Source organism: Populus trichocarpa, chromosome 8, assembly GCF_000002775.5.
Source record: "Populus trichocarpa isolate Nisqually-1 chromosome 8, P.trichocarpa_v4.1, whole genome shotgun sequence".
Lineage (NCBI taxonomy): Eukaryota > Viridiplantae > Streptophyta > Magnoliopsida > Malpighiales > Salicaceae > Populus > Populus trichocarpa.
Window position 1 is genome coordinate 11314823 of NC_037292.2, and position 142545 is coordinate 11457367.

Here is a 142545-nt window from a genome sequence, read left to right on the forward strand (position 1 = left end):
GTGCTTGTTTTTAAAACCATGCATGAATCTCAATACGTACATGGACTCAATTCTTTTCTGTCTGAAATATCACACTATGTGGACCCCTGTCAAATATCAAGCCGAGACTGGAATTATTAGGATATCAAAATCACAACAGAAGCCCATGAATTTGGCCTACAGATTATTCTAATCGATACGAGTCATTATTTTATTAGAAAGACTTGACGTTAGATCCTCTTGGAATATTGAGTAATTTTCTATGTACAGACTTTGTTAACTCCTCTTTACATGCCGATTCATAGCCATCCATCAATTTCTACACCTAACATTTTCTCGGAAAGTGGCATGAGGTGGTGGCTCATCGAGAATCAATTATTAGGTATAACAAAGGCTGATGATTTCCCCTGACAACATTATTTCATGGATACCTTGTTATTCTCTATATTGGTCCCCTCCCCTTCGTATTCTCGTCTTATCCCCCTTCCATTCAGCAGGTGTTTATTGTTCTTTTTAGAGCACTCTTTATATCTGCTGTATTTCCTTATTTTCAATATTGACCTTCTTTGGTAGGTATGGCTACGTAGCAATGATACAATTTTCTTATTTTTAACTTTTAAATAATTTTTATAATTTTATAATATTTTTAAATAATTATTTTAATTTATAAAAAAATAAAAATAAAAATAAAAACAACCTTCAAGATAAAAAAAAAATAAAAAAAATTCCAGACAATCTAAAGCTAATATCTCTTGCCAAACAAATATTAAGTCAATTACTATGCGGAAAGAAAGAAAAAACTCATTCTTTTGGTACCAAGAACTAAATTAGATAATTGGAACTTGGCAATATATATATTTTTTCAACGTTGTCTTGTGTCTCATGAAGAGCTACATAAAAACCCTCAATCGGGTAAAATTGCATCTTAAATTATAAAATACTAGGATTTTATGATAAAATTAAGAAGCTGGAGTCAAAGAAAGGATCACGGGCCTCAACTCCTATGAACGCAACCTGGCCTAAAGTTTTGGTTTGCCAGAACATCTGCTTCGAGTGTGTTTTGTTGAAGTAAAAGCGCTGGTGGCAGGGGATCTGTATCCCATATAAAATATCACCAAGGTTTGTCTTCCATACCTTCGGATTGCATGAAGTGAATCTATACATAAGAAGTCATTAGCAACTTGCAAATAAATATATATCTCGTTACATAAAGACAACAGTGGAAGTATTTTTTTAATTTTAAGAGATCGGCTTGGTGAAAAAATATTGTTTGTGAAAGGGCTCTACGCAAGATCGCATTTACCTAAATTATAAAACAAGATGAGCTAGAAAGTAACAAGCCTGCATTAAAGTACTGCACGTAAACAAATAAAAAACAGAAACTCAGCTCTATCACCAAGGCATTTATACTCTAAACTCTTGGTTCGGAAATATTAATAAGAAAGTTGAGGTTTCCCAAATGAGTAATTAATTCGGAACATGCGCTATAGCATTGTACATAAGCAAATCAAGATTAGAAACCCTGCTCTAGAGCCAATGCATCTAGCCTCTAAACTTTAGATTAGGAAATATTTATAAGAAAGTTGGGGCTGCCAAATCGATTAAATAATCTGAACTTTGCCGTCTACGTTGATAAAAAAAAAATGATTACTACCTACTTTAACCAACGTGATAATCACTACTTGACTAGTGGAAATAGGCAATGGTTGCTGGGAAAGGTATTAAAGATGATCAGGATTCCAATCATGGTCGCTAGCTAGTTGCTTCCAAATTGCTCTTCCCCAAGTTGTATTATCTGTTTGCTTCTATGGGTAAAGCACGAAACAAGGAATTGCTAATAAAAAAAGACTTGGTTTTTTATTGTTTTCCAAGAGCTTTATTACTATACTCCACATGCTAGCTGCCCAAAGCCCCTGCGATGCATAATTTTATCCATTTATTAACCCGTGTTGTGTGCATGCAGATACCACATTTATTGTCCAACGTATGTTTATAGCTCTAGATTTATTATAAAACAATATTTGTGAAAGAAATCTGTGTGTATATACATATGTGTATAGTTTTTTCTTAATATTTAATATCACTCCCCTCGGAGCACTTCCCACAAAACAATGTCATTTACCCGACCACTCTATATATTTCCTCTCCTCACGCGGTATCGGTCTCTTCGCAATCAAATGCTGAAGAAGTCCATTGGAGTCCTCCAAAGCTAAGGGCCTTGCTATAAAATGGGCCTAGAAAGCATGTCTTGAATGGGTCTGGGGATATATTATTTCAAGCCTTACGTCAATTTCTCCAACAGGCATTGAAACCTAAACCCTGGAAGTTAGATTGCTAAAAGAGTCCAATAATCAAGTTCTTAACTCAAAAACAGACCCACTCAAAACAAACTTGCTAGGGTTACAACAATGGGCTTCTATAGCTCTCGAGGAATAAAATTTTATGATTTCAGTTATTAGTCGTAGACTCGTGCTTATCCTATGCAATTAAACATTTAAGGAGAGGGACACATCGAGTGTTCCATGCGACGATTCTAAGAACCCAGGAATTGGATTCCTAGAGACATCCTGTCGCAACTCGCACGAGTCCATGGCTCTTTTATTCGGGGATTGCCGTTTTGGTGGTTTGATATGATGGTATACGCACAGACAGACATTCCAAACTTGAAGCCTCTTACCTGTTTAATTAGAAGTAAGATCGGATCGACTATGCCGACACACACACAAACCAACTCGACTGCATATACGAGGAAAGTGAGACCAAGGATGGAGGCTTATCTTTCAATTTGACCCTTTTATGTTCTTTCTTTCCTTTAGCATCTGTGTAATTTTTCTTTTGAAGTTCGCGATTTAATTATTTGAACCCCAGCAAGCGTTTTGGTAGGGTGGACGAGAGAGATGCCATCGCAAAAATTTTGCAAATATTTGAGAATAAACCATACTGTCAAGACACAGCTAGGGATGGTCTTCCATATACAACACTGCGGTGTTTTTATCAAGAACTCTCTAGATAACTATCACAATCTCTTAGCTATATTATAGTTACAAGAATAAGAGCTATTAAAAAAAAAAAAGCTAAAATGAAAGGGAGATTCATTGTGTCCCTACATTATTTTTATTTCAAATATACTCTCATGGAATCAAATTTTTTTATTCTTTTCAAATATTTGTGCTCACATATTTTTTATGCTATAATAGGCTTTTGATCCAGCCCACACCGAAGGGCTGGCACCAACCCTAGTACACTAACTACACTGCAAGCTACAGTGAATTATGAAGAGTTGGGCTTGGCTTGAAATCTCGGCACTAGCTACAGATACAGCAGCTGATTTTTAAACCAGCATCAGCCCAATATAGAAGCAGAATACAAACTTGCAGTATCCTTAACAGCAACAGCCTCTAGTTTAAGAATTTCGGATAGTTAGAATTCGCAAATCCGCTCTTATGCCTCTACAAACAAGATTAATTAAGTGGCATTAGAAAACTTCCTTGCAGGCTGCAACATAGATCCTTGGGCTTGCAAAATTTGTGATCTCCCTAATGGCTAAAATACTCCCTCTTGGTTTAATGCGAGGCCCAATAGGTCTTGGGCTGCATTGTCCATTGGGAATAGCCATTTTCTATCTTTAAATTCCGGTATTCCAACCTACCTTTCCTCATGCAGATTTTTAGCTTAAGACCCCATTGTATAACTTCCAAGTTTTAATGGCTGATTGGGGACCAAACGCTGGACAATTTTAACAAAAATAAATAAATAAATAAACTCAAGGACCAAATGGAAAAGGTCCAAGACTTTCAGATGTTATGGCTCCTCACTTACCAAACCAGCCCTTCAAGTGGATACATACTGGATAGGATCAAGACTTGGTTTTCTCACCTGTCTCCAATCCAAAATTCAAAACTATCAACTCTTTCAATCAAGTAGGATCTTGGATTATGGACTTTTTCCTTCGAGTGGATGCCCACCGAGTACTCTACCCTATTCGGAGATTTTTTCTTAATGAATCTCAGAAATATAAAATCTAAACTTGAAAAACAAACAAGATTTCCATAACCTATAAAATCATAAAATATAATCCAAGTTTTAAATCAATATATAATTGTAAAGACCATCATTAAGATTAACTTCCACGTATTATATTAAAAATAAAATAAAATTATAACTTCACAAACAAGATTACCACCTAATTGGCATCAAACTAGACAAATTAACATTCAACCAAACTGAATTACCATCCCTAATTACAAGCTATTCATGAGATTTATTAAGAAAATTAAAGCAAACGTTTTGGAGTTTAGCTAGACCGTCCTGGATATGCATAAAATGAGCTTTCACGAGTGTGGAGGGGAGTCGATCCAAGGAAATTGTCTAAATCAAAATCAAAAGGTAGACTTTTTATCATATTGATGACAAGTTGTCGGTCCGTGTAATTACAAGCACTTAGCCGACAAATTTCTTCTAATTAAGCTGTCAACTAGGGATGGTAATACCTGCATTGAATAATTTAATTAAACCAAGGAAAAGATTTTACGAAGCGCAAGCAGGATTTGTTCAAGTTCCCAATACGGTCGTTGTCATGTATAGAACAAGGAAATCAACTTCATTAATATATTTATAATCGACGGTTCTCTTAACCAAAGTTTCAGGCTGCTTATATATTATATTGTAAAACCCGCATTAGTCCTTTCTAGACTATTTACACCTTGTCCACGTTTGTGCTTTCTTCTAATCCTTTAGCAATTATACAGGGAATAATTGAAGCGAAGAAATGAGGAAAATGTGTTGTTTCATGACTACACATACTTAAATATTTTCTTCTTTGGTTTAGTACAAATCACAGTTGATTTTCATCTACATAACGATATTAACGTTTTTCCTATTTTCTAGGTTTTCATCCACCTCGTTTTAATTAAATTAATGTCATAAAAGATTGATCCTTGATCCGTTTAATTGTCGGATTATATTATTCTGTAGGGATATATAGTTCGCTTAAAATATTACTGATTTATCTTCAAGAACCTTTACAATTTACAAAAAAAGAAGGGACACCAAGACTACTGGAGTTTCATGAATGGGATTGCCTACGAGATTCAATCTCAATAATGTTTATATTTGAGCCGAGGGCGATCCAAAAATAAGTAAGGAAACAAATTTGAATTTGTTTTTTTATAAAAGTGTCCATTTTTTTTTTTATTGAAACTCAATCATTTTCTAGGGTGATTTATTTGAAATTGGCGCATATATATATAACATAAAAAGCAACCTACTTGTAATCTAGATTAAGCCTCCAAAATCTTTTTCAAATTTACTTAATAAATTTTAAATTAGGGTTAGTTACATCATATTGCAAGCAACGTCACTCAATCAATTTAGCAATACGAATCAACGGAAAAGTAGTGTTAGGAAAAACAAATAAATTAACTGAAGAGTGAAAATAGCCCATATATAGAATTGCAGCATAGGCATCAGTACAAATATAAGGCCTTTTTTTTTTTTAATCTAACAGCACTTCTAATTATGAAAAAGAAAAGAAAAAAAAACATAAACAAAGATAAATTTTGAATTATATTTAGTAACAAAAAAAAGTCGAACTCGTGTAAAGTTTAGAGGGTGTTTAGGAGCATAGTTTTTAAACTCGACCCGGTGGTCGACCCGGTATAATGACTAGATCACGGGTCAGATGGGTCGGCCGGGTCCCGGGTCAACCCGCCGGGCCGGTCCGGGTTTTAAAACTCTATTTAGGAGTATGGTAGTGGTTGTTTTTCAAAATATTTTTCATTCCAAAACATATTAAAATAATTATTTTTATTTTTTAAAAATTATTTTTGACATCAACACATTAAAATGATCTGAAAACATAAAAAATATATTAATTTAAAATAAAAAAAATTAAAATTTTTAAAAGCACTTTTCAACTCCAGTATCAAACACTGCATAATGTCATCAAATTAATTTCTCAAAACGAGGCAAACTAAGTGTAGGTATTATTTTATATAAAAACGGTAAAATCTCATTTTTAACTGTATAATGAAAATTGCATCACAATAAGGCATTCAGTTTTAGAATTAGGCGTACCATCATTTATTCTAATGAATATTGAAATGATGCACTTATATACCCACACACGCGCCCAAAGGGACCCTAACCACTCTCAGGTTCAGATAAAACTTAAAAATGTCACCTAAATAGAGTTAATTAAATATAAATATGCTATCTAAGAAAATTGATTACCAAGTCAAAAACCTCAAGTTTGATGGGTATTAATTTTCTTTAGCACCAAACCACCTCTTGGCATTTTATCAGAATTGGACATACCAATTCAACATGATAACCAGTGAATTTAAATCATATATGACATTAATTTGGAGCATGGATAGTTTTACAAGCGAATTAGTCAAAATCCAAGTCATTTCTAACATGAAGTGTGCTAAATTAATTGTGGGCTAAATAAAATGTGCTGAATTGAACATGTCAGCATCTCAAGAAAAATAAACGAAGTAAATATAAGTCATAATTTTCAAACCAAGAAGCACGAGGCTAGACCTGTGAAGGCTCAAATATTTGGTTGATGAATTAACTCATCAAATCAACTAATCAACTTAGTAAATTAATTATAATAGTAATGATGATGGCGATTATTTTATATTGGTATTGTTAAGTTGGTAAATTATTTTTTTAATAAAAAAATGTCAAGTTTCAAATCATACTTTTTTTCAAAATCAACCTTTGCCCAACCAATCTTGATTGAATCCATTGACTTTTCATGAGATGAAGTGGATTTTGCTGGATCAATCTTTTACATGGTTGAGCTTTAAATTTAGCTAAAATCAAACCTTGAATCACCGGTTCAACCTATCTTGCAATGCTAGTCTTGACAACAACGATGGAAGCTGGAGGTCTAAGAGAAATACCTCTTTCTATTAGAAGCGCACACACCCAGCACAAGGCCAAAAGCTCTCTCGAGCATAAAGACCTCAAAGCTATGTAGCAATTAAGTACAGTAAATTAACGAGTCGAGCTCCCTACTAAAAAGATGCAAATGCGTGCCCTGATCAACACTTGAAATGCGTGCCCTGATCAGAACTTGAAATGAGACTCGTTTTTATCAAGGTGCATTTATATATAATCTGATTGATGAAGAGGTGATCCAATATCCTCAACTCATTGGCCCGATCAATCATGATAACACAATAATGCATTTGTAGGCCACTAGTCAACAGAGAGATACAGCGATAAGACTTGGATTTACAGTAGGCTACCTAATAGGACAGAATACGTGTCTCCCGCATTCGACGGGCGGGAAGGAAACCCGGGACTGTCAGACAGGGAGAGGGAGAGATACTATGCCACGTGGCGGAATCTAAGGAAGTGGAAGACTGGTCAACATGTCCGTTTTTGGAAAGGTAAAGGTTTGATTTGGGACCCACCACTTTCCAGAAAAAATGGTGCGTATTACGTCATTTTCAGAAACCCAAGTTGGCCACTTGCCCTCCTGTTTTTGGCAGGCTTTAGGGTTTTTGTTTTTCTCCCCCCCCCTCCCACTTTGTTCTCTTAAATTCATTTTGGGAATACAGAAGTTCTTTAGCTAAAAACAAAGGCATAAGAAGTTGCAAAGTGTAATGATATCTATCTTAAAATAATATAAAAATAATATAAGTTATTAAGTTGAATTGTTTTTTTAATATGATATCAGAATTTTAATGGTTAAGCGAGCACGAGTTCAAATTTTATTTTTTTTATTTATTTAATAAAAATTAAACACAGGATAATATGAACATATTCAAGTTTCAAATTCAAATATAATATAAATTTTTTTTAATTAAATTAACTCTTTAACATCTATTAATTGTTTACGTTAGATTGAAAACATGATGTTTTCAAGTTAACTTATTTTTGTGTATTGCATAGAATATACTGTGCCCGAGTTTTATATATATTCTAACAAGTTTCAGATTTTTCACTCATTTCAACAATGAATGTCCTTGTATTATATGATTTTCCCACTCTGTTACTTTCATGCACACCAATCCAAATTGGGCATGTTGAGATTTGAGAATGTTTGGTTCAAGGGATTTATACATAAAATACTCTGGTTTAAGATCAGCTTTTTAAATAAATTTAGATCTTGGCAAGGGATCTGCTATACATAATATATCTGATTCAACTTAATTCTCTCATGTTTGGTATCTTTGCTATGAATCCGAATCTCCATGCAGGGACTTAATTTTGATGCACGAAATATGACCTCTAGATACCTTTATATATAATTAATACCTATGAAAATTAAGAGAGTTATAATATTTTTCAAGTCTTTTGCATGTCGCTCACCCCAACTAGCTAAATTTCTTTTTTTTTTTACGAAAGAATCATGTGTTATTGAAGTACTTTAGACTTAAACGAAAAAACAAAATAAAAAAAACGAAAAATAAAATCACACGAGAAATGATGAATTAAAATTCTGGATCGGTGAGGAACATTAATTAACTTATTCTGACTTAATAGAGAAAGGCATTCCTATAATTCATATGCCTAAAAAACTGTGCTCTGCAACTTGACAAGCTATGGTTAAAAAAATAGCGTTTGTCATTGAAAAATGGAAGATATGATTAGCTTTTCCTAGTCTCTTGTCAATATTAATGAAGATCAAACCTTCTCCTAGTGCCAGCTAGATCTATGATCAGTTCTTGGACTACATTTAAATTAGGTTCAACGAGCCATTGTAATTCATTCACCCTTAATTTCAACATACATGCATATATATGGTCATATTTACTGTAGAGAATCTTTATCACAGCGCTACTATGCATTCTCATGCCAATAGGTAAGTCATGGCAATATTCTTTTTGCTCTTGATTTGTTAACCTCTACCAATGGTTTTGTTTGATGATCAAATAAAAAAGTGATGGCATGGAATATTGGCAACCTAGACTGATTGGTATTCGTAGGGTTCTTCGCAAAAGCATGGAAGAAGAGATTGTTTTTAGACTTCCAAAACACTAAAATGAAGATGTGATTTGAGTATTTATTTTGATAAGATATGGGAATCATTTAAAATAAAGGAAATCGGGCAATTATAACTATTTGTATTCCATTTACTATATATTTTGGAATATTGTGGAAAACATAAATATTTTATTTTATTATTAAGTAGATAAAGAATAAAAAATTGCAGAACATGTTAATCATTCAACGGAAAAGATATCAATCATGACACACAGCACTATTACAAGACGTGTTAATCATTCAACGGAAAAGAAGGGGTGAAAATAAAAGTGTAATTAAATTTAATAACTGAGCTCTGTAAATAGCTTTCTAGCCAAAAACAAATTGAACGGTTCTGAAGTAGGATGCATGGGTACATTACGATTGATAATGACAGATTAATTAAAAAGAACATGTATAATACAGGGATGAAAGTAATATTATTTATATTTGTTTCCCAATTTTCAAATGCGATGAAATGACCTACAAGCTAGAGCCATCTTTTGGTCCCGGAAACTCATCAAAAAATATTACCTATGTCAGCTTGATGCTCGCTTGCTCGCTCCTGTTGGATCATGGGGAAAATGTGGAGAAACATAAATAAAATATTTTAATCATTAGAGGAATAGTTCATCTTAAAACTTGTTAGAAAAGATAGTGATATTTAATTTTTAAAAAAAAAATTGATTGATTTTATTGATCAGAAGCCGCTAATAAACTAGTGATCCAAATAACAAAAAAAAAGTTGTTACAACCAAGCTATATATCCATCAGTCATCTGATGTAGGGCAGAATCACAAATAAATATAATATAGAAAAATAAAAATAGAATTGATGATCAAAAGGTGTTGCAGACAATAACATCTAAATTTAAAGTTTTATTCTTTGAAAATAAAATTTAATGTAGTCTGCTTTTTATGAGATTTACAACTCCTTTAAATAAGCTAGAAAAATCAACCTCTACTAAGTAATAAAATTAAAATCTTAAAACACAAAGAAATATAACAGAAACTCTGAAATTAAACATAAAATCTAAAAAATAAAGGAAAAATAACAAAATTTATTCAAACAGGATCTTCAGAGCCTAATTTGAAGACTTCACGATAACAAACAGCCTAACAAAGAGAGTTCTTTATGGAACCGAACATCAAAAATCTCGTAAAAATATTTAATTATAATTTAATAGTTGAATCGAAAGTTATGATATTTTTTAACCACTATGTTAGTTTGAAATGACCATACCCCCTTTTAGATATAGTTATGTCTTACTAGCTTATATATAAAAATATTTATTAGTTCATTCTGATAGTTTGTTTATGATAAATATACTGTAGTAAATATCTAACTACCCAAAACTTTTCAAAACTTTCAGATTTTACTGATTGATCATTATTTAAGTTTTGTTTGCCTAAATGCTTAGCTGTTCAATCCATCCCTTTCCCTTGACACATTGATGCAACTAAATGACATTCAATCAATCTCATATATATATATATAATGAGGATAATAAATACAATTTAGGGTTATACATGCAGGCTTACAGATTTTTTAGTTGTACACCAAGTCCTTCTCTTAGTTTGGAGGTTCACAAAGATGTATTAAAGTGTAATTAAAAACTTAGTGATACGGCTTTTAAAAGGATGAAACCACCTCAACCTAGAATCCTCCACCGTCTAGGACTTTAATTAATCCTCTAATTAATGTAATTGCGGTACATGGAGACGTGGCACGATAGAAGAGGGAGGGATATGAAGCCTTGTATCTCATATTAGTAGATCACAAGGAATTTAAATAAAAATAAGAAATATTTTTTATAAAAATAAGGAATTTATATATTTATTCAAAATATATAGTAAATATTTCTATCTCATACCCATTTTAGTATTGTACTTCTATTCTTATTCTGTTCCATGCTAAACCCTTCCAAACTTAATTGAGACTTAATGATGTACACGCAAGTACAATACTTCTCGATAGTTAAGTGTAGATCCGCTAGATGAAAAACCTTTGTAACGTTTTATTTTACCGTTATAACTAGATGAAGTTTGAAATATCCTTAAATTGGTCTTGAAATATAGTTTTTAGCTAATTTCGTTCATTTTTTTTGGCTTAATTTAAAATTTTATGTTGTTTTTTTATTTGATTGAGGGTTTTAATCTTACAACATACAGTAAAAATAGATTTTTGATATATTTAAAAAGTTGTAAATCTCATAAAAAAACAACATATCAGATTAGAAAGAAAAAAAATAGTAATAAATTTTTGAATAAATTTTTTATATGAATACCCTATTTTGATATATTTATATATTTGTTATTTTTTTACTTTGTTTTTTAGTATATCGCTCTATTAAATGTATCATGGAAACATGAATTGTGGTTCAGCTTACAAATTTAAGTTATCTCATGAGCTAGGGATATCTTATTTCTTTCTTTCTTTTTTTAACGAGGTTAAAATCTATATAGATTAAAACCAAAAGGAGCCAACTAGAAGGTGACTTCAAAAGGTTAGCAAGCTACATAAATTGCAAAAAAGAAGTAAGAAATCAGCTAGGTTAATTATTTTCATCCCATAAAATGAGTACAGGTACCCTGGCTAATTAAGACCCACAACCTAGCTAGCCCAAGTTAAATAAGATCTGACCAGCACTGCTGTGTAGGTATGCGCACCAACTTCGAGACGAAGATGCACTTGAAGGCACATTTGAGGGTTTTGTTTAAATTGCTGGCACTTTCTGCCAAAAAAAAAACCCTTATTAATTTCAACCCATTCATCTCCCTCGCAGCAAAGATGGCTTTTCACTCTCAAGAAAGGAAGTCTGATGAGATTGATTGATTTTTGAAAAATAATGTTAAAGCCAGCAGCTTCGTTGGATCGAAGATGATGACGTGTATTCCACGACAAGGGAACAGCACGATTGAATTTCAGCATCAACATGGAACTTGAAAGAAAAGCTAACATGTTCCTGGATTTCCCTTGGATGATGTCCACTGCTACCCCACTATACAATTTATTAAAATTTTCTGTATCACTCTAATATAAAATAATCTGGCTTTGATTAATGGGTGGTCTACATTTCATTAATGTCGAGCAAGTGGATTCCCTTTCAAAATAATGTTAGATTAAATGGCTTCTCACTGTCTCAATGATAGCTCAGTCGCAGCAAATGCAAGTTGCAGAGTGCCAACACTTGGAAAGGCAATTGGAACAAGAGGAGAATATATTTGTTTTTACAAGTACTGTATAAGATGAGAGCCATAGTAATTATTGAACAAAATAAACACTTCGACTTTAGCTTTGGAATGTAGTAAGTATGCACTTGCATGCTAATAATTTTTAAATCAAGATTTATTAATGACGACACGTGAATCCATGTGAAGAGGGTCCTCCATGTTTCTACAGCTCAATAAGATCCTTTGCGTGTAGGAAGAAGAAAATCATTTTTTATATATATATCGTGAATACTTTTGTGTGTGATCTATGGGTAGGTGGTTATTTTTAAAAGTTAAATCATGGGAAACGCCACTAAACTTGAAGTTAAGTGGTAGGATTTTGAAAGGGTCAATTAATTTGTTAGAATGTAAAAGTTTTGTTTAACTTTATGTAACGTTAGAGATATTTGGTATAGCACTAGATAGGGCATTTTTTTTAACTTAATTCATATAAGCACAAATTTAAACTAAATACTAACATCTTGATATCCACAAAATACGATCGTTTTTCTTTTCTAAATAACTCTTTTGAATTTGATTCATGATTTTCTTATTCTAACATGTCATTAAGGAAACAATTATAAAATTAACCATATCAATGTCATATTACGTACTATCTAAGTGTCTGGGACTATGCCAATATGTCATTCACATCATTAATAGATTATCTTAATAATATTTAAGGTTGTCTGGAAATGTGATAGCGGTGACGATTTAAAGTATTTTTCGTTTAGAAATGTATCAAAATGAAGTTTTTTTATTTTAAAAAAATTATTTTTGACATCAGCACATCAAAACGATCTGAAAATATATAAAAAAATTATTTTAAATAAAAAAAAATTCAAAACTTTTGAGAAGCACGGTGCAAACCGCATTTCCAAACACACACTTAATAAATCAGTTCTGAAGTATTCACTATTACTACTCTTTAATTATGAGGAAAAAGAAAAACCTAGCTATGTTCTGCATTCCAAGAAACTTGTTACTCCATAATTAACGTATTGAGTAAGAAGTAGAACAGGGATCAAAAGAATATATGCCCAAGTGTGATGGGGTGTGTGTGTGTGTATAATATGATATAGGAAAACTCTACTTTAAGCAGGCACACAGATGGACCCAATTATGTGGTAGTAGTTTGCTCAAATTTTTTAATATGAAAATTGTATATGCCAAAACCCAAGTCAATGAAAATGTTGGGATTTGTACTTCATAAGGCCAACTTTAATGCAAATAATAAGAAAGGAAATTATCTTCTATCTTTTTTTTGGTATGTCAAAATGATTGGAAGCTTAGGGAGGCGCATATATATATATATATATATATATATATAAAAGAATAAATTATATTGAGACAAAATAATTTTCATACTTCTCGCATCCCTTTTTCAATGACAATAAGTGGCGAGAAGAAAGTTGAGATCCTTTCTTGAATTGCATCCCTTGGAGATGATGAAAGATGAAAGCAGAAAGTAGTGGATGGGGTTAAGTGAAAATAGCTAAGCGGATTTTTCTCCCTTTTTCTGCTTTTTAAGTTTCTGGCCCTATTTTGATAGTGAAAGCAATATATTCTGTTTTTTTTCATTTTATCCATCTTATTTGACTCGTTCATGCTAATATACATATAATTGTTCTAACCCTACAGAAAAACTGTTTTGAAGCTGCATAGCTACCATCTCTGAATAATATTTAAAACTTTCATAGATCAACGATCATAATTCAAAATCTACATGAGAAAATTGATCTTTTCAACTATACTCTTGAGTCTTGACGTAATCGATTTGGGCCTTTTCTTGCAACTTGCAAGATCTGTTCTATCATAAACATCTTTTTCTAAAAAGAAAAATTGTTTGTGTGTGTGTGTATATATATATATATATATATCGATGTCAGTTTTCCCATTTTTTGAAGAAAAACAAAAAAAAAATACATTTTATTTTCATATTCATGGCGTACGTAATTCAAATTGTTTGATCTTTTACTAGATTAAAATATTACACCTGTGCATCATTCAAATTGCAAATAAATATTGTTCTATGCTCTGCCATAAGCCTGTGTTGGACTGAGTAATTAAATCAATGACTGGTCAAATACATTGAAGATAGAATAAGTCAACCTGTGTGAAGGGGATGGCCGTTGTGGATAATCCAGACATGGAGCATTGATTCTATGGTTTCCACAGAACCCTGACGTCAAGTTAATTGAGCTTCTGAAAAATTCATCGCCATAATTAATAGGTTTTCGGAAGTGCTGTTTTTTTAGTTAATATATTAAGCCAAAGTCTAGATTACAGGGATGTTGCTACGAAAAAAAATCAGAAAGCATCCGATTAATTATCACAGATACCAATCAGTTTTCGTTTGATGTTCATATGCGATGTAAATCTTAGCAATTTTTATATAAATGATGTTCGGACCAGCAATTATGTATAATAAAGCTTAATCTCTCGAGGCACTCTAAATTTTAATTCTGATATAAATATAATGAGATCTCTCGATTTTATTGTCAGCTTATTTGTACATCCATGTTAACATGGGAAAAAGAAAAAACTTTAATCCCAAAGACAGCGAAATATTAAATATCGGACGAAGAGTCGCCTAGTCTTTAAAAACTGTTCTTCTTGGTTCTAGACAGATCTTGATTTGCCATTCAAGGAAAATTTCCAGACAGATCTTGCTCACGGAGAGAGAGTATCACCATTACACGTGGGTCGGAGGGACTAGGAGAGAGAAGCGCCATGCTGCAAATGGAGGAGGCTGCTTTGGCTTGGGCGAACATGTGGGGCTATAGCATGCCCTCATGGGAGATGTATTCATTGTATTAGAGCATTTATTAGGGGAAATTGACAAAGAGAAATTAAGTCATCTGAACTTTAATAATTCATTCATTCATAGTTTTTTTTTTTTTTCTAATCTGAAAGTGCTCCAATTCAACATCTCTATGCCATGTTTTTGATTTCCATATCTTTGGATTTTAGCTTGACCAGGAATAAGATTTTCCTCCAACTTGCAAAAAGTTTCAGAAACCATTTCCTTTTTCTAAAGTTTCCCCCCCAATATCCAGTAACTTCATGTTCCAGTCTCTCAAAGCATACCAGTTTCTCAATCTAAATTGCCTTGGCTTGTGTGTTAGAGCAATAAACTAATTCTTGCTATACATTTTTATTGATTAATTATATAAGGCAAGAATAAAGAAATGAAATGGAGCCACCTGCTTTACTAAACTAACAAAAAGTAAAAGTATGTAAAATACTGTTACATGGAGCCTGGATATCATCATAGAATCTTTTTTTTTTCTCTTTTTTTTTTTTTGCAAAAACAAAATCATTTCTGTTCTCTACGTTTTGTTTGTTATAGTTGTAATCCTTTGTTTAATGTGGAAAATGAAATTCTATTTTCCATATATTAATCATGAACCTTTCATTTGTACCAATTTGTCTCTGCACAATATATAGCCAATGAAGATATCCTTCTGTTTATCAATTTATTTTGCGAAAAAACCCTTTAAAAATGGCACCATGCAATTCTTATTAAGGGAGTCACTTCACTAAACCTATTTCAAGAGATAATTCAACGGTATTCGAACCATAAATCTAAATGAAATTATATAATCACATCTTGAAATCCACCATTTCCTCTTTCGAGTAAAGTGAGAGCACTGCAAGAGCCTGAGCAAAAGGTGAGGAGGATTATGCAGCAAAATCCCAGAACTTTATGTGATTTGCCTGTCTACCAACCATGTCAAGTTTTCTACATATCTCCAAGGTCTAATCCATCATATCAAGTATATGTACTATAATTCAGAAGAGCATCGATCTAAATATATATTATAAACTGGAATAAAATATGGAAACAATATCCAACCCAAGATAAATTTAAATGGGGGACAACGGATGTAGAAAAAAACTATAAAAAACTTGAAGATGGGAAACAATTAAAAAGCCAGAAATCATCTTTTTATTGCATAACAGAAAGGAAAGGAAAGCCAAGTTTAATATACATTGACAAGCATGATGATCTCTTCTCTTCACACCTCTATTCTAGTATTTTTCTTCTCCTTCCAATTTAAATGCCTACCTTTTAGTACAACGCAGTATCACACTGATCATCATGAAAATCTCCCGTCTACCTCCACTATTAGTAAGGCGGCCTGGCATGAGCCCAAGCATAGGCATCATGCCCTAATTGATGAGCTCCATTTGGGATTAGATTTGGCGGCAGATTATAGATAGGCATCGCTGAGGGGTCAGGCAATCCAGCTTGTTGTCCGCTGCTTCCGATCGCTGGTGGGGAATTGTTAGCTCCACTTTGGATTTGTCCCTGACCACCACTTCCAGCTTCGTCGTCATCCTCTAATGGTAATCTCTCATAAGTGGCATTAGCAAATGTTGCAGCAATGACCATGACCGGTCCTGCTGCAACCAGTGATCCAACCACACTTCCTCCTACAACCTGCCCTTGCCCACCGGCTAGGTATACAGTCAGTCCAGTAGAACCAGGTGGAGCTGGTCCCGGCAAAAAAGCCCCAGTTAGGGACAAAATCTCAAACCTACCATGAAGTGCCACTACAGCACCGGGTGCTGCCGGTTGTCTTAGGGTTACGTTGGCCACGGAGCCGCTGCCGCTAAGCACACAAACACCACGTTGACGTCTCCGAGCAAACTGTGCCACACTCTCAGCTACATCAGCACCACCAGCAATTTCCATGACATGACTTCGGAGGGCATTGGGGCTGTCCCGAGTCACAAAAATTGGCGGTTTGGGCTTGTTTTTTGATCCAGGAGGCCGGCCTCTAGGTCTTCGGTTACCAACCTCCACAGCACCCTCCTTAGGCTCATCGCCGGTATCTCTCTCATCATCATCATCATCATCATCTTCTTCGCCCCTGCCACCACTTCTGTTGCTGGTTTCATTGATGGAGAGTTCGCGATTAATCTTGTTTAAAGGTGAATTGGATGAAGGGTCAAGGCCTGGCAGGGCAACCTGCCCCGTCCACCAAGGATTAGCCAGGATTGCTAATTAAGGTAACAGAAAGGATCGAATTAGGAGAAGACAAGACAAGACGTAATTGAATACAGTAGGTTTTATTCCAAGGTTCGAGATCAGAAAGTCAAAGCAAGGCTTAGCAAGAAACTTAAACAAGGTTTGCTACCGCAATCAATAGGTTTCTTGTACAGGCTAGCTGGTTAATTACTATCCTGATCAGTCTTCATCTGAGAGAGATGGAAGAATGATTAGAATAGGAGGTGTAGCTAGGGAGAGGTTATGTAAAGAGAGAATTAGATGCAATTTCTCATGGAATCAAGTAAAGCGAGGCGCGCATAACCAGGAAGTGATCTTAATAGAAAGAAAAAAGAACTGATGCAAAACCCGTCATAGAATCAATCAATAAGCTAACGCACGCACACAAATTAAGAGAAGGAAATAACACAAAAGCTCACTAATTAGAGGCTGGAAATTCATCACAGTATAAATTAAGAAACGAAGTCTGAAGACAACAATGGTTGTTGTATAATTTCTTACTTTGAAAGTTGGCTCTTTGTTTTTTCTGTCTTTGCGGTTGTCTTGTGCTTCGGCCGGGTAGCCAAAGGTTCCTTTTTTTTCTTTTTCTTTTTTCTCCTTGACTATGTACTTTAATACTACTAGCTAGTACTAGTAAAATGAGCAATATAAGCTCTTCTTTTGGAGGTCATTGAAATTAGGGTTTCGTGGGGTCTTGTGCGCGTGGGCAGGTGGGAAGCACGTCGTTTTCTCGTCCCCCAACATTTCAATATTGTTGGTTTGTATTAGCTCGTGTTTTTTCATGAATGGATGGATGGATGGACCTGGTATTACTGCTATTAGTTGCTCACAACCTTTCCATGTCTTTTACTCGGCACTTTCTTCATAATCTTTGGGTCTAATAATCTCTCTAAGTTTATGGGTCGGCCACAAGTCTTTCTCCTAGTTACATAAACAACGTCCCATCAACTTAATTAATTACTTGCAATTCCAAGTGTTTTCCCTCACTAATTACTGGTTTTGATATTAATATCCAGGCAATTAAGATGTTGCAAAGACGGAGAACTTTCTGCCTTCCTGGGTTGTAATTATTATCTTCTAAAAATTGACAGCATGGATCTATACTCTCTCATCTCTCGACTGCCTTCATAGCTAACATTGAAAAATATCGATGTACGTACGTAGTTATATAGTTCCAAAGGCATGTGAACTAGTCTCTTCTGAAAGTCTGAGTGACCGATCGAATTCCTAATCTTTTCCCAGCCAAGAATATAAAGGAAACAAATTTTCAGATGTTGATGTTTAATTGCACCCTACCCATAAAACAAAAGAAAATGACATTGATGTTTACATCATATGAATTGGCCAAGCTTGGTCCATTTAATTTCTTTTTTTTTCTTTTTTCCCCTTTTCTGATCAATGCTCTATTTACTTGTACCCATAATTAACAAAATTAATGCCGCAATGTCTTTTCACATCACTTTGTACTTCACTGGTAATGAGGGTCTTTTCTTTGATTTTTTTCCTCTTGCACACATCCATTTTTGGTGTGTGATATAGTAGGATTAGTAAACGAGGGTACTGATTGGTTGGTGAGGTGCCTGTTATCCATTTATCTTGTTCTGCCACCTCTACTACTTTAACGACTAGCATTGCGACGATGTTTCAAAATACAATATGTTCAGGGACGAACAAAAAGTACACGTCTTTCTTTGTCTTTAAATTGAAGATGTACTAACCAAGCAACAGCTATTCCATCCCACTTATTCATCGAACGTGCTTTGAACAATTCATCTGTCATAATTTAGTTTATTATTATTTTTAAAATTTTATTTATTTTACTTGTAACAAAATCATAAAAACAAAAGTTATAATAACAAGAAGACGGATAATATACGGCGAAAGCTAGCCAAAAATAATCCCAGGTACATACAGAAAAATCATGCTAAAATTTAAAGCATAATTATACTTTATTGTACCTAATACTAGAAAAACAATGCAGATTTAATGTTAAATTAAATTATTATTAAACTAATTTGTATTAAAATTAACACCAAAGACATAATTAGATTTTTAATAAGCCAATTTGATTTAATCATGAGCTAAATTAAAATTTAATTATATTTAAGAATTAATTTGGGTTCAATTAAAATATTTAATTGGGTGCAAGGACTTGATTATGCTTTTAATTGATCAAATTAATTTTATTAGAGACTTAATTGGTGAAAAATTAAGTTTTTAGACCCGATTCGAGCTTAATTGTGAAGATTGAAATTTTAGAAGATCCAACTTAATTTTCACAAAATCAATTAATTCAAATCATGAGTCAAATAGCAAGAAAATCAAAGTTTTAAATTCAATTAGAGGTTAAATTAAAGAAATTTATAGCTAATGATGTTTTTGAAAGGGATGCCGAATTTCTTCAATTCAGTCCTTAATTGACCCCAAACTTTTGATTTTCTTGCAATTTTACCCCCAATTTGAATCAATTGACTTGGTAAAAATTCAATTTGGTCTCCTTAAATTTCAATCTTCTCAATTAAGCTCAAATTAAGTTTTCAAAATTATTTTTTCACCAATTAAACCCCTAATAAAATTAATTTGACCCATTTAAAGTATAATTAAGTCCTTGCATCTAATTAAATCCTTTAATTGGATCCAAATTAATTCCTGAACATTATTAAACTTTTAATTTGACCGATAATTAAATCAAATTGGTATATTAAAAATCTAATTATATTACTGGATTTAATTTTTATATAAATTTATTCAATAATCATTTAATTTAACCTTAAATCTATATTATCTCTCTGTTTTTTAAACATGGATGGATACGATCAGGCTTTCCATTGTGCCCAAAACTTGATTTAGTAATTCAAATAAAAAGTGGTCATGTGATCAATGATGCAAAACCAGCGTGCGACATGTTTTGGCTATTCAAGTTCAAAGCTCACGTGTGATTAATCATGTTTATAAGATACATATAATTATGGCATGCTTTAAAAAATCATACATGAATCTACAGTAAACCCCTTGAGAGATTGTAATCCTAGATGTGAATATGAAGAAAACTGTGTTTCCTTCTAACCTTTTTGAATTCCTTACATAAGTTTAATATATTGTTATGGGTAAAAAGATGACTAGTTTCCCTAATTAAATAGACTTTATATATATACACCTCCATCATTTGTGTAATTATTAAAAATAAAATCACTTCTCTAAATTGACCCATAGAATTTCAACATTAATATTCTATCAAACCACTTAAAAGCTTATTATTTTAATTATTTTTATGGGTCACATCTTACAATAATTACTGCAACTCTATAATGTTTTCATAAGGTACGTTGTCAATAAGTTTGCTACTAAGTCAAGGATATTGGAGGTGGCGCTACTCGTGATGTAATTAGAAATTAAAGTATAGCTATCTTTGTTATAAATTAAAACCTTTAAAAATTAATAACATCATAATTGTGGAGAAATACTCAAAGTTAATATTTTATTTATTTTCATTAAAGTTTTACTTGTCAAAAATATATTGCAGTCTTTTATATAGAAAAAAACTAGAAAACTCTAATAATACTAAATAGAAAATAGAAAAACTATTCTCTTTAAATGGAGAAACTAGAAAACTATAATAATATTGAATATGAAATAAATTTCTAAATTGAATAAAAAAAATAAATATAACTAAGAAAAATATTTATTTTTTAAAAAAATTGATACATCATTCTTTTCAAGTTAGAAAAAACTTATTTTTAAATTTAAATTGTTCATCTTGAACTTGAAATTATATTCTCCGATTGCATCCAATATAATATTTTGGGAGCAAAACCTCATGCATCAAGCTGCTTGGTCGTGTAAATGCATGTGTAGAGTTTATGCAAATGCCGTGAAATTTTTGTTGAAGGCAATGAGACAGAAGTAATGGTTGTATTGGCATTATTTAATTACGTCGTATCAAAAACTGGACATCTATAAGGCTACAACTAGGCTAGGCTGGAAGAGTGTTCTACCAAATTTCGAAGAAGTTGTAAAGCGATATTCTTCTATTTAATTATTTTTTTATTAGAAATATATTAAAATAATTTAAAAATAAAAAATAAAATTTTTTAAATAAAATTTTTTAAATAAAATTTTTTTTTAGAAATACCATCCAAACAGCATCCAACTTTTGCATCTAAGAATTCTGCTGCTGAATTTGTTGAAATATGACCTGCTGTGATATCACATAATGTGGAGTTCTATTGAAAGAGGAATGAGAAGTGGTAGAGTCAACAAAAAAAAAATTATTATTATTAATTGGACATTAAATAATTTATTTTAGTTTATTTTACACGTCAATATAAAATAGATAACTTCTGCGATGGTTCCAAGGACGCACATTTACATTAACTTGATGCATCTAAAAATATTTAATAAATTCCCACTAGATGTTTACTTCAAAGTTGAATTCAATAAGTTGAAAAAGCTTATCTTTATAACTGTTAGACCAACTTCTTGAAATCGTAGAAAAGTGAATTTTTTAAGGAGGTAAAAGACTAGAAAAAATCTTTTGGCAGACCAAAACTTAAAATTTACTAGTTTTGACCCTGAAATTTTAAATTATTTCACCTGCCTCCTCCGGCCCTCAGTGAATTGATTAGCGTTGTCGTTAAACTTGTCGGCATGAACGCAGTTGAATTCCACATACTACAGAACATGTTGCTAGGTCAGCATGACCGATCAAATCGACTCCACTGATTCAACATTTCAGCCTAAACCAGAGCTGAAAACCCAAAAACTCGGGGAAGTATAGATTCATCAGCAGTTTTCAAGAACATCAATACAGAGCCTTCACCTTCCATTAATTTTGTTCTAATGATCATGCGTAATACAGCAATGCCTAAAGAACCCTATTGAATATGTTGTCTGTTGATCGTTATATGTAGAGCTCAAGGATTAGCACGGTGGTCAAGAGGATCTATTCCCTCCCTTGAATTCTCGAGTTTGAAGCTTGGAATCAATATAATTTTATTTGCTTTAATTTGGCTCCAGGACTTCCAAAATCTGCACGCCTGGAAATAATTTACCAAGGCAATATACTCTGTAAATTCACAAAATTTTGCCAGGGAAACATACTTGTCACGTTCAAGGTATAATTGAAGATATTTCGGGGATCAATTTAAACTTCTCATAGCATCGCAGTCCCTACAAATAAATCAGTTCAAGTGTCTCATCTAAAAGCACTACTGCCGACACAATCTCTCTGCTACCAAACTTGGTGTCTCCATTTTGAGTCGAATATCCCATGCCCTATTACAGGCTAATTGAACAACATTTAGAGTGGATGATGACCATGCACGCTGCACGATTAAGGCTAAAGAAACTTGGAGCTAAAAGTCTACATGAATCTATAATTTAGTGGATTTCGCCGGGTATAGTAGTTTCAATGGAAAGATGTGCCATGAGTATAAATCTAAGGTCAACAGGCAGGCAACAGCTTAACTATGTCTTTTATTCTGGCAAAAAAAAAATCATGATTTTGTTATTTGATATCGTGTACTGGGAAATCCCCACTCCATCGTCGGGAGTATCCTTGCACTAGATTAATGAAACACTGCATGCTAACATGCCTTGATATTTTCCGTAAGTTCTACCAATTGCTTCCACTCCATATTTACTTACTAAAATCACCACAAAATGGTAAGCATGTAGTAGTGCACATTCAATCACAGGCCATCTCATAGCAGATACGGTAAACCATGAGTTCTTTGCTACTTAAGAAATGACCAGGATCATCACTTGCAGTGCCATTCCAAACATTTTTTGCGTGCCCAACTCCCATTGTTAATCAAGGACTTCAAAGGTGAGGTTCTCACAATTCTGATTCAACTTTGCTTCAAGTATCTAAGGACCCTGCCAACAAAAAGTTGTTCAGCAATAACGGAAGATATTTGTTCAGCTCATGCATCCCTAGTTCAGAATTCATCTTCCTCCTCTTCAATTTTGTTTTCCTAAGCTAAACCTATGTTGAAATGTAGAAAACTTTTAGCTCAATGGAAGCTGACCAAGATTTGTAAATGTACTAAATTTGGCAGGAAGACAACTTAAACTCACTGCCCCTCATTCCAATCATTTGTTTGAACAGTTTAAAAGCGGTAAATCTGATTAAAAAAAAAGATGGCACCATTCAGATATGGAACAGTTATTTTGCAAGAATTCCAACATTAATTCATTTACCTAATGAGATAATACAGAAATAAAAAGAAGAGGTCGAAAAACCCCACAAGTGCACGTGTTATCCTACTAGATTTCATTTCAAATACCTGCATAGCAATAACTTTATTATGCTCAGCCATTTCCAGGCAGGTAAGGAAGTCGAACAAATATGACTGTAAAGTAGGTCTGGCTTGTATACCATCTAGAATTGATCCGTGGTTCCTGACATTATCCCCCTTGATGTGTCCTTGTTATTGCCCTGATTTACAACAAATTTCATTCAGAATAAACAAGTCAAAATTGTTTTCAAAAATACAAACCACGTACCATTCAATCAAACAAACGGTTTTGACTCTCCACTTCCTCATGTTTGTCACCTGTTAACTGCAAACAAGATAAATACGTATCACAAGTCGCTTCAAAGGAAAATTCAAATTTATTAACCAGAAAATGTCAGGCCATGATTTTCCTTCATTTTCTTTTTCTTTCTTTTTTTCATTTCCACTGGACATTAAACATCTAAATGCATCATCAGCCAAGAAAACCTATTTAATTAGCACAGTAAAACATCAATCTTAGCTAAACTTTCATTTCCCTTCCCTGATCAAAATTCTGTCTATCAAGAAAAAATTCCAAAAGGCTGCAGCAATATAACTTCCTAGTATCACAAAGATGCCTGTGAGAATGCACCCAAGAGAGTGCATGATATACGAAACCTTTTGTCCTTAGAAAAAGGGATTTTATTAGATCAGAAATGGAGAGGATGTACAAATAGGAGGGATATCTGCACGTACATACAATTACACAGGCATAATTCATAATAAAAGTGGAGCCAACATCAACAAACTTGTCTGTGTTGAAGTGTGTGTATGAAATCAATTAAGTATATGCATTATGGGCAACTATAAGAAAAAGGATAGCATGTAATGTGTAGTAACATCTTTAACCTTCTTTCTACAGTTATTTTAAGCAAAAATGGCACTACCCTCCCATTCCCTGCTCCATCACACGCGCAGGAGAATTTGATCCAGTATTCCAATTTGTATACATAAGCATTGCGAAACTTCACTGGGTGCTATACAATAGTTTGCACATACAACAATCACAAATTTCAAGAGATTTAAAAAACTGGTAAACGTGAGCTTTCCAAAACACTGAACAGGAAAACCACCTCAACACAACGGACAACGATAAATACAGAGCAGAAGCCCCTGAGCTATGTCAAATACGTGCAAGCTTGTTTAACATGCATATCACCAGAATGAACCTTATAAGCACCCATCATTTAAAAACATCCAAAGATGCAGGTGCTGTAATACTCTAAAAAAAAGACTGCTGCACAATGTCACATCAGTTCAGAATACTACTCAACTACACATCAGCAGCAACAACAACATTAAAAAAAACAAGTCAGGAAGCAAAGAGAATTGTGCATGTCATCCCAAATTAATCATGACAACATAGAATGTAAAACTACGCTTAAATGCCGAAAATGCAGGTTCTGACAGACAGACATACTACTCTCTTTAGGAAAAGAAGTTCGTCTTGCAAGTGTGAACGGCCTTGTTATTGCTATGGTCATGGTCGTCGGTTTCGTGGGAATATGAAGAGGATGCCCTAAGACCACCTTCTTCAATCCGATTATCAAAGAGAGCTGTTCTCGAAGCCATCATATCCAAAATACATAAGAAAAATCAATAAAGGATTTGCATTCAATAAAATCAAAATCGAATGCTATGTTATAATTTTAATTAAAAATTCGAAAATATTAAAACCCTCCAGAAGTGGAAACAGTTAACCAAGACTAACGAATGGTAAAATTGAAAGGAGTATGTGAATCGTAAACCTTCTGTAACTCATTGGCTGCTTCTGCTGCTGAATCGATTATCACAGCAATGGTCTCTGCTTCTCCATGCATTGCGGGTGTTTGGTAGCTGATGAACTTTTTTTAGAAATGAAATGGTAATGGCACCAACGGGGATCTGTTTTCGAATTTTGTTGCCTTTTTTTTAACTGAAGAAATTAATTAATGGGCCATGAAAGTCCAGCGTGAGAATGATGGACTTGTTTAAAGTTTATTGAGCCTTCCAAGATGGCCCATTATTGTCTAAGGCGAGCCCAATTTTACTCCATCACAATCCTGTTCGGTATTGTTTTTGCCTTTGTTTTCAATTCTTTTTTTTAAAAAAAAAGTTGTTCTCACAGTATACACGCAAGCAGACCAAAACGTTATTTTTCTAAAATTCGAATTTTTTTTTGTTTAAAATTAATTATTTTTAGTTTTTTTATTGTTTTGATCTGCTATGTCAAAAATAAATTTTATAAAATAAATAAAAATATATTTTTACTATATTTTTTTAAAAAACAATACTTCAAAATATAATCTCTACCTCTTAAATATACTCTTAACTTTTATCATTTAAAAAGTAAATCTGACACTTTTAAGTTCTATCATTTTATTTTATTTTAAATGATGTGCCTATACTAGATAACCAACTAACTTGAATTCTTTTTTATTCCTTGCTATGCATGGTTATAAACTTGATAAAATATTTTTAAGAGACTTTCTTGAAAGTAATAAAGTATACATCATTTCTTGATTTTTTGGATTCAAAACTTGCAGTCAATGCACAACAAAAAAAAAACATATTTTCTTTATATTAGACTGATGCGAAAGGTGTCTTTAAAATGAAATAATTTAGTTTTAATTAACGAGTAAATTAGTAAAAAATATAACAGCTCGGCCTAACTTGTTAGATATTATCCGCTCTGAGCTTTACCGCCCTCACGAATTTGTTCTTGGTGACCACGCATGGTCCCAAAACATGTCTGACAAGTCAACAATCAGCACTACTAATAAGGTCAGCTACCAAATCCTTACTTGCCGATGTAGGATATTACAATTCACCCCCTTTAAGGAACCCGACGACCCCGTTGGCACAACCGGACAACCAGTGAAGCTAGCTCTGATACTAAATGTAACAGCCCAGCCCAACCTGCCAAATATTGTCGTTCTAGGCCTTACCATCCTCACAGATTTATTCTTGATAACCACGCATGACTCTAAAATACGTTTGACAAGTCAGCAATCAGCACTACTAATAAGACTAGTTATTAAATCCTCACTTGCAAAAAAAACCTTTATCATCCATCTTGATAAAACCTTAAAATATCTTATCAATCTTAACGTTAAAAAAGTATTATATCATTTAAAAAAAAAAATTCAGGTGAGTATCGATGACAATCTTAACCAAGCATCTCTAATATATTCTTAACCTATAGTTGAGGGGGTAATTTGAGGTTTGATCCTTAATTTTTTTATTTTTTTTATTATTTTTTTTATTTACGTGGGGTGTCCGGACCAGCTTACGCGCACTACGACTATTCCCCACGGCCCACTGGACATCCTGCAAGCCCAGGAGTAGGTAAGGCACCACGGGGGTGACAGGCGTGCACATAAAGGGTCGAACCCCAGGACGGGAACGGAACAAGTCACACGATTGACCATAGCAGCTATATCATTAATTTTTAGTTTCATATCAGTAAGCAATTTCACCCAAAGCACTTTTGTCAACAACAGCATGGCAGCAATAACCATCGTTGGGGCCAACCATTGCCCAAGTAAATACCAAGATCTGAGAGCAGCGCAACACGTCAGATTTAAGTACGGGAAGACTCAAATTATATTGTTATTAAAATAATATTTTATTTATTTATTTTTAATATTAAAATGACATGAAAATATTAAAATAATATTAATCTAAAATAAAAAAAAATAATCAAAAATATTTTTAAAACATAAAAATAAAACAGACTCTGGATACCCTAGACTTTGAAATACTTGTAGAAAGCTACAGGTATTCTTTCCTCCCTCTGCAGATACCAGGCTCTACCAAGGCATCTATATATGTTCATAAAATAGAGGGGGGGTTCTTTTATAGCTGAGCTTGATCATGTGACCTTATCTGCCTACACAAGGTGGGTCTTTTATTATCACATCAATGACCTCTTGTACCATCTCTAACCAGTTTAATGCCACACGGTACCATCAGCTTTCAGCCTTGGATATATCTGGTTCCTTTGCAGTAAAAAATTTCCGTTTTCCAGGATCTTTAGAACGCAAGAAATGATCCATCATCATCGTTTTTTACCGCTGATTGTCTCTCTCAATATATGAAAAGTGGGGGGAAATAATCTGACAAGTTCAATCTGGTAAATTGTCAAAGTCCACAGGGTGTCTGATGATAAACTAATACAAAATACGGATCCCTGGCATATCAGATCCATGCCAACTTCAGAAAAAGTTGTTCTGTCTAAACTTACTGATCTGCCTAAGAGGCAATAAACGACCAAAACCAGTGGTTTTGTTGGACCGCTGCAAATTAATACAGGTTGGCCCTAAACCGAAAGTACTTACAAGTTACAGTGCATAATAATGCTTCATATCAGAAGTAAGATTGAACGAGAATCACAAATAAGTGAAATACTCAGATCATGAACTACAAAAAAAAAAAGTGAGGTGTTGACAACTGGGAATAATGTTTCGTCAATCATAGCCATTATTTCAAAAGACAAACTCGGTACATTACTTGTAGGCTTCAAGGGGAGTAACCGAATCACTAAATCTTGGCTTATGTTCTGCATCTATAGACATAGATAATCACTTGACTTCAATTTGGATATGAATGTAATGATCGAATCTTAGCGGGCACCAGAATAAAAACTGTTAATTTAGATCAAAATGTTCATTCACGTACCGATATATTATGCTCTTGCACATGAAGGCCTCTTCAACACTTGATGCCTCTAGTTGCAAGAATACTAAAGAAAGAAAAAGGCACAAACTCGTGCATTTTGTTGCATCACATCAACTGTTTTCCATGCCAGTGACCTCATCTCACATCCATTCTACTGTCTTGCTATCTTCATGCAACACAAATTGTGTAATACATAGGTGCATTATGCTATGAAAATACAGAGAAGTGTGATGTTAGTTAAACATAAAGTCATCGTTAGGCAACAAAATGTGATTTTATGTGTCGCTAGATGAGTTCTAATTTGTTGTTTACTCTTAGGGGATAGCCAGTTTTGACTAGAAATTTTAATCAATAGATATTTACTTGCCCAGTTCAACACTGAAACTCCTTGACCGCAGATGCATATTGCAAGCTGATCTACAATCCATCTGACACCATCTATAGCATGCTTTCAAGAGAAAGCAACACGTTATCAGACACTTTCACATACATAAGTACTACTTGTACAGCAACCCGTTGCATGCTCTTAAGAAGCATTACTTGGGAGTTGAGATGACTGATTTGAAGCACTAATCATAAATATCATCCATCAATCAGGAGATGCAAACATTAATCAGAAAATTAAGAAATAGAAACTTGACATCAGCGATTATATCTCCAATGACCTGATTCCATGAATTAAACCTCTACTTGCAAATTTCACAGAAACTTTGATAAGTAAAGAAATACAAATTGTACACCCAGATATATATACGAACTCTGCAGAACAGAGAGATTTTCTCATAAATAATTGAATGTGTACTTCAAAACTCAAAACTTCCCATACCTGGCGATGAAAGACATTAATCAATCAAGGACTTCAATAATGTAAGTCATCGCGTGAAAAGCTTGAATGTTCATCCTATTTGAACTGTCATTTGTGTCTTCATTCAAGTATAAGGAGTCAACAACTACAATTTACAACCTCCTTCAGGTAATCAGATTAATTAAGATAATTAATCAACAAAAGAAGCTCGGCACTGCAATTGCCATTGCATGCAGTCTTCAAAATCAAAACTACTTGCACAATCTAACAACGCATTCTGCTGATGTTCATAACGGCATATATAATTCAACCCAACAAGAAGTTCACAAATAGCTGTCTCCGTCTTTCCCCTGTCAGCAAAATACAATGTCTGAAGCAGAAGAACATTTGTCCGCTTCACAATTTGGTGCTGCTCAAAATTACGCTCACTTTGCCACCTGATCATGTTATGAGCAAGAGGAGAAAGCCACCTCAGTATCCCATCAAGAGTATCTTTCCAGTCATGGGCAAGTGGAGCATCATATATAGCAAGATTCTTCACGTAGGACTTGAGGTTAGTCCTCAGAGACATTCTTAAACTTGACGGTAACATCTGATACAAGTCATCCCTCGCTTCCTCACCCACTAAATGGGGATAGCGTAGCAGCTTCTCTATAACAATTATGACATTTGCATAATGCAAGGCCAAGGCAGATCCTCCAATAGTGGAAGGGGGAGCATACACCATCAGCCTACTTTTGGCGCCAAACCGTGCATTATTCATCGCACCACACCTGGCATTTCTTTGATCTCCACTAAAAGAGAGACCCTGATTGGAACAGCTTGAAGGGCTTGGGTTCTCTCTCTTCAAACTACCATTGCCAACACTATAACAACGGGAAATTTGGCTCCTCTTGTCCTCGTCCACAACAACACAGCTGTAATCATCATCAAACTTTGAAGCTGAACTACTTAAACTGAGGCAATCCAAAAAAAGCCTTCCAGGACTAGTCCCGCATGGAAAAACAATATCTTCAGTTCGAAATAATAGATCAACTTCACCTTTCCGTGAAGCAATCTGAGGCTTAATATGTGTCTCCCTCTTCTCTATCATGGCTCTCTCAATTGGTCCCGATTGACACCCATTGCTACTTCTCTTGGTAACAGCCCGTCTCAGCGGTCCTGAAATCCTTTGCGAACTAAGTAAATCACCAATATGATCTGAAACCTCCCCGCATTCTTCCTTCATAGGAGGGGAGGAACAGGCCCCTTCAGCAGCCCCAGGGCCCTTCTTTTGCAACTTAGATTCCTCAAAAACAGTAGAGATCCTCGCGTAAATAGTGCACACAGTCCTAGCCTGCAATTCAACAACCTTATCACAAGTCTGGTTCCAAAGAGAAATCTCCTTAAGATGCCTCACATCCTGCTTCTGCCAAATAAGTTTCTGCTCAAACGCCCTTCGACTCTCCTCGTGTTGATTCTGCTGAAATTTCTTGGTAGCCTGCTCCAATTCATTCAAAACCTCCAGTTCGCTATACAAATTAGAAGTCGCATTCACATACCTCTCCATCTTCTTAACCATACCCTCCATATCCTTAACCAAAAACCCCAATTCCTTCACATCAATAACCCCACTAATAATATCCGCATAAACATGCTCAAAACCCTGCAAAGCAGGCTCGACACACTTCTTTCCCAGCCTAGAAACAACATTAGCTACCCTGTTCAAGTCATCAAGTTTCTCAGCTAAAGCAAGCTGAATAAGGTAACTTTCATCATTGGACACCAAGTTCTTGACTCCCTCGCATTTCAAGATCTCATTTTTAAGCTTCGAGATCTCAGAATCAGTGAGGGATTTATAAAGGTGTACAGTTTTAGACAAAGCATTAGCAACCTCAAAAGACAAGATACCAATGATTTGTTTTTCTTTCGAATTCTGTTTATTTCTTGGGTGGTTATGGTTGTGGCTGTGGCTGTGGCTGTTCCTTTTCTTGTAAGATTCTAGAAGAAGTGCGTGCTTAAGATTGCTACTTACCTGGTTTCCCATCTTCAAAATCCAAGCTTCTGCCACCATATTTCTAAACCCAACCGCCAAGAAATGAATGCCGTTTAAAAAGAAGATCTGAAATCAAGTTTTCTTGTTAGAAGAGTATGAGTGTCCGTGTGGAAGGGAAAAAAAAGAAGAAATGGGCGGTAGCGGCGTTTAAGAGAAGCAGAAGCTCCTAAAAAAGAATCTCATTTTCTCTCTTTTTTTTGGGGGGGAGGGGGGTGTTGAAGAGGGCAGTGTGGTGGTGTTATGTTGAACTGGTAGAGGAAACGGGTTTTCTTTCATAAAATATAGAAGGTTGAACTATGAAGTTTTGAATGTGGTCCAAGACCAATGGGGGTGCTATGCTAATGGCTATACATTTGAGTTTTCTGGGCTCAAGTTCCAATTGATTGGGAGCTTGATTCCTTCATTTAGGGCACTGTAAAGAGAAAAATATATAATCTTCACGGCTTCATGAAAGGAAAGTATATTTTATTTCGACAGTAAAAATAGTGAAAAAATGCTCTGTTCGTGAATTTGATTTTATTTTTTTCAATACATAGTCTTGCTTCTCAGTTACGAGGAATCAAACCCAATATTGTGAAACAAGTGATAGATTATTTTCAAGCTTGTTCGGATGGGATGAAAAGGAGTTAAAAGTTTTCTACTACTTGCAGAAATTACATCACAACCACCGCTCCTTGTTTTTCCTTTTCTTTTCGAGAAGAGTTACCAGATTGACTTGATAGATTGATCGAAGAAAAATGCAAGCAATAAAGCATTGTATCGATCGAGTCCAAGGTCAGATCATGCAGCATCAAGATTTTCGCATCGGACTGGATAAAGAACAAAATACATTATTGAGAATGCGTGATGAATTATTGTTTCACTGAAATATGTTTTGACTTTTGTGACGAAAATACAGGGGGGGGGGGGGGGGGGGGAACTTTACTTGTTAGGGTAAGTTTAAGAACAAACCATAGTTGACTTGAAGGAAAAGGATAAAAATTCGAAGTGGCAGGGTTCCAGTCTCTTGAGCAGGTGAGACGTGAGATTGCTTGCTATGTTTACTTTTTTATTTTCTTATTTTTGCCCCCACAGCCAGCTAATGGAACAGCCAGTGAAATAACGGTGTGTTTGTTTAAAAATATATTAAAATAATAATATTTTTAATTTTTAAAAAATTATTTTTAATATTAACATATATCTAAAAAAAATAATAAAAAAAAAAACATGATTTTCATATCTTCCCAAACAGCCCTAAGAACTCTGCTTTGGGAGAGCAACTCACGAGTACTCAGTACTTGTTATAAGTGGGTTTGACCTAATGCTTATGGGTCAACCTAGCTGTGAGTTTGCTGAAAGCAGTTTGGCTTGCTTGAACTTCCAGCTGAGAAAACTTATTTACATATTTGTACAAGGACATAGCTCAGCCGACACATTCGCACGAGACTCGGGAATCGGGACTTGCGATTGCTTAGTTAGCACATGATGGTATATGTGTGTTTGGTATGTTTTAAAAGTATTTTTATTATTAAAGTTATATTTTTTTTATTTTAAATATTAATAATTAAAATTATAAAAAATAATAATTTAATAAATTTCTAGATGGAAACAACTTAAAAACACCTGGTACAATTTCAATTCATGAGGGACTCAAAAAATAATTAAAAATCCTTCCAGTAATAAGAGCAGCAATGTTAAGTCAAAATGTTCATAATTTGCATATGGGAGTCATTAGTTATCATGACTACAAACATAAACCTTGTTATGCATGAATACGTGGATATTACTAATTATTTGATTTGAATAATATTTTTTTAAAAAAATAAATATAAAAGTTTTTGAATAAAAATTCAAATTATAAATCAAAATACCTATGTATATATTTAATTAAATAAATCAAGAATCACATGTGTCAATAAATATAAAAAAATATTAATACGTTTATTTAACTCACTTAGTTGCGGGTCGAATAATTATTTTTTTTAAAAAATAAATTAATGTGAAGATGTTATTAAAGTAAGTAAAAAATATAATTATGAATCAAAAAATTAATATTTACATATAAAAAAAATACAGTAAAGACTAAAGACCATATATATTAGTAAAAAACATGTAAGACATCAAGGTCATTTTTAAAGTAGTAGAAAAATAAAAAATATATTGCAGTTTCTACATTAAAACATTATTTTATTAGTCTTTATATAAGAATTTTTTGAAAAACAAAAGGTGTAAAGAAAAAAAAGAAAAAAATTAAAAGATAAATTACAAAAGAACGAAAATAAAAACAAAAAGAATTGTATAAATAGGTAAAATATAGAGTGATAAATATCCCAAGTGTAAAAAATAAAAATAATCCAAAAAAAATGTAAAGAGAAAAAAGAAGAAACCAAAAAAACATTAAAAAAAAAACAAAGATAAGAAAAGAAAATGATAACAAATAGATCAAGTTTAAAATGATTAAAATATAAAGTATAAAGAAAAAAGAAAATATAAAAAAAATTTGTTTTCTAAAAAAACAAAAATTACAAATTTTCCACTGTTAGAGCAAAAAAAAACAGAGAAAATTTTAATAATGACTTTTCTATTGTAAACCATAGTTTTTAGACCCGGTCCGGTCCAAGGTCTGGGTTCTGGGTTTTGACCGGGTTGCCTAGGTCAATTTTTTTAAAATCAAAACGACGTTGTTTTACTAAAAAAACAAAAGTCAACGGGTTGTAATTGGATTTTTGACCGGTCGCCGGGTCAACCCACCGGGTTTTTTCTTCTTTTATTTTCTTCAACTCGGCCTGGTCCAAATCGATCAGTTGGACTAGGTTTCAAAACTATGCTGTAAACAAACGGTAGTTTGCTAACCTTGCCTAGGTACGTGTGGCGTGAGGAGTTGGGTAATGTTGGTGGTGGGTTAGTGGTTTAGAAATTCGTAGTTTAGTTGCAAATCTATAACTAACGTTAGAGGGAATTTTGTAATTATTGGAGGATTTAGGTATTATGGTAAATACAACCAAATGTCTCTTTCGCCACATATGGTTGGTTTTGGTATGTAGCGTTGAAAAACCGGTTAAAGTCGGGAAAGTTTGTCAAAAGCTAACCATAGTGGGAGTTGTTAGCCTTTTTTTTTATAATTACTATGAACTATGAAGACAGTTGGGTTAGCCATGACCATGCACGTGGAATGTTCTGGCTAGAAATCAAAGAAAACAATCAAATAATGACAAAAAGGATGATAAAACCCACTCACTCCATCTAAAACAACCTTTGTCTAGACTCTCTACATCGTATGGGTTTTGGCAACCTATCCAGTAAGTTATGTCCAGTTTATATACCTAAGCAGATGCCCCAGGTGGTCATGTTCACATGATCAAAGTAGCTTGTTAATTTGGCACGCGATCCGTAGCGGTTAAAACTGGTTTTTTTAAAAAAAATATTGTAATTTAACTTTTTATTTGAGTTGAGTTTTCAATAAAATTATGCAAAAACTAGTATGAATTAAAATGATTAGTTTTATGGATTTAAATACAATTGGATGAGAAGTAAAAACATAACTTATTTTTTAAAAGAGTAGAGGTTGTAATATCAAGCATAGCAACCTAGGGTTTTTTTTTTGTAAGATAATGGGATGGATGATATATTATCCGCTTCAATGTTGTCTCAATTCAATTTGAAAAAAAAAGATGACATGTCGTTTGACATACCTAGATTCCGGGCATTGTGGTGGCTAAAAAATTAAAGTGTTTGGTTTTTGTCCTTTAAAAACCAAATTTCAATCTATTTTTTACCTTCAAACACCTAGAAAACACCCTCATAACTTTGTTCAACCCATCCTTAACCTCTAAAAGTGTAAAAAACCGGTCTAAAACCAAGAATCAACCTTGAACCTAATTTCTTTCCTAGTTCATATCTGTTTTTTGAGACATTTTCAAGGTAACAAAACATCTAATTCAAACTCTCCATGTTCATTTGAAATAAAATTCTAATGTTTTGGTGGCCGAAATCGTTAAAACGACTTTCTTTTCTCTTTAGGCTAGATTTCAGCGATTAATCTAATAACGGCACAAGCTAAAGATTTAACAATACCTATTATGAGTTGATGACTAGCTGGTTAGTACCAGCTTTTCCCTTGGTGATTTTTTACTTGTTTTTATCAATTCTCACAAATATTACACTTGAGACTCATTCTTCTTTTAAGGCTTCAGATTAATCCATTCCAAGTGGATGGAACCTATTTGTAAGAAGATGGTAAGGATTCAACTAGGCCTCTGTACAGATTCAGAGAATCAGAGTTTGATGACGAATTTTGTGAAAGGAACAAGCATAGAGGTTCGTGTATATACATATGATGGGGTTGTTCCTCTTCGGTAGTGTCCCATGTTCTCTCCATGCCTTCAGAGAGCATGTTGCTGCCATTTTTCTATATCAGCCAAGCTGAAATGAGACACACTTTATTGGAAAATGAGGCAGCTCAAGGGACCTCAAAAGAACCGCCTTCACTTTGCCCATCATTTTAAACGCCCAATTGCCTTCGGTACACCAGCTTTTCCTTTCCCACTTTCTGCGTTGAGAATGGTGTTATAATGGCATCCTTTTGACAAACTACACAAATTATTAGGAACCCTCCAAGGAATATATACACCTCTGCCGCTCAATTCGCGCCTAAGGTTGATCCCAGGAAAAAAAAAAGAGTTTTGTACAAACTTTTAACAAAATTGTTGTTAATGGCACACATTAAAGTCTTAGAAGCGAAGCTTTGTACTAGTAGTTGAAAAAAAGCTTCCTGGTAGCTACTAGCGGCTCAGCTAAAAAGATAACTGTAGGAGACTAATCCATAGATGTAAATGGACAGGGAGCACATTGGCATGCGTCTACATGATGTTTAGTGCATAACTAGTGGCTGTGTCAATCACATGGGCCCTGCACCTGCAGCCTACTCATGAAAAAAAAAAAAAAAACAATATTTTCTAGTGGAGACTGGATATTGGCTTGATGCTAGCAAATTTCTGCCACAGTGCACGTAGGCTGATGTATGGACTAGCTTTTGTCGGGAGAATATCGCGAGGCTGTTGAAAAATCGCCCCCACTATTCACTTTTGTAGCATACAATATTGTAGAGAGAAGTCATTTTCATGGCTTTTTGACTGATTTACGCAATTCGTGGATTGGTAATTGATGATCGAATTGGTGAATTATTTGTTGACAGCCTCTATTAGCAATCAATCAATATTCGTCGTGTTGTTTTACAAACTCACTTTCTTGATAGATGGTTTTTCTATTATTTGTTCCAAATTGGGTTTGGAATTTTGAGCAAAAAGAAGGAAAAAAAAATTTGGAAATGATAAAGAGAAAGAAAGAATAGGGCTAAATTATTGGGCTGAATGCCTTAGTTTGTTTAACTCTGACTCTAGGAAGATATACTGGGCCAGTGTCCCAAAAAACTTGATTTCCTTGTAGTGATGATTAACTTGTTTGTAGGAGTGAGTAAAAACATCGAAAAAATAAAAAAAAATAATTGAAAAAACCAAACTGAAAAAAAACCCGATTAAACCGATTAAAATTTTAAAAAAATCAGCCGGTTCAGTTCGATTTCGGTTTTATAAGTAAAAAACCGAACTGAACCAAAACCGGAAAAAAACCAAGAAAACCGAGCCAAAACCAGAAAAACCGAGCCAAACCGGTTTGAACCGGTTTTTCCCCTAAAAACCTAACCGAAACCGGTCGGTTTGACCCGGTTTCGGTTTTTTTAAAAAAAAATTCAGTTTGGTTATTTTTTTTGATAAAAACTGAACCGAATCGAAAATAACCACCCTTACTTGTTTGTTTTTTTTGTTGGTAAAAACACTATTTTAAATAAATTTTTTATATTATTTTTTAATCTTTTTAATATATCAATATTTAAAATGATTTTTAAAAAAAATATTTTAAATCACTATAAAAAAATATTTTTAAAAATAATCATCATAACGTAAAATACATGCAATAACTCAAGTCAAGATGCTCAACAACAGAACACTATTTCGAAGAAGTTATTTACAGGGGTTTGGAATTCAAAGCGTGTTGAGTGCTTATAAATCATGGCATTTCACTATCATGCTGTTCATTCTCATGGGTTAGCGCACTACAAAATCTATCTACAAAATTGTTTTTATTATAAAGATATGATTGACCTTTCGTCTCTACGAATATATAGAACGTTGAATCTACATCAGACGTGGTGGCCAATGATTGATGTTTTTTTTCTTTTTCAATATATTGGTGAAACAAAATTGGACTTCAAAAACTCTTATATTTTGTACAGATACCTTAAACCACAATCATAAGCGTAGAATTGTTAAATCCCATAAAAAAAATTACGAAAATAAAAACAATGGCGATATATATATATATATATATATATATATATATATATATATATATCAAAGCTCAATTTGATTTGCGGTAGTGGATTTCTTTGTTGCTTACTCGGAGTGATTTCCTTAATTGTAAAGTCATTTTCAATTTTGTCTTAAGAGGATAAGGTGAGTTGAAATTTATAAAGTAAATAGTTTTTATTTTTTTTAATGATGATATAAGTTGAATGTCAATTTAATCTTTGAACACAGAATAGACTTTTTAGAGTGTGTTTATTTTTGTGTTTTTAGAAATTTTTTATTTTTTATTTTTTTTGTATAATTTTGATGTTTTAATATCAAAAATAATTTTTAAAAATATTAAAAAAAAATATTATTATAATATATTTTTAAATAAAAAATAACTTTAAAAACAATCCATACTAAAATCTCAATCATTCCCTCTTTTCAAAGAACCATTTCAACCCAAAAACTTAAACTTTTAGGTGAGGTTCCAAGATATGATTTATATTATTCTCCAACATACCCCCTCAAGTGAAAGCTCTTTAGTCTTGAAATTTACACAGGTTCACATTACCTTGTATTGCTTAATTTTTATCAAATAAATGGGGATGGTGAGATTTGAACTCGTGACCGCTTGGTCATCAAGGCTCTGATACCATTTCAAAAAACCATCTCAACTAAAAAACTTAAACTTTTAGGTGAGGTTCCAAGATATGATTTCTATTATTCTCCAACCCATTTTATTTTCAAGCCACCCCATTTTCATTACGTCACTTTCCTATTTTGAACGTAAAGAAAATTTCTTGTTCCATTCATTTATGCGCAATGCATATCATGCTTGACTTTATTGTGCACCATAATGAAAACAAATCTACTTGTGATTTTGTAAACAGAACAGCAAATTCGATCCATTTATTCGAGTTCCTGCGAAAAAAAACAGGATTTGACAGAACTATACTCGTTTATATAACGATTTAAGAGATACAGCATCACCTCTTTTAAATCGATTATGCCATGGCCTCGGCTTCAAAGTTCAACTTGTATAGTCTTCCCTTCCGAAAAATTTAATTTAACTATACTTGGGCCAGAGAGTCTCTAGGTAAATGAGAGAGAGAAATCACATAGGCCCAAGAGCGACCTCGTATCAAAATATTATATGCCTGGACTGGCTGACTTCGAAATTAGAGTCGACTTCTGAGAATAAGCCCAGCTCAAAGGGATTCAGACTTTCGGTGTCGACATTACACGTAACGGGATCAAATTCTTAGGTGGGTGCTGTGGACAGCTAAGATTCTTGAAAGAAAAACCCGTTGTCGAGGGCAGAGAATCTTCACGTTTACGGTGCCCAATAGAGCCTGCCTACTCTTGAAACATCTAACATCTCACGCTGTTTGATGCGAATAAACATTCACAGTTCGAACTTGTCTGGTATAGCGTTGCCTGAAACTGTGAGACAAACAAATGAAAAAAAGAAAATTGCAGGTTCTGAATCAAAATCTAGGGAAGTAGATATGAAGTTATCAACTTGTCTTTTTTTTTTTCCTTTATATATATATCTGACAGAACATTAGTTCCTTACCCACAGAGCTCGATAGGACATCGAAATTTATCGACATGCCTGCACAGGAAATTGCCTAACATCCCAGTGAGTTGCAAACAAAGATGGGTGCACTTTGTTTCTGATATATAGCACAGGAAATCCAAGAATCATACTGTGGTTGCCTTGGAATTCATTCAGTGGAGACTTTAGACTTGGATCTGATGTAATTTTGATATATATTTTGATATAGTTAGAAGAGATTTCAAACCGACAGTACATGGTGGAGCCCCGGGTCCTTGGACCCACTACGGCTATCATTGCTCTTGGTTGGGTGCTAAATTTGACAAAAGATGGAATGCATGGTCAAATCTCACATCACTGAATAATTGAGAATTCCTCGGCGATATGTGCTTCTTCCGCATCCAAATCCTTTTTCCTTCGAGTATATGCTTAAATTTTGATTTTTTTCTTGTTTGACGGATAGAAAGCAAAGAAGGGCTTCTGTTTATTTTATTTTATTTTTCTTAAATAATAATAAGCAAATTCAAACGTTTAATCTTACCGTCCATTGATGGCATGTACATTTCAAGCATCTCTAAAGCTTATATAGGAGTTAAATCTAAGAAAATCTGCACGTATTTAGATGAATAATATTTCTGACCTGCAAGATTGCAGAAGTTTTTTCTTTTTTTAGTTCTGATATAATTGACTGACTACTGAGCCATCGAGGACCACTCTTTATATATAGCCATTCAAATGCAAAATCGAATATCCTTTTTCTTCTTACATGCTTCCAAATTTTTATATTCTTTTAAGAGATTAATAATACAAAGAGCATACTCTTTATTGTTTAAAATACTTTAGAGTAGGCCCAATGATAAGAGCTTGGGACCAAGAGGTTTGCTTTCTCTGTGGTCTCAGGTTCGAGCCCTGTGGTTGCTCATATGATGACCACTGGAGGCTTACATGGTCGTTAACTTCAGGACCTGTGGGATTAGTCGAGTTACGCGCAAACTGGCCCGGACACCCACGTTAAACTAAAAAAAAACTTTTAGAGTATTATACGTGGGTCTATATTTCCGTGCTATGGGTTTCTTTGGATTATTTGCGTGTGAGCATGACCGTTGAAAATGGGATCAGATCAAGCTGGAGATAGAAGTTGTCGGTGAGTCCACTGATTTTGATTTGCCAACCCATGGGCTATGTATTTACCGGGGAAATAATAATAAAAAAACAATCGACTACGTATTATAGCTGCTGTTTTTGTTTTCTTTGACCATTAATTTTGTCGATCGACCTATTTAGGTTTTTTTTTTTTTATTTAATGTAGGTGTTCAGGCCAGCTTGCGCATATCTCGACTAATCCCACGAGCCCTGAAGTTAACGACCATGTAAGCCTCCAGTGACCATCATATGAGAAACCACCGGGCTCGAACCTGAGACCGCAAAGGGAGCAAACCTCTTGGTTCCAAGCTCTTATCACTGGACCACCACCTAGATGGTTAACTATTTAGGTTCTTTGATTGTTAGATGTGATACTGTTTATGTTAATGATTATTTTTTAAAGTTTTTTTTAAAATATATTAAAATAATTTTTTTATAAATTTTATTTTTAACATATATACATTAAAAAAATCAAAAAAATTAATTTAAAAAAATCAAAATTTTTGAAAACTTTGTATATTTTGACTACCGTCACAGATGTAAAAGTAGATAAAAATAGCTTTTTTTCCCTTTAAAACTAATGCATCACAGCTGTAAAGTTTATAGTCCAAGGCCAAGAAATCTATTTATAATTATTGATATGAAGATACGAAACTTTATAATATTTAACCTGTGACTAATACAGATAAATGATGAACTCCTGATTTGGTTTGAAAACTAAACAAACCAAAATCCAACCTTTTCAACCTCTCAATTCTTATTTTAAAAAAGTATTTATATTTGAAAATATTATCTAAAATACGGAACACCAAAAAGCTGAAAAATCAAATCAAAATATCTTGGTCGACATAATTGCTTTTAATTGTTGCAATTCAGGAGCTAACCGTACGTTCACCCCTGATCGTTACTGGTATGGTATTTCGGCCTGGATATCATCTCAATTTTCAGTGGCTACTAGTAGAACTGCTAAAAGAAATCTCTCTCAAAGATAAAATTTTGTTTGCTTTGGGTTTTCTGTTTGTTTTCGAAGAAAAAAAGAAGAAGCGAAACCAGCCATCACCGCTCAGCACTTCTGAATCTGAAAAAGATTCCGAACGACCTCCAATGCTACAATCTCCAAGTTGAACAATGCCATTTAATTTTTTAATTTGTAATCTGTATACAGAAAATTAAAAAAGAAGAAGAGTAAAATAGCAATGACATTATACACAATACCGTTACTTTGTTGTGTAAAATAAACCCAAAAAGCTGTTAGGAAGATATTAACAAGGATGTTTGTATAATTAGATGCCAGAAAAAAAAAAAAAACCTAAACTAACTAAAACTTCTATTATCTGATAACTAATCAAAATCCATTCCAGTTTCTAAATCTATACAGGCACAAAAAACGATGGCTTAAACGGAGCCAGCTCGTAACAAAAAGGAGCCGCCGGATGCTGCCACTTCTTGAACACCACTGGCTTCTCCCCCTCCGTTACCTGAATCCTCGGCGGTGAGGGCGGATCGTCCCGAGACTTCATATCCATCGCAGTAGGCGACGTGATAAGCGGAGAAAGAAGAGGAATCGCAGCGTTCCAGCTAGAAGAAGAAGCCGGGCTGATCTGCAAGGACGCCGGTCTCCTCCGCTGGAGTCGGCTGGGACGCGACTGTGCTGCGGCGGAGTTACCACTTCGAAGTGTATCTGACATGATTTGGGTTTTCGGCGAGTGAACGCTACGTCTTGTGAGGAGAGGAGAGGAGAAGAGATGTGGTTGTGTATATATAGCATAAGATAGGGTACATGATAGAACGTGAGACGTGGCCCAGCCTGGGGACCATGGGCATGTGGTGTACACGTTTAATAAAGGGATTCTTTTCTTTAGAAATACGGAGTCAAAAAAAGCATATAATAATAGTATAATTGTTAAATTATTAATATTCATTCATATGGTTCGGCTTTTATTTAGCCTTTGCCTTCTGATTGCAAAAGTTTGAAGGCTTTTTTTTCTCTCTCTCTCTTTTTAAAGTTTAGTTTAGGATGTTTGTGAGACTTTTTTTCCTTTTTACCCTTTAAGATGGGGTCTTTTATGACCAAATCTGCTTGGAAAAGGGCTAAAAAGGTAAAAGGAACTTCCTTTCTTTTTTAATACCAAGAAGACCAAATAACAGGTGTCACTTTCCATCTACTAATGCTGGTCAAATTCCTGTTTTGGAAAGACAATCAACTAATCTAACAACACATAATTCTCTAAGATTTTTTAATTTTTTCTTCCAGCTCCAATCAGATTAAAAAAGATGAAGATATTTTTATTTTTCCGAGATCAACAATTTAAATTTTATAATTTTCAAGTTTATTAAAAATTTATATAATTATTAATTTTAAGATCGTATAATTGAAGTACGTAAAAGCTAATTTGAATATCCATTTTAATAATAAAAAAAAAATGTTGATATAATTAGATTTAAAAAAAACCCCTAAACTAAAACAGCTATTATTTGACAACTAATCAACTTCCATTCACAGAAAATGATGGCTTAAATGGAGCTAGCTAGCTTGCAATAAAAAAGGGCCACTGCATGCTACCACTTCTTCAACACAACTAGCTAAGGGCGGACCTACAACACAAGTTATAGGTGTTATAACTCCCCTGAACTTCAAAAAATAATTTAATATTATATGGTTTAATTTTTAAATCTTTACGGCCCTAAGAAAATTTAATCAGCTCATCCAAATAAACAAATTCTTCTAACTTAATAAAAAAAAATCTAATAGCCAATATGTAGCCTAGTCCCATACAAATACTTTATTCTTAAATAAATAAATATAATTGGCCCAATCAGCCAGAAATAAAATATAAAGAGAAAAAATAAAAGAAAGTATTCTCTAATTGTCTTAACAAATCCTATCTCCCATTAATCTATTTATCTATCACGGTAACAACTAGAAAGGTTGCAAGGGGTTATGGTTTGCAGTTGCTTTCCTCTACCCTCTTCATTTTCTTAACAAATATACAACTAGACAAGAATTTGAGGTAATTCTAATTTTTGGTGTTTGGAATCTTATATTTCCTATTTTTTTTTTTTTGCATTTAGGGCTTTGATGGATTTTTATGGATTATATAAAATTGAATTCTCTAGGACTTTAATTACTTTAATTACGTGAATGTGTGATGATATCAATTAGACAAATAATTATCATGCATTTAATGTAGTTTTATTTTGATTTGAATTAATCTTTAAGATTAATTCTTGAAATAATAGTGATGATATTTTTTAGGTTTGTCGCACGTGCGACGTGGCAGGATGTTGGGATCGAGGAGTCGTCACCTAGTTGTTTAGTTCAGGGTTACCAGAAAACCCAGGTGGACTAATCTTATATGAAATTCCAGGATAGAAAACTGGTTATGGCTAAAGAAGATATTAACACCATTGGCGCACCTAGCGCAACGACAAGGTTTACTTTGCCTTGAGTTAAGTTTTAATATAGGATACGCGAAAACAAAGAACTCTAGACTTTTTTTTTTAAAGAAACAATATGTCAATCCCCCAAACAACAATGCATTTGTTGTAGTTATTGCTTAAACAAGGCGACTCATTCTTGAAATCTTGATGAAATGACTCATGAATTTTAGAAACTTAATGAATGTCCATCTAAAAGCCAAAGAATTTAGCTTGAAAAAATAAATGTTACTTGTTTGTAATGCGATCCAAGATTATATACAGTGATATGGGATATTCATGTTAACTAAAGAACATAAATTCATTGTGTTTGTCTCAAAGACAATCCATTCCAGCCCATGCATTCATTCAGAGTATCATTTTTTCAAAATATGAGAATTATAATTTTGAATTTTAAGTCTTTTTGGTTTAGAGCACTTTTTAGTTAGCTAGAGTACTTAAATATAGTGAATGCTATATTTTATCTATTATACTACCTTTATTATACTACCTTTTTGATAAGCTAGTAGGAAGATCGAGATAAAATACTTTTGTATCCAAAGTCTTTGATAATTGGAGGAAGGTAAATAATGTGATTCATTATCTTTTGTTGAGTCGTGTTAGGAAGGAAAATTCAACACATTGAATTGTAATGCAATGTTATGAAGTTTTAATGAATCAATCATAAGAAATCGCCTACGTATCAAAGCTATAATTAATATTGTTCGGTGGCTAGCTTTCCAAGCATGTGCCTATAAAGGCCACGATGAAAGCCATTTGTTTTTATTTTAGATTTAGTTTCTAATCTTTTAATTACTATTTGTTTTATTTGAAATAATTTATAAAATTATGTTTTTTTTTCTATTTATTTGGTTTTGAATCCCTTTGTTAATTGTATTTGTTTTTTAATTTCATCCCTTAAAATTTAATTTCATTTTATTTTTATGTCAATTTTGGTCTTTATTCTTTTTATTTCTATTTGTTTTTGTTTTAGAACCTTTTTTATTGAAACTTTCCTTTTCAATTTCATCCCTCAAATATTTTATTGATCGATAATTTGGCTTCATGATTTTTTTGGATTTGCCTTCTATAAGGTAATCCCGACCTCTGGACCCGGGTCACGGGTTGGAGAGGTTAGCTCAGGTTGATTTAAGTCTTTTTTTACAATTTATTTTTTCTGAATTTCATTCTTTAATTTTTTATTTGTTAGGGATGGAGTTTCACTATTTTCTTCTCCTTTTTGATGGGGTTATTTTGATCTTATGTGATGGGTTACATCTTAACTCAAGTTGACCCAGACCGATTTTCTTTGTTCGATTTATATGTTATTGCTACTTATTTTTTATTATATTATTAAATTGACCAATTTATTGGATCTAATCAAGTTAATGACCATACTCTTGATTTTCTTGAGCATTTTTTTATGTTAGAAACAATTTGATCTGACCGCAACTTAGCGCATACCACCAATCTTGATTTTACTAAACGGTTTTATACATCCAATCATATTATATAGTGTTTGACCTGATAATTGCTCTTTTCATATTTACCCATCGTTTAATATTTTTGAAGTCATAGATCATATAAATATAGGCAACGTGTTTTTACTGACAGATTATGAATGCGAGAGTGAAAAAAAAAATATAAAAGGCCAAATATCCTTTAACAATCTCTGAGTATTTTTGCTTGTTTATGTGTGTGTGTATATGTCAAGGAAATTTGTTTCTTCTTGAATTTGAATATTTAATAAATTTTAAATGACTTGTGATTAAAGTATCATAGTTGAACAAATCTAAACTCTGCAAAGCTCGAATCATTTGCAGCTTCAGTTTTCGGCAACGGAAAAGAGCTCGGCCATCCCATGAAATTATCATAAAATCTTGTGAAAAGTACATTCAAGAAGGCCATTTGGAAGAAAAAATAAATAAAATAAGAGCGGCTTCAATAAAATAATAAGCCGAGCCAGGCGAAGTTTAGAGAGAAGCAACAGCAACAGCAACAGAAGAAACCCAAGCCGATAGGCAAAGGCAACATAGAGCCAAAGTAAAATGGTCAAAAGTACAGGCTGAGTTGGGTTTCTGACACTTGACGCTTCTATCTCTCGGATAACAACAACTACACTTTAACCGACCCAGCTAACTTGAAAGCTGTGGCTGGCTGGCTTTTCTAAACTCCTACACCAACATATTTTTGACCCATCCGTAGGGTCAACACAAAGATGCTTTATGCTAACGTTACATGACGCATGTGACAGCCTACAAAATGTCAGTGGTTCTTTGCTTTGATCGAACAATCATCAATGGCTACGTGTCTATCCCATTGATGGGTTCATGGTCACGTGTCTATCCCATGCCTTGTTCCTCCAATGTTTGACCACCACGTGCATGGCCTACACTGGTCGTCATCAATCCTTACTGGCCTGTTGTTTGATTCATTCAGCTTCTAAGAGAGAATAATTTGCTAGAATACCTGTTGAAATACATTATTGTACTTTGCACTGTTTAAAAAATCTATAGAAATTATTTTTTTTAATATTTTTTGTTTGGAAATAAATTAAAATAATATTTTTTATTTTTTTAAAATTTATTTTTAATATTAATTCAGTGAAACAATCTAAAAACACTAAAAAATTAAATTCAAAATAATTTTTTTTTCAAAATTTTACAAAAAAAAAACAAATTCAACCTCAATTCTAAACTCTAAATTCTAAATGGGCACTTCGTCAATCATGCGTCGCTTCCTTGCCTGGACACGCTGTAGGCGTTGCTCCACGGTGCCTTCTCACTTTGGTCAACAGCAAAACCATGCATGATTAGGCGATAAGTTCTAACAATGGCACAGACAGATAAAAAAAGTGCTGACCGCTTAGAAAATCTTGTTAACAGGCCTGTTGATTAGTAAAACTCAAGGTTAAAGAAAGGTTAGTCAAATACGTGACCAATTATTCCTCGTGGACTATTCAACACAGACTGCTAGCCCTGTTGTTTATCAAAGCACAATCCTGACTAATGCAAAGCTCAGGCACAATATAATAAGAGTGAAACAGAATTTCATTTCAAATTATATTCCAGAAATTTGAATCTAGACCAATAGTGCAGGCTGAGATGCCTTGTAAAGCAATTTGATGCAATGCTGGATTTCCAGGCAAATGCAACAGGAGGAATACATATTACAGCGAGTATAGTGAAAATGACCTTGAGCCATTGTTGAAGAAGCTTTAGGAATAGATGAACAGTTAATTGTCAGCACTCAAATTGCCACAACAATTACGCAGGAAAAAAAAAAAAAATAGGCCTGTGACAAGGACCTGGAAGAAAAGCCTTCCAATTGGTAAATTATATCCGGACTAATTAGGCTTGGATGACTTTCTTGTTTTACACTCAAAATCTTAATCTAATATTCAACCAAGTCAGGCTAAGATCTAATTTTCAATTGGCCCCAACAGTTTTCTTGTGCTAGATGATGGTAAGTCTTAATAAATTAAACCATGGACCATTATATCTACATCAACGTGGAATGCGCTAATCAATTTCTTAGAATTCTCAAAGAACCCAAAGTAAGAAGTTTCAGGACAGATTTCGACAAATTCCAGAAACTAGAGCTTCCATGAATTCAACTTAATTTCTGAAACCTTGAAAAGCTAGGAGAAAAATCTGACCTTAACAATGAATCTTCTAACAGAAACTGTGTGTTTTTGTCCAATCCAGTGGATTCGCATTATTGCTTGGTCCTCTACTGCAGGATTCCTGGTGGGATCCTGCATAGTTCAATATAAGCCAGTTTCAACATGATGAAGGGAAATTCTTTGTTCAGGATAAGGAAGTACCAGGAGATTTGAAAATAACCACTAAAAAGACATTTGAGGCTGCAGTTAGATTCATACACACACCAGCAGCTTTCCAAGGCATCAGCAATACCTGAAATTCACCAAGCAACAAGAGAAAGATAGTTAAGAAACTTTGTTGACCATGATGAACTGCTAAGCCATCATAATTGTTTAAAGAGCAAGGTTTAAGAATCCTGAGATGCAAGTGCTTGGGAACTGCATACCATTTTTTCTTTGGTTTCATTGAACTCCTTAAAACCCTCCTCTGCCTTTGCTTCTGTGCCAGTTTTTTTTTTTTTTTTTTAATCAAACCTGAAGAACCCAGTTCCTCTCCTTCTCAATGGGATCTCTGCTAGGTCCAAAAATGATGACCGCTTACTAAAAAAACAATGCTCTTTTCCACTAGATCCTTACCTACGAATATGTTCCAAGCATTCCAGGAGCTTTAAACCTTTGAAAGACTCCTCCTAGTTCTTCTCAACATCAACCCAGAACTTGTTCTCTGTTGGGCATGTTATGAGGTCAGTTTCCTTCAGCAGTGTTCGAAAGATTGTACATAGCCCAGTTGTTGGCGTTTACCAACTTGAGAGGAGACATTCCCTGCACATCCTGTGTGCACATGGTGTGATCACAGGGTCATCTGCATACTCCAGGCATATGGGAAACTACATACTTGTCACCTATCCGATAGGCAACCCAGCATGGATGAAGAGTTTTTGCTGCTTCCTCAACATCAGTTCCTTTCTTGATTCTGATATCCAGTAGAGAACTTGTTTCTGTATGCCCTTAAATCACACATTACTGTGCTTGGAGGCCCCATCTCGTGCATAATCAAGAGAGGAATTAGAAGAGTTCAAAAGCAATTATTTTTCTGGATTCTGAAAACATAAGACAGCATTCGAAGCACTTCACCTCCAAGTTACAAGTATCTTCTGCAACAAGAAGCTTAATAAGAGATGAGTCTGATATAGTTTGTTCATCTTTGTTTTGTTCTCAACTCGGCTGGGTACCCTTTCTCCTACTCACCATAGGTAAAATTGCAGCCACTTCATCAGGATCACTCTGTTTTGACAGATAACAATTAGACTACCAACAATTAAGATCTCATACTAGCATAAATTATCTGTATGATGCATCCACTTAGATCCCAGCAGTATATTTGTGCAAACTGAAAAGTCCATTGTCATCAAGCAATATAGAACTGCTTACAGTTTTGTATAGCATACAAAAGCATACATCACTAACATTATTGAACAAAATAATTAATGTGTAAATCAATAAGGGGAAATGCAGAGCTCATGCAATAGATTATATTCTTGCAATACTTTTGTTATTACATGTCATGCCTATCAATTAAAAATATGCAGGAGTAATAGGATTAAGAAGAAGAATCCACATATGATGAAGCAACTGCGATCATAAAAGGCAACAAGATGAGAACGAAAGTATAATCGCACATACTTGAAGATTCAGTAAATGTTTTCGAGAATCAAGTTCCTCGAGAGTGAATTCAGCCTGAATGAAGAAAGACACATAAACAACATGAATATTTATAACATAAATACAATGTGCAGTCATCATTACATAGCATGTACATAAAATTAACATCATCACAGAAGACAAAGGAAAGGCACCTCTTGTTATGGTTTTATTTTCCGCAACTTCAACAGAGTAAGGAGGGGATAAACTGTATAGTCAATGTCTGCAGGGGCCTCTAGGCTCCATTTTGACATGGTTTTATTTTCAGCAACTCCATGTTGATTTATCCAACTATCGAAGACAGAATAAACCTAGAAAGGTTTTCTGGTGCAGCTACACAACGTCCTGGAACTGTCATCTTGGCTGAATTCACAAGCGGGATGACACAATTCCACATTCCATAAGTAGCAGACCAATCTAAGAATTTAAAGTTACAATTAAAGACTAAATTCTTAAAAAAAAAAAAAACCCACCAATGAAAACAAGTAAAATCTAAATTGTAGAATGCTTAACCTCTGGAGATCGTTTTGTTGACAAGCGAGCAAGTTTCATGTCTTGATTAGGAAAACAAAATAAACAATTTGCTTGTCCACCAACTTCATTCCCTTAGTACTAGAAATCGCATTAACCATAGTCCCCCCCACTAAATACCATTCATTCTCTTAAGGAAATCTCCATCTTCCACTGAAACACGATTGACCTTTCTCTCTTCAACAACCTTTGTCTTCACATTGACATCCTTTCTTCCAGGCTCATCATTATGACCTCCCCTGTTGATTACCCTCTGATTTCTTTTTTTCTTCCTTGTACATGATTAATAGCCCCTCTTTCACAACGATCTCCGTTCTTTGGTCTCCTCCTTCATTGTGATGCTTGGCTCATCTGTTTTGGGAAATAATTGGTTTTCACTATCGAGACCCATTTCTTCTTGTACACAGGCCTCGTTCTCAATCCCCATTTCGGCTTCTTCTTTAACACGGTAACCTGGGTTCTTCCGGTTGCCACTAACCTCGTTGCTTGATGACCTGAGTTGAAATCAGGGAACTGGTGATGGTGATGATGCGTTTGACTGTGACATAATCATCAAGAATGAAGTTGACGATAATCAAGGTTGTTTCCACAATGGGAGAGGGCTTGGTGAATGTCCGATTCGGGTAACCCCGACCCGATAACTGATCTGATCCTCTTGAAATTCTTTTCTTCTGCTAGAGAAGATGAAAAATTATTATTTTTAATTTACTATAAAATAAATTCGGCGCCAAATACTTTAACCCCGTGTAAGAGTTTTTTTAATTTTTGATTTCTTATTGTATTACTGTATAGTCGCGAGAAGGTAGGTATAAAAAGAATATCCAGTGAAGGCCTTTCTCTGGGATTTACCTTAATTAGTAACGTCAACATGTTGCATTGCCCCAACTAATTTTGCGTAAATGATGGTAAAATGGCTATCTTTTTTGTAATTTTCTTACTTGTTCATGAGTCTACTCCTCCTAGATCTTATGTTGTCTAGGAAAACAGGATCCATGTACAATATTTTCAAATAATTTTACTTGATATAAGTCAAATAATGAAAAATATTAAACATGTAGTAATAGCAGTAACAATAATAATAATAATTATTTTTTTTTTTCGTTTCATTAAAAATTCTGCCAAAGAACTTGGTCCTACTATTATGAATCTGTAATCAAAGGACGCACAAGGAAGAAATCTTCGATTATGAACTTTGTCCTACCATTATGAAGCTTGTTAAAGATTGTCTTTTAAATCAAGAGGTTTGCTTCTTTTATGGTTTTAGGTTCAAACCCCATAATTGCTCATATGATGGTCACTAGAGGCTTACATAGTCGTTAACTTCAGGGCCCGTGAGATTAGTCGAGGTACGTGCAAGCTGACCCGGATACCCACGTTAAATTAAAAATAAAAAATTATCTCACGGATAAAAGGACGCATAAGGGTAAGATCTTCGATTATAAGTAAATAAGTGACTCGAGTGGCAATTGTGTTAAGTTATGGGGATCAATTTGTAAGTAACTCAATTACAATAACAGGCAAAATCTAATCTTAAATCTCTTCAACCACGTTCAGCACCTGTCCTTTCTCTGGACAACACACACCAGAGCACAAAGCCATCACTAACCACTCACCATGTGCACATTAGAGAAGACGGCCAACAACATCTTCGTTTTAACATTAACCGGCGACGATGAGCACCGTTTAAACCCCACTCTTATCGGCTCCATCCTCTCCGCTCTTCACGAAGCCAAAGCGCAAGCCACTAGTGGCTCGGTTCTCATCACCACATCACGAGGGAAGTTCTTCTCCAACGGCTTAGATCTAGCCTGGGCTCATGCCGCCGGTTCCAAGCCCAAAGCCAGCGAGCGCCTCACACACATGGTGAAACTGCTCAAGCCGGTGGTAGCCGAGCTGATTTCTCTCCCTATGCCAACCATCGCCGCCGTCAACGGCCACGCAGCCGCCGCGGGGATGGTTCTGGCTCTGAGCCATGACTACGTCTACATGAAGAGGGATAGAGGTGTGCTGTACATGAGCGAGGTTGACATAGGGCTAACGATACCTGATTATGTCCATGCCCTTTTTAGGGCTAAGATCGGATCGCCTTCGGCTCGACGCGATGTGCTGTTGAGAGGAGCAAAGGTTAGGGGAGACGAGGCGGTGAGGATGGGGATTGTGGAGGGGGCCCACGATAACGAGGAGAGGTTGAGTGAGGCTGCAATGCGCCATGGAATTCAGCTGGCATCGAGGAAGTGGAATGGCGAGGTTTACAGGGAGATAAGGAAGAGTCTGTATCCTGAGCTATGTGTCGTGCTTGGATTGGGTGATGCAAAAGTAATTGCAAAACTCTAAGGAAAATGAAAAGACTTTATTATTGTGTCTTAAATAAGATAGACAATGATTCGTGTACCCATTTTAGTATTTGCTGGGAGTGTGATTTAGTATTTTCTGGAATAATATGTATTTTTTAAAATTTTATTTTTAATAATAATATATGAAATTATAAGTATGGAGGTTTTGTTTCTTTTTGTATTTTAAAAGTGTGTTTAAAAAGATTTAAGATTTTTTATTTTTTATTTTTTATTTTTATATTATTATAATTATATGTTAATATTAAAAATAAAAAAATATTATTTCAGAAAAACATTTTGAAATTCCTGTGACACGATTATAAAAAAAGACCTTGCTATCATGAATCAGGATTTGATAACCAATTATTATGTGTTTTCCTCTCTTTCCCAGGATTTGCGGACTGGTTTCAGATAGAGCTATTTAACTGCTTTAAGTGCTTTTTATTGCTGAAATAGCTGCGTTGCATTTCGAACAGAACCTTCAAGCTCTTTGCGTCTAGCATTGCATTGAAAACAAAAAGGCGTATGGTTCTGGAACGGGTGTAATTGCAGGTGTTTGGCTCGAAAATAAAATTTAAAAATAATGGAGTAAAAGTAAATTTATATTTATATTTTAAAATTTCAAGGAATAATTAAATGGTTTTATTGAACAAGAGAACAAGGGAATAAGTTATAATTAACATTTTTAAATTTATTTTTTGTTGTTTAAGCATAGACATAAAGTTCAATTATCATTTTGCTCATTTAGTTGAAAAAATTAAAGTTTTTTTTTTGGGTTATTTCAGTATTTTTCACAGACTCATTGGTCATTAAACGTTTGAGCGGGAATATGGTAGTCTTTTAATGTTTATTTACACAGTGAAAATATTATTCTATCCCTGAAATTAACAAATTTAAGATCTATTGCCTCAGAGTTTTTTCACCTTTCATATATTTTTAAATAGTTAAAATATATCTTCAGCCTTCGAAAAAATTAAAAAATAAGTTTTGCATATGAGGGTATTTTTGTTCTTTCACATTGTTTTTGTGTAATTTTTTATAATCATGGGGGCAATTTTATATTTTAATATTATTTTATTATTTTTAAATTTGAAAAGCCATGCAGGACCTATGTTTACATGGATCTGACAAATATGTCAGACCCAAATTACTTGAGTGTTGCATCCAAGTAACGTGTGTTTGGCATGGTTGTCAAACCCAAGTAAATTAGGTCCGACATTAAATTTAAATATAAATCACTAATATCTTTAAAGAAACCTCCTTTACAACATAAATCCACATAAAAGGTTTAGACAAACATTATAAAAAGTTTTAAAAAAATTAAAAAATTGTATAATAAAACAAAACACATATAGTCCAGTATTGTTAAAAAAAATATAAAATAATATTGTCGTCGGTGAAAAATCACAAATGACCACCCATTAAATAAACTTTTTTTGCATGAAGTTTGATTAAAAAATATAAAAAATAAAAATTCATAAAAACATAGAAAAAAAGAGAGAAAAAAGAAGAAAAGATAGAATTTCTAATGAAGGAACAACAAATTCATAAACATAAAAAATAAATCATTTCAATAGAAAGATATGATTTGAATTTTTAGATCTAAAACATTACATTAGATTTTTGTCATGATTTGTTGTTTATAAATAATTTTTGAACTTGAATTTTTGTTACTTTAATGATAATTTAAATGAATTTTTTTATATAAAAAATAAAAAAATTATAAGTCTCAACATTTTAATTATTATCTGCTAATATTCTGATAAGCACTACACTTAATCCATATATAAAATTTATAAAAGAAAATTAAATAGACCTGGACTAGAGCCTAAACACACCTAAACAAAGCTACCCAAGGTGCTTGGGCCTAGTATGGTTGTCAGACTCAATTCGTCTGGTTTTGACATGATTGTCAAACCTAAAACGCCTAAAACATTCTTTATATTCTTAATATTTTTAAAAAAATTAATATTATTTCCCTAAAGAGGATGCATACAAATTTTACTCTTCTCCATACTGTAACTCTATACTAAAACAACAAGGTGCAATGCACCTACATTATTGTTCATGTAAAATATAAAGCAGATACTTCTTTTTATTCCTTTTTTTTCTTGATTCATCTATTTTTTTTATTTTATTCTATGAATTTGTAATGGCTATTATATTGTTTTTGGATATGTCAAGTGAATTGAGTTATATTTAACTAATTTCAATATGATTTAAATTTAAACCTAAATTAGACAATGAACTGGGTCTAAAAGTTTTTTATTCTATCAATTTCACTTTAATTGTTTTTACCGGTAAACCAGGTTGCTTTTTGATCAGTCAAATTGACTAAATCACGTTAAGAAAATTCCCATATAGTTTATTTTAAACTAGGGTTGGATAAAAAATTAGATATAAAGATTTCAAGATTAATTCACTAAATTAAATTCAATAACACTATCAAACAATTTTCTACTACTGCTTGAATATTTTTGTTATCTTCAATTTTTTTTATCCAACTCACACTATCGCAAGCATGTAATCTAGTTAAAGTGGATAAGGATCAACTTTGAGATTGTGTTTTCCTCTCTAATTAATTATTGGGATCGTGTTATTTCCTGCCATTGCCACTTCTAATGACTGTACCTTGTAGGTTAATTGATGTGGCAGGCATGTTCTAGTTTAGGGACATGTGTGTTTACCATCGAAGTCAAATTTTACCAGTATTGTGCTTCAGGTTGAAAGATCCTATACTGACTACGTGATTCAAAGATTACACGTAGCATAGGAAGAAATTATATAGATCCTATACAGTTCTTTTTTTTCTTTTCTTTTTTCTTTTTATTCTGACAAAGAAACATACGTTCTCAATTAAAATCGCCTACTCTTTCTCCCATACCTCCCACCGTAGAACTTGTTTCCTGCTTAATATTGCTAATACACAACACTACCTCACCTCCCATTATTACCTCCATCCTTTATAAAACCCTTATCTACATAAATAAAAACCCTTATCAATGAATTCTAGCCCACCGGCCCAATATCACAGGCCCAGAAACAATGTTAGAACCTCAACAGCATCATGGACTGCGAAAGGAGATATTCCTAGCTCACCAAATACACATTCATTTGCCATAAAACCTCCGTAATCCCAGATTCCCAGTCTAATTACCGAGTGTCCCAAAAAAAAAAAAATTTGTTTAATTTTTTTTTATATTTTCAGATTATTTTGATATTTTAATATTAAAAATAATTTTTTAAAAATAAAAAAATTTTATTTTAATACATTTCTGAATGAAAAACACTTTGAACCGTCACCACTACCACAATTTCAAACAGGCGAGTAAACTAATAGAGAAAATAATATAAAAAGAAATGCAGTTTCACTCTGCAAATGGTGTTTTAGCAACTAAAATCGGTGAACTTGACTTGTCAATTTCATGCTTCGCACCAAGCACATGCTAAGGACATGAGATAGAAGTGTCAAACCACCCAAGCTCAGTCTCTAACATAGAAATAAAATGTAAATGCTATCCGAATTCACTAGATGACATGCAAAAAGGAAAGAAATTAAAAAAAAAAGGAAAAGGAAATGGACTTCCTAATTATCATTTCGGCTTCCCCCCAAATGAAAATTTAAATGCTTTCACCATACTAGAATTTGTTTTACAGTAGTTCTAATTATAAATCAGAGTGTGTACTTCCTGTCACCTTCTAAGAGTTTATGTAACATGTTGCTTGTGCTTGAAGATAGTAAGAGTCCTTGTATTTTCTGCCACTTCGAAAATGGATCCCATTGTGAATCCAATCCTCCCGGTAAATCCATGCATCGCGACCAAAATCAAGAATTCCAAGGATCTTGGAATAACAATTTTGTACAAATGACATGAGGAACTAAAATTGGTGCATTCAAACTTGACCAAACAGAAAACCAACCACAAGCAAAAAGGAGAAACAAGAAATACAAGTTAGTGAGAAGTTGACTTACTGCTCCGCCTTTCCAAGGCACAAAAGTTGGATTTGTTCTTGACTGTAGAACCTGTTTAACAACCATGAGAGTTGGGCAATATCAAAGATCTGAAACAACAATTAGACAAGTAGAACCAGACATAGCTACTACCATCATGCTAACCAGGGGAGGAATGATGTTATACCCAGAGGCACGGCACCCCCAAAGTTTTCGTTTTAGTCCCTAAGATTCTGACACCTTTTAATCTACCTTCAGTTAAGGCTTGCTTATTACAATAAATAAAAAATCTACATTTTGCGGACAATTACACAGCCATAAAAGTGTCGTTGCTTACACTTTTGATAACCGTGCCTATTGGTCAACATGACAGACAATTACACCAGGAGTGAATAGAGTGGTTAAAACTTAGCAGAATTGTTAGTAGAAGGATTGTTGTAAATCTAAATTGGGTAGAGGGGTCTATATGACCAAAAAAACTAAAGTAGAGGGCATCTAGTGATTTTCACCCTAATAAATAGCAGAAAAAATTCAAGGGGTGCTTGTGAAAATGTAAACTCTGCCAATCCCTCAATAATAGTACAAATTGCCAAATTGAATTTCCACAACTATTTTCTGTATAATTAGCCACCAGATGAAATAAATGATTTGCTATTATTATATGATGAATTCTGCATCTAGTAAAGGCCAGGATATTTTATTTCCTCGTGTGTATAATCATATAGATATGCATAAGGAAATCAGAGACAAAGAATAGGCTAAATCATAAGCATGAAGAAAATATATAAGGTAACCTCAACAGTATCAATTGCTTCATTTGGGGGAATTGCATGTAAAACTCTGCAAAAAGAAAGAACATGAATTCAGCAGATAACGTTAACAAGAAGTTACTATCTTTTATAGAAACGCAGTCAATGTTGTAATTTAAGCAGAGTTTTATTGACTTGATATCGAAACTTTTTTGAAACAGGGGCAGTCTAAAGCTTCAAGACTTGACTCAGTACATATTTTTATTTTTGTTCGTGGTCTACTGAATTTCCATAACTGAATGGAGAAGACAGATCCATGCAGCTTAAATCAATTAGTTTGAAATTCAAAGCTTAGTTAAGTTGGGTTGACATGGTCAGAAGATCCATAAAAGACATAGATGGAAACGGTTGGAGTTAGGCAATTCTCTTGAATAATGAAGCAAGAGCTTCATCCATCTTCTGGTTGGGCTAGTATATTCTCTAATCTGAAATGCTGAAAGTCTTCCTCACTTGAGAAGGATGTTGATAAATATAAGAGGAATGATTAAATATCTACCCCCTTGAAAAGAGGAATGAAGTTAAATTAAAGTGTCGCTATTATCTTCTCTTTTTTTCTGACAAGTGCCTGAACTTTGCCTGAGAAAGATTGTAAAAAAAAAAAAAAACAGGTTTTCACTTGTGTCTTCTGGGACCAGAACATGATCCGTTAAGTGGCTGTTCCACTGGTTTGCCAATTGCTAAACTTAATCTACTGCAAATACTTGAATGCATCTAAAACATGCTCATTGCAACAAACATGGATAATACCACAAAATTATGTGCTTTACTATTAAAATCAAACGCAGAAACAACCTTTCCTCCACAGCAGGAATAACACCAGCTGTCAAAGCCACTCCACCAATCTAGAGGACAACAGTGGAGAAATCTATGTCAACCATCCAGGCTACAAGAAATAAAGAGTGCAATCGCATAGTAATTCTCGCTGCCACAACTCACCAATTGTATGCTGCAAAACAACTTTCTCTGGAGGTCTATACGACCTGTCCATACAGTACCAAGTTATGTTAATATCAAATTACAATTCAATTAAGTCAATTAAAATAATCACAAATGAATCTCACCAGTGGAAAGAATGCTACTAGTGATAGCTTCAGCAAGGCCAACCTTCTCTTCTTTCTTTGGCTTAGAAGAAAAAATTGGATAGCTCTCCCACATTGGATATCCAACACTAATGCCAGGAAATAAACCATCTGACATGTCAGGCCTTCTAGAATATTCCATATGCAATGTGTCTTCTAGCATATTCTCATAGTCATGGAACCTGATGATGCTCAGCATTATGGCCGGACAGTAATTTCAGCAACTTGTTTAAATAATCGTGAGGTAGGAAAGCTAGTGCAAAACAAGAAAACTTGAAATATATCCTACCAAGAACGAGGTGGTGGTGGATATATATCTGGAATTAAAAGCGTGGGGTAGAACAGACCCATGGGAGGCACCTGTTTCATGAGTATCATCAAGGTTATAACACTATTCAGCTAAATATCCTTGAGGAAGAGGATGAATCTCAGAAAATTTTGGCAATAGAAGACAAACATTAAGAGCAGTTAGTCGAGTTTTGTGAGATCCAGCAGGCATGCCATCCTCGTAAGAATGAACTACAGCAACAGCATCAAGCTCCCCCTCCTGTACACAGAGAAGTAAATCGCAGAGGAAACAAAATGATACAAATGGAACTATGGAAGTCTTCCAGTGGCAATGCCTTATTCAAGGGGTACTGGAGTGGCTGATTCAGTTAAAACTATACTAAGCTTAGGAGTTAGGACCATGTATCAAGATCAGCACTCCCACTCCCAAGACTGTGTTTGGCGGTTCATGCATACTGAATAGAATAGAATAGAAAGTACTAGCAAATTACTCAAGGAAACTAAATAACAAATGAAATTGCACGCAAGATTTTCATAGAAACACATAGTTGAAGATACAATTAAAAGGAGTATCATAAACTACTTTAGCAGAGAAAGGGACAACCAGAAAAAAAGTATTTCACAGTTGAACTTCTGTCCATCAAAAAATATAACATCATGAGATCGTCAACAGCATATAATGGAAGGAGAACCAAACATGCTCAATGGGAACACGAGCCTTATAAATGACCCAGACAAGGCTTAATATGGAGGTATGTCATCATCATTCATGTCTGAAATCTTAAAGTTCATGGCATCTACATATGATCAACAAAACAAGGCATTAGACCTAAAACTGCAATATCAACTTGGAAGATCCAGAATCCAGATGGTTACAGGTTTCTTGGAACTAGATAACAGATAATTACCAGGATTTTGATTTTCCTATTCTGCAATTGAAGTAGGTGTAAGAAAATTCCTAGATATTCATCAGCATAACAAAGACCATATAAAACAAGGTTTGTTCATGAATGAAATCAATCACCAACATCAAATGACTGCAATAATCAGATGTCATCTGATTTCTGTTATAAGAAGAAGCACACTTGTGTGCTAAAAGAATGGAAGAAATAGGCAGTGTAGCCAATGCATGGCAATAAACTGAAAAATTATAGAAAAAGAAAGTGACCTTGATTCCACAATAGGACTCTTTCAGTCTATTAAGCATCAACAAATCTATAGGCTTTGTCAACATGTCAGTCCGAATTTGGGGCCATGTCTGATGATGCCTCTGGGTCCAGAGAAGGCATCTTGATATATCCTGAAGAAAAGTTGGTTCACAATGAAAATAACTTTGACTAGAATATGAAGCAGATATATTCTAAATATAGTATTTGCACAAGCTACACAGCAAAAGACTTTTAAAACACCATCAGTTCAAAGGATAATCATTCAAGCATCCATTTGTTATTTGAAACTTCTCCAAAATCATGAAACTATAAATACTGAGAGTCAGGAAGCATAAGACATGAAGCATGACCAACACAATCTAAGCATGCACCACTGCTTTTTAAATTGGCAGTCAACAACGAAGGTGAGAGAGGATAAATACCAAATAACCTACTTGTGATCCATTAAGGATATCACCATCCTTGTCTCTTTGTTTTTTCCTAGAGTTAATGTTTATATCACCATGGCATGATGACATCTTTTTTAGGTAAGACTCTGAAGCAAGTAACCATCCCCTTATTGGCAGGAACAATGGTGAAGAAAATGGAGAGAGAACTTAAGGAAACCTAAGATCATCAGATCAGTTGATGTAAAAAGTCATGTCAATGATTGAGGTTGCAGCGATTGTGCAAAACAGTATGCATCATTAAGTTGGCAACCTCATAATCTAAACTCCCCCCTGCTAGGTTATGTCTTTGGGATTTTGGTTGAGTTGCCAAAAAACAAAGGTCTGCCAAAAAGCGTGTTTGGAATCCCATCCAGACATTGGTAACTTAAAATGTAGAGATCTAGCTGCATAATTGGAATCCCAAGTGGATGTTTCGTAACCATGGTTTTTAGACGTCAATCCCCAAACACACCCTGGTGCAGCTTTCAACCCTGGGATGGGTAACTTAAAATCTGGTCAAGCAGCTTATCCCACAAGTTATTTCATCACAAGAGTTTTCAATCAGAAGGTCAATTGTATCTTCTGTAAAACACTTTACAAAGAAGTTCAACCAACAACTACACATGCACATTTTATAATATATGAAGCCAAAAGCTAGACTTGTCAGGACAGCTTAAGGAGCATTAAGTGTGCATCTACATCATACAAACTCATGTAAGAGAAATTCCCTTAGTAACTGAAGCTTATAACAAGCTCAAGGTTCAGTAGTGAGTTGAAGGATGAAACCAAATCCACACCTCTCCACCAAAAGGCAAAGTCTTTTCCGTATTAGGTAAAGCCACTCCATCCTGAAAACCAAAGTTGAAAGTGATTAATAATTACAAGAGTCATGGCCTTGATATCCACATCCTAAGCATTGACCAAACAATACTGTTAGGAACAAAAAAGACATAAAGAATCTCGGTGTAGGGGAGGAGGGCCAAGCCACGTGATAAACAGTTATTTGCTTCCTTGCCACTAGACACCAAAAAATGAAGGTACATCCAGTGGGATGAGAATGAGAGCAACATAGAGGTGCAATGACATCGCTTGCAGAAGCAACAGTGATACTGAAGTGGTCAAGGTGGAATCTGCAGTGTTTAAAAAAGATGGAATAATTGGTGATTCAAAAAACAGTAAAGGACTGAAGGAGGCGAATCGGTGATAGTCAGCCAGGGAGCCAATGTTCATGCACTGAGTGAAGGTGAGAAAGGTGACAGAGATGTTATATAGTGTAGCAACACCTCATGATAGTTGGGTAGCATGATGACTCTGATAGAGTAGTGGCAATAGAGTCCAAAAATTCCTTATAGTGGTAAGAATAGGAACAAAAGAAAATATTAGAATTCTTTGCTTCTAGAGGACTAACATTTTTTGTTACATTTACACAGGATAACTTTCTTCATCCAAACTCACTTTTGTGTTGACAATAAAGCATGCATTTTTTTCCTTTGATCACTGAGAAAGCATACCCTTCATTGTGCCCCACCCCAATGAGAGTTCAAACATGCAGCCCCACCTTCTAACATACGCAGTGGTGTAATTGACCAGTGGAACAATGGACGAATCAGCATATTTTGATAGCGCAGCCTGAATGCTTATAAAGCTAATTTTAAGAAAAAAACGGTAGTTACCTCAATGCAAACTACAGATGTCACCTGAGCACCCATATTAACTATGCATGCCGTTGATAACCCATTCCCAAAAACTGCAGCAAGACCTTCCTGCATCAATCATTTTAGAAAAGATCCTCATATAGGAGCAATTCCCATAACAGTGTCAATGTGGAGAAGCAGGTCAATAATGAAGACTACCAATAGTAACCAAAAAATATAAAGAAATAGGAAATGCTCTTTTTCGCACCCTTCTCAGATGGAATGCAAAATTTTTAATCGTTGCTAACAAAATAATGAGGAATGACTGAAACTGGAAAACAATAATAGATACATAAACCAAGCTAAACAACTGGTAGGTAAAGGCATAGGCAAGGTGGAACTGAAGCAGAAAGTTTGATGCTGAAATATGACCTAGACCTCAAATTGATATCATTGATTTTCATTTCAAAGATAAACTATTGTAATATATCCAAATTTTAGTCAACACTCAACTACTAAAGTGTTAAGAGTAATCTTGTAAATTCACATATTTGAAATCTTGAGTATATTTTCTTGAGTATGTTTGGCAATGCCTTTGATTGAAGTAAAATTGTAGGTCATTACCAAATATGTTTAAATCAAAACCTGAAGTACACAACATGTTTAATTGAACAGACTGGATGTTTGCCAATGATAGCCAGAATTAAAAAGACCCCCTTCTTGTTTTAATTCCCTTCTTTACATCCTTTCCAAATTATCAATAACCTTATAGCAAGAGAATATCAAGTGTAAAAAATATGAATTAAGGAATAATTTATGAATAACATGTCAAAATTTAAAGTTGGCTATTATGATTTTCAGTTGAGCGGGGACAAAAAGGGAAAATTAATTCTTCTGAAACCAAAAAAATGAGCCAAAATCTTTCTCTCATCTATGATCTACTCACAGATCTCCGTTGTACCATGGTACTTCATGGCTACAGATCTACCCACACCAATAGAATCACCTTCAAAATCAATTTCTACTGTGTCTACCATATCTGTCTTCCACTCAACATTCACACAACATAAACAATAAATTGAATGATTTACATCAAGCTTTGCCACCACAAACCACAATCTAATGACGGAACAATATAATTAAATATCAGCAGGTAAAAAAAAAGTCTCTTACCTGGTGTACTACTGCTGAGCTAAAGCGCAAGTCACGTAATGCTATAGACAACATTTCCTTTATTTCTGCTCATGAAAAGTAACAACAAAATACTAGAGTTATCCAAACTTTCTTCCCTGCTAAATCAAATATGTGAAGATGTGACTTTATAGGAGAACTGGAGAAGAGTACGCATAAGATCCATGAAGTATTTAATGCATGAATAAGCGAGCAAAAAAAAAAAGAAATTAAAACCAGTTTGTCATACAAGGAAGTAAGCCAGTTTGTCATACAAGGAAGTATGGGAAAAACCAGGTATGGAAGGTAGAGTTTCCACCGTTTTCTTTTTTGCCTTGGCCCAGTTGCACTAATTGGCCCTTCTATGAAAATACAAAAAAAAAAAAACAGAGAGAAAAGGCACATCCAGCCAAAGCAACTTAATAATTTTCAGGTGCAAGAAAATAAAGGAAATTGGCATTTCAGCAACTCAAGATCAATACAAAATGATGGAACATCTGAAATAGACTTCGAGCTGGTGGTATTATCAGCCCCGGCACACCTGAATGCAAAGGGGCTCACTTGGCCAAGGCACGTACCAGAAATACACAAGCACGTGCCTGATAAAAGTAAAGTGCACATATTTAAATGCAAATCAAGTCATGATACAGACCAAATAATTTTTCACTTCTATCACCAATCATTACTAATAATGTAATTATTTCCTCTCTTTTTCCACAAACAATGCACCCTTCAATATATTAACACACCAAAAACCCTTGAAAATTACTCTTTTTTAATAACTCACCCCTATTTTTTAACCTCTTACCAAATTCCACCTAAAAGTTAGAGCATGGTGCAACTTCACAAAGAACCCCAAGGCAGCGAAAAATGTGTGATTGACTAAATGATACTTTGAAAAGCATTAAAGGTCATAGATTGTGTTTAAAATTTTTGGCACAGAAATGAGAATAATGAGTAGATTTTGCCATCTGAATGTATTAAGATCTATATTAAAGGAACTGCCCAAATATAATTACCGCGATTATCAAATGTTTCTGGCAAAACAAGAACTGCAGAATACATGTTTCTTTCTGAGTGAGGGATGTGCAGTTTCTCTATCAATATCCAATCCCAAATAGCATGCATGTCCTCAAGCACCTAAGCGATAGAAAATAAGAAAATACTGTAAATAACTGGAACATAGTTTCTTATATGATGTGTACGCTAAAATGTTGGAAAATAATACAACAATGTTAAGTCTGGTCCGAAACAATAACATATCCACACAAGGTGCCGGTCTATAATATCACTTTCAGGAAAAGTGGTATTATTTTTCTCCTTCAGCTGAAAAAGGCACGTATAAATGAAATCATGCTTGCAAGATAACAAATGCAAGGACGAAACCTGCTGCAAAGGATAATGTTGTGAAATGTTGAAATGACCTCTGCGAATAGGACGGCTTAAGCAGTATGGCTCTGTTGGGGAGATTCTAAGTGCTTCTTCACCAAAAATGTGTCCTCTGAATTTGTGGTTCCCAGAATATATCTCCTCAGCACCAGTGCCTTCATGCTTCTCCACAGATTCACCAGTTATACCTTTACTTTTTGATGTTCCTGCACAAACAATTTGCATATGTTAGGATACATCAAATTCACACTAATCTATGTTTGTCATGGGAAAGCTAAAAGACTTGGTGCGTGAGAAATTATTTTTTTATCAAATGTGACCTAGAAATCAAGGGTAGTCAGAATCTCAAAATACAAGAAAAATAAAAAATAAATAAGAAAGCCAAGTATCAGTCCAATGAGAAAGTAATCGATGCTTCAAGCTTTATATTAAAAAAACTGTGTTTCCATAAGGATCATACAGCCACCAGTGCAAGACATTATTCAGTGTCAGGCAATCAGCACAGAGAACACAATGAAAATTCAGTCTATCAATCAAGAGCAACCTATGCAAGGGAATCACTAAAAAATGTTCCAAGGATCTCTTATCCCAAGGCCCACTATTCATATTTGAGCTCAAACGATATGGAGCTGCCCCTTATTTTTTTCATACTGTGATTTTGAACACAAGCATAATGCTCAAGAATTTCATTTTTTGTTAGCCTTGAATATTCAAAGCATAACAAAGGCATTGCATTCAAAACCCCAGGCAAAATAAAATCAACAGAGTATCTGAAACTTTTGTGTGTAGCCTTTTGACCCTGTATAGAGATAGTAATCCCTTGGAGCAAGGACCAATCTAAAGGGGAACCACGTCCAAAGTTCACAAAAATTTCAAAATCCCCCTTATTGTTTGAAACTTTCCAAATAAGTTCTAATGCAATGGCCATCCCAAAATGAAAGTGTCACATTTGGCCCTCACGAACACCAGATTCTGGATTCTTTGCCTATTTTTTCACAACATTCAAAGATAAGAGATTCCAGCTTTGTGTAATCTGGCTCCACCAGCACTGATCAATCCAAGTCAAAAGTAATTTATAATATACAAACCTTCAAACTTAGCATAGGACAGTTCATCTTGCAATAATATTAACAGGGCAACAACAGTAAATTGCAGCAATATTCAATCATGAATTCTGAAGTAATTAGAAGTAGTATGCTACCACTTTCCAGGTCAAACAAGATGGCCACCAATAGACATTGAAAGGTTTAAAGACGGATTACATCTTAACTAGTACAAAATAAAATTCAGCTTGTCTGACTACCATGTATGTTAGAGAGAATCAGACTTCATTCTACTACCTAATGCCAAAGAGGAACCTGCGTCCTGCTCGTATACATTAGCCCACTGAAAAGCCACACTCCTGCCACTCTGTGGATTGTATCCATCAGCACGCCCTATCTGCAGTACGAGTTAATTAGTATAATTCCATGAGCAATTTCTAACCATTAACTGAGATGCATGTCTGGAGCTCCTCATCCCTCTAAACTATATATTTTAAAATCACTTTAAAAATCTGATAAATAGCCACAAAAGAAATCCACAAAAGACAGTACCACAGCTGTCAAACCCCTCTAAACCAGTAGACAGAGCAGCAGCAATTCTTCCAAAGTGGAGATTATAAGAATAATAGCACAACAAAAAAAAAATATTTTTCTGCAGATCACCATGACATGGACTAAATTAGGCTAAATGAAATAGAAGCGACAATTTCACATACCTTGCGCGGGAACGAATTGTTCGCAACCTCTTCATCTAGAAAAGGTATCTTCAATAACGACGCTATCTTCAAGGGAAAAAAAAAGAGGAAATATGAAAAACATCAAGTCTTAAAGTTTTCCTCGGCAAATGTGGAGATAAAAAATATGCAAATAGGATGAGTCAACTCACTGTATCATAAGCCTTCTCGCGTTCCATGTGCTGTGCTGTTGTGACCTGAGAATTCAGCATCTAAAAGCGAAAAAAATCAACATAAAGAAAAGTAAAGCTGTGAAGAGGCAGAAAAGCGGTAAATAAAAACTGACCTGGTCTTGGAGATTGAATTTGGGACGTTGATTGGTGTAACGAGCAATGCAGTGAGGAATATTTAAGGGAGCATCTTGTGGAGCTAATCCTATTCTGATATTTGCAGAGCCTAAATAAACCAATTACAATTAGCCAAAACAAAAATCGATTATATTTAGTGGGTGATGATTTTTATTTTATTCTTAGGGTTTTCAAGTTAAGTAAGTGCCTGGATTGATGACTACTAAATTGGAGCCTCGGTCGGCGACGAGCTGAGAAGGAATTACCGTCTTCAAGTAATCCTGCCATTAACCAAAAAAAAAACGAGGTTGAATCAATTTGACTAAATTTAAAGAAACAAAGAGGGAATTGTTGGTGCTTTTACCATTTCTGTGAAGAAGAAGATGAGAAGAGCCGCAAGGGAGACTTGTTAAACTTATTATTATGCTCACTTTACGTCTTCACCGTTTTTTCCATATATATACATCGTTTTCTTCCCTCTTCAGAGTTCAGTCCAGAAACGTCTTTAATTGAGAGCGAGCGAGTTTTAACGAAAAACAATTTTGTGCTAAACTAGTCGCATTCAATTACATTGCCATGTAGTAAACCTTGAAGAAAGAAATAATATTGAGAGGAAATAAAAAAAAATATATATATATAATTTATAAAATAAAATAAAAATATTTTCATTTATAATTTATAATTTATAATTTATAATTTATAAAAAATAAAAATATTTTCATTTATAATTTATAATTTATAATTTATAATTTATAATTTATAAAAAATAATAATATTTTTTATTCAAAAAATAAATTAAAACTATAAAATAAATAATAAGATATTTTATTATTAGAATACAATTATTTAAAAACTGAGGTTATAGTTCAACCATTTTTAATAAAAATTTAATTTTTTCATTAAAAATATGTTAAAAAAATTATATATATATATATAATTTATAAAATAAAATAAAAATATTTTCATTTATAATTTATAATTTATAATTTATAATTTATAAAAAATAATAATATTTTTTATTCAAAAAATAAATTAAAACTAGAAAATAAATAATAAGATATTTTATTATTAGAATACAATTATTTAAAAACTGAGGTTATAGTTCAACCATTTTTAATAAAAATTTAATTTTTTCATTAAAAATATTTTAAAAAAATTAAATTATTTTAACATATTTTTAAATAAAAATCATCTTACAAAATAACAGACCCAGCTCCACCTTCGTATTCTAGACTGTGGAGATGCGAGCACACAATGGAAAAGTGCTATGTAGCAGTAACCAAGAGATTAATTTTTTAGGCGAGCATATTCAAAATCATACGGCCTCGAAACTGAATAGATTGCATACTTCTGTGGTTTAAGTAAATTACTCGTAGTAATATTCTAGCTTGACAGATAATAAATAAATTTCACTAGACAAAATGAACGTATATCGAGCCAAATCAGTATTTGAAATGGTAATATCACACCTAACCTAGTGAAAAAGGGACTCTAAATGTAAAACCCCCCACAACAACAAACTACAGATTTGGGTTATCATACAAATAGCTGGGGAAACATCCATCAATATATGATATGTGCAGCCGCTAGACACCCTGTAAAATTTCAACAAATAATCCAATCTTTAAAGTTTGCTTCTTTGATATGCCTAGCCCACTTTCGCCTTGGGAGTCTTCTTCTTGAGCTGTCTCCTTGGAATCAAGTTCTTCATCCCTATGAAGAAAAGCAACGCACCAAAAAGGGCAACGCTCTGCCAAAACATCACAAGCCCGAAATCAAGAAGGTTTCCCAGCATAAATGCATAATAAAAGAAGAACAAGGGAAATGAAAGGGGGTCCTAAACAACATCAAAAAGTCATAGGTTAGGACAAACCTGCAAGAATTCATTTAAGAGAATGATGTACGTGGACTCGTTCTGATCATAGTTATAGAAGTCGTACAAAATTGGGGAGGAAAACACCAAGTAGATAAGCTGAAGCAAAATAGAAATAATGAAATATTTACTTTGATGATGAGTGATGAATCAGAAGCAGCTGCTGGCCAAAGCCCAGGGATAATTCATCACGTTATAAAGGTAATCAATCAAATAAAGACCCACAGGAAAGGAGAATCTAACCAGGAGATAAGCACCAAAAGGGCTGCCGAATACGAATAAAAAGCCTCCAAGACCCTTTAGAGCAATCATCCCCGCTACCAAATGTCTAGGCTGCATAAAATACCACTAAATCAGAAAGCGAACAGCATACAAGGTGAAATAACACCCAAAATAATCTGTGTAAGTACCAGAGCAGCAGGTAAGGGTGAAAGTTCTTACATCAATGTCCAGGATCCCAACCCCCAATAGGGACGAAAGATGTTTCTTGAAAATAGCGAGCTTGGGAATCAACTCTGTCACAGCAGGGCCACCATTTTCACCAAACTCATTGAACCTGAGCATTATAAGCAACGTCAAGGCAGAGGCATCCAGCATCTACCCAATAGCAGTGCGGGGGCAATGCAAATTTTTAATTACATAGTTTGTCCAGCATAATTAAGTTTTCAAATTGCATTCAGAACATCAATGTCCACAGAAGCCAGCATCACCAAACCTTTTAGGTCAAACGTGCCGTGAACCCCCCAGCTAAATTATGAAGCTGGGCAGAAAATAATAGTTCAAACCAGTAGAAGCTCCCAAAAAAATAGGCAAACTTTTCGAAACAGAAAATAAAATAATAGGACACTATTACAAGACAAATCATTGTTACACATCAGATTATAGTAACTCAATTTGGTATTCATCACAAAGATCAATTTCTGCAGTAATTACTACACGGTATTACAGGATAAATAATCGTTACACATCGCATTGCTCGATTTAGCACACCATGAAGATCAATTTCTGAAATAAAATCAGTATTCAAGATTGCACAAGAGCTTCTTTGTGCATTTGTTCTGAAATCATAACAGCTAAAACTGTGAATAAATAATTGATCAAATAAAACATGTTTTTTGGCTAGTTGGACAATCAAATTAAAAAAACAAAACATGTAGAACCCAATTCGACATATGCAACAGTAAACAAAAACACAAAATATACTACTACTATGGATTGATACATCTGACAAAAACATAAAATCATAAGCAAGAACAGCAATATAAAGCTTGCATCGGATCTCGAAGAAAGGGCCCGTAATAAAAAACACGTGAATCCGTCTTAACAAACGGAAATGAAACAAGAACTCCATAAAATTAAAGACATATGAGAGAGAGAAAGGGAATCATGGCGTACATTTGCCAGGCTGAGAGGATGAAGAGGGAAGCGAAGAGAACTCTGCCGAGAAAAGAGAAAAACCCCATGTCTCTTGTTTTTTGACTTCTCAAATCTGTGTGGTTGGGTCTCTCTCTGAGTGTTTCTGGAATGAATTTCTAGTCTTCAGCCGATTAGCAGCATAGACTATAGGCTACAGCATATACGGCCAAAGATAGGGTTGGTCGTTGGGTCGTTTAGCAGGAGTTGGGACAGCAAAGATTAGCCAGGATCGAGAATAATATAAAGAAGAGGGGCACGCAGATTAGTAATTTACTGGGTTAACGGGGCCGAGCGTTGCTGCGAGTTGGCTCACGGATCATCATAGTTATTTAAACTGAACAAGAAGTTGAGGAATCAGAATCTAATTTGATTTAAATATTTAGTTTAACCGGATTAATTATCTTAACTAAATTCATGTTAAACTCACCGTATTAATATTTAAAAAACAATAAAAAAAAAAGATGACACTGTTTTTAAAAGAATGATTCATTGGGCTTGATCCAATAATCCAGCAATAATCCAATAATCCACCAATCCAAATTCTTTTTTGGGTCAATTCATGAGTTAGATTTGACAAATATATAGTTAATTTTGATGAAATAAAATTAGATTAAAAAAATAATTATGTTTTAGTAAAAACAGATGAGACACTGAGTTAATAAATAACTTAATCATTAAATCTATAATATCAACATTTTTTTTAAAATTCTCAAATGTATCAAAGAGAAGAAAAAAAGTGTTGATTAAACACTAGAAACTGATTATATGGATTTTCTCAAAGGACATGAAAAAAGAATATTTTTAAAACTATGCATTATAAATTGATAAAAAATAAGTAAGAATTGTTAGGATTATTGTTATGAGGTCTCAATCTATTTATAATTATATTATTTTCTACACCCTTAACACTTTTCAATATAAGAAACTATTGTATGTATTATTAAATATATTTTGAGTTGTGTATGTAAATTAACATAATTTGAAGGATGTGCGTCATTGCAAATATTTCAAAAACAGTAACCTATATTTCCATAAAAAAATAAAAATTATAAATTAATTTTATAATCACAAAAAAAAAATTAAATCATCAAGGAAAAAGAATAACAAAAAAAACTAAAAATATTTTTAAAAAAATAAAACAAAAGAAACCGGGCCTGGGAAGTTACACGCTCGGACCAAGGTTGCGAGGCTCGAATATGACGTGCCGGGGCCAAGCTTGCTAAGCCCGTGCACTTATTTATTTATTTATTTATTTCATAAAACGACAGATCATCCATCTGTTGTCGTCGGGGTAAGATTTTTGAAAGAGAAGAAAATAACCTGCCGCCTCCTTTTCGACGACTCCTTGCCCATGACTCTTTAAGATACTGTTTTTCCACTATTGTTTTTTTTTTTTAAATCATGGTTTTTGTTTTTGTTTTCTTTCTCTTCGATTTTCACCTCTCTCTCCAGAACAAAACCAATGGCCAAAATGCAGTCTAAATGAAATATAGGGACCAGAATGGAAAATAACAAGAAATGAATGGCCAAGGTCTTAGGACCGTAAGTGAACGGCCAACATTGCTTGAAACAATTAGGGGTATCTACTGCTCACATATGTACTTTCAGACAGACATGTGTTACCTTGCATTCACTGTAGTTGTCAGTAGTAACAAAAATTATAATTATAATTATAATTATAATCTAATTTAATTATGCTAAATGGGTTCTGGACTTCCAGTCAGTTACCGATTATGCCACTAAGATCACACCTCTATATATTTTTTTCGTGGTCATCGGGTTGTTCATTAATGGATTACTCCCCGGGTAATAGAGAATTAGAGGTGGATCCGTCTACCTTTATTAAAAAAGGTGGATTATTGTTTTAGATTATGCTAGGGTCCGTGTTTGCACTTAAATTTTTTTTTAAAAAAAATTATTTTTAATACATTAATTTTAAAAATATATTATTTGATACAACAGAAAAATATCTTAAAATACAATCATTACTACATTTTCAAACAACTTTTAATATACTAAATTAACATGAAGAGTATATTTTTAAAATTATTAAAAACAAGATTTAATTTTAGTTTACTTCTAGCCAAGTTAAAATATAAATAAAATAATTCTTTAGTATGTGGTCAAGTGATAAGAGCTTGGAACTAAGGGGTTTGTTTCCTCTATGATCTCAAGTTCGAGCACTGTGGTTGCTAATATGATGACCACTGGAGGCTTATACGGTCATTAATTTCAGGGCCCGTGAGATTAGTCGAGGTACGCGCAAATTATTCCAGATATCCATGTTAATAAAAAAAATATGAATAAAATTGACTACTCTTGAAAGCCACTTGTGTTTTTTTTTTTTTCTATGTTTGTAAATTATTTTTAAAAAACTTCATCAATATAAAATATTTTACAGTTAAAAGTTAAAAATTAGTTTAAAATAATAGAAAACAACGTATGGTTATCAAGAGATAAAAATATTTAACTATTAATAAATCATGAACTCCAATATCGATTAATTATTTTCATTTTCTTTTTAAACACATTTTTCATACACACCGACAGTACCAAAAAAGAAAAAAAAAAAAATATATATATATATATATATATATATATATATATTTCACAATATAAGTTATTTACGTGAATAAAACCATACCAGGTGTTCTCAAACCAATTTTTATGCATCAAAATTGAGGGTCTTTAATCAAAATTTTAAATAACTATGTACTTCAGAATTGATATATACACTAATAACAGCTTATATAGATGATAACCTGCAGATCATGTTCGTTTACAAACCAAGCTAATTAGCTCCAAAGGATTAAAAGTCTTGACAATTAGCCTTAAGTCGGCTTTAGCGTCTGATACTGATTGTTTTTTGGCCAAAATCAACATTCCTGGATTGGTGCTGGGCCGATGGCTACAAGCTGTCGTTTTGCAGTTCCTGATGATTCACGTATGATCAATGACGCTGCAGATTTTTTAAAGAAAATTCAATGCCTTCTGAAATGAAAAAACATACAACCCTTATCCTTGGTGCAGTGGTCGCTGCCATAGCATATTAATGGAAATCAGTCAAGCAATTAGCAAAACTGAAATAAGATTTCACTGGTTTGACAAAAAAAAAATTCATTGGTTTGCAACTGCCGTGAGCCATCGTTAGACCGAATTACAGCTTGCCGTATCTTCCCATCAGTATTCCAACTAGCAAAGTCAAGATCAAGTTTATAGGGAAAAATCCAAGTTTAAAACAAGTAGGCTAATTAACAATATTAATTAATAAGCTAGTCAAGTTCTATTACATAAATAAATAGTGTTGATCTTTCAAAATCAATCTGATTGGGCTAGGCTTAATGATTCATTCCAGGAAATTAAAACGAGCATCTTGCGATTATATATCTAGTCAAGCTTTGCATACTAAAATTGTATACAAATTGATTAGTAAACTCGTAAATAGTCAAACTTTTCATATTAAAATTGTATACAGATTAATGCATGAACCCGTAAATAGTAAGATAAGATCTCATCATTCATAAGAAAATATTGCCCCCTTGGAATTTTTAAAACATATATATATATTTCAATTTTATCAGTTCATAATTATCATCTGCTTTTTAGTTGTTTGTCCCCCATGTTTTTTGAAGTTTTTTTCTTTGCCCCTCTCATTTCTGAATCTTAACTCCGGCCCTGAATTTGGTTGGGTTTTTCAAGTGATTTATTACACATATTATAAGCTTAAAAGAATGCATGGACACCCTCCATACTACGTCGCCATCCCGGCCCTGCCATACATATATTTCCTAGTTTAATCTTGACAGCGTTGAACACCCACTGAAAATAGATAGAGAGATACTTGATTATACCATGGTTACAAGACTCAGACAGTAGTCTGACTTGGTCCAAAGGTTGAACTGTGGATTCATCGGCCAACTTGTTTTTTTTAATTAAAAAAATAAAATGATATTGTTTTAATAAAAAAAATTAATTTATAATGAAACTCAATTCAAGTAATTTCAGGTTTTATATTTAACATATCACTAAATTGATTCATCGAACTTAACTGGGTTTTATATATAATCATGGATCATACTGTTTTAAAAAAGTCCATCCAGAGAGAATCCTTGTTTTATTTATCCAAGGCTTAGAATGATCAATCCTGACAATTTAGCTGGCGATACACTCAATCAATTTTTAACTTGAAAAGAAAAGATGTAGCAATAGAAATATCGTGCCAGATTGTCAATCGTGGCGGCAGACCCCCTCCCATTTGAATATTGAAAGGGAGGCCTCATTCCATAGACCTCAACAGTACCAGCGACGGTGTGCTCTTGACTGGCTATCCCTGCGCAGAATAATATATATTCACGGTTAATAAATATCATTTTATTCTTATATTTACGTGTTCTTACTGGACAATGGACATTACCATAAAAAAAAATCCAATGTGAGTTGGACCAGACAAGGGACGAAAACTCAACAGAGAGACTGCCTCCTTCAAAAAAGTGATGATTAGTTCTACTCTCCAATCTCACAATATATTGAAATGTTTTACCACGTGGAAAAGCACTAGCTATGTATTATTCTCCGATCAGGATATTATTATTAATAATGCCATAAGATCCAACATTTGCATCTTAACCTTGAAGAAAGAGTGGAGTATGCTGCAAGGCAACGTCATCCCATTTGCCTTTGCATGACCGGGTTCCTGGCACCGACTGTGTAATCATTTACACGATGATTTTGTTAAACAATGAAGAAATTAACAAGTATTTTAGCCATGGATGGTAACTTTAGCTGACAGCATATTGCGTGTTAATTATTCACTGGAATTAACGCGTAATTACCCGTGATGCGTTTGAACTTGCTTCTTAACTTGTTATTCACCTTTAGATTTTCTTGAGAAATCATGATCCTCTTATGGCGAAACATCCCAGAAAGTAATATACAGCGGGACAAATAGCGTTGGAATGGCATCTACTGTCCTTTAATCTTCTGTCACGTAGATATTGCAGGGGAGTTGTTGGATTAATGCGCACCTGCTAACCCCTTACTGCCTTTCTTGACGAGAGTATGGCACCACACCTGCCATTTTCCTCGTATTAAAAATTTTATGAAGTCCAGCTTTGTGCACGAGGCAGCCATAATTGAACAATAATGGGATCCGATGGGAACATAGCAGTGGCCGCCTGATTCGTTCACAGCTTTATATTTTTTTCCCCTTTTATGAATTTGACTTGATTTTCAACTCTTTAAATTTTTCTTTGCAAGTGCTTCTGATTTGGAATTGTCTTTGTTCTAGGTTCCAACGTTTTGTTTTCTTTATCGTTGTTGAGATCTGAAGCTTTCAGATCTGATTTCTTGGCAGCTGCTCGTGCTTTTGAAGGAAGTAATGCTGATTCTTTGCCAGGCCTTTTGTTTAGTTGATTGAGGTAGTTTTTGTAACTAGTTGATATTTTTAAAATAAAATATTATGTTTTTAAATTGTTTTGATATATTAATATTTAAAATAAATTTTAAAAAATATTATTTTAATATATTATTAAATAAAAACACTTTAAAAAAAATCATCATAATTAACTCATCGTATCGTGGCGCCAATTGCTAACACGTTCCTGCTACGACCACTGATTTTGAAGTTCAATGACAGGGCGAATGGTAATTTAGCAATGCCAGGGGTCGTACTTTCTTTTTAAAAATACAAATTTAAAGAAATTTAATAAAATTTTAAGAATTTTGAGTCAAAGATATGAACCTTAAAATTCAAAAAATAAAATATACATCTTCAATCAAGAGATTAATCTCTCGAAGTTACTGGTCTATTTTATTTTTTTAACATTTGCTATTATAAAGAAAAAAAAAAAAGAAACTTAGTTGGAAAATTTCTCTATTCCATTGGTTTTGTCCGTAATTTTTTTTTTATTAACGTGGTTATTTGAGTCAGCTTGCGTGTATCTCGACTAATTCTACGAATTCTAAAGTTAATGACCATGCAAGCCTCCAATAACCGTTAATAAACCACAAGGTTTGAATTTAAAATTACAAGAAAACAAACCCTTTAGTCCTGTAATTTTGATTGTAGTTCTAATGGTTGAATTGAATCCAGGCTATTATTATAAATTGACTTTAATACCTAAGAAAAAATCATTTGAATTTTGACCAGTCCAAACCTTTGCGTCTTTGATAGTTGGATTTAGAGTTTAGTCCAGTTTTACTACGCAAGCGATTTAAAAAAAATAGATTTATCAATATCAATACAATAATCTTTAATAAGAATTTATTTATTTATTTATTTAACAAAGATAATAACATGAATTCGAAAAGAATTGAAAAAATCTCATAAAAATCCCCAATCTATAATCTTAATTAGGTCCTATTCTTCTCCTTCCTTTTTTTTCGAGGTACCTAGCTAATATATCAATGAATTCTAAACTGTATAATTTTTTTTTTAGCCAGAAAAATTGTTAAGCAATCAAGTCAAGTTTACATGGTTTTTATTTTCTCATTAAAAAATAGCCTATATGTTTCTTCCTACAATATATTTTATCATGTGAAGTGAGAAATTTTAATAAATTTATAAAGTTTTAATATGTAAAGTGTAATTATATTTTTTAAAATAATTTTTTTTATTTAAATTAATAAAAGAATTTGATGGTGAATTTATTAATACACTAAAAATATAACGAGTAACTGGAGTTTTTTAAAATTTAAAATTTAAAATTTAATTTTTAAGTTAATTTTTAAATATTTTTAAATTATTTTGATATATTAATATTAAAGATAAATTTTAAAAAATAAAAAAATATATTATTATTTTAATATATTTTTCAATAAAATAATTGTTATTAGTTATTACTATGCAATCACCCCCACCAAAAGTAGGTTGAGGACTTCTTTCAACTGTAATATTTTGCAAAAGTAGGAGTAACTCACGCGAAGACAAAAATATTTGAAAAACATTAATACACATTACGTACACCGTCAGGGTGGATTGGAAAACAAGCTCGCGATAATAAAGCAACACGTCATTCATCGAACAGACGTGATTGGCCGCTACACGTGCAGAGTTTGAAATAAAAGCCAGTGCAACAAAAACCAGCGAGTAATCAATCTTTCCATACTCTCAAGAGTGAGAATAGCAGTAGAGGAACTCTTAGCGCCGAACCGAAAAAACCCAGTCCTTTAACAAGCCTGTCTCCGTTTAAAGCACCGTCCCTCGCTCGGCTCCTTTTAAACCTCCCCCTCTCTGTCTCGATCTTTACAAAAACTTAAAAGAATAAGTTTGCTTTTGGACATCAGTAGTAGAGGAGCAGCGTGTCTCCATCCCTACAGTAATGGCTTTCATCTCTTTCGTCGGGAGAGTTCTCTTTGCCTCTGTTTTCATTCTCTCTGCTTGGCAAGAGTAAGCCTTCTCCAGATCTGCTCTTCCTTTTCTATTTATAGACACAAATTTCTGCAGTTATATTAAAATTAGGGGTTTGCATCTTATGCTCCCACCTTTCTCTAGATTCTGATGCTCTGTTTTTCAAGAAAATCCTTAGATAGATTTATCTGATAGTATATATATTTTTAATTAATTTACGTGTTTACTGCTTTATTTGGTGTGGCGATTAATTACTACAAGTAGATCTTGGTTAGATATTTTAATTTGTTGTATTTAATGAATATTTTGTGCGTATTTGGAGTAAGTTGTGGTTGTCATGATATTGTTAATTGTTGATTAGTGGTCGGTAAGTTAGATTAGTGCTATGTTACAATTTATGAGTTGCTGTTGATTTTGATGCTTTCTAGACGTGGGCACTAGTAAAGTCAAGTGTCTCCATGGAACACCCATTTTGAGCTTGTTGCTGTGTTAAAATGAGATTACTTGTTGTTTAATGTTTTCTTTTGGAATTTTGATCCAAGTGACTTGTTTTGCACCGTTGTCGTTTGCTTTGCTTTCTGCAGATGTACTGCTACTGAGATGGATATCTTTCCAATTGTGCTATGACCTTGTAATTATGTTGATTTGCTGTGTTGAGTTTGTTGGTTTCTGTTGTTTGGATTTCCGATGAGATGGTTTTTGATAATTTCGTTGGTTGCTCTGCTGCTTGTTCATTACTGCCGAATGCGTTTTTTATTACTTCTAATGTACCAGTTTGTTTTCGCAGTTGGCCGTGTTTTTTAAAAAAAAACTATTTTTTTTTTCAATTTTTTTTTTGTATCATTTAATATACTGGTGTCAAATAAAAAAAATATTATTTTAATTTATTTAAAGTAAAGAACATTTTACTGCCACTACAATAACAAACATTACCTTATTTGCTAGTCGATCATTGAGAATCATTATTTATTGTTCATGATTGTAGGTTCAACGAATTTGGTTCTGATGGTGGGCCGGCAGCACATATTATGGCACCTAAATTCCGTTCTTTCTCAAAACATGTGTCGTCTCATACTGGATTTCAAGTGCCACATTTTGAAGTGCGTATTAGACTAATTTGATCCTGCTCATTTTGTTTTCTTAGTGGGTTTGTTTGAATGTCATAACTCATGGAGTTGTTTTCTACAGATGAAGCACGCCGTTGCTGCTGCTATGTCTGTGAAAGCTGTTGGAAGCCTTATTTTCATCCTTGGCAGTTCTATTGGAGCTTATCTTCTGGTTTGTCTACTGGTCTATTTGTTCTTGTAGTGAACTGGCAATTTGACCAGGAAATTACATGAAATGCTGCGTTTTTCTTGTGCAGCTTCTGCACCAGCTCATCGTCACCCCAATATTGTATGATTTTTACAACTATGACGCTGACACCAAGGAATTTAACCTGCTTTTTGCAAAGTTTGCACAGGTTAGCACTACTGAATTATATTTATGTTTTTGGAGTTTTGTCTTTTCTTAATTTCTTAGAATTTTCTGTTTCCTTTACTGTTTTCTGGCGATCTATCTAACATTTGCTTAATGTATCTGATGAACTCTTGATGTTATTCCATGGTCTGTTACTCTTTCAGAACTTGGCACTGTTTGGGGCATTGCTCTTTTTTATTGGCATGAAGAACTCAATCCCAAGGAGACAACTGAAGAAGAGGTCTCCCAAACCAAAAGCATTATAAAAAGTAACCTTCTGATGTTTTGAAGGTTTCCTTTTGCTCTGTGGCTTGATTTCTGGATTTTGTCAAAGATCTAGTTCTGTATGCTTGTATGGGGCTTTTCCTCTTTTAGAGACTAGGGACTTGGAAGAAAAAGAAAAGGGAAACATTTTTCTGTTGTGATTATGTGATCCAATATGCCATATTCATGGTCAAAATGGAGGTTTATTTCTGATACATTTCTCTTTTCCTCTGTAGTTGATGTTTTAAACTACTTTGAAGGTAGAGTGGGTTTTCACTAGGTATCTTATTGTGCTTTCACTGTCTCTTGAACGGCAAGCAAAAGCTAGGGTAAATCTTGACACGCCTCCTCGGTGTGGGGCTCTGGTAATTAACATTAGAGATCTTATACAGGAAAGTCATCAAACTTGATTGTGTTTAAAAATGCTAAGAAAAATCATTACTGGCTAAGCTATGAATACAAGTAAAGAAACATATCTCGTGAACTGACATATTATTTAGTATCTTTATTTAATTATTTATCAATAATTGAATCAAAATAAAATAACTTGATCACATAGCTTCTGATTTTTATTTATTTTTCTAGCATTGTTTTGTATTATGGTCCATTTTGGATTTTAAATTCAATTGTGTTTAAGGTGGCTTGACGTATCTCGTTTGACCAGCAAAATAAAACGTGAATCAATCACCATGTTCAAAACTTAATTTGACTCCAAAAATTCTTGAATTTATATGTGGGTTTAAATTGAAAGTTCACTTTACTTATAATTTTTATATTTAAAAAGTGTCATAAAAATTTAATTTTAACTTCTTAACTTTTTATTTTATAAAAAAATCAATAAAATTTTGTTGTTGATAAAGTTTTTTTTAGAGAGTTTTGTTTTCATAAAAATATCTCAATCAAGAGTTTTATAAGGTCGATTTTTTATTAACTTATAATTTATTTAAATTAAATTAATATTTTATATTAAAAAATTTATATTAAATGTTAAATTCTAACAAAGTTTTAACTCAATAAATGAATGGATCTTATTTTTAATATAATCTTAAATATATCAATTAACTATGTTTTTTTAAAAAATATTTCCAACAAAATTTTCAATGACTAATTTTCTCGGTTACAACATAATATGAGAAGATTAACTCGAATTCACAATAGAAAATGTCCTCCAAAGCACTGTGCAAAACAAGTAAAAAATTAATTTTTTTAATAGTTAGATTTAAAAGGATAGTTACCTTATGGATTATAAATGCAATATTGTAAAAAAAAAAAATACACATCTATTTATAATCTTTACCACTTTGATTGCAGTTTATTGTCAAAGATAGTTTGATTTTGTGTTCCAAAAAATCAAACAAAAATAGCAAATTAGTTCGTATATTCTAAAAAGATTATATTTTAACTAATTATACTGCTTAATTCAGTAATTGCAAAGCTTTATTTAATATCTCTAAGATAATTAATATCAAGAAGATTGATGACATATTATAGATGATCCATTAATTCAACAAGAAAAATAAATAATTTTTATTTTTCCATAAGATGATATTGTTAATATTTTTAAAAACGTTTCTAAAAGTACAAAATCAATTCCCTTATAAATTGTAGAAATTGTTGAAGGGAATTATCCAACCTCGTGTTTTTGGGCCCATCCCTCGTACTGAGGTGCTATATTTCAGGCTAGCCGGAGAAAGAAAAGGATTGGGAGGTCCGGCACGACACGTACGATATTGAAAGCTCTGCACCACCATATATGCTTTATTTATAGGTTTTGCTAACCTCATCGCTGTTAAATATCGAAGTCAATTTCGTATCTGGAACTCTAGTTGGAATCACCACCAGCTAAGGTTGTCTTATTAGTCCTTGAAAATATAGGGTAGCTTTTTTATCCTTAACCAGCCAATAAAATTGTGACATTGATAAAATATAGGATAGTTGCAATTTCACATCGACACTTCTTTTTAGGTTTCGTGCTGTGAAAATTTAAAATATATATATTTAGAGAGTGTTTGTCTACGTTGTTGTGTCTGCGTTTTATTTAAAACGCAGATACAACAATGTCTGATAACAAAAAAAACATAAATTACTATTCATGGGTTCCACCAAATTATACGTTTGAAACGCTGGAAAACGAAAGCAGGTGTTACCTGCTTCTTGCGGCTGCACCATGCAGCACGGTTTAGTGAACAGTGCGAATTTTGTTTTCTTCAAAAAAGCAGCGAACAGTGCGAGTGAAATATAATTCACTCGCACTGTACATGAACAGTTTATTTATTTATTTATTTTCAAAAAGCCAGTTAAATTTTTTTTTTTTTTGAAAAACCAGTGCAGTTAATTAATTTCACTCGTACTGTTCACGTGAATGTGAACAATAATTTTTTTTAAAAAAAAATTAGTTTAAGGTGAATTAAATTTATTCGTACTGTAATTTCAATTTTATTCCTGATAATATTTTACCTAATTTTATTGCACGCTCAAAGAATCATGGAAACTGTAGTTCTTGTCGGATGAATTTTGTATGTAATGGAACAATAATTTTTTATATATATAAAGTATGATTTATTTCATGATGTAATAGCAATAGTTAAATCTACAATATTTAAATTAAAAACCATAAATATTAATATATATTTTTTTAATTATTTTATAACCTCAATTTCAAAAGCAATTTTAACCAAACACATTAAACTACTTTTTGTTCAACCTTAATTTCAACCATAGTTTTAACCAAACATATATTTTTTCAAACCAACCTCAACTAAAAGTATTTTTTTATAAAACAACTTTTTTCAAACCACAACCAGAACAGCTACCGCAATACCAAACACACTCTTAATCGAATTGATTTGTCTTACAAGTTAAAAAATAACTTAACTAATAAAATATAGTTTTTTTAAAATGATATTTTATTAATATTAATATAATTTTGAGTCGATCTGAGTTAACGTATCTCATGACTCAAATCATTAAATTAAGATAATTCTATATAAAAAAATAATAAATTATAAAAATCAAATTCTAATAAGTCAAATGCTAAAGAATAAGACTGAAAAAAAATTAATTAAGAAAAACACATATAAAACAACCCAAGTTAATACGCTGAGCCCATAACCTGGTTCATGAGACAGAGATAACTTTATAGAAAAAAAATAAAAAACATGATCTGATTTAACTCATATTGATTTACCAAATCTATAACTCTGGGTATAAGATTAAGATAATCTCATTAAAAGCAAATCAAAATAAATTATGAATCTTAATTTCTAATTGATCTTGTTAGACAATGTTCAATGATAAAATTTATAAAAAAATCCTATTAAAAAAACAACATAAAAAATTAACCAAATCAATACAGATTAGCTCATTAAATATTATTTCTAGATTATAAAACAAAGATATCTTTATAAAATACATGCGAGAGTGAGGCTAAGGAGTAGACATGCAATGTCTTAGCTTCCCAATTTAAGAAGCATTCGAAGGAGGAGGATGGTGCATAGAGCAAATCCCAAATAGGGAGATATTTGGTGGATAGATGACGATGACGTTTATCAAAAAATTGAATCAAGTAATTTATTTATGTCGTCTCTAAACACAGGCTTGGATAACAATTGGTATGGTGGTTGACTCGACCGATTAATTCAACCCTTTACCCTACCCATTAAATTCTTGCCCCGCGCATTTGAGGTCTTGGCTTAGCGGTGGTAGGGGCTTGTTCCCTTCCTTTGCACCTAGGTTCGAATCTCACTGTGCACGTTTGTCACTCCCGCGGTGCCTTACATGCTTACTGAGTTTGCAGGATGTTCAGTGGGCCGTGGAATTAGTCGTGGTGCGTGCAAGCTGGCCCGGACATCCACGTAAAAAAAAAAAAATTCTTGCCCCACGCATCCAATTCCCTAAAAGTAATTTTTCAGCCCTTGATGTTTTCACAAAAAAAACATTTTGGTTCCTATGTTAGAAAGTTTGTGCAGTCAAATCCCTGCATGTTAAATGTTTTCTTAAAAAAAAAAAAAAGTGTATTAAAAGGGTATAAAGTCGATACGCATACCCGAAGCAATATGTATTTGTTTGGGCCATTATAGGGCTGCAATATAAAAAAGAAAGATGGCTGTGAAATGGGCTTCGATTCACATTATATGCTCCTCTTCATCGAGGACTGATAGGAACTGGTCCAAAAGATAGAGCTCACGAGAGATGAAGTGGTTGAGCCCAGTACTGTTAAGGTACGAGTTTCACATGGAGTCAGGTAGACATTGATGTCTGTGGGCTTGTAGTTCAAAGCTTCTTGGCAACACGGTTCCAAAACAAGAAAGAAAATTTTCTTTCTAGTATTCCAAGTTCTCCATGACAAAATGCCTCAAGTCTTTGAAGATGAGTCTAAGCAGATTGCATGGTCCAGAGCAAAAGATCACTATGGTATTAATTTTCTCATCTTTTGATTTTCTGCAGCTCCTCTCCAATGACAGGTTAATTAGAGTTGATCACAGAGTATTGGCAAAGCAAGCAGGTCCAGGAATTTCAGTACCGTGTTTCTTTAGGCCACAGACACTGGGAGAGAATGCCTCGAGAATTTATGGAACAGTCAAGGAATTGTTATCAGAAGAAAATCCTCCGATTTACAGAGACGTAGATGTAAATGACCATATGAAAGTCTACTTCTCAAAAGGGCTAGACGGGACATCTCCCCTGCTGCAATTCAGATTGTAAAGTCGGATCTTAATATTCAGGTGCGGCCATGATGTGAAATCACACAGATTTCTTTATAACTGGACTTAATGTTATCACATCACATCATATCTCGTCTCTTCTCTTCTTTCATGTAACACGGTTTTTCCGGTGCTTATAGTTTCACAAAAGAAAGAAAATGGTGGATTGATGTCCCTCCCACACAGGGAGCATTAACAGTAAACGTTGGAAATCTTCTACAGGCAAGTCGATTAAACTAATTTAACTTAGCTTCATTCACAATATCATCATCACAATTACTACTACAATTATATAGTGGTGTCATGACCTCAAACAAAGAGGTATAAGCATATGCTAGTGATCGGAGTATCGAACATTTATCTGCAGAACTCATAGCCCCAAATGGAATATACTATATACATTCCGTGTTATAAATTTCATGTCTTAGTTTTGTACAGCTCATCTCCAATGACAAGCTAATTAGTGTTGAAAATAGAGTTTTGGTGAAGAAAGGTGGTCCAAGAATTTCAGCCGCATGTTTCTTTGGACCAAAAATTCATCCAGAGGATACCTCAGTAGTTTATGGACCAAGAGATAAATGTGGAGAAGTATTTGAGGATATGCTTATCCAAATGGCTCTACGGGACATCTCCTCGACTACAATTGTGTTGTGTGTGGTCCCGCACCATGTGATGGTGGGACCACCACATTAATTAAGAAGAGAGGCAGCTGGCTCTCTTTAAATTAAATGGTTCGGCTACTGTAGACGCAGTAGTGAAAAACAGAAGAGAGGAGAAGAAAACCGAGAGAAAAAAAAGGAAGAAGAGGCAGCAGAGCAGTCTGTTTTTTTTTATTTTTTATTTTCAGCTCGTTAATTGTTAGATCGGGCTAAAATCTAGACACGTTACTTTTCATTCTAAACAGTTGGATTGAAGATTGTTGGTGTGAAAGCTGATTATTTTGACAGAAAACAGGGCTGTCAGTATTGTGAGTTTTTCTTAAATAATTCTCCTTTAATCTTGTTGTATTTCGAGAATAAGTTGTTCTTGATGATATATATGTTGTAGTACTTAGTTAAATCTGAGAAAGAACAATTATGAACCCATTATTTATTGATAGTGAAAGTTTTTAGGTGGACTATAGTCCCGTAATTTTTCCCGTATTTAGTTTTTTATGTAAAAATTTTGGTGTTGATTTGTGTGATTGCTGCATTATATTTATTCATTGTTTGATTCTGTTTTGATTATATAAAGAGAAAAAAAGATTGGAAATCGTGAATTATGAATTGTGAATTGCATTCTACTAAATTGATGTCCGATTGTTTCTAGTTTCCAAAAAGTTGAAGTTGTAAAGTTGGCTTTTACGATTTTAGAGTCAGTTTCCTGGAATTTTTATGCATTGGCTCTCTTGAATGACATTTAATTCTGTCTCTAGAGACGCGCTAGATGACTGTAAATTCCCATTTCTAAGTAAGATTACAATAAGTAATAATAAATTATAATTTAAAAATCATTGATCTGGATAAAAATAAAATAATAAAATTCTAAACTAAGATATTTCATATAATTTTTTTTTCTATCCCTTGTTAAAACAAGAAAAGAAAATTAAGGGAGAAAAAATCAATCTAGAAAAACTTCATTGATATTTTTGTGATATATGACGGAGGAATAACATATAAACATTGCATTGATAATGTACAGCAAATCAATCAACCTAGAAAATAATAAGAAATTAAAAAAAAAGGTGACCAATTAATAAATAAAACCCATTTGGAAATTCATTTGTCATCTCAGTGTATCATGCACATGAAAAGCTCAAACTTCAAAGCATACATAAATATTATATAGTGGCGCGGACCTTACAGTACCCCTAACACTAAGCGTGCAAAGTAAAAAAAAAAAAAAAAGTTGCTGATACAGAAAGTTACTCGCTCGTGTCTGGAAAATTCTGCAAACATAAAAAAAATAAAATCCCAACGATTAGCAAATTAACTTTTTTTTTTTTAATATATTTTTGGTTTATCTTTATTTTATTGTTTTTTTAAATCTTTATTCCTTTCTTTAAAAGTTAGAAATAATTGAAAATTGACTTGAACATAGATCTCTTCTTCAGATCTAGTGTGTAATAAATCTATACCATAAGATTTTTAAGTTTCATTTGAATACAAGGTTGAAATTCCGTCTCAATGCTTAGTCAAATACTTTCTAAGGGATGATTTATTTTTGTATTTTAAAAGTATTTTTTTTAAAATAATTTATATATTTATGATGTTTTTAGATTATTTTAATATATTTATATCAAAAATAATTTTTTAAAATAAAAAAAATATTATTTTAAGTCTTATTAAATAAAAAATAACATTTGTTATTGTTGAGCAGATCTAAAGAGAATAAATCAATATAAAATCCGGAGTTGCCTAAAACATTGACGAAGATAGAGGAAAATCTAGGCATGATTTGAGGATTGAATCACTGAAAAGATATGAAAGTGAACATTTGAAATGTATTTTGACTCTTTTTAAAACACTTAGGCGCCTTCATGGTGCCGCAGAGCTTTGAATAGTCATTCCATTAATGTCTCAGGGGCTCCAAACGGGCTCCCTGATCTAAAATTAAGACTGTTGGAAACTATACTGCTTGTTTATTCTTCAACACTGACTCTCAGGTTACGAGGGATACTTTTGCCCATGTGCTGCTCGACAGTCTTGAAGCCCACATCAGCTATAGTGTGAAACTCACTAGAAAAATGGGCTTGTTCGGTGTTCCTTGTCCCATTCCGCAGTCTCCTGTCCTACAATTAGCGAAGAGTTCGATGCCATCCCAGTCAACATGTAACTGTTGGGCTTTTCCAGATTAGGACAAAAGATAAGTTGTTTTATGTGGTATGAATGGAGACAAAATACACTTATAATAAGGTGCAAATCAAGCTGTAAAAGAATGGATGATTTTATGGAAGAGAATGAATGATTTCAGGGGAAGTTCTCTATTGTGAGTAAAATCAGCAGTAGGCAAATTCCCAAACCAGTTAAATTGTGTCTCTTCAATTCTGAGCATTGATCCCAGGTCTTCCTAGCAGTATGCATGTTCTTTTTCAGCTACAACTCTGACGTGCAATCGCATTACACACTAAGGAAACCAAGAAGGAGCAATTGACTAGTAAGCGGTCAAGTGACGTATAGAGTTTCCATTCGCAGGTTAAGGCAAATGCTGAGCACCAGTTCAGGCAAAACTGAATCTGAGTTGAAATCTGATTACGACCGGAGAAGTGAGCTAAAGGCTTTCGATGATTCCAAAGCTGGCGTAAAGGGCCTTGTGGATTCTGGAGTTGCAAACATTCCCCAGATTTTTATCCATGAATCTAGTACAAATGACAAGTTAAGTTCAGGCCACCATAATTTTACCGTACCAGTAATAGACTTCAATGGCATACATGAAGATGCAAGTCTTCGTGGGAAGATTGTTGAGGAACTTAGAGAAGCTTGCAAGAAATGGGGTTTCTTTCAGGTTATCAATCATGGGATTTCATCAAGTGTTCTTGATGATATGATAAATGGCGTGCGTAGATTTCATGAACAAGACACAGAGGTGAAGAAAGAATTCCATACACGCGATGAAATGAGAAAGGTAGCATATAATACCAACTTTGATTTCTATCAAGCACCAGCAGCTAATTGGAGGGATTCTTTGTATTGCCTTGTAGCCCCTCATCCACCCCGTCCTGAGGAATTGCCTGCAGTTTGTAGGTATGGTGTTACTCTTAAATTTTACTCTTGTGGAGATTAACCAAACTATATGTATGCTGAAGATAATTGATTATGTAGGCAAATTAATTACAAGAAAACATTGGCCTGAATTATAGCATCTGGGATAGAGATAATTTTTCACGCATGATATTGATCTGATCATTAGATTTCATCCTTAGGATAATTCCCTTTCAACAAATTACATTTTATACCTCATTGGTACTCTTTAAGCTTCAGGGTTTAATTGAAATCATGAAGCACGTGTTGCACTATGAATTACACATGCTTAATTGATCAACTTTTCATCAGGGATATTATGATTGATTACACGAACAAAGTGATGTCATTAGGGCTAATTATATTCGAGTTGTTGTCGGAAGCTCTGGGGCTAAAACCCAGCCACTTGAAAGATATGGGCTGTGCAGAGGGACTGTATTTTATAGGTCATTACTACCCGGCATGCCCGCAACCAGACTTGACCCTGGGCCTTAGCAAGCATACAGATAGTGCCTTCCTCGCGGTTGTTCTGCAAGACCACTTGGGTGGCCTTCAAGTCCTCCATGAAGATCAATGGATTGATGTTACCCCTATTCCTGGAGCTCTAATAGTAAACCTGGGAGATATGACACAGGCAAGACTTCTTTAGAATTTGCATCATTAAAACCATTTATTACAAGTTTATAATTAATTAATTAAGGACTCCATGATTAGTTTTATCTGTCTTAATTTGTGCAGCTAATTACCAACGGCAAGTTCAAAAGTGTGTATCATAGGGTGGTGGCAAAAAACACCGGTCCAAGAATATCAAGTGCCTGCTTTTTTAGAACGCATTTGCAGCAAGAGAGTTCTTCTAGAGTGTACGGACCAATTAAGGAACTGCTGTCGGAAGAAAACCCACCAGTATATCGGCAAACGACTATTAAAGATTACGTCTCATACACTTACTCAAAAGGGCTCGACGGGAACCCTCGACTGGAACATTTCAAGCTGTAAATTTGGTAATGGATCTTTCAAGTCACCGTAGCTAGGATGTTGCTTGAGAAATTGGGGACAGTTTGTTTCTTGTCTTGGTGCTTTGATCGTAGATTAGGCCTGCACGTGAAAAACAGTTACTCGGTAGTCCGTCCTCTCAAAATCAGAACGTCTGATGGACTCGTTTTTGAGCGTTTATGCAATAACTTCTCCATGTATTAAATATTGAACTCATCAAGTACGAGTTTTCATTTGCGCTACGTACCAAGATAAATTTATTTGTTTTTCACACAAAAAGAATATGATCTTGTAGGTGGTCATGTTCCGTAGTTTCCATTACCATTTGTCCATTAGTGTAGTGTTCTTACCAGCTGTGGCGGGCAACACAGCACGAAAGACACCAAATCTACAAACATCACAATAACTTTTAAGGGAGAGGCTATCGGCACGACCAATTTGTCAATTGGCACAGACTCATTTTTCTAGCACAAAACTAACCTCTCTTCTTTTTCCCAGAAAAAAAAAACACCCAAAACACAAAAACCACCACTTTTGGCCATTAATATAAGATGTTTGGCTAGAGATGTTAGTGGAGAATTTTTTTTAATCCAAAAAACAGGCTTTGAATCCTTGCATTGATTTACATCAAGAAAGGATCGTTGTTTGAAAGAGTGTGTAGGTTCTTTAGTATACGGGTTTGTAAATTATCACCAAAACCGATAATGATGGGAACGGAGGCTAGCTGGAAACGCTGCACGCTTTCCTGGTTTAACGTCGAAGGAAGTGGAGTTACAACGAGAAAGTAAGGTGGCCTCCGGAGTAGATAGACGGCCTGACATTGTTCAATCTGATGAAAGATATTCGAATAAAAAGTAAAACAAATTAAAACTAAGTAAAGCAAATTAATTTGATTGAGGTGATGTCACAAGGAGCATGAATATATTAACCTCCCCTGAACCATTGGATGATATATATGATCATCGACATCTTTGATATATATATTTTTTCTTATAATTTAATACCTGAATTATAGGACATTTGGCCCCCACACCTCCATTAGGGTTTGGTTATTATTGATGATTATATATACCAAATGAAAGATTTTGCTATTACTTGTTCATCTTTACAAATTTTGGATCCGATTATTACTTAATTAGATCTGGATGTTTAAAGAATTAAAAATATTGAGTTATTAAAAATAAAACTCAAAAGTATGTTGCATTCAAACACACATACACGCTCGTGTGTAATCCAATTCAGTTCGAGGATATTTTAATTGTGTTAAGGTGGAATTGACAGATTGATGTCTCAAAACTGACCGTTGCATGTGGTGACAGCTGTGAATAGATGCTTCTTGATAATGCGGCGCGCATTGGCTGGCACGTGTTCTTATATCTGTGTCGAGCCATAAATTAAACTTTTTTTTGAGCCCTCCTGTGAATATTGGAGGAACAATAGCAATAGGTGTCACGAATGATAATGCACCCGACCCTATTTGTTTTTAGTTTAATGTGGATGTTCGAGTCAGCTTGTGTTTATTATTTATTTTTAGTTTTACTTTTACGATACGACTCTCAAGTTTAGGCAAATATCAATTTAATCTTAAATCTTAGTAGAGAAATTTCTGGTGATATATTAGCATGATTTAATTTCGCATGAGAGCTAATTTCTTAACACTCAAATTATTAAAAAAAGATTGTGACAAATGATTAGATTTGGTATTATTATCTAGATTGTATTTTAAAAATATTATTTATTTATGAATATATTAAAATATTTTTTTATATCAATACATTATAAAAATTAAAAAATACTAAAAAAATGAATTTAATATTTTTTAAATAAATATATTTTTAAAACATATAAAATACAGGCAGCTGCTAGCAACAACTGAATATTCGCGACTTGTGCTTTGGGAAGTGGGCATAATTAAAACTTGTAGAATTGATTAAGCAATATCTTAAGGAGGAAAATGAAAAAGCGACGTCAAGACTTGTGCTTTGGGAAATGGGCATAATTAAAAAAATGTAGAATTGATTTAAGCAATATCGCTAGGAGGAAAATGAAAAGGCAGCGCCAAGGCTTGTGCTCTGGGAAATGGGCATAATAAAAAATTGCACAAGTGATTCTGACACTTGCAAATATTTTCGTCGTTATTAACTAGCTTATTATCATATAAGATTTTTTTTTTTATTAATGCTTGTATTGAATCAGTTTACGGGTACCTTAACTAATTTCACGGATTCTAGAGTTAATGGCTATGTAAACTTTCAGTAATCTAAAGTTTGTGGGACTCGAACGTATTTATCTCTAGCAATTAATCAGGGTAAGATTGCCCTCTGTTATGTTTCCTTTTTTGGGTCTGCATATTTGTATATGAGAAACTGAGTGCATTTCCTTTCCTTTTACTTCATGGAAAGCAATAACAAGAGCCAGCTTGTTGATGCCATGGAGAAAGGGATAAATTTGCGGGAACACGTGAAAATTATATAGTTCAATTAATTGTACTGGAGAAGTGCTAGTAGATTGGCACTGATGCTGGTGGGCAGTGGACGGTGGCAGCATCATTAGGTCAGATCGCTCTCCATGCTGTTATAATAGTAGGGGCAACGGCCATGAGTTGAGCTCTAGAAATTGCGCTGGTATATATGGTGTTGAAGCTTCCACTAAAATTTGGCCGTCCATTCCTTTGAGTTTTTTAACTTGTGATTTACTTTGCTGTCTCATTAATTCTATATATATGGTGTGGCAACATATGTAGTTCGTGGATGATAGCTTAACATTATTGACATTATTATATGCTGTTGCGAGGTAGAGGAAGGCCTGATGCTTTGGGTTCAAAATAATGCTAGCACGGCTCGGTACATTAATTATATGATGTAAATTCTTGCAGAATTCGTACTGCATGGTTATTATAATTGCTCTGTTGGATCATTTGATGGAAGATTTATCCAGTTATTTTTATGTAAGATTTATCGGTTTACATGGTTTGGGTTTGGGCATAAATGCCCAACGAATACCTAACTCGACAGATACTTGAAACTCATTCGAGTAGGGTTGGTTTTATACCTAATAGGGTTCGGATAAAATTTTTAGGTTTAGGTATGGATGTTGCAAAACCTGAATCGTGGGTATTTATTGTCGTCCCTGGATACACGCGGTCATGATTTGATTAAATAATTTTTTGTATTAATCTTATTTTTTAATAAAATTTCAAAGAATTCCTGGTTAAAGACTTTCAACTATTATTAAAGGTTTTTCGTCTATATTTTTATCTAAATTATATTTATGAATTGTTTTTTTTATATAAAAAACAACATTAATTTGTAGATAATTTAACAATTAGTTCTCAAATAAATTGGAAGTTTGTCTAAAAAGGAATAAAATAAGGGGAAAAAAAACCGGAGAATGGAACAAGGAGAAAGAAGGCTCAACAAATCTAGCGAAATCTTTTGACGCTTGATCTCCAGCCAATGATTTATTGAATACTTTTTTTATACACACAATAAAATAAAAGATAATGATATTAACCGGATAAATATTTTTTAAAAAGATAACGATACCTTAAAAAAATAGGAGCATGAAATTGGATTAAAAGGAATAAAAAAAATTGGGTTGAGCCAACAAACAGTGAAGAACATAACGAGAAAAAAAATTAACTACACAAGAAGATCTAAAATAAAAAATAGTAATTAAAATAATAAGAAAAAAAATAAAAAAAAATAAAATAAAATTAAAGGACAACTATTTTTTTTATAGGAGGATTATATTGAAAAGAGAAATAACTAAAACAAAAAGAAAAAAAATAAAAGAATGAGTAAAAAATTAAAAAAAAATAAAACAACATAAACTTAGTTTGAAAGGTGAAATTAAAAACCAATAAAACTTTTATAAAAGAGTTAAGAGAAAAAAATCCAAAGAATAAGAAAAAATAAAAAAAATACATGAAAAATTTAAATAAAAAAGGGCAAAGGATGAAGAAAAGAAATTAAAAGAAAAAATGACACATTTTTTTTTTGTTTCGAGGGTTAAATTGAAGAGAAAAATAACTCCAATAAAACTACAATGTAATTAATATATGGAATTATAATTCTAGATTTAGAAACAATCATGTAAAGACTTGATTGAATGAAATTTTAAAATTAATCTAAAATAATATATTATATTATTTAAAAGATAAATTGATATTTTACTATTTATAAAATTTTTATGTTTATAGAAAGCTATGTGATATTCCGCATAGAGATATATTTTGTGTTTTGGCAGTAGCAATATTTTTGCTTTGAGCTCTTGTGGGGGCATGAATGGAGAAACCAGAAAGTAATTTTGTTAGTTGAGGATGCAATACTTTTTTTCTAGAGATGGACCTTTCCTGATGTTGTGTGCACTTGAAGTGGGAAATTATCATTTGTTTGACTTTCTCAAATTATTTTAAAATGCAAATAGTACCTTAAAAGGGGTTGGCAGTGCAAATAGGTTTTGAAGGAAAGATGGTTCATGTTCCTCAAAGAAAGATTGCAATATGCTGTTAAAGAGGCTCGTATCAAAGGCTCTGAAAGCTATATTACTGGAATTGTTTAAAATGTCATTAAAACCAGATGGAAGCTTATTTATTCCCGGGAAGAGCAAATGAGAGCTTTCTGGTGACTTCATAGGCTACTTGCAAGGTGTCTTCTGTCAAATGTGACAAATTCTTTCAGATGTGTCTTTTGTGCAGGACTTCTTTTACCTGTCAGAAGACGATTAATGGAGGAATTTTGGAAAGCAATTTAGACTGTTTTCTCCGTAGAAATGGCATATTTCAGGGGTCAGGGAAATCTTCTTCAAGTCTGTCATAGGGAATTGGAGCTTTCTATCATGTCAGGTAATTCAAATTCTTTGATTCAAGAGTTTTATGTTTAGTGTTGGAAGACTCATACTTGTCTGACACTAACATCCAACATGCCCGGAAGCTACCTATATCAGGAGTGTGCAGGTATTCTGGCATCCTGAACCTACTTTGGCTGCAAAGCCAGATCTTTATTCTGTAGCCTCCAGGAAGTTTAATTAGTTTTGATACAACCCAATTCTGGAGGACATAGCTGTAAACATTGGGAACCCTCTCCAATTTTGCATCAACTAGCCAAGTCACTTCTCATTCTGTACAACAATATGTTCGATCTTCATATTCTTATGACAAATTATATCAAATGAAAAACTTAAAAAACTGATTTCTACTTGCCATGTGCCAAAGAGAGAGAACTAGAATATCTGCAGTGTGGTTTTCTCACGCTTTACCTTCATAGTTTGTATCAATTAAAGCCTTGTGGGTCAATTAAGGAATTCACATCAATGAGTAACTCTACTTGGTGCTAAGAAGATGTGTATTCAGTTAATATACTTCCAAGTTTTACTAAAGGCCATTTCTTGATTAGTATCACCTATGTGGTAGCATATTCTGAGGGACAACATTTTTATGGTAGCGCAAACAATAAATGAATGATGGTGGATATATAGTAGTTCTGTTGAACTTATGAAGTTGCAATTGCTATGCCAGTGATTTTCCAGAGTTGTGCATTTTTGTTAAATTCTGTCTCCTCCTCTAACAACACGATGCTACTTTCTGCTTGCTTATCTGCTTGAGGAATGTGGACAGGTTTCTGTTTCTGTTGCTGTTTCCCCTGCTTGGAGAATTTGACCTGTTAAAGCTCCTTGCTCGAGGAATTCAAGCAAGTTGCCAAATTCTTAGGTAATCTGATTGCTATTGGCTGCTGATTAATTTTATGGAGATGGCTTGAGCATTGCGCTTCTGTCTGTCATAGTACAACAAAAGATTCCGGTTTCATTACTTTAGTGTCGTGTGGTCTTCCACACGCATAAGTCTGCTGAATTACATTTCTGTTGGACTTGTGATTATCCTATACTCTGTTTATGACTGATGCTTCTTCTTCTTCTTCCCCTTCCCGTATTATGGTCTGAGGAAGTGATGCTAGCTTTGTGGCTAATTTCTTTAATAAAATTAAAGCTGATTTATCCAGAATTTACTTCTAAGCAAGATTGTCAGAGAGTTAATGCGACAAGTGAATTTGCATTTATCATCCATGATCGTAACTAAATATTATTGAAGAACAATAGAATAGCTACCTAGTAAAATCACGTACTCTTTCTTTGTCAACAATTGTGGTGTCGATTGGAATAATGCATCCCCGGTTTTTGAACATTATGATACTGTGTATTAAAGTCTACTGGCTTTTCATAGGGCAGGCGTTTGGATAATGACATCAAAATTCTTATTAAAGTGCCTTTGCTTTGCATCAATTGCCTGTCTTCTTGGATTTTAGCAGGCTTAGTTGGGCTTCCTTTGCTTGTAATCTCTCATGTCATAGGTCTGGTCGGGCATGTTTAGCAAAGATTCATGATGGACGATACTGTTTCTCATAATCAGCACGAGCTGATTTCAGATAAGAAACCCAACATTCCTTGGTAATGCTTTGTACCTTTGTCATATGATCTGTTTCTCCTTAAGGCAGATCAGATTCATAAAAATCCTTTAAAATAAATTCATATTCGAGGACAACATACTACATTGGTTGAGAAAGAGAAGTGAGTGCATTATGAACAAGGGTGGGGGACTTATAATCCAATGGTCTATGTTTTTAGATTGAAGGCGGTATTCATTTATTCATGTAAGCCCTCGTGTGTAGCTCTCCTCAATACTAGTTTTCCCAAGAAAATCGTTTCCTTTCATGAAAAACCAAGTTTTTTTTTTCTATGTTGCAGATGGGGCAGTGGTAGAGGTTCAACCTTCTCTACGAATTGAACCTGGCAGCATCTCTTGCATATGCAAGAGGCAGCTACCATTACGCGCTAGTTCTTTTGGTACCTTTTGCTCATTTTTGTTAATCCCTGAACAAGAGTCATAATGAAGCTGCAATCACAAATTTCTTTTCTACCAATGTCTTACATAAGATAGCTAGCTCTTCTTATTAACTCAGTGTGTTCATGTTCTCTTTAACGTTGTTGATATATCGATGAGATTGAAACTCATCCTTGGTTAAAAAAACTTCCAAGATTTGATTGAACCCAAGAAAAAACAAAACCCAGTGTTTAGCCTTGAAACATGAAACAATTGTCAAATATATAGGTAGCACCGCAAAAAAACAAAAAAAGTGATGTAGAAGGTTGTGATCTCGACTCAGATGGCTTTTCACTCGTGCGAAATTCCTCGTCTACGGATCTTCGGCCTACCAACTTTTTGTTTTTGTTTACACCTTTAAAATATGTTGGAATTAATTTTGAAATCAAAGTTTTGTAGTTTTTTTTAAGTGCATGGATAACTATTAAAGATAAATTTCTTGAATTATCTTAAATTAATATAAATATATCTTCAGAGTATTATAAATCTAAATCCAGATCTATTAAGACTGGATAATTATTAAATATATATTTATCTTTTAAATTTCTTGAATTATCCTAAGCTAATATAAATATATGTTCAGAGGAATATTTATATGAATGAGTTTGCTTCTTATAGAGTCAAGTTATTCAAGCCTTTCACAAGACACCTATTTGACAAGTAAAAAGCATAATCTATAGCTTCATCCCAAAACTTATTTGACATCTTCTTGATTTTGAACATGCTTCTCGTCATATTGAGAATGTTTTTATTCTTTCTCTTTACCATCTTATTTTGTTGTGGGGATCTAGGCACTGTTGGGAGTCTTTTTATACCATGATCTCCACAAAACTCATTAAACTCATTTGAAAAAAATTCACCTTCTATCAATTCTAAGTGATTTCATAGAATAATTACTTACTTTTTTAACTAACGCTTTAAACTTTTTAAAATAACTAAATACATTAGATTTTTTTTTTTAAGAAGCATGCTCATGTTCTTCCATTATAATCATCAATAAAAAAGTAGAAAATATAAATTTTTACCAAATAAACATCGTTGAACAAGACCATATATGTCTATGTGTATCTGTTGTAGGGGTAGACTTTTTTGGAAAGCTCTTGCGAAATTATTTGCTCATTAAAGATCATTCATACAACTGATTTGGATGTTCAATAGATGATAGACCTTTCAACATCTTTTTTTTATGTCATTGTCTTTAAGATACCAAAGTTTATATGCATAAGTCTCATATGTCAAAACCAGGTCTCATCTTTCACATATGCCTTTAAGCATTTAAGCATATCCATCTCTATGTTTAGCAAAAATATTATGTTCTTTGTCATGGTTACCCTTACAATCATAGTTCCATGAGTATCAAGTAATGTCAACGTACAATATTTCATCTCAATTTCATGATCCTTCTCCAATAATTGGTTTAAACTCAATATACTACTTTTTATAGTTTGAGATATAATAAACATCACCAATAAATTAATGACTGTCATTTTTCATTTGAATCAGAATAGTACATTTCTTTTTGATGGAAATCTTTGAATGATTTGTAAATGTAACATTACCTCTAATTGATTTATCAAGCTTCATAAACTTGTCTTTGTCTCCATACATGTGATTGCTAGCTCCATTGTCTAGATACCATATGTTTTTTACTTTTTATTTGTTCATCATGGACTAGTAATACAATGGCTTGTTGCTCCTTTTCCACCACTAGATTGTCATTCTATTTAACCATTTTGGTTAGATTCTAGTAATCCTTAGCATAATGACCCATTCTTTGAGAATTATAACACTTAATTTTTATTTTGTCAAACTTGGGTCTTGGATTGCTACTATTAGTGGAATCGATCGACCAATTTGATTTATTTGGTTGACTGGTTGACCTTTTAAGGTTGTCTCGGTCTTTTCTTTCAAATCTGCCTCTTCCTCTGCCTTATCCACATCCTTTACCTCGTTGGGAATATCTAGAGCCACCTTGCTTCATTTTCGTAGAGAATTTTGAGAAGAGTGCTTGTGCACCTGTGTGTTCTTGATTTTTGTTAACTCTTTTTTTATGGACTTGTAGTTTTCCCATGAGACCTTAAATTGTCAAAAAAATCATATTATGTGATTGCTCTATTGCGATCACCATATAGTGGAATTTCTTTTGCAGTGAGTGTAAGATCTTTTCTACAACGCGTGTTTCTTTCATCTTCTTTTCATATCTCTTCATTTGATTGTGTATGGCCAATACTCTAGCAAAGTAATGTAAAATACTCTATAATTTAAGCATACATAATTTTTCAAAGTCACCTCGTAACTTTTTTAGGGATATCTTTCTTACACTATCAGCTTCTTTGTTTAATTGTTGCAAAATTTCTCATGCTTGCTTGATAGTGGTTGCATTAGTCATCATCTCAAAAAGTGACATCATCTAGACATTGATAAATGATTGTAAGTACTTGTTGATTCTTTTTTTGTGCATTTTTATATGGTTTTTCTTTGAGGTGAAGTTAACGTTGCTCTTTTCGTAGACTCTTCAAAATCTGTTTTCAACTATTTCTTATACATCTTAGAAATCTAGCCAAACTTTCACATAAACATACCAAATTTCATAGTTATTCTTAGTCAAAAAAGAACATTTTAGTTGAAAGTTTGTGTTGGGCTTGCCAAACAATTAGAACCGTTTGCTAGATTTCCTTCACTTGGTCGCTACGTTGAACCATTTGCTTGGCATCAGTGTAAAATTGAGGTGCTTGGTATTTTTTCAGTAATTGTCATCTTCAGAATGTCTTGACTGACAGGGACCTAGGAATTGTTTATGAACATGCAAACCGATCAACTAAAAAGGATGCTTATGGACCAGCTCAGGAACTAAAAGAATGATTAATTGCCAGTTACATGACAACAGAGTTTTTACCAAACCAAATGAAGACACCTTTTCATTTTTTCTTTCTCTTTTAAACAAAAACAAATTCATCTCCATGTAATAAAACTGCTTTACAAAACCCACGCAGAAAAAACAATATAAAAATAAATAAATAAATAAATAAAAACACGTAAAATTTAACATTTAAAGTGGTTTGAGAAAGCTTATTTCACAAAAAACATTACTATAAAAAATATATAAAAAAATATAGGGATTACGATCACTAATTAATCACTCATCTAAAATCTTCATGACGATACATTACTATTAATTAATGGTTGCGGTTGTTTTTTAAAATACTTTTCACTTAGAAATATATCAAAATAATATTTTTTTATTTTTTAAAAATTATTTTTGAAATCAACGTATTAAAATGATCTAAAAACATAAAAAAATATTAATTTGAAGTAAAGAAAAAATTAATTTTTTTTATTTTTTTCAAAAATATTTTTGAAATATAAAAACAAATAGTGATTCAATTATAAAGAAAAGAAAAAGAAAAGAAAAGGGTGCAGGAATAAAGAGGAGAGACTATTTATGAAAGAGCCCCTCTGTCCATTGCTTCTCTTGTAATTCAAGATATGTTATCTTTATCTTCTAATGATTAAAAAAAAAGTTAAACCTTAATGATAGCTTAGGTGATATTTTTTTTTTTTGCAATAATTTAATTTTCAAATAATTTTTGGAGTTTGGAGTTGCGTTTTTTTTTAAAAATTTGTTTTTATAAAAATAATATTATTTTCAAATAAAAAAGATTTTAAAGATAAAATACTAATTAGAATTCCAAACTCGCGCAAAGTGTAGAATTGAAAACGTTAAATAACATATTGATAAAGGAAAACATTGACGGGGATCCTAAAAATGAAGGGTAGTTTTTCGGTAGTTAATTCATAAAGAAAAGCGTACAATCATGCTGCTGGTAGCTGAAGCAAGCAAGCAAATCAAGTTTGACTTGGTGTGGGAATCGAGTAGCGGTTTTTTTAGTAATTAACATTTTATGACCGTGAAGATCATCATCATAACATGTCAAGCCTCCAATGCCCGTTCTTCTATACCTGTTCCCATTTAATAATCTCTTTTGTTCCATGTCCTCTGCGATCTTTCCCTCTCTCCTTTTGTTCCCCATCCGTTTCCTGCACCGTATTTTCACCGTCCTTTTTACTCTCCCACGCATAATTCTTTACTCCTCAATTTCAGTTTCTGGGTATCAGATATTTTACATTTTCTTTCTTGATATCCTCTCTGTAAAGTTTTAAAGGTCCTTTCTTTCTTTGGTTTCTTGATGGTTTGAGGAGATGGGTGTTTCCGTTTACCCATCAAGAGGTTAGAAATTTGTTGAAATTGGTGGGCAAACAAAAAACAATGAGGGATTTTGCTGGGACTCCGGGGACTTTGACTGGGCTTGCTTTGAGGCTTTCGCAGTGTGTTTTTGCAGCTGGCTCCATTACTGCCATGACCACCACCACTAGCTTCTTCGATTTCACTGCTTTCTGGTATTATATCATTATTCGCTCTTTCCCAATTCAGATCGTTCTTTCCGTGACTTTATTTTTTAGTTGCTATTTGATATCTTTTCATTACGTGTAGGTTTTAATTAATTAGGATTGGAATGTACCATTTCGCATTTGAGATTTTTCAAGAAAATAAATGATTGCATTGGGGAAGAACTTGATGCATTCCATATGTAGCAAAAATCCAGGATTCTGTGATTTAATTAATTGCCTTTGCATCTATAATTTGGCGTGATTTAGGACAACGCTGTTCTCTTGATGATCTTTTGTTGCTAATTGTCTGCAAGATGTTTGTTCTGATAGTTATGAATTGAATATCAGACTGGCATCGAATTCATTGCTTGTTTGTTATCAATGGCTTCTGCTGGAGAGTAAACCTCCTTTCCTGTTTACCGTTAACAAAATGAATGAATTGGATGCTGGACTGAAGCTCTGGGTGAAAGTCTCAAAACTTAGTTTGAAAATTCCATGCTGGTGATTTATTTCCCTAAAGAAAAGTTCGCTGCATCTATCAGTGCCTTTGGAAATTATTGAATTCTTGAAACATGCCTAAGCTACATCATTTTGCATTCTTGAACGTAAGCTTAATGGTTCACACGGTCCTGACAATGATATGATGATGATAAGACTCTGAAGAAAAAGGTAGAAGCTACATTTCATAGGGAAATGCTTCTTTGGACTTGTTGGCTTGGTGTTGCAAGCATCACATCGAACTTATGTAGCAAAAATTGAAAATGGATTGTGAAGAGTTATAATTTTTTATTGAACTGTTTTGGACTTGGAGCAAAAGATTTTGATTTAAACAGTGAGTAGCCATGATTTTCAGAAATTTAAATTAATAATTTTAGTGACAGATCAGTGCTCTGACTTAAAATACATACTCCACAGAGTTGAAATTTAGTCAGAGAATTGATGGTGCTCTTTGTGAAGAGGCCTTCGTTTGTGACTGCATATGTTATAGTTGACTCCTATTGGCCCCTCTCAGTTTACCTTATATAAAACACCTTGAGAGCCCTCGTTCCTTCTCTGCTGTTCCTTTGTTCTTGCAATGCTTTCGAGTTTTACTTGCCTTGTGTTATTTCAATAACATATTTTCTATGGTGCTTAGTTTACTTCTTACTGGTGCTGTGTTTACATAAACTTGTCACCTGCTATTTTTAAGTTCCCACAATGAATTTGTCTCTATGCCCTATCAGTTGTTCAACAATATTTAGGCCAATCTGTGTTGCGATTAGCCTTAAGCCATGGATTATTTTTGAACTCTCTGTAATAACAGCATCTTCTGTGAGGAAAATGGTTAAACAACATATATATTATGTATTTTTGGTTTGATAAACTGATCATTCACTTGTTGGCGATTACCAGTGTTTTCTCCTTGTTCATGCAGCTACCTCATCGCTTCAATGGGTCTGCAAGTCATCTGGAGCTTTGGACTAGCACTGTTGGATGTATATGCTTTGGTGAAAAAGAAGGCCCTCCACAACACTGTCTTGCTCAGCCTTTTTGTCGTTGGAGACTGGGTCAGCCTCTATATAACCTTTTTATTGTTCTAGAAAGCTTACATCACTAATTCTAGATCAGTCCCGTCCTCGTATGATTTTCATCTGACAGTGCAAATTTGTGAAATTTTGCATACAGGTGACGGCAATATTGTCTCTTGCGGCCGCTTCAGCTTCGGCAGGCATCACAGTGCTCTACTTCCATGACTTGGGGAATTGTGGTTTTGTGGGGGAGTGCCAAAAATACCAAATGTCAGTTGCATTAGCATTTTTTAGCTGGATAACTATTGCAGTATCATCTCTAATCATGCTTTGGCTATTGGCTGCAGGTTAGACTGTAGTGTATATACATTTGTTTCCTGTCTCATAGAAATTTTGATTTCTTTACCGTGTCAATACAAAAGAAAACAAGAAGAATATCGTAATGATTTTCAAAACTCACTTTGATTTTCTTTACCAAGTGAAATCGCCTGCATGCCCAGCGCAAAAAGAAATTGTGGAGAGATTGACAGTGAGTTTGAGAAACGTCTTCATTGTCAATCAACTCACTGAATTTCCTCATCTGTCCGCCCGCTCCTCGATCGCTCAGAATTATGTCCAAGTTTACTGATGATAAAAGAAAATAAACATGGAGTTTTTTAAAAAATTAATTTTTTATTTAAAACTACTTTTTATATATTTTTAAATTGATTTAATATATTAATTTAATGTATATTTTTACTATAAAGTTAAATTCGAAGCACCTCGTTCCAGCAACTAGTTTGCAATGGGCAACTAGGGTTCTCATTGTATATACTATATTGGTGATTTTAGCCTTGAAAACATGTGCAGCTGTATGATTTTGTTATCCATAAGTGGGAAAACTCATCATGAAAACTAGCACGTGCCATATGTATTATAAGGAGAAAGAATATGGAGTCATCGTACTGACAGTAGACCCCGCCTGCAACTATGTAGCATTCAACAACTAGATTTTTAGGTTCTGTAGTTAGGTTGTAGAGTTAAAATTATGTTTTGTCTCAATTATAATTTTAAAAGTGTTATAATACACTTTATAGTTTTTCTTAAATATTTTTTATTTTTTTTTATTAAAACCATAGTTATAAAAAATATTATAAACTTATTTTTTTTCAAATCACAATCATTAAAAAAAAAAAAAAAAAAAAAGCTAAGCAATGTCAACAAGGCAACTAGCTAGGACAACTGCGTAGGCATATCCAAACAAGAGTCTCCAGGATCTTTGACATTCCTGACTTTGTGCCATAACCTATTGCAAAGGGAATTTTGTGAACTTGGTGGCGATAGAATTGTATCCTGGATGCTTGATTTATGCAGAGACGTACGGGGACCTCCTCCTACCTCACCCATCGGCCATTACTGAAACACGCTATTCCCAAAATCTTCAGGATAGTGACGCAGCGAAATTGGTGGCAATAAAAGTTTGTGGTCATGAGGACCGTCGCGGCAGCATAATTGCTGATCGTATTGTTATTTTTAGTTGTCCTTCGTTTTTTGAGTTTTTTTTATAACCCCACTTTCATGTATTCTCTTCCAGGTATCATAATTACAACAATTCATTTTCTGATTTTCTACTTTAAACCAAGTTCTAGGAATGCCCAACCCCAACCCCTTTTGCAGGATTGTCTTAATTTGTTTGGGATTTAACCAAAAAAATAAAAATAAAAAGATACGATTAAACATTAAGGGTGTAAACATTAAGCAATAGAGCGCTAAGAGTGTGAGAGAGAAAAAAAGTTGAAGGGTGTAATATTTCTTTTATGATACCAAAAATTTATTTTTTTATAAAAAATATATATTTGGTAAATATTTATAGTTTAAAGATGGTCTGATAAGTACGTAAAAACTAAGCACCGGGAATATGTCAATATTACCCATTAACATTTATTTATTTAAATAACCAAACAAGACCTAAGAATTTTTTTTTTCCCAAATTAGTTACGTTGACACGTGCTTATTGTGCATGACTAGCAAGAAACTATGCCAGTTGCTTGCCTTTCTCCAATATTTTACCATCACACGGTTTTGATGGCCCTCTTTCTCCGAGATGAGCTGTCGATGGAAGAAGAAAGAAGAAAGGCTCTCCGACTTTTCGGAATTGATGGAACTGTTTTCAGTTACAAGTATACCTCACCAGGAGCAAATCAAATCTCAGTGAGAAATATATCAGGAGTCTGTTTGTTTTTTTTGTTGGGTTGTATTTTAAAATATTTTTTATTTAAAAATATATCAAAATAATATTTTTTTAAAAAAATATTTTTGATATTAGTGTATTAAAATGATCTAAAAATACCAAAAAAATATTAATTTGAACAAAGAAATAAATAAAATTTAAATTTTTTCAAAAATATTTTTAAAATACAAAAATTAACAAGACTAGAGATGATGCAAATCAAACAAATGTATCTTGAAATATGAGAAACAGTGACGACCACAACATTTCAGCTTTTTGGCACATGATGGCCATCCATAGATGACACACAGCAACCAGCACCACCACTTTGCTCCTTGTTGCTTTTGGCACCAACTATTTTCCTATATAAATGTACAGTCTTCTTGTCTAGTTTTTCACTCCTCTTTTCAACTCAATCCAAGGTAATAGTAGTCTTGATTCTTTTCAAGGTATGCTAATTTCTAGTTTTTCGCCTTTTTTGCAACTTTTACGATGTCTTTCTGATGTTATTGTTGCTTTTTTGTAGATTTTACATCCAAGATTATAGCTGTTGATCGTCTACAAGGAGCATCATCCTCTACCCTCACACCCTGCAATAGTGTACTGTAAGTACAGTTAATGGCTGGATTCGAACCTTTTTTCCAAGGGAGCCTAAGTATTAAATTGATAGTTGGACAGTATTTTCTTTTGTTAGAAAGAAAAGAAAATTCTAATTAAATTGAAATGAAAAAAAAAACCAGAAGATCATGAATTCTATTGATTTTAATATTAAAGAAGCATATAGAAAAGAAGAAGAAGAAGAAGCTGAAGGAGTCATAACTGATTGTAGAGAGAAAGAGACATGCATGTTTCTTAGAGAGGCGTAGAATATGGCCTCCGAGGATGCGTTCGGGAGCTACATAGCTAGGGGGGCATCCCGTCCGATATGTAAGAGTGTTTATGAGTCCGGTCCAGATAGCATAAAGCCCCAAATCCATCTATGGCCAAGTTTCGAGAAATTAAGCGGTTCGGAAGGTATTTGTGAGTGTAGAAATAATTTTTTGTTTAAACAAATATTAACATAATATTTTATTTATTTATTTATTAAAAAATTATTTTGATATTAATACATAAAAATAATCTTAAAACATTAAAAAATATTATTTAAAATAAAAAATAAAAAATATATATTTTTTAAAAAATACTTTTAAAATACAAAAATAAACTTGATATAAAAATTTCACTTACAGTAACTAAAGATTTTGTTTTCATGTAACCCAACTGCGAGGGTACTGACTAATATCTATCAAAGAGACCGGGGGAAAATAAAATAAAAGTATTTATGGCTGAGACCAAGAAAATTGTTGACATCCTCGGGATTTTAACACAAGAAAATGGTAGTGATAAGTGATGATGTTATTTCAAATTAATATATTATATATGACAAGCTTGTTAAAAAGTATGGTTACACGTACATGTCTAAAGCTTTTGTTTTTAAAATAAGCCTCTAGAGATGATACTTAGAACTTATATGCCATCTAGGCCTTGGACTCCTAACCAATGAAAACCCCATAGTCAAATAGGTTTCGAAAGCTGAGAGCACATAACCCATGTTTTCACAGACGATGCCGATTATGATGTTAGCTCAAATCCTTTATATGACTGGCCCTTCACGGATTATTGTTCAACGTTTGTACTCATAGCCCTAAGATGCATGGATCTTGTCTTGAAAATGCGTCTCTTAAGAAAAGTAGGCAATTAGGTATCTTAAGAGGTGGTGGTATATTGGATTTATAAATTGCTTAGATCCTCTACTTCTAACTAATATGGAATATAGGTAAATATCAATGAGCAATTGCTGGTATTTATGCACCAGGTAATCGTAAGCAGAATTTTAGTTGATGGCATATAGTAGGCAAGAAAGAAAAAAGGCGTGAGCAAACAAGAATATTACAAATGCTATCAAGAACCAAATTAAAGCTTTCACTTTGTTCTAACATTCCACAACGTCCTTTTTTTCCCATTGCATGCAGAATCATTCTATGGCTCAACCCTTCTAATTTGGTATAAAAACATGAATGATTTCCCAATTAGTATAAATTAATATCCGACCAGTGACCAATATTTTGCTTAATTTTAAGAGCGAAAGGAATAAGAAATGCTACATCTTTTTATCCTCTTCTCATAAAGATTTTACTTACTAGGGGCAGAGACGGTTTTTTTATTGTACCACTCATAGAAAGATAATTAGAACCAATATCATGCAAAGCTTTTTGTGTTTAATTTGTTCGGGTTGTAAAGTTTGGATGCAAAGTGTCTTGCTATAAGATTAGTTTATTGATTAACAAGTCCAGTTCATATAGAAAATAAAAAGGGAGGTTTGCAAATAATTTTAAGTGTTAATCAACATGAAGTTTATAATATTTGTCTTGCTATATAATTTTGTTTACTGACAAAATAAAGTTCCTGTAAATGTAATTGTATATCCGGATCAATGCAATATGCTATACATAAAGAATAAAACGAAAAAGAAAGGGGAAGGAAAAGCATAAATTCTGTAAAGGACTTAAAAAATGTTCTCTGGGATTAGGTTAATTACCATTACAAAAGCTAACAGAAGACTCCTCAGGATGTTTTATTAATTTCAATAAGCAACTGAAATGACATTTAACCAACCAAAGTACATGACATACAAATCAATGAGTTCCGTGTAACTAATCTCTGAAATGAGCAACCATGCAAGAGAATATTCCTTCTTTATCTTCCAAATCCAAAACATGAAATCAGGGAATCACCAGTACACCAGAGAGCATATTTAATCAAGAACATGATACTAACAGCAACATGCGACAAGAATCAAATTAAAACAAACACTCCCATTATCTTCTATATCTACGTGTAATGTGTTCTTTCAGACTTCAGCTTGTGAAGAAGAAGAAGAGGAAGAGGAGGGCTCGGAAAGAAAGCCAATGGCATCGACTGCAAGCAATAATGCGGGCTTCTGCACAAGGTTCAAGCCACATATTCTGATGGTTCTTGCACAGATTGGCTATACTTTCCTATACTTTATCACTGAAGCATCCTTCAACCATGGAATGAATCCTAATGTGTACATAACTTACCGACACATTATATCCGGTGTGGTGATGTTTCCTTTTGCCTATTTCCTTGAAAGGTACTTAATTTAAATGTTGATAGTTATGATTGACTTGTATGAACGTTTCGCGTGCATGAATACTAATCTGTCTCTCCTGCAGAAAACAAAGGCCGAAGTTGACGATAGCTCTTTTCGTAGAGATATTCATTCTCTCTCTCCTGGGGTAAGAACAGACATACATGTAAGACTTATATAAGCATCTGTATAACAAATGAAGGAAGTTAAAAAAAAATTAAAACAAAGAAGAAGAATTATAGAAACTTGAGCAAAGTGACTTTTGATGATTGCAGGGTGGGTTTAACTCTGAACATGTATTTTGTAAGTATGAGATACACCTCTCCAACTTTCGTTGCGTCAATGGTCAACACCATCGCTTCTTTGACATTCGTAATTGCAGTTGTACTCAGGTAAGTAGCAGTAATAATTATAATTTAGAAAGCTGAAAGTACCTGAACAGTTACTCTTCCTAAGAAATCCAGCTAGTACTATATATAGTGAGTTATTCTAAATATTAGTGAACTTTAAGCAGGTTGGAGGTTCTTGATCTTCGAAATCCTCGTGGGATAGCAAAAGTTCTTGGGACTCTGGTTTCCTTGGCTGGTGTAACGACCATGACATTATATAGAGGTCCTATCATGAAACACCTATGGCATCCTCTAATCCATATTCAAGGAACGACTGGAAATAACCATGAGAGCTGGTTAAAGGGTTCAATTCTTACTGTTGCAAGCTGCATAACATGGTCCATTTGGTATATTATGCAGGTCTGACGCAAACTCAAACTGCAGTTCACTAAGTAATTATAAGTCAGAAAAGAAACATATAATTTCCTCTTGACGGATATGGGGTGTTTTATCCTGAATGAGTAGCTAATTTTCCTTTAAAACGCAGGCTTTTACTTTGAAAAGGTATCCTGCACAACTTTCACTGACTACATGGATGAGCTTTGTGGGGGCTGCTCAATCAGCCGTCTTCACAGCGATTGTACAACATAAGAGAGCTGCTTGGACAATCGGATTTGACATCGACTTCTGGTCAATTGTCTATGGTGTAAGTGCCATGTGCATCAGAGTTGGTCAACAGTAGTTACGTGCTTATGTTAGAATATTCCTGACAGTATTCTTATTGTGGATCATATACGGCAGGGAATAGTAGTCTCTGGTTTAATAATCTTCTTTCAACTGTGGTGCACGGAAGAAAAAGGACCAGTCTTTGTGACCATGTTCAATCCCCTCTCTACAATCTTAGTGGCAATTCTGGCATACTTTGTTCTAGGTGAAAAACTTTACTTGGGCAGGTAATTTACTTGAAAGTTACATCCCTTTACATATAAAACTCAAACTGATACTATAATCCATTTGGGGTATTTATTTTTGTGTCATGTCTGACGAATTCCTGAAATGAAGTATATTATTTCCCATAAACCTAACCAGCACGCAGTTATGAAGTTTCAATTCTTAATAAAAGATTTAAATGAACTGAATCATATTAAGTGACTGGAAAGATGACCTAGATGTTTATGTGGCTTGTACAGCATACTGGGCGCTGTTATTGTCATCATCGGCTTGTATTTGCTATTGTGGGGCAAAGAAGAAGATCAACAAGTTCACAGTAAAGAAGAAGAACAATCCCGGTTGGCTTACGATGAGCAAAAGGAACTTACGATACAGGTAGTTACTTCAACTGAAAGTAAAGTATCACCAGGCGGACCTTAAGCTCCAAATTGATTATCTGACACAAGGACCTTTGTTATGCATAGCCCCTTTCAAATTCCAGAGTGTTGTGGCATAAAGAGAAATGCTCAAGTGTAAGAACATGCCAGGTAAAAATTGAGTCCACACGGAAATTTTAGACATGTTTCCTTGTATTTAAATGAAATGCAAATTGAAAAAAAGAAGAAAGAATTTCCAGTTACGTACTCATTATCGACCTCTCCTTCAGATATAACAGAGGATCTGATTGTAATATTAATAATGTTCCCATGTTAAAATGTGCATCTTCTCTCCCCCTTAGTGGACAAAAAATCAACTTGAATAAAAATGGGTATAAAGGGTCAAGATCACACCACATTGAGTTCCTTATGCTTGCGGGCATGACAACAGAATATTCCCAAATTCGTCTACAAAAGTTCCGAACCATAAAATAAATCAGTGTGCAAAGACGAGCTCCTCAGCAGGAAGCTCTTAAATACCGGTTCATTAATAAAAAGGTCGGTGCTAAAAAAAAAATGTTGAGTATATCTCAAGCTTCTGTGGCAGGAGCATTACCAAGATTGGCAAACCGTAGGAAAGATAATTAATAGCTCCTGGGAAAATCAAAATGCTAACATACAATTACACGGTGGAGATAAAATGATTTACTCGAGAAAATACTTGCAATCTAACTACCTTCCTAACAATCTCCAGCAAATACACTTGCCAATAATTTGAATTATCAAAATAAGGTATAATGCATAGCAAGTTATATTTACATGTGCGACAACATATAGCATCTGAAAGTTGTCAGGATATTGAAGAGCAAAAAAGAATTATGCAGCAGGTGGCCTGAGCTCATGATCACGCGATGTATCACAAGCAGCTGGAGGTAAATATCGCCACATTGGCATCAGACCATAACTGGGAAAGACTGGCATCTTGTTTGCTGCAGCATGATAGGCTGCTGGATAGGTTGGCATGAACCTAGGAGGTGGAACAGCCACAGCTCTCGATTGTTGCTCCATCTTTTCTTTATCTGCCTTGAGCGTCAGTTTCTCTTCACGGAGTTCAGTCTTTTCAGCCTGTTGCAGGGGAAAATTAGAAAGCCATTCTCAGAAGATCTATAGGAATAAATTTCAGGTGTGAAGCGAAGAAGATTCAAATGCATCATTCACCTTAAATATAAATTCAACTCAAAAACCAAGAATATACAGACAAGGTATTAAGAATTAGCAACTATATCTAGCGTGTGCCTCTTTTGGCAACCATGTCCTTTATTATTACAAAAATGAAGCAGCTAGATTGTCGACCATAAAGGAAATTTCATAGCAGAATGACTAGACTCCAGTTTCCAATGGACTACTTTCAGCAGGTGATGAATAGAAAGAGACATTTCAGCCGACTACCCCTTCAGAGTTTACAATGCAAAGCCAGCAATTTAAAAGGAGAAACTACATAAAACATTAGCAGCTTCTAATAAGAAGAAAGTATAGTACTAACTGAATTCTGCCAATATTTCATAATCCTCAGTAGATCATGATATAACTAACTTACTCATAGGGCTGCCACTCCCAGAGAATATGGAATTTGGAAATAAATACATTTCAATTACTAAGACTTAAAAGAATCAAAAGAAAATTCTGCAAACAATACTAGGAATAGATAATCCAATAGTGTCAGATTCTTCAGGTTTCTGAACTATCATATTATATTCAAATAAAGGGATCATACTCCCATTCAATGCAGAAACTGCAGAAGGAATAATAGTTGTTGTAGTTAAATGTGTGTTGAAAGTGACTACCTTCAGACTTTTGATTTCTTCTAGAAGCTTTTCATTAGTTTCTTTGAGCTCCTGAGCCTCAGCTTTAAGCTGGTTCAAAACTCTAATAGCATCATCTAGGATGGCTGGTTTGTCAGTTTTGGCTTGTCTTCCAGGTTCCAAAATAGAGCTCAAATCTTGAAACCTGCAATCATGAGGAAAATCTGTTCTTCAAAATATTACTTACTGTTATCTCCATTCTACAAAAAGGAGAAAATTTGTTCTGAAAGCTCTGACAACAGCAGTACATCAGTAGTATCCAATTCATCAAATTGAAAACATTTCAATAGTATGCTCTTTCGGATGCGAGTTGCATTTTCTAATGTAGTAGCTTAAACTGATATATCTGATTGAACAAGATGCATGCCTGTCATTCAATCTATCCCTCCGCAACTTCTCGCGGCAAGCTTTGGTCCCTGCTCTGCTACATGAATCACTGCGTCCCCTATATATCATTGACAGAAACAGGATAACATGAAAAGAACATCTCGTTCCTACAAAAGTAGAAAAATACCAAACAAGAAAATGGAAGACACATGTATTAATCTGTTGGTTAAATTAAGAACACCCAATCCTAAAGCACAGTGTCATATACCTTCAGATTTTTATTATCGCAACATTTTAGATCAACAAACAAAAGTGATGTGAGAAATGAAGTAACATATCTACATTGACTAATATTATAGTGCTTTAGACAAAAAAAGAATATCACAAGGAGGAAAATAAGTAATACAGCTAGATGATTGTACTTCAACCACTAGAACTACAGGCTCCACAAGGTTAAGAAGAAGAATTTTGAGCAACCACAGATTGATACAAGCACAAGTAAACAAATGCCAAAATTTCCAAGAATTTTATTTCTTACATTTCTCAATGACTGATTCAGTTAGAAGCCAATTTTTTAGAGATTTTTGCAGTGGATAAATAAGTTAGAAAGCATATCAAATTTTTAAAAAAGGGGATCATCAAAGACATGAGAGCAGGTTATTCCTATTGTCGAGATAGTTTAAGGCACTCCCTCAATGTAATTGAGTTTCAACCTAATCAATTCAGCAGTCCCAAAAGAAAACAGAAATGTCAAGTGAGCGGTGTTCATTTTCAAAGACATGAGTGCAGACTAATCCTATTGTTGAGATAGTTTAAGGTACTCCCTCAACAAAATTGAGTTTCAACCTAATCAATTCAGCAGTCCCAAAAGAAGAATGAAATGCCAAAATGTGCGGTGTTCATTTCATCAGCCAAACTTCTCTAGCTGAAATAATTCCTCTAAGACACGCATTAGAAGTAGCACACATTTGTATAACTTTATTCAAGATGAATATGTTATACATAAATCAGCAAAAACAACAGAAAGATGCTCCATGACCTATTCAAAAGCATTGCATTCAATTTCAATTCCGAGTATGAGTGGAACTTCAAATTTAAGAACACGCAAGCAAATCAATACCTCTTCCGCGAACATTCTCTTTCTTGTGTGACAAGAACACTGGATAAAAAATCATTATCCACAACACCACCATAACCGCTGCAAATACCATAATAAAACATCAGAATCCAGCAGCTATTACACATCTCCTTTCTATACAATTTCACACCTTTAACTACAGAAATTACAAACTTTTTTCAGCACTGGCAAAATCCCTAGCAGATTTATTCATATTATAAAACCCCCAATTATTATTTTTTTCCTAAAAGAAAAATGCAAACCCTAATGCACCCTCATAAAATTTTGTGATAAAAAAAGCTTTGCATAGAAACTTGAAATTGACAAAATAAAAAAATGAAATAATTAAAAAAAAGATGGATGAAAAATACCTGTTGGTGAGAGAATTGTCGGGGCCCAATAATATACCCAGAAGATCCAAGTAACTTTCGTCTCCCTCAATCTCATCTATTGTTTCCATCACCCTTTTTCTTTATTTATTTTTGTGTTTAACGATAAAAAAAATGCAGGCGAGGGAAATTATGACTTCTTAAAAAAATTGGTACTAGTCTGCTAGGATTTAAAGAATCTCGATGATCAGGGACTTATGGTTAGTGAACGTCCAGTAGATTTGTACCGCGTGGAAGGTATCATCACTCATAATGGGTCTGCACGCCGCCGCGTCCTTTTAAATGGTCGTTTGTCATTATGGTTTAGACTTGTATTTGGTTGTATTTTAAAAATATATTTGATATAAAAAATATTAAATTTATATGTTTTAATATTTTTTAATAATTTTAATGTGTTTACTATAATACCAAATATTTGGTTTTTGAAAAATAACATATACTATAATACCAAATATCCTATTATATTCTTGTTTAAAATTTTTAAAATATTTTTTAATTAAATTATATTTTTTATTTTAATATTTTAAAATTATCAATTTAATATTTTTTTTAAATTCCACAGCATTTCTATACACATGTTTTTCTCCAACCATATCCCTTTAATGCCCCCCTACCCTATTATTTACAGATTAGCACTACTTATTTTCCACTCCTTGAAAATAGAGAAGGTTAGCTAGTAGTGAGAATGCCGTGCTTAGCTAATCAATCCGCCCATCCATGATGCTCAAAGGAACGATACATGGATGGAAACTCATCCTGTAGGACTGCCAGAATTAATTCTTCAAGCTGGCCATGAAAAACTGGAAAGGGGCTGATTTGTGCATAATACATGCTCACTTGGTGTGAAGTCCAAAAGGAAAGGAGAAAAGGAAATGAAGACCAGTTGCCCCACCAAGCTCGAATTTATTGAAGTGGGAGAAATGTATAATTTTTGTGTACAATGTTAAATGACATGAGCCTCGTTTCGAAGCTTATCAATCAACTCATCTACAGAAGAAATAATAACCCCTGCTTTTCTCTTTGGAGGTTCCGTGACTTCAACAACCTCTATATCAGATTTAACCTCCACGTTCAATTCTTGTGGAGTGTACTTCTTGATGACCTTTGATTTTGCTTTCATAATGTTGGGCAGTGTCGCGTACCTTGGTTGGTTCAGTCTCAAATCAGTGCTGCATGAATGGAACAAACAACAGTTGAATCCCAAACCCTCTCATCACCGATAAGATATTCAGATAAAACACACAGCCCATTACCGCCATGCAAAAAAAAATTAAAAAAAATCCCAACTCCGACACAAAAATTGATTCGAGCGGGCTCTGCAAAGATAAATGGCATCATTAATATCAGCTTGGACAAGCATTCAAGTTACAAACCAAGTTCTTACGCCGAAAAAGGGGTTAAAGCTGACAAATTCAAGAGCAGCAAACTGCTTGATGCTACTAAATATAAGATGTGAAAATTTTGGCCCTCTTAGTCTTGTGTAGTAGTTTATGAGAATTATTTAGTATTTTTGTAGTTAGGTTAACTAGGAAGTAGTATCATTGGTTTTTTAGGTCAATTTCCCCCCTGCTTCAGCAACCACTAAACTATCTCGATAAGACCTTCATGAGTAAATACAAACTCAATCACGTGAACAAGTGAAAACGATTGAATGAATATGAACTCACGTAATCACTGCAGGTAGGTCTAAGCATAAAGTCTCAAGACCACCATCCACTTCTCTTTCTACAGTAGCTACCTGCTTCTCCGTGTCGAGCAAGACCTGCCAGATAACAGCAGTAAGTCATATGAAAAATGATGCGAGAGAGTACCAGAATAGGTACAGAAGATTGAATGTACAAAATTAACCAACGACAAGCAATAATAACAAAATATGTAAGCCCCTCGGCTTTGGAATACAAAATCCATATTTATGACCTATTCGACCCCACCCTTCTACCACCTAGGCCTCAACAGGCGGCTCAAGACATATGAAGCCTTATGAAGAGAACAGGAAAAAAAAAATGTCAAGAAGCTGCTTGAATGCACAGAAATTCAAATGATTTTTTTCTCTTCAAATCCACGCAAGTTCGCGTAGAACAATATGAAAATGATACAGAACAGAACGAGGGTTCCACCAGTAAAATGAAGCACACAAAAGGACTTGAATCCTAACTTAAAAGGCTGAGGCCATCTGTATACATTGCACAGCAATAATTCTTAACTGTGATCTTAATTCACAGGAAAACAAATTTAACAGCTGAATGGAACAAAGATAGCAGTCAACAGCCAAAGTCATAATTAATTTAGCAAGATGCAATTTAGATTTTGGTGCATTTATGCATCCTACATAGAAATGGACAAATAAAGTGAGAAGTGTTTTTAGATTAAGACAACTAATGCTTCAAAAACCTTGTCAAAGACATTATTTCAAGCAAGCAAACTACCTTGCCAATGGCTTGCAGAAAGTTTAGAATCCTTAATTTCTTAGAATGTAGGAGGACTGTGAACAACATAATTTACTAAGTATCACAAATTTCTCCGATTGCATGTTAGTGGTTTTGTATAAGATCTAAGATGACACTTCTGTTGTCAGAAGTTTCAACAATCAATACACTAACTGTCGAATCTGAATACCAATTAATAAAGTCAAAGAGGTATGCTTCAAAATCTTGTCTTAATTCTATAGCTCAGTGCCTTCTCAACCATTTTCTCCTCATAAGCATTGCCTCTGAACTATGATATGCCTCACTTACTGTTTCACTATTTGCAGTGCCAATGAATAAAGTCACATGAGATGCTTCAAAATCTTATCTCAGCAATTAGAGTGATGCCTTCTCAACCATTTCCTCCTCGGAAGCATTTCCTCTGAAGAATAACATGCCTAGCTGGATCTTTCACTATTTGCTTAAACGTCTTGTGTCAATCAAATTAAGAGATACATGCTTGACTCTTGTTATTGGACTTGTTTTACTCATTCATATACCTACAGATGCATCCTGTGTTAAACCTATGTAAATGTAAACCTCTGAAAGGAATTCCTCTCAACTAATCATATTTAGAGATACTGAACCACGCTATTCTGGAAACTTTTTGTTAACAGGTAAGCAAGTAACCCCTACATCCAAAGCATAAACTCTAATGCTAACCAGCTCACTTAGCAGAAATTCACTATTCTAAGTTTCTTGAGCTTTGAGAGTCTTGCCTCCTACGTCCAATTACTAGAAACATCAATGTACACTGCATATGGGACCTTATTAGTTCTTAAAAAAAAAAAACAGAATTACTTACATTAAGGGATCTTAATTGGATTGTGTTGACATCAATTTAACTAACCTTTGAAGCAAATGTCCCCTGAGGCCAACCTAGCAACCCTGCCACCATTTGACCGGTTTGGTTGCAATCATCATCAATAGCCTACACAAAATCTTAGTTAAAAGAAAAACAAAAAACGAGCCCAGAAAACAGAAAAGCCATCAGAATATTTCAAAACCCGGATAAAAGAAGCAACCTGTTTGCCCAAAATAATGAGTCCAGGCTTCTCGACCTCCACTAGAGCCTTCAAAAGCTTAGCCACGGTAAGAGGAAACAAAGCAGCTGTGGACTCCACATGAATCCCTCTATCAGCCCCCATAGCAAGACCTGTCCGCAGCGTATCAACGCACTGGGTTGGGCCCATACTTACAGCGACAACCTCGGATGCCAATCCAGACTGCTTGATTCGAAGCGCCTCCTCTAAAGCTATCTCGCAAAATGGGTTCATCGACATCTTCACATTTTGGGTCTCAACTCCACTCTATTTCCAAAATTAAAAGGAATTTGTTTTTGAGTTATCTTAAATTAAATTTACTGCTGGTTAATGATAGTGATTGCCATGGTGGTTTTGTTTTCTAACCTTGTCTGATTTGACTCTGATCTTCACGGCGTAGTCAACGACTCTCTTTATTGCTACCATTATCTTCATGGTGGGTGTTTTCTTCGCCGTCCTCTCTCCGGGATCGATGTGCCCTGCAGATTGAGATGCAGGCAATAAGCTCAGGCTTAAGCCTTCGGAAATGGATAGGATGGTGAGAGGTGGCACTCTTAGAATTTCTGAGTTGCAACTTAGTCCTTGTAGTTTAATGCAATTAATTAATTAAACCTTTTGATTTAAGAAAATTATAAAATTAATTTCGATATTTTGATAAGTTAGATAGAAAATCATGCTACATAAATACCTTTAGTCTAACCAAAATATTTTTTTTAATTATTTTTTTAATATATTAATATTAAAAATAAAATAAAATAAAATTATTTAAATATATTTTTAAGTAAAAATTATTTTAAAAAATAATCACTCCCATAAATTTTATTTTTTTTGGTTAAAGTTTAGATCAAAAATCACCCTAGGAATTAAATAAAGATTAGGATATCTTTTATTTATATTTATATATATATAAAAATGTTGGTGAAATAAAAGTAAATAAAGACTAATTTATAATTTCTGAAATACGAGAGTCTAATTAATTTCTTTTTTTTTAATTTTGAGATTAGATATATATAAAACAAATAATTTATGAACTTGGGCCCTTCTTTATTTATGGGCGGGGCTCTAAATCTATCCCTGGAGGCCAATCCCTGTATTGAAAGTGGCCCGAATAAATTTTAGTTCGTAGAATTGAGCCAGACTGGGCTCTCTGTCCAGGCGGGTTGGGTTTTTTCTCGTGGACATTTCCCCTCCTCCCCGCCGAGTCTGCAAGTGAAAGCAGAAAGGGAAATGGGATTCTGGTCAAATATTCAGCCATTAAAGTATAACATCAGGTTGAGAAGTAAAATTCTAATAAATTTCTTATATCATATAGACAACTTTCTTCTGGGCGAATGGAAAATGCAAAACCTAATTATGATGTATAAAAGATAGTTCGAAAATATTAACAACGAGGAGGGGAAATCACTTCTCCCCTCCTTAGAGATTTTTACTTTTTACTTTTATTATTAAACACCTGATTTATTAAGAATTAAATTTTATAATTTAATTTGATTTTCTTCTATCAACTTATTTTAGTATCATGATCTTAGTTGTAAATTTGATGAATTAACTCGATTAATTTTATTTTTTTTATTATTTTAATTAATTTTTTTTATTACATCATTCAACGATTGATTGAGAATTAAGTTTTATTAATTTTTTTTATAAAGTTATTATAATCTCATAACCCGGATCACAAATTTAGTAGGCTAAACAGTTGACTCGGGCTATTTTTATCCTTTTTTTAATTATTTCTTTTTGAATTTCATCCTTTTACTTTGGGTTAGGCTTCATAAATTATTTTGGTTTATTTTTTACGAGTTTATCATGGTCTAATGACCCGAATCACGTGTTTGGTCAATTAACCCTTCTAACTTTTTATGATTTAAGCTATTTCAATCTCATAATTCAGTTCGTAGATTTAACAGGTTATCCTGAATTGACCTAGATCAATTTAATATGTTCTTGTCTCAATATTTTTTAAAAAATATTTATTTTAATATTTATTTTAGTCAAATTACGTTTTTATTAGTCGTTCATGTTGTTTTTAGATCTGTAAAGTCAATCAGATCACATCAAATTAATTTTTGCATGATTTAATTTTTTTTTATTAAAAAACACGTTAATAATATCTAAATATTTTTTTATATGTTAGAAAAATTTTAATATAATCCGCCCGGGGGGTCAATAATTTAATAATTACTATAAAACTGCAATGGCAATTTCATATTCATTAGATTTCGCAACATCCCACGGGTGCCTCAAGAGTGTCAAAGATATGCTATCTTTGCCCATACATAGAAGCACATGGCTCAGGAAAATCGAAGGCCATAATATCATCAGATAGAAGAGAAGCAATGTTATTGTAATATTTATCAAGTCAGTGATTGTGTCTGCTGAGAATAAAACCAGAGAAAAACAAGAAATGAAGATGTGGGTTTTGTAGTTAGACTGTCAGAGAAATCAGGGACCAATCTATGGCCCTGGCTTTAGAATATGATGCACATTTCTGCAACTAGCGAGACATGGATCATGTTTCTGATACCTTGAAGTTGCTGCAACTTCTTTGTCACTTGGGGATGGACTAGTGGAAGCTCTCACAATCCATATGACTTTCCTGCATATCCTTATGTTTCAAGATCTTGCCAACCCTAGTTGGTATGAATACTTAGGCTGAAATAACCCAGCATTATGACAGTTTTCCCTGTAACGAAAGCCTAAGCCTATTCAAACAATGCATCAAATTGTTGTCTCTTATCTTGAAATGAAGAGCATCGATGTTATGTATCTTTAGATTTTCTGCACAACTTCAAAATCCAGCTGTTTGAATTCGAGAAAACTAACGCTAATCGTGCAGAAAGATTCTCTGTTACTTCCGAGAAATTATCAAATACATTAGCAGGATGCATTATTCTACATTGTAATTTTGGAGAAATGATTTGGGAAGAATATGATAAAAGTAGGATACGCATTCAAAAAACAAGAAATGGAGAAGGCGAGTTTATGGTGAAGGCTAGTGTCCTTAAGCTTGAGCATTCAAAATATTCATTCAACCAACCTCTCGACATTTTTTTTATATATATAAATTCACCTCTACATTTGCTTAACATTATTGGAGACATGCACATAAACAGATGATTCCTACAGGTTGGAAGTGAGTGTTGTTGAGGAGCAACAAGAACAATGACCAAACAGCGTAGCTTCCCCCCTTCACCAATATTCGAAATATTAATGACTCGAGAAGTTGGTGGCTATTGTCATAATTACCTCAATCGAAAAGGACTCTTCTCTACCTCCTAAATCAATGGAAGGGGACCTTGATTTGCAATTCTATAATCCTTCTTGTTTACTTTTCTTGTTCTTTTGTAAACTTTTCCATCCACCAGAACTAATATGATCGATGCCCTCTGTGATTCTCTCGATCGAAGAGGACCCTCCCTAGCTAACTCCTAATTCAATGCAAGGGGACCTCCCACCTCTCCCTCACTTTTGTAGCTTTTTTTACTCTTTTAAATATTTGTAAAGAGTTCTCCCTCTACTTGAGACAACCCATGCTTTACCATTGTTATTCTCAGATGCTGTAATGTCAATTACGGTCTGATATTTAAGAGGTGTTTGATGTTGTGATTATGGTTGATTTTTAAAGTGTTTTTAATTAAAAAATATATTAAAAAAAATTTTTAAAAAAAAATTATTTAAAAAAGGAAAAGACAGAACGAGCATAAAAAAAGAGGTAGTTTAAGCAATGATGCTTATTAGTCATGGCTGTTATTGGAGCCCTTCAAAAAACACTGGGCAAAGGCACTGGCACTAAAAATCAAATAAAATTAGAATTTGATATTTCAATTGAATACTTTTTCATGTCACAAATCCTATGCCTTTTAACACATGTAATTAAAATCCCTATATCTTTAAAATGAAAACCAAAAACTACAAGGAAAATAATCAATCTAAAATACTTTGACTTTACGACTGCAAATAAACAGGTAAGACTGTATTGCTTCTGGATCCTCTAACATGACCAAAAGAAAAGAAAGTTCTTCTTGCTCTACCACTACAACCTTCAACCGGACTGACCTCGGTTAGTTGCCTGCTCTGCTGCACTATCTCTTGAATAGATAAATAAAGCTGCCAATCTGCTGACGAGTCCATTGAAAAAGACCTTCTGATGGGTTGAATCAATCCGAATTGATCATCTTTGCCTCTAGTATCAATGCATTCATCTCCCATGCTGGTAACCTTATTAAACTTCCTTGATTTCTTGTGACCAACTCTCTGCTCTATCGTCTTCGGCGAAGGACTAACTGAACGTGCTGATAACTCTCCTGAATTCAATCTTTCATGTGCTGCAAGCAATGTTTGATCTGTAGAGCTGTGATTACTTAACTCAATGACAACGTAATCTTCATCTCCGCCCATGGGACTTCCACTGTAAGGATTTGGATCTTGGGGTGAAGAGCTTGGAGCAATAACATAATCAATTGGGAATCTTGTGGTGCTCGAAATGCTTGTTCTACAGAGTGGGCAATTAGCATTGCTTTGAAGCCAAACATCAATGCAATCAATATGAAAAACATGGTTACAATTTGGTAAATTTCTTAGCCTCTCGGCTTCTTGAAACTCGTTCAAGCAAACTGCACACTCGCAGAAGTTTCTTTCGCCAAGGTTACTAAAACTGTTCCCTTCTTTCTTGAACTTAAATACTGGGATTGACCTTATCACTGACTCGTCAAGTCCACGCGACACTATTGCAGCAGGAGAGTAGGCCATCAAAGGGTCTTCGTGATTTCCATTTCTTGATAGGGATAATCGCCTTAGAAGATCGATACGGTGCCAATTCAGACAGCATTTGATGACAAAGATGTAATAGCTTACTAGCAAGAAAGCCGTGGCCAGAATTCCTATAATGGCAATGGCTATAATTGGGAAGCTTGTATCTGAAGAATGAGTACGAGGTCCAAAAATTGATGAGCCACCAGGACTTGTCATTGGTGGAAGAGATTGAGAGCCATAGCTTTTGCTTACAAGATCCATGAAATGGATGCGCTAAGCAGAGATGGCAAACCAACTGGCTCGTTTAGATCTTGAATATGATACACAACAACATTCAAATTAGTTATCGTAATGAACAAGGTCGAACCAAACTTAATTTATGAACTTGAAACCCAAAGAAACTCAAGGTGATAAAGAAAAAAGATTTGAAAAGGGACATTAAGACGTGTGGTCTCAGGAAAGATGGAAGAACATGGAGAAGAGGGACATGGGAGAGAAAATCAAGGTGTTATAAGTGGTATAAATGAGGGAAGGTGTTACATGGGGACATGAAAGCCTTGAAATTCAATGAAATTGTGCCTGAAATTATTATATTTTTTTATTTTAAAACAGAAAGTCTGAGCTAAGAGTACGTAGTTGGTGAATTTCTCTCTTGTTCCCACGGGAGAGAGTGTCTCGATTAGTGTACCATTAGTTCTTAGTAACCATAATGTCTGGTGAGCTAATTAATTAATAAATCTAATGTAAATAATAAAAGATGAGAGTGGAGGCTGTATAGAATGGGCAGCTATCCACCGTCCAAGTGATCTGGTGGGGGGGCCTAACAAACACTATTCCTGGCCATACTTGAACTTGCAGTTGAAAATGAATATAAATACCACACCACATCTGAATCTGTTCAGGATGGCCAAGCGACCAAGACCTTTCACCTCTCGAATTGTACCAGTAATTTTTATTTTTTATTTACTCAAGTCTTGTCATTTAATTATCTTTTATTTCATTTTGTTCCGAAGAAAAATAAAATCGTTAGTGAGATCCTAGGATTTTATCTAAAATACGTAAGAGTTGAACCTTACAAAATATGGATGAGAATTAAAAAAAGTAAATGATTTCACACTACATCTCATATTAAAAGGAGTATTGTGGTTCAATTGTATTTTAAAAAAATAGTTTTAAATTAATTTTTTTTTATGTTTTTTAATTTTTTTTGATGTGTTATATCAAAAAAAATTAAAAATATATATTATTTTAATGCATTTCTAAATAAAAAATACTTTAAAAAATAATTCTTATGACTCTTAAACAAACACTATGTTTGAAACATATTTTGAGGTTGAAAATATTATATTTATATTTTTTTTGGATGATTATAATATAAAAATATTAGAGATTAGAATCAACAAAAACATAATTTTACAAAAACACTTGGAACATATTACCAACACACCTAAGCCTCTCATGCAAATGGAAAAAAAAAATTATCCTTAATTAATTTCATTTTTTCAACAACTGTTTTTTTTAATTGTTTCCGGTCCTTGACCGAGTGAATGTGAGTTCTATGAAATGATTAATCATGTTTTTATTTTAAGGAGGTTGACAACATGTAAGAGAGAACAATACATGTATCGCGATTGCAAATACATGAATAGTTATTATTTGGAAGTGTAGTTTAAGTAAAAATTAGCTAAATTTTAATTTATTTTTTATTTAAAACTATTTTTTTATATTTATATTATTTTAATATAAAAAATAAATTAAAAAAACACATATTAAAAATGATATGATATGACACAAAAAGGTCATGTGAATTGTAAGTGACAAGTCACTGTCAAAGATGCGATGCAAATAATGTTGTTGGTAATAGGTTGGCGAGGAAATGAGTATAGTTGCGCCATTGATTCGTTCTAGATTAGTTATCTACTAAGAGTGGGTATATGAATGTGATAGAGATTCGGGTTGGTACATGAAGTCTATAAAAAAAAACATGAAAACGTGTATATATATATATATATATATAACTAGTTTATGTAGGTGAAATTGCATAAATTTCATAAACCTACTTCATTCTCAACCACATTCTTTGAGATTATAGTTGTGGTTACGGTTCAAAGTGTTTTTTGCTTACAAATACATTAAAATGAGACTTTTTTAATTTTTAAAAATTATTTTTTAGATCAACACATCAAAACAATCGAAAAATATAATTTTTATAAAAAAAAAAGTTTTTTTGAAATTTTTTTAAAACGTGGGTTGGACCGAGTTTCCAAACGGTCTCTAAATAGATAATCTCTGTTATACCATGAGTTTATTTAACTTTCTTTACGGTATAAAAAAATATGCTAAAACAATGCAAGAATTTTTAAAAAAGCAAAAACAAATAAAATCTAGAACTCGAATTAATAACTAGATTGAGTTTAATAAGTTTGGGTAATTTAATAGTACAAATAAAAAATTACAACAATATTAAATAAAAATAAAAAAATTTGACAACAAAAAAAAGGTCAAAAAAACCTGACTCGAGCGCATTCGAGTTAGCACGCTGAATACACGACTTGGTTGTGACACCAAGATGACCCTATCGAAACCAAATTAAATAAAATCATGAAATTCAATTATCAAATAACTCAATATTATTGAAGGGTAAAATTAAAAAAAATAAATATAAAAGCAGCAAAAAAAAACTTGAGTCAAACCAGGTTAACCTGCTAACCCCATAGAAAGGAAAACGAAAAAAAAAAGAGTATGAAAATCAATTCTAAATCAATCAAATGTTAAATAATGAAATTAAAATAAAAAAAATCAATTTTTTTAAAAATAAAATGTAGAAGGATTTTATCTAATAACAAATTAAATGAGAATGTGGTAACCCTATAGAAGCAAAATGAAAAAAAAATATCCAAAGCTCAAATTATGTCAAATAAAATATTGAAGCACAAAATTAAAGAAAACAATAATCCAAAAAAGGTTAAAAAAATAAACTGAACCCCCTGAGTCATCATGTAAAATATGTGAATCCGTTGTGATACCTAGGTAACCACATAAAAAACAAATTGAATAAAAACATGAAGCTTAATCATTAAAAAAAAAAAAAACTTAATGTTAAAAGGCTAAATAATCTGAATCATTTCTAAAATTTGTGAAAAATCCAATTGAAAGCAAAAAAAAAATAACAGAGTTCAATCTTCAATTAAATAAATGTTAAATGATGAAATTGAAAAACACGAGCTTAAAAAGAAGGAAAAAACAACAAGTAAACTCGGGCAAATCTCCCAAACTAGAGTTAATTTTCTAAATTTACAACTCATGAAATCTTAGTCATGGATTCAATCAAGAAGTTTAATTCTCGACTAATTCAATTATGAAGGATGAATCTAGAAAAAAAAATATCAATTTAAAAAATGTTACAGGTTAAAAAAATCAAAAGAATGAGAAAAAAATCTTATAGAAAAAAAATCAAAGGATAATGAAATCGTAAAAAAATAATTTTTAAAATTATTCTAATAAAATAGATAACAATCAAAAGAATATGGACTAATTCTTATAAATGAAAAAAAATAAAGAATGATGAAACTATAAACAAAATTTAATTTTATAAATTATTTCAAACAAAAAAATAGTAATCGAAATAACACAAATGAAATTTAAAAAACAAATTGAAGGATTGCTTTGAAAAATTAGAGGGTCATGTACTAAAATTAAAGAGAAGAGAGAGAAAAGAAGAAAAAAAAATTATTAGTGTCAAATGAATGTCTGTTGGTCATACAAACCTCTTGGGAATGAAGGCGTTGCCGAAACGATTCAAATATCATATCAGAAGCCATTGTTTGGCTACTGGACGACATCTTATACGCCATCTAAATGGCGATGACATCTCCTATACTCGTGAGCCATTTTTTTTAAGAAAATATATTTAATATTTATTAAAATATCAAATTGTCTTTCACTCTCTTGATTATAACAAAAAAAAACAAGTTAAAAATACAAAAAAGCCCGTAAGCTTCAACTTAAAGGGTAATTTAGTCATTTTATTATATTTAAAATAATAAAAAAAGATTAATTTGTCCGAGTCAATTTAATAATGACCAATGGATTATATGTAAAAGACTATATTACCTCTAATAACTAGTTGATTCTGTTTGAGAATGAAAAAATAATTATTATACTATTCTAATTCACTGTAATGCGCCCAGTCTAAGGTCACAATGGTTTATTGATCATTTTTAGGTTTTTTATATTGTCAAATGAAAAGTTAATCTCTGGATGATTTTATTTAAAAACAAAGAAGTACTTATGAAAGGATATAACTCTTTTCTAAAAAGACACAATTTTATTTTAAATAGAGTCTTAATTAACACGTAGTACACTCAACTTTTTATTTATCATACACACAACTTTCCATTAACTCCAACAGTTAATTTTTATCTTGAACACACTTCATCAACTGTCCACCAGCTAGAAACATGATCATTTGTTTCTTCTTCTTTTTCCTGTTCTTTCGAGAATTCTCATCATGCCTATGGTGATGAGTTAACAAGAGAACTTGGTGAATTATATCAGCTCATATTCTAATCACAGCAACGTTATTTAATCAAACGAATGAAGCAATTAACGAGTAACAAGATTCGTGGGCAGTACACGAGCTTTCCTTTTTGAATGGTAATAATTCAAAAGAAACTTGACTTTTCATACACTCATCATCCATTCTCAATCTTCTTAAAGCAAAAGGTCTCCATAGCCCACATGCAAGCCACCATCATGAACAATATTGTTCACCTTCCCTTGACTGCAAAATACATACAGATTACACGTATATCTAACATTGCATTTACTTCCACAGGGCCTCCTCCCAAACATTACACATTAAAATCTTTCATGGGGGATCTTTAGATTTTCGAGTGGGTCACAAAGACAGGACCTTTTTGTCAACAAATTAAAGGGCTGATGATATCATCACCAGTGAGCATAGGCGGAGGTATGGCAAAGGCTGGGGTGGGCTTTAGCCTAGGTCAAGATTTTATCAATATTTTTTTATTAGTTTTATGTAAAAAAAATTCGTAATTTTCAATTAAATTATCAAAAAATTCTGAAAATTTGCGTGGAGCCTTTTAATATTATGCTTTAGCTTGGGTTAAAATTTCAGAATTTTTAGAGAAATTTAAAAATTTGATGAAAAATCACAATTTGACCAGTTTTACGTTATTGGACGTAATTTTCAATCCAACAATCAGATCGAGCTGAAATTTTACGAGGGATCTTAAAATATGTTGAATAAAATCTGGTTAAAATTTTAGAATGAACGGAGCTTGGTAGTGCTAACAAAAAAAAAGGACCGTCAAATAAAAGCAAAATGACTCATTAAGAGTAAAATGGTTATTTGCCATTAAAAAATAAAACAAATCAGCTCCTCCTTTTTTTTATATGTTTCCGACTGGGCAGAAGCAGAATAAAAAAATAAAAAAATAAAAGGCGAGAGAGAAATAGAAAAAAGTAAGGGAAAAACATAAAAAAAAATCTAAGGAAAAAAATAAAAAAAGTGAAAGAATAACCTCGTAAACTTACAAAGTTCAACTTATAAAACACTAATCTAGGAAAGAATCAAGTGAAGGAAGGAGGAAATGAAAGAGAGAAAAAATTTAATTACTTTGTTTTTCAGTTGACATGATATTGTTATTTTATCCCGGTTGATGGGTTATTACAATATCGATTCAGATTCGATTATAGATGAATTATATTCCACAAAACATCAAAGGATGTAACTTTAATAGTGAGTTTATTTTTACTTTCGCTTTAATTTTATGTACTTTTAAATTTATTTTTTAATATTTTGGGTAGTGTACGTATTTGAATTAAAACTTTATTGTTAACTTCAAAAATTCATGTATATGAATTAATAATCGATCTTAAAAATATTTATATATTTATTTAATAGCCTAGGATAAAAAAAATTCCTGGCTCCGCCCTCGCCAGTGAGCTAGGGAAGTCAACAATCCATGCTTGCGTATTGATGACAATTGTAGAAAGATCACAAAGGCCAGTCATAAAATCAGTCTTCAACTTCAAAGAATGTGAATTCTATAGTCAAAGTTTGCAGCCCCTGACGAAAGAAACTTCGGCTACCTTTTTCTAGTTTTTTCCAACGTTTTGTTCGTATCAACCTGGACGTCTAGTTTTTTCCAACAATTGTTCGTATCAAAGAATGTTTTCCTCGGTAACCAAGCAGATTTGATTATGCTTGATGGTGGGGCGGATAAGACCTTGTGCAGATGAGTCCCCTTGCGTGACATGTTTTTTCTTCATGTGGCTGCAAGAGTTCAAATTCATGTCTATATATATAGATTCTTGGTTAGATTTTCCTGATTAGTTTCTTGATGGTTTTCTCTCTTTGTTGTGACAGTGGAAGCGCATTCAACACCGCTAGGAATTTGTGCATGTTTGGTAATTTCAGGTAACCTTGTTCTGCAAGTCAGTCCCTTGGAATTCGCAAGGATGCAAGGCCAGCCCGAAGACCCAAAAATGAAAAATCATGTTTTTTACAATGTGGTGGTACCAATTTGTCAGGTTTTTTCTTTATTTATTTATTTGTTTTTAATAGAGCTCTGAAGTTATATGTGTCAGTTGACTCTTCCTGTCTGTTATATTTCTAAAATCGAAAAATATTTATTTACTTGTGACTGAAAATGTTGCTCGCAAAATATAATTATGGAGCCAGAGAATTAGTGCCCTTTGTTTACCACCATGGACAAAATCCCGGGGATCATATCACGTGGGTGCTTACGTTGCAGTCACGTGATTGCAAGCAAGATTATTTTTGCAAGCTAGCGATAACGCTTCCAGCCCTTCCTTCTTTCGGTTCTGCCAGTTCTCGAATTTTACCACTTTACCACAGAAGGATGGGATGGCACGTGGTTACACGTGCTCTGCATAGAAGCCGTCCAAGCAATCGTTACACGAGTTTATCTCAATTCTCACAGATCAGTCAACTCCGTCAAAATTCAAAGGTTGACAAATTGAGGACAATTGATTCTTTGGTTGAAATCTCCTGTATTTTCTTTCTTTGACCCAAACAAGTTTACAGTAAACAATGGCTCTTACCACTCCAACTCTTATCCGATCGTCTATTATTACCTTCTTTTTTGTTAATTGCTTATGTGAGTGACGTTTGAACTATATTTACGATTATATATGCGGTTTAATTGGTTTGATTTTTTTAAGTGTGCTAGCATATATATAGAGTGAGAGATTAAGTTTGTGCATCTTATGTCTTGGAAAATAACTGAAATTAAATTTCTTTCTAATTAAATCTTAAGCAATCTTCCTATGTTAATAAAACAAATATTTTTCAATAAATAATTGGTCCAGACGGTAGTGATCTCTACTTTAAAAAGTTAGAACACAAGTTTAACTCTTTTTTTTAATTAACGTGGGTGTCCTAGGTAGCTTGCGCGGACCTCGACTAATCCAACGGCCCCTGAAATTAACGATCATGCAAACCTCCAGTAGCCTTGAGGTTTGTTAAACTCAAACAAGTGGTCTCTAGGAATCAAATCTAGAGTTTGACCAGTTGAATTATATCTCTTAAGGTTACACTTCCGACCCAAAAAAAAATAGTCTCAGGTTCAACATGTTTGGAAAAACCCTTGATTTAAAAAAAAAACATTTTTATTACCTATTTAAAAGGGTGAAACCGTATTTAAAAGGGTGAAAATCTTAGATGATGATGTAAAAAATTCTCCCACTTATTAATCAAATATTGTAATTGTAATGTAACGAGGTGGCACTAAAATATTGACACGTCGTCTTGGTAATGAAATGAACAGATATTTTCATATAAACAAATACTTCTTCCATCCCAGATTAAGTAATAATTGAATAAAATGATAGATTATTTTTTCAATTATAAAAGATATTCTTTCCATAAGAATAATATATTTTAAAAATCTTATGAATCGAAAGATTAAATTTTTTAAAATAAATCATAATTATTCTAAGCGTGAAAAGAATTGTGGTATCAGGCTTCCACACAAATTTTATCAGGTAATAATTGGACCGGATATAAACCCACTAAACCGGATAAAAAAGGCCTTTAAACAAGCAAGTACATGATTAAGTGTTTGAGGCCCATAAAAAACATAGAGTGGTTAGCGAATGGACCGGCCCATAGTGCAAAATAACCACAAGCCTCTCGAGGAAAGAAGCAACTTAAAAGCCAGCGTGGCTGGACATTAAAGAACAGTCTCCGGGGTAAGAAGTCCATAACCACGTGGCAAGCTATCCGAAGCACCACGTGTTAAGTCATCCAAAGAAGCACGTGGCAAGCTATCCGACCATTCAACTGTTTGCTCCGTGCAATCATCCATTTTGCAAGTTATTATTTTAGATTCATACGCCATTCATAATTCTGAAGATGTTGATAGCGAACTCAGCAATGCTATTTAACAAGATAGTTTTTCTATTGTTTTAATATGATGATGACTATAGGACTGCATGATAATTAATTTTAATATTTATAGAATTAATTAAGATATATACAAGTTGATTTGGATATTCATATTAATAATAAAAAGAAATTATATTTTCTTTTTATCTCATTTAATTATTATTTTTTTTTGCAAAATCTCACTAAAGAAAGCACACCAGTTCCTCTGCCATTTTTAATAATGTTCCTAAACAGGCCTACGATTCATAGCGTCTCCAGATCAATTAATTATTTAGTTGAATTAATGCCTCTTTAACTAAGAAAATTTGGAAAGCAACAATTCTATTTGAAACATACATTTTCATTTTTAATTTGTTAGCTTGAGAGCTAACTAGTATTATGCTCGTGCGATATTTTGTAATAATTCTCCAAATATGTTTTTATCTGATTATGCGATGATATTTATTTTGAAAATTTTATCCATAATAAATGTTCATAAAAAAAATTCATTGATTTAGATTCTAAGAAAAGAAATATATTTTTCCTGTCAAAATCCTTTTTATTACTAGTATTTTTGTTATTTTGATGGAGCAGTATTTTTTTATTAATAAAAGCTTATGGAAATTAAAATAAATATATTCCGAAACTCAAGTGATTTCAATTAGGGAACAGAAAATGCATTTCTTTAGTTAAATTTTATTTTTCTATTCAATAATTTCCTTTTAATTTCGATAATCGATGCCAAACCATATTGGTTTTTTTTTTAAAAGTAAATTAATAGTGAGCTGGATAAGGTAGGCAACTAGGCATGGTCATTGATGAGAAAAGTAAACCCTCGTACTGACAATTATGCACCCTTTATGACAAAGTACAAGTATGATATAAGCTCGTGGTAATGTGCGGATATGGATATTAAGGTGGTTGATAATTTAATTTTGTAGTTTTTTTTTAAAATATTATGGATCGTTGTAGTGTTTTCTCACATGATTTTTTTTATAATATTTTTTTTAAATTATATTGATTTTTTTAACAGGTTTTTTTATCGTTTTTTTCCTAGTTTTTTCAACACTAGTTTTTTAAAACATGGTTTTTTTCCTTTATGTTTTTTTTTAATTTTTTTAATATCTTTGTCAATTTTATATTTTTAATATTAAGTTGGTTAAGAATTTATTTATATAGTTTTTTTTTGAAAACATCATGAATCAATAATTTTTTTTCATATAATTTTTTTAAATTTTTTATAATTTTTTCTACAACCCTACAAAAACACACAAGCATACCATAAGTTATTCAATCTGGGTCTGAGGGTCTGTGGAGATCAGAAATTTTCATGGTTATCCAGTTCGGTGGTTCAGTGTCGGTAGAGCCTTACACGTGCAGGCTACTGTAGAGGCCAAACATGGCAGTTCATGCTCTCCTAATAATAGTAACATCGAGATAAATAAAAAGGCTGGATTGTCCCCTTTTTTTTCTTTTTTTTTTTCATGGAATAAATGGACGACTGGCAAGACTTGCTCACTAAGCAAACTGGATAGTGCCAATTTTGATTTTATCTACAACGAAAATAAAAGGCGTGGGGAAAGTACTTTCCCCACGCTTTCTAGAGTATTGTTAATAAAGTGGAGAAACATAGGGGCGGTGCAAACATTGGCATGGTATATTTTAAAAATGGTCATCCGCTAAACAGTACTGCCTAATTATATTTAGGATGTTTTTTTTATTGTGGTTGAAATTGTATTTTTTAAATATTTAAAATTAATAATGTTTTATATTTTAAATTATTTTAATATTCTGATCTTGAAATATTTCCTTTTTAAAAAATATTATTTTAATATATTTTTAAATGAAAAACTTCCAAACAAATCCAAGAAGTAAGAGCATGTAGATAATATATAGACAACATGCGGTGCAATGCTGACAGTTTACGATTCAAGTAGCCACAAAGTCAAACAAGATGATCTGTTACCTGTAGAAATTGGCATAAAGTGCTGCTATAGTGCTGCTATATGTGACGAAATTACTCAGCTAAATGATTTGGATCTTTTAACCACCTTATAAAAATTATTCTTCTTTGCTTTGTTGACACCACTGACATTGAAAATCGTCGAGCCTTGGCTAGTACACATATATACCTGGTTCAAGATCAACGCCGAGCATGTGGTCATCTCGATATTCATGCTTTTCACGGTCGCAAAGATTCCGAGAGACTCAGAAAAGTAAGTTTTACTTGAAACTATTTCATTGCTTGCCAGGTTTCACATCTGGCCCAAATGTGTGTTTTTTTTTCAAAAGCCCAAATGTGCTCGGTGGTTTACAGAAGAGTGAAGAAGAATCGAACACACGGATTTTTTTTGTTGCTCAAAAAATATTGACACAAAAAAAAAAAAAACATAAACCCTCAGAATTGTCTGATCACCTTTTTTTTTTTCCTTGGTGATTATAAATTCTACCACCATCTAACTTTTAATCAACGTTTGGGTAATTCAGATGAAAAATTTGTCACCTAATTACACTAATTTTTTTTAATTGATATATATTATTTTCAATAAAAAAACATTTTAATTGGAATCATTCGGATCATGATTTTGACAAGTTAATTGAAGTTGATCTAGACCCAATATGTTACTGTTTTAATATTTTAAAAAATATATTATCTTGAATTTTAAAGTTGAATTACATTTTAATCGGTCATCTGATTATTTCTAGACTTATCACGTCGATAGAGTTACATTAAATTTATTAACATATATATATTTATTTATATTCATTCGAAAAACTTGAGAAGCACTTATATATATTTTTTTATATTAAAAAAATTTAATTTTAACCGCAAGATAACACAAAACTACATATTGAACAAAGTTTCCTAAAAAAATGTACGTTTAGCCTGTAATTTCCACGTCCATTGAACTCAGTCTATTCTGTTCTTACATTCAATAATTATTTAGAGTCCCTTGATAGGGTTGGACGGGCCCCAATCGGGCGATACTGTCAATACCTAATGCCATCCATTAGTGGTAGCTTGAAAACCCAAAACAATTACTGTGTATCAGAATCATTAACGTTTAGAAGCACTAGTTAAAGGAAACTGGAGATCTCGCAAAAGTGAGGAGATTAAATTTCCTTCTTTTTCCAGCCTCTACATGTCAAAAACAGAATACCATAAAACAATAATATCATCACGGGAAAGCAGGAGATTTGGCAAAAGCGAGGAGAATTTGCTATTCGTTCTGCACTGAATCATTTCGATTAAGTCAATCGATTCGCGCGGCTGCATACAATGGACAAGATCAGCCCTGTTAGCTGGGAGAATTCGACGAACCAAGATGCAGAGCCATGATATTCAAATCCAGATGGAGCTTTCCTTTCATGACCACTCCAGGGGTTTAGTGCGTTAGCTTACTAGCTAGCTGAGAGCTTTCTGGCATTCCGATTCTTACACTATCACGAATCAAATCGAAAATCCATTTTTTTATGAAAGGCACAACATCATGGATGGATCTTTACTTGTATTATTAAAAAATTAACATAAATTATATTCTGAAATCTCATCTAATAACTTAATTTTTTAAATTGAGAAAGTTTTTTGATATGATATCAAAGTTTTGATAATTAAACGGTCATAGATTTAAATCTTACCATCTTTATTTATTTGATAAAAATTAATGTATATCAAAAATTTTTTATTTAAAATATACATAAAAAGATAATATAAATTATATATTAAAATATTAAATTATTGAATTGAAATGATTTATGTCTGCATTGCCCGTGATCTCACTCCTGGGTAACAGCCTTCCCTGAGATTTGAAAAGATCTTTGTATATCCATCTTTCCTTACGGAAATCGGATAATTAACCTGTGTTTTTTATAATCCAGGAATCAAAGTGTATATATATATATATATATGCTACAAGTATTGATGCTTTTATTTAAAAATATACAAAACATTGTATAAAAAAGAGCAACTATTCATACCGCAAATCATAAATAAGAGATAACAAAATTAAGTTATGGCTAAAATTTTGAATATCCTTTAACTAGAGTTAAAGTTAACATTTTGTATTATGATTAAGTATTTTTTTTTAAATAATTTTTTTATTTTAAATAAATATTTTTTTATGTTTTTAAATAATTTTGATATATTAATATCAAAAATAATTTTTAAAAAATAAAAAATATTATTTTAATATATTTCTGAATAAAAATATTTTAAAAAACAACCACCACCACCCTCTCACTTATCCCTAACCTTCCCTAACTTTTATGGTCAAGAAATTAAATTTGATCATTCTTTTTTGTTAGTTAAAAGATCGATTTTTCTAACTATTCAAATTCAACTTGAAGTTTTGGATCGGATAAGGAACTCAACTTATTGAAACCTTCTTGCAAGTGGACGATAAATGAATCGACGGCAGAGGAGGAGGAAGGCGTGAGACCTCAACCTTACGACAGCATGACATCACACTTGTGCCGACCAATGCCTAACGAAGCGAATTAAAGCTGTCGTTCGCCTATTATCTGTCTAGAATATCGAACGCCATTAATTAACAAAATTAAAGCAGAAGCTGAATTTATTGTTCACTGCGTAGAAAGTATTGGTTGTTGGAACAGTGTTTTATTTTTTTTATTGAATTTTTTTCTTTTCATTTAAAAAATACATTAATAACACCTTATTAATAAAAATAACAATCATAGACGGACACATTAATATATAAGAAAATTGAAATTTATATTCATTTATATACATTGATTCTCTTAAATATTCTTTCTTGGTGGCATAGATAGAAAAATTCATATCAGATTCAATTTCTTCTCCAGTCAGAATCAACGAAGGAACCAAAGCCAAAAAAGAACAGCAATGATGAAACAAGTGACCTCATCAGTGGTATGCACAAGCCTGTGTCATCAATGCAGCAGTGACAGAATCCCCTTTCTATTTTTTTTTTTGTGTGTGCTTATTTCCATCACTAACAAGTAGCAAACGAGCTTATAAAAGTTAAAAAGAATATTGAAAAGGGCGTGCTCAACTCCAAAGCCATCACCTTGACCATCCAGGTACATTGGATGAAAACTGTCTATGTAGAACTTCGTGGTCTACACGTGTGAATACAAATGAACCATTAGATTATCCACGTGGGCAAATATTATTTACCTCCAAATCCTCTTCCAAACCTAGCTTTTTTCCACCCGTATAAATGCTATTTCCAGGAAAACTTTAGCCATGCAAAAAAACACAGATCATACCAGAAACAAAAGCAAAAAATAACCAACATAACCGATCGATCATGGATGGGGACAGGACAAAGAGCAAGGATGGAGGAGGAGAGGTCAAGTATAGAGGTGTCCGGAAGAGGCCATGGGGTAAATTCGCGGCGGAGATACGAGATTCAACCAGGCACGGAGCGAGGGTGTGGCTGGGGACGTTTAACACGGCGGAGGAGGCAGCAAGAGCATATGACAGAGCAGCTTATGCAATGAGAGGGCACTTGGCCATTCTCAATTTTTCCAACGAGTATCCCAATATGGCCGGCAGTGCAAGTGTTGGTTCCAGTGGTTCCACTCCTTATTTCTCTTCTGGTTATTCAGGTCCTTCTTCCTCTTCACCATCAATGCTGCGAGAAGTTTTTGAGTTCGAATGCTTGGATGATAAGTTGCTTGAGGAGATGCTTGAGCAAGAAGAGAAAAAGAGTAAGAAAAATTAAAAATGTGATGCTGACATATGTATGTATTTTATCTGGCATGAGCAGTCTCTTTAGTACTGCATTTCTCTCTGTTCCCTGATAGAATCAGAAAATAAAATGTTGCCTGTGACTTGCTAATTATGAAGTAATGTTCAATATAGCCATCTGTGAGACTGGAGATCATAGCATAAGACACCATGAAATAAAGTATAAACATTGATCACGTTGATGATCAAATGATCAATATGAAATTACTGCAGAAACGTGAAGATTAAGAACAGATTCCTTGTCAAATTAATCTATTTACTTTTTTCCAATTTCCCAACGGGCTCCTTACAAGCTTATGGGCTTGAACATTTATCGTTCCTACTTGATTACATTTGATTAATGGAATAAATATGCATATGCATTCGTTCGGGAAGACATTGCTAGAAAATTGTAGCATTCTAGAAGGCATACGTACACCGTCAAATAAAAAAACGTATTCTAGCTTCCCAAGGTTTTCCGGCAGCTCATTTTTTAGCCTGGATAAGTTGTGAGCTCAATTAAACTTAAGGCATAAGCCCATATAATAATTAGTACAAGGCCCAAAATGTTCCAGCTAAATAAGTGTGAATTAGCCCACATAAAAAGCCTGAAAGAAAACCGAAGTTGGAGACGCCCTCGCATTCACATCTCTGTCAGATCCTGTATCTTACACTTGCCGTTATCTAACATCCAAAAAGGTTACCTCGAGTGGTAAGATGAAAATTCTCTCAGCGGGAAATTTATGTTTATGTCCTGTCATCAGCTTCTTCTTGTTTTTTTTCTATTTCTGGGATCGTTCTGATATCACGAATAAAATATCCAAAATCACAATAACATTTTAATATCATTATAATACTTAAAATAAAAAAAATCAGAATAAAACTTAAATTTCAATACATGAATTTCAAGATAAAAAAATACAATTACAAAATAATTCCGATGGTACTAAAAATCATAAAGGGCAGCAATCCATGATCTAGCTACTAGATAGTGAGATGATAATAGTATAGGGTAATAACAATTATATATTTTTTTAAAAAATTAATGTCACCACCATTAAAGGTGATGGTGATGGTGAAAAAAAAGTTATGAGCATAGTGGAAGGGCGGTGGATTTAGGTGATAATGATGATGCAAAAGTAATATTAGTAATAATAATATATTTCATTGAAAAAATATATTATCATCATAGTTAATGATGATGTTTATAATGATTAATCGTAGTAATGGTTGTCAAAGAATCATTTTAATTCAATAGCTTAAGTTAGGTGAGGTCTTAGAATATGATTTTATATTATTCTCTAACACATCCCATCAAGTGAAAACCCTTTGAGTTTGAAACTTGCACTCAATAACTTAAGTTGTTTGGTGAGGTCCTAAGATATGATTTTATATTATTCTCTAACATATTCCCTTAAGTAAAAGATCTTTGGGCTTGAAACTTGCACAAACTCATATTATCTTATGCTTAATTTTTATTAAATAAATAGGGATAATGAGATTTGAACTCGTGACCACTTGGTCATCAAGATTCTAATACCATGTTAAAGAACCATCTCAACTCAATAGCTTAAACTGTTAAATAAGGTTATAGGATATAATTTTTTAGCTTTTATTGCTAGTTGCTAATTATACTTGTAGTCTTGAAATTTTATGTATTTGAGAAGAACATCTTTTGAGATTAACATTTTCTTTTTCAAGCGGGAACTCAAACCTGAATCTTAATCTCTTCAATTATATACATGCAATTTCAACAAAATCTTAAGTGTATATTCTATTCTTTATGGCTTCAATATTTTGTATTGAGCTTGAACTTTTACACAAAGCTAATATCATCTTGAAACAAATCGTTGCATGATCCGTATATAATCAGCAATTTATCTTATCCTTTATTCTTATTTTCCGATTCTAGATAACATTTGATATAAAGAAGAAGAGATTTGCTTTATTCGGATTCTGAATAAATCTGCTAGAGTTTTTATATAGCAAAATACAAATTCGGCCTGGGCCCCTAGCTCTCTCTGCATCATACCGCATCATACCCGCATCAATATAAATTTCACCATCTTGTTTCATTATAGAAACTAAGCTAAACTGTTGCAATGTCGCTTCGTCTCTTTAATTTCGCATTTCATGTATGAGCAAGTATTGATCTTTACCTGTCAAACCAACCAGCTGCCAATATACTATACAAATTTGGTCCCGGTTTGATAGGATTCCCCAGAATTTGTATGAATGAAATAACTTCTTCTGTTAAAAAAAAAAGGAAAGGAAATGTAGCTAAGGCTATAAGGTTAGAAACAACAATGCGATTAATTTAAATTACAATAAGTAGGCTCGTGACTAAACGGTCCATGCATGGGCGATTGTCTTCCTTAGCTGAAGAAGAGCCAGGAGCTCTGAGTGAGCAGTTTAACATATTTGTGAATCTAAGGGCAACGTACGTAGGATTACATGTAAAGTTCAAAAATCTCACCAACTAATTCAGGTATGTCATTTCTCCCTAACAGTTGGGTAACTCAGGACATCCCTAACAATCGTGTCCGTCTTGCGTGAGTGAGAACTTGAAATATGAAAATCATAGAGGTTCTCCTTGAAAAAATTCTGAAAAAGCTTAAAGCAAGAACAAAAAAGAGAGTTCATAGCATAGAAATAACTAAAACTCAATCTTGCCGCCGCTTCTTCTTCTCCTCTTCTGTTTCAAGAAGCTCCTCCAAAATCTTATCATCCAAGTACTCAAACTCGATAACTTGCTTTCCTTGTCCGGTACTTGATGAGCTTCCCCTCTCAAAACTCTCAGATGCACCAACATTACTGCTAGATGCTGAAAATGATCGAGGACGAGGAGAAAACTCCGTCACTTGAGAGATATATTCACTAGGAAAGTTGAGGATTGCAAGATGACGTCTCAAGTTAAATGCAGCTTTATCATAAGCACGAGCTGCCTCTTCTGCCGTATCAAATGTCCCTAGCCATAACCTTCCTCCTTGCCTTGATGGGTCTCGTATCTCCGCTGCAAATTTTCCCCAAGGTCTCCTTCGAACACCCCGGTATCGAACCTCTCCTCTCCCTTTCTCCTCATTTCCCTTCCCTTTATGAGGCTCTTCCATGTCCTTGCTTGCTTTGTGTGCGTGCGGGTTACTGTACTACCTTCCTTCTTTCTTTTGCTTTCAAATTTGTTTGCTTTCAATGTTGGTGGTATACGAGCCATATAATTTGCCGAATGCCTATATATGGATTTTGGAGTTGAGGTGCTATCTGACGACAGACGTTTGAATTTTCCAGGACGTGGACTGACCAGATCTATATTTAGAGTTTTAAGAATAAAAGAAAAAGGAAAAACATAAAACACAGCTCTCAGCTTCTAGGAAGGTTCTCTCATCAAGAATTCTATAAATTCGATTGTTCGACCTTTCCTCTGATGGAATTCTAAAAGTTTAATGAATCGCTTTCTACAGATAAGCATTTTTTTAATGTTGTTCTGATTCTTGACTTTAATCTGATTTGTTTTCAAGAATAAAATTTCCATGCACAGTGTACGGCAAAAGTAGCACTGCAGGTCGTTCGTGTGTTTTATTATTATTTTTCCGCAAGGTGATATTTTAGGAAATTAACTTCACCTCTCCCACAAGGTTTATGACAAGACCAATTAAAAAAAAATAATATGGTCAAATTTTAAATTTATTTTTTAAAGATTATAAGTTTGAGTTTTACAAATTTTAAAGTCATTAAAGATTTACTTACTTAATATATTAAATATCTTAAATATATTAACGATCAGATTTTAAATTTGTTATCTAGAGATTATAAGTTTGAGTTTCAAAAATTTCAGGGCTATTGAATACTTACTTGATCGTTAACTTCAGGGCCTGTAGGATTAGTCGAGATGCACACAAATTACCCCAGATATCCATTTTAATTAAAAAAACCTATTGAACAAGACTTAAATATATTCATGAGTTAAATTTATATAAAAAAATGTTAATTTGAAAGCTATTGAAAGGATACACAACTATATAAAATCTTCATAAAATAAATTTATTTAATATATAATAAAAAAATATTATTTTATAAAATAAAATTTAATAATAAATTTAATAGTTACACATGCATGTGTTAGATGAAGGACTTAAAAAGTATGAATATAATTTGTTTTAAAAAATCCTTGAAATATATTATGTCTATAAGAATTTTTATGAGATTTTATAAACATGTCAAAGTTTAAGTCTATTTCATTTATAGGCTCATTAAACAAATTAAACAAGCCCGAGTTGCTCTATATTAAGGGATAAATTTGTTCTTTCTAATTTGTTCGAGTTTTTGACAGACTTGCTTGCTTCCGCATGCTCTCCCATGGTTACATAGTAATCATATATTCCTTTACTTTTTATGATTTTCTAAAAAATCCTAAGACTTATATTAAATAATCGATTTTTTTTTCTAGCAATATTATTCATTTTTTTCTAATTAGAATAGCTGGTAACTTGTGCTTGATGTTATAACCTATCTTTAGATTATTCCCTAAAAATTTATTTTTTTTCCTTGTAAAAATAATAATTAAAAAATAATAATAACAAGAAGACTGACAATTTAGTAAAAGGTGACTAAGGTTCCAGATATATATAGAAGAATCAAGATGGAGTTTTGGATAAAATTTAAAGCCTAATCATACCTCATTGTACCCAAGACTAGAGAGACAATGCAGATTCAAGGTTAAATTAAATGATTTTTGGATGTATCTGCATAAAAAATTAACTCCATGGATATAATTAGATTTTTAATATGACAGTTTGATTTAATCATGGCCAAATTAAGATTTTAATTATATTTAAGAATTAATTTTGGTCCAATTAAAAGATTTAATTAGGTGCAAGAACTTAATTATACTTTTAATGGGTCAAATTAATTTTATTAGAGACTTAATTGGTGAAAATTAAGATTGGGAGCCCAATTTGATCTTAATTGAGAAGATTGAAATTTTAGAGGACCAAACTTAATTCTTACAAAGTCAATTGATTGAAATCAGGGGTGAAATTACAAGAAAATTGAAAGTTTAGGGTCGATTAGGGGGTTAAATTGAAGAAATTCACAGCTGATGATTTTTTTTAAAAAGGCGCAAAACTTCGGGGACTTAATTCGGTTGAATACAGAGGTAAAATTCAAGAAATTAAAAGTTTGATGGTCAATTAAGGGTCAATTTATATAAATCCAAGACAAAAGATCACAATGAAAAAGACGCTGAAATTCAGGGTTGATATTGAAGTTCGGTAAGGGTAAAATGCATAAAATTAAAAGTTTGGGGTGAATTGGGGATGCAATTAAAAGAAATCAAAAGTTGAGACTGGAGAGACGAAATTGAATTTTGATCAAATCTTTAAATTAAAACCCTTGAAGCCAAAACGATGCCATTTCATTTAAATGAAATGGCTCGTTTTGACCAAACAGTAACAAAAAAAACCAAACGACAAGGTGGCAGGCAGGTCCGTCATTCGACGAGGTACACGTAACGACACCTAGTGCCTGGAAGGCCAAAGTGGCTGGAGTATTATTTAATGAGTGATAAATATTTCTTATACAAATATTAATGCGATGAAAATATATTTAGTTTTTTAGATAATTTTTATACACATGGGATGTAAGGAAAGTATGATTTAAAATGTTGTTAAACTCATGGGAGTCGAGTTATCCTTTAAGCTGAGGTCGGTCGAGCTCTTTTCTTATGCTAAGTCCATCACATTAGGCTATTCTTAAAGCTAAACCCTTGAGGGTAGTGTTCTTTTCATAGACTGAGTCCATAGTATTAGGCTCTTTCTCAATATTAAACTGATGAGGGTTGAACTTTTTTTTGTGGCTAAGTTCGTGTCATCAAGCTCTTTTTTTAGGTTGAGCGTATGGTAATCTTCTTCTAAACTGAGTATATAAACGATTGAATCCAAACATATTATCAATACTATGAGTTTTTGAACATTCAATTTTTTTTTTAGAACCATTAAATTTAATCCCATGAACTTCCTTGGTACTCCTCGTAGCTTAGAAAACAACTACTATTCAGCTTCTCATCCGTGTCCTTAAAGGCAAGTACAATATTATTGTTTTGTTAGGTCAGCACCCATAACTTCACTAATCTCCTAGAATTGCACACACGCCTTGTAACGAATTGGTGCATTGTCAAGAATTGCACACACGGTGAGATGCTTCTTAATCACCACATATTCAATTGGCTCAAGACATCCTACAGAGGAGGAATCTTAATTTAAACATGTTAGTGTCAACAATAGCTTTATAATTTATATATTCGACATTATAATCTAAAAGAATAAATCTATCCCCTCATGGTTTGTTTTATATGAAACCAAATCTGAACATTCCCTTGTAATGATTTGTGACAACCACGAGAATGATCTTCCATTTAATTTGATCTCCACCACATGTTTCTTCTCCTTCTCTGCCGATCTCTCACCTCAAACTCCCTCTGTTATAATCATCAGCAAGCCAATCTATGAGTTCTCGGTGCTCAAATCTCCATTAAAATATAATATAATCCTAGGATAATTACTTAAGTGCTAACAGCTTATAAAAAATCTTTACAGTTAAAGAACTCCAATAACAAAATTTAAAGCAAAAATCATGTAATATGTGTTCCACGTCAATGAAAATACATCGGGAGCTAATTTGTTTCTCAAGAAAATGGGTTAAGGATGAACGCCTTTAGAGAAAAAGGGATCGAACAGGAAGCTCATGGGAATAATATCGTGAATAAATACGAGATTTATAAGTTAGATTTGGATTTACTGTATCGGATAAGAATGCAGGGTGTGAATTTGATATAGGAGTTAGGGTTAAAGTATGACAAGAAACTAAAAGACAAACAAGATTGCAATATTTCTGTGACTGAAATGAGATTACAAGGAGATCATACCATATTGTTGTTCCACTGTCTCATGCCAATATTTTATTTATTACAGAGAGACTGCCGACCTCTGGGCTACTGAAAGGTCGATTTTTATAAATATACAAACCATTAATTTCTAGTAGTGAAGGGAAATAAAAGAGCTAGGGACCAAATTTGCCATGGAAAAAAACTTGGGTTGTTGCAATGTTAAATAAGTATATAGGAGCGCGGTAGCCTCTGTTTTTTAGTGTATTTTATTTGAAAAAAATATCAAATTAATATTTATTTTTTATTTTTTTAATAGTATTAATGTCAAAAATAAAATAAAAAATTAATATATATTTTTTTAAAAAATATATATATTTAAAAATTACTATAAGATACCAATAGCCCCATTCATGCATCTATTTTGCTAAACCCATTCTTTATAAGGGTTAGTGTTGGGCCCATTTGATCTTCAACATTAAGCCATGCTCCATTTAAAATGTTCAGGAGAGTCTACTGATGCGGGACGAAAAGAATTTGTCATGGGATTTCCTTCCTCGATTATTTCAAATCTTACCTTTATGAAAAGAATTTGTCGTATTAATTTTGAGATTTAAGGAAAATTTTATTAATTAAGCAAGGTCTTTACCAGGTAATTAGTGATGGTCTTCGGATCTTTATTTTATATTATAATTTTTTTAATTAATATGGGTATCCGGGTCAGTTTATGTGTATCTCGACTAATCTCACGGACCCTGAAATTAACAACCATGTAAACCTTCTATGACCATTATATTAGCAGTCACAGGGCTCGAACTTAAAATCACAGAGAGAACAAATCCCTTAATTTTAAGTTCTTATCATTATACCACCTATTATATGCCATCTATTATATGGTTATCTTTATTTTATATTATTGCTTTCGATCCTAGATATTATCAGGGCTTTAATTCTCTATTTAAATCTATATAATGACCTCATGGTCGAAGACCTTTACGAAATTTTTTTGTGATTTTAGAGTGTTTATCTCCATTTTGTCACTGTGAGAACAGTAAACATAAAGATAGTCCAGATTGTCTTTTTGTTATTTCTATAATGATAAAAATTTATTTTAAAATTATTTTCTACTGTCCCTGTCTCTTGCTAGACTGGGTTTAAATGAAATAGTTTAAATCCTAAGAAAAAAATATTTTAAATGAAATTTTCTAAATAAAATGAAGTACTTGAATCGTAGCTTGATCCGTATGATATTGTCTACTGTCCCTGTTTCTTGCTAGACTGGGTTTGAATCTCTTTACCAAATAAAAGTTCTAATGAATAGATTTATTTTTTTATAAGATCTAATAACTAGTCTTAAATTGACAATAGGATTGGTGCCCGTGGTTGGGATATTAAGGATTTAATTCCCTTTCTTATTTATTAATTATAAATTAAAAAGTTGATGCTTTTAGTTATAATTTTTTTTGGTTTTTTTTAATTATTTTTTTTGTTTGATTTAGTTTGTTAATATTAAAAAAAATTTCTATTTAGTTATTACACTTTCATTACACGGATCCTGGGTTTGACGATTTAATCTAGTTGATTCAATTTTTTTTTCTTTTTTTAATTTTTTTCTTTCAATTTCATCTTTTAATATTGATTTGATTGAGAATTAAACTTCATGATTTATTTTATTTACTTTTCATTAGATTATCGTGATCTCATAAGGGGATTTTACTGTACCCTTCCTCGCAAAGCACTATTTATTGGAATAGTGTTTTGCTTTGTTTTTACCTTTTCAAATAATTTTTTTTAAATTTCATTATTTAATATTAAATTTTTTTTCTATTTAGTTATTACACTTTTATGACACGGCCTTGCAGTCAGACTCACATCTAAGGCTCTTTGGTCTCGTGTTTCAATCAGACCCAAGGCTACTGAGCCTGACGTTGTAGCCAAACCCACTTAAACTTCGGTTATACAAGTTTAATATTATTATTAATATTAAAATTATTATTATTTGTATTAAAAATATTATTATTATTATTATTATTAATATTGCTAATATAATAATTAAAAAAATATGAAAAAAATATTATTAGTTATAGGTTTTTTGTTCTTATTTTTCACTATAAATTGCATTGTGCAAATACACAGTAAAAGGTGGGTGTCTTTTAGTTATAGTTTTTTTTTCTTTTTAATTAATCTTTTTTTTTATTTAGTTTGTTAATACTAAATTTTTTCTAATTAGTTACCACACTCTCATGACACGGATTCTAGGTTTGACGAGTTAATTTGGTTTGACGAGTTAACCCAGTTGATTCAGATTTTTTTTTAATTAGTTTTTTTTTTCAATTTCATCTTTTAATAACGACTTTTCATTAGATTATCGTGATCTCATAAAGGGATTTTACAGTACCTCTCATCATAAAACACTATTCATTGGAATAGTACTTTGCTTTGTTTTTCCCTTTTCAATTAACTTTTTTGTTTGTTTAATTT

General features: G+C 33.2%; 15 protein-coding genes and 3 long non-coding RNA genes across 33 annotated transcripts; 6 read left to right on the forward strand and 12 right to left on the reverse strand.

Annotated features, from left to right (window-relative positions):
* Positions 1–16102: 16102 nt before the first annotated feature.
* On the reverse strand, positions 16103–17857 carry LOC7467535 (AT-hook motif nuclear-localized protein 20; the record flags this gene model as incomplete). The annotated part of the gene is made up of 2 exons (XM_002312543.4): positions 16103–17183; positions 17692–17857. Coding segments are annotated over 2 exons (1044 nt in total), but the record flags the coding sequence as incomplete, so codon positions are not given.
* A 4854-nt stretch (positions 17858–22711) lies between these two features.
* LOC7473459 (uncharacterized) lies at positions 22712–25349 on the reverse strand. Of its 2 annotated transcripts, none has more exons than XR_002983304.2 (5): positions 25217–25349; positions 24889–25024; positions 23698–23754; positions 23478–23629; positions 22712–23067 (listed from the first exon to the last, which is right to left on the reverse strand). It is a non-coding gene; the product is annotated as an uncharacterized LOC7473459 (long non-coding RNA). The 2 variants fall into 2 exon arrangements; XR_002983305.2 differs by having other exon boundaries at positions 23392–23629.
* Positions 25350–28776: 3427 nt separating this feature from the next.
* On the reverse strand, positions 28777–31458 carry LOC18101588 (protein PSK SIMULATOR 1). The gene has a single exon (XM_006379814.3). The coding sequence runs from the start codon at positions 30983–30985 to the stop codon at positions 29123–29125; it is 1863 nt and encodes a 620-aa protein (XP_006379876.1). The 5' UTR covers positions 30986–31458; the 3' UTR covers positions 28777–29122.
* A 6726-nt stretch (positions 31459–38184) lies between these two features.
* On the reverse strand, positions 38185–39489 carry LOC112328328 (uncharacterized). The gene is made up of 2 exons (XR_002983089.2): positions 38870–39489; positions 38185–38736 (listed from the first exon to the last, which is right to left on the reverse strand). It is a non-coding gene; the product is annotated as an uncharacterized LOC112328328 (long non-coding RNA).
* A 1707-nt stretch (positions 39490–41196) lies between these two features.
* Positions 41197–41738, reverse strand: LOC18101589 (uncharacterized protein At4g14450, chloroplastic). Its single transcript, XM_006379815.3, has one exon. The coding sequence runs from the start codon at positions 41680–41682 to the stop codon at positions 41365–41367; it is 318 nt and encodes a 105-aa protein (XP_006379877.1). The 5' UTR covers positions 41683–41738; the 3' UTR covers positions 41197–41364.
* Positions 41739–45332: 3594 nt separating this feature from the next.
* LOC112328364 (uncharacterized) lies at positions 45333–50136 on the reverse strand. 6 transcript variants are annotated; one of them, XR_008059771.1, is made up of 8 exons: positions 49230–50136; positions 48872–49133; positions 48699–48752; positions 47652–48299; positions 47462–47549; positions 47257–47328; positions 46097–47168; positions 45333–45880 (listed from the first exon to the last, which is right to left on the reverse strand). It is a non-coding gene; the product is annotated as an uncharacterized LOC112328364 (long non-coding RNA). The 6 variants fall into 6 exon arrangements; XR_008059772.1 differs by having other exon boundaries at positions 46097–46237; positions 47070–47168; positions 47462–48299; positions 49230–50133; XR_008059770.1 differs by having other exon boundaries at positions 47238–47328; positions 47462–48299.
* Positions 50137–50664: 528 nt separating this feature from the next.
* On the forward strand, positions 50665–51738 carry LOC18101590 (enoyl-CoA delta isomerase 2, peroxisomal). The gene has a single exon (XM_006379816.3). The coding sequence runs from the start codon at positions 50862–50864 to the stop codon at positions 51579–51581; it is 720 nt and encodes a 239-aa protein (XP_006379878.1). The 5' UTR covers positions 50665–50861; the 3' UTR covers positions 51582–51738.
* Positions 51739–55042: 3304 nt separating this feature from the next.
* Positions 55043–66125, reverse strand: LOC18101591 (actin-related protein 9). Of its 2 annotated transcripts, none has more exons than XM_052455278.1 (20): positions 65927–66125; positions 65771–65843; positions 65562–65671; positions 65428–65487; positions 65258–65323; positions 64857–64938; positions 63496–63704; positions 63129–63249; positions 62113–62177; positions 60979–61068; positions 60103–60153; positions 58877–59008; positions 57878–57967; positions 57710–57780; positions 57403–57602; positions 57278–57321; positions 57134–57183; positions 56327–56372; positions 55554–55604; positions 55043–55423 (listed from the first exon to the last, which is right to left on the reverse strand). In XM_052455278.1, exons 1-20 carry the CDS (start codon positions 65927–65929, stop codon positions 55280–55282), a joined length of 1758 nt encoding a protein of 585 aa, XP_052311238.1. In that variant the 5' UTR covers positions 65930–66125; the 3' UTR covers positions 55043–55279. The 2 variants fall into 2 exon arrangements, with proteins under 2 accessions (XP_052311238.1, XP_006379879.3); XM_006379817.3 differs by having other exon boundaries at positions 64839–64938; positions 65927–66124.
* An 825-nt stretch (positions 66126–66950) lies between these two features.
* LOC18101592 (uncharacterized) lies at positions 66951–69227 on the reverse strand. Its single transcript, XM_006379819.3, has 5 exons — positions 68831–69227; positions 67877–67991; positions 67679–67768; positions 67436–67534; positions 66951–67312 (listed from the first exon to the last, which is right to left on the reverse strand). Exons 1-5 carry the CDS (start codon positions 68896–68898, stop codon positions 67211–67213), a joined length of 474 nt encoding a protein of 157 aa, XP_006379881.1. The 5' UTR covers positions 68899–69227; the 3' UTR covers positions 66951–67210.
* A 6671-nt stretch (positions 69228–75898) lies between these two features.
* LOC18101593 (uncharacterized) lies at positions 75899–78136 on the forward strand. Its single transcript, XM_006379820.3, has 5 exons — positions 75899–76238; positions 77185–77299; positions 77388–77477; positions 77563–77661; positions 77822–78136. The coding sequence occupies exons 1-5, from the start codon at positions 76171–76173 to the stop codon at positions 77921–77923; spliced, it is 474 nt and encodes a 157-aa protein (XP_006379882.1). The 5' UTR covers positions 75899–76170; the 3' UTR covers positions 77924–78136.
* A 4114-nt stretch (positions 78137–82250) lies between these two features.
* Positions 82251–87578, forward strand: LOC18101595 (1-aminocyclopropane-1-carboxylate oxidase homolog 1). Of its 2 annotated transcripts, none has more exons than XM_024606410.2 (5): positions 82251–82645; positions 82765–83591; positions 85798–86346; positions 86656–86977; positions 87082–87578. In XM_024606410.2, the coding sequence occupies exons 3-5, from the start codon at positions 85808–85810 to the stop codon at positions 87337–87339; spliced, it is 1119 nt and encodes a 372-aa protein (XP_024462178.1). In that variant the 5' UTR covers positions 82251–82645; positions 82765–83591; positions 85798–85807; the 3' UTR covers positions 87340–87578. The 2 variants fall into 2 exon arrangements, with proteins under 2 accessions (XP_024462178.1, XP_006379886.1); XM_006379824.3 differs by having other exon boundaries at positions 82254–82645; positions 85269–86346.
* Positions 87579–97866: 10288 nt separating this feature from the next.
* Positions 97867–100569, forward strand: LOC18101596 (CASP-like protein 5B3). Its single transcript, XM_006379825.3, has 3 exons — positions 97867–98611; positions 100017–100149; positions 100268–100569. Exons 1-3 carry the CDS (start codon positions 98481–98483, stop codon positions 100460–100462), a joined length of 459 nt encoding a protein of 152 aa, XP_006379887.1. The 5' UTR covers positions 97867–98480; the 3' UTR covers positions 100463–100569.
* A 2030-nt stretch (positions 100570–102599) lies between these two features.
* On the forward strand, positions 102600–107447 carry LOC18101597 (WAT1-related protein At5g07050). Of its 7 annotated transcripts, none has more exons than XM_024607919.2 (10): positions 102600–102741; positions 102846–102924; positions 105214–105473; positions 105556–105618; positions 105746–105862; positions 105985–106219; positions 106347–106505; positions 106601–106752; positions 106990–107125; positions 107215–107447. In XM_024607919.2, exons 3-10 carry the CDS (start codon positions 105268–105270, stop codon positions 107305–107307), a joined length of 1161 nt encoding a protein of 386 aa, XP_024463687.2. In that variant the 5' UTR covers positions 102600–102741; positions 102846–102924; positions 105214–105267; the 3' UTR covers positions 107308–107447. The 7 variants fall into 7 exon arrangements, with proteins under 7 accessions (XP_024463687.2, XP_006379888.3, XP_024463691.2 ...); XM_006379826.3 differs by having other exon boundaries at positions 105221–105473; XM_024607921.2 differs by having other exon boundaries at positions 102672–102691.
* A 280-nt stretch (positions 107448–107727) lies between these two features.
* On the reverse strand, positions 107728–111036 carry LOC18101598 (transcription factor bHLH104). 2 transcript variants are annotated; one of them, XM_024607926.2, is made up of 5 exons: positions 110784–111036; positions 110416–110493; positions 109336–109462; positions 108951–109113; positions 107728–108231 (listed from the first exon to the last, which is right to left on the reverse strand). In XM_024607926.2, the coding sequence occupies exons 1-5, from the start codon at positions 110857–110859 to the stop codon at positions 107983–107985; spliced, it is 693 nt and encodes a 230-aa protein (XP_024463694.1). In that variant the 5' UTR covers positions 110860–111036; the 3' UTR covers positions 107728–107982. The 2 variants fall into 2 exon arrangements, with proteins under 2 accessions (XP_024463694.1, XP_006379889.1); XM_006379827.2 differs by having other exon boundaries at positions 109336–109413; positions 110784–111030.
* Positions 111037–111674: 638 nt separating this feature from the next.
* LOC18101599 (electron transfer flavoprotein subunit beta, mitochondrial) lies at positions 111675–114872 on the reverse strand. The gene is made up of 5 exons (XM_006379829.3): positions 114676–114872; positions 114292–114576; positions 114117–114197; positions 112469–112563; positions 111675–111970 (listed from the first exon to the last, which is right to left on the reverse strand). The coding sequence occupies exons 1-5, from the start codon at positions 114742–114744 to the stop codon at positions 111745–111747; spliced, it is 756 nt and encodes a 251-aa protein (XP_006379891.1). The 5' UTR covers positions 114745–114872; the 3' UTR covers positions 111675–111744.
* A 3221-nt stretch (positions 114873–118093) lies between these two features.
* On the reverse strand, positions 118094–119754 carry LOC18101600 (RING-H2 finger protein ATL16). Its single transcript, XM_024606219.2, has one exon. The coding sequence runs from the start codon at positions 119320–119322 to the stop codon at positions 118255–118257; it is 1068 nt and encodes a 355-aa protein (XP_024461987.2). The 5' UTR covers positions 119323–119754; the 3' UTR covers positions 118094–118254.
* Positions 119755–132527: 12773 nt separating this feature from the next.
* LOC18101601 (ethylene-responsive transcription factor ERF096) lies at positions 132528–133302 on the forward strand. Its single transcript, XM_006379831.3, has one exon. The coding sequence runs from the start codon at positions 132766–132768 to the stop codon at positions 133180–133182; it is 417 nt and encodes a 138-aa protein (XP_006379893.1). The 5' UTR covers positions 132528–132765; the 3' UTR covers positions 133183–133302.
* Positions 133303–135468: 2166 nt separating this feature from the next.
* LOC18101602 (ethylene-responsive transcription factor ERF098) lies at positions 135469–136447 on the reverse strand. Its single transcript, XM_006379832.3, has one exon. The coding sequence runs from the start codon at positions 136295–136297 to the stop codon at positions 135851–135853; it is 447 nt and encodes a 148-aa protein (XP_006379894.1). The 5' UTR covers positions 136298–136447; the 3' UTR covers positions 135469–135850.
* Between the last annotated feature and the right edge of the window lie 6098 nt (positions 136448–142545).

Excerpts from the sequence above, each read along its gene's own strand:
- LOC18101588 (XM_006379814.3), bottom strand. The coding sequence starts at position 30,985 with ATGGTGGCAGAAGCTTGGATTTTGAAGATGGGAAACCAGGTAAGTAGC.
- LOC18101589 (XM_006379815.3), bottom strand. The coding sequence starts at position 41,682 with ATGTCAGATACACTTCGAAGTGGTAACTCCGCCGCAGCACAGTCGCGT.
- LOC18101590 (XM_006379816.3), top strand. The coding sequence starts at position 50,862 with ATGTGCACATTAGAGAAGACGGCCAACAACATCTTCGTTTTAACATTA.
- LOC18101591 (XM_006379817.3), bottom strand. Across the intron at positions 60,154-60,978 it reads CATCTGTAGTTTGCATTGAG|GATGGAGTGGCTTTACCTAA; the intron begins GTAACTACCGTT and ends TTTGGTTTTCAG. Across the intron at positions 57,322-57,402 it reads TAGTAGCATTCTTTCCACTG|GTCGTATAGACCTCCAGAGA; the intron begins GTGAGATTCATT and ends CTGTATGGACAG.
- LOC18101592 (XM_006379819.3), bottom strand. The coding sequence starts at position 68,898 with ATGGGGTTTTTCTCTTTTCTCGGCAGAGTTCTCTTCGCTTCCCTCTTC. Across the intron at positions 67,769-67,876 it reads TTGGGATCCTGGACATTGAT|CCTAGACATTTGGTAGCGGG; the intron begins GTAAGAACTTTC and ends TATTTTATGCAG. Across the intron at positions 67,313-67,435 it reads TCTTAAATGAATTCTTGCAG|AGCGTTGCCCTTTTTGGTGC; the intron begins GTTTGTCCTAAC and ends ATGTTTTGGCAG.
- LOC18101593 (XM_006379820.3), top strand. The coding sequence starts at position 76,171 with ATGGCTTTCATCTCTTTCGTCGGGAGAGTTCTCTTTGCCTCTGTTTTC. Across the intron at positions 76,239-77,184 it reads ATTCTCTCTGCTTGGCAAGA|GTTCAACGAATTTGGTTCTG; the intron begins GTAAGCCTTCTC and ends TCATGATTGTAG. Across the intron at positions 77,662-77,821 it reads TTTTTGCAAAGTTTGCACAG|AACTTGGCACTGTTTGGGGC; the intron begins GTTAGCACTACT and ends TTACTCTTTCAG.
- LOC18101595 (XM_024606410.2), top strand. The coding sequence starts at position 85,808 with ATGCTGAGCACCAGTTCAGGCAAAACTGAATCTGAGTTGAAATCTGAT. Across the intron at positions 86,347-86,655 it reads GAATTGCCTGCAGTTTGTAG|GGATATTATGATTGATTACA; the intron begins GTATGGTGTTAC and ends ACTTTTCATCAG. Across the intron at positions 86,978-87,081 it reads ACCTGGGAGATATGACACAG|CTAATTACCAACGGCAAGTT; the intron begins GCAAGACTTCTT and ends TAATTTGTGCAG.
- LOC18101596 (XM_006379825.3), top strand. The coding sequence starts at position 98,481 with ATGAGGGATTTTGCTGGGACTCCGGGGACTTTGACTGGGCTTGCTTTG. Across the intron at positions 98,612-100,016 it reads TTCGATTTCACTGCTTTCTG|CTACCTCATCGCTTCAATGG; the intron begins GTATTATATCAT and ends TTGTTCATGCAG. Across the intron at positions 100,150-100,267 it reads TTTTTGTCGTTGGAGACTGG|GTGACGGCAATATTGTCTCT; the intron begins GTCAGCCTCTAT and ends TTTTGCATACAG.
- LOC18101597 (XM_024607919.2), top strand. The coding sequence starts at position 105,268 with ATGGCATCGACTGCAAGCAATAATGCGGGCTTCTGCACAAGGTTCAAG. Across the intron at positions 105,863-105,984 it reads GTAATTGCAGTTGTACTCAG|GTTGGAGGTTCTTGATCTTC; the intron begins GTAAGTAGCAGT and ends AACTTTAAGCAG. Across the intron at positions 107,126-107,214 it reads AAAAGGAACTTACGATACAG|CCCCTTTCAAATTCCAGAGT; the intron begins GTAGTTACTTCA and ends TGTTATGCATAG.
- LOC18101598 (XM_024607926.2), bottom strand. The coding sequence starts at position 110,859 with ATGAGATTGAGGGAGACGAAAGTTACTTGGATCTTCTGGGTATATTAT. Across the intron at positions 109,463-110,415 it reads AGAGAATGTTCGCGGAAGAG|GAACGAGATGTTCTTTTCAT; the intron begins GTATTGATTTGC and ends CTACTTTTGTAG. Across the intron at positions 108,232-108,950 it reads AAGAAATCAAAAGTCTGAAG|GCTGAAAAGACTGAACTCCG; the intron begins GTAGTCACTTTC and ends CCCCTGCAACAG.
- LOC18101599 (XM_006379829.3), bottom strand. The coding sequence starts at position 114,744 with ATGAAGATAATGGTAGCAATAAAGAGAGTCGTTGACTACGCCGTGAAG. Across the intron at positions 114,577-114,675 it reads TCAGAGTCAAATCAGACAAG|AGTGGAGTTGAGACCCAAAA; the intron begins GTTAGAAAACAA and ends TTTTGGAAATAG. Across the intron at positions 114,198-114,291 it reads TCATTATTTTGGGCAAACAG|GCTATTGATGATGATTGCAA; the intron begins GTTGCTTCTTTT and ends GATTTTGTGTAG.
- LOC18101600 (XM_024606219.2), bottom strand. The coding sequence starts at position 119,322 with ATGGATCTTGTAAGCAAAAGCTATGGCTCTCAATCTCTTCCACCAATG.
- LOC18101601 (XM_006379831.3), top strand. The coding sequence starts at position 132,766 with ATGGATGGGGACAGGACAAAGAGCAAGGATGGAGGAGGAGAGGTCAAG.
- LOC18101602 (XM_006379832.3), bottom strand. The coding sequence starts at position 136,297 with ATGGAAGAGCCTCATAAAGGGAAGGGAAATGAGGAGAAAGGGAGAGGA.